The 131,314-nt window shown below is 44.2% G+C and overlaps 3 protein-coding genes across 6 annotated transcripts in view; 2 read left to right on the top strand and 1 right to left on the bottom strand.

The window, feature by feature from the left end:
* Positions 1 to 11,316: 11,316 nt before the first annotated feature.
* cdhr5a (cadherin-related family member 5a) lies at positions 11,317 to 60,271 on the top strand. Of its 4 annotated transcripts, none has more exons than XM_031812809.1 (14): positions 11,317 to 11,442; positions 31,461 to 31,633; positions 32,049 to 32,114; positions 34,248 to 34,337; positions 35,955 to 36,041; positions 36,238 to 36,342; positions 37,717 to 37,902; positions 41,936 to 42,026; positions 43,213 to 43,310; positions 49,927 to 50,133; positions 50,436 to 50,549; positions 54,429 to 54,495; positions 55,353 to 55,513; positions 57,918 to 60,271. In XM_031812809.1, the coding sequence occupies exons 1-14, from the start codon at positions 11,343 to 11,345 to the stop codon at positions 58,506 to 58,508; spliced, it is 2,136 nt and encodes a 711-aa protein (XP_031668669.1). In that variant the 5' UTR covers positions 11,317 to 11,342; the 3' UTR covers positions 58,509 to 60,271. The 4 variants fall into 4 exon arrangements, with proteins under 4 accessions (XP_031668669.1, XP_031668672.1, XP_031668670.1 ...); XM_031812812.1 differs by having other exon boundaries at positions 55,353 to 55,527; positions 57,918 to 58,055; XM_031812810.1 differs by lacking the exon at positions 34,248 to 34,337.
* A 974-nt stretch (positions 60,272 to 61,245) lies between these two features.
* On the bottom strand, positions 61,246 to 80,302 carry LOC109885963 (cathepsin D). Its single transcript, XM_031812813.1, has 9 exons — positions 80,119 to 80,302; positions 78,370 to 78,532; positions 71,268 to 71,391; positions 70,261 to 70,379; positions 67,774 to 67,973; positions 67,346 to 67,468; positions 66,783 to 66,927; positions 62,978 to 63,076; positions 61,246 to 61,998 (listed from the first exon to the last, which is right to left on the bottom strand). The coding sequence occupies exons 1-9, from the start codon at positions 80,178 to 80,180 to the stop codon at positions 61,837 to 61,839; spliced, it is 1,197 nt and encodes a 398-aa protein (XP_031668673.1). The 5' UTR covers positions 80,181 to 80,302; the 3' UTR covers positions 61,246 to 61,836.
* A 50,103-nt stretch (positions 80,303 to 130,405) lies between these two features.
* LOC109877162 (troponin I, fast skeletal muscle-like) overlaps positions 130,406 to 131,314 on the top strand; it is a 12,559-nt gene continuing 11,650 nt past the window's right edge. Inside the window, exon 1 of the mRNA XM_031812808.1 lies at positions 130,406 to 130,608. The gene's annotated coding sequence lies outside the window, so the exon portion shown is untranslated. The remainder of the gene's footprint in view (positions 130,609 to 131,314) is intronic.

Raw genomic sequence — 131,314 nt, 5'->3', positions numbered from 1 at the left:
TGCACTAAGAGACACAGCTGACTGTCTCGGGAGAGGAGAGAGAGAGGGAGACAGCAGACACGAGCCATGCACTAAGAGACACAGCTGACTGTCTCGGGAGAGGAGGGAGACAGCAGACAAATCCAATTCTACAACAGGTGTAGACCTTAAAGTGAAATGCTTACTTACAAGCCCTTAACTAACAATGCTTTAAGAAGTTCATAAAAAAAATAACATTAAGTAAAAAATAGATAAGTTAAAAATTTAAAATAAGATGAACAAATAATTAAGGAGCAGCAGTAAATAACAATAGTGGGGCTGTATATAGGGGGTACCAGTACAGAGTCAATGTGCGGGGGCACCTGGGTCGAGGTAAATGAGGTAATTATGTACATGTAGGTAGAGTTATTAAAGTGACTATGCATAGATAATAAACAGAGAGTAGCAGCGTTCTGGGGGGGGACAATGTAAATAGTCTGGGTAGCCATTTGATTGGCTGTTCAGGAGTCTTATGGCTCAGTGGTAGAAGCTATTTAGGAGCCTATTGGACCTAGACTTGGTGCTCCGGTACCGCTTGCTGTGCGGTAGCAGAGAGAACGGTCTGGGATGGGAGGTTGGAAATAGACACATAACATCGGATGGACTGCTTTAGATTTGGAAACAAACCAAAGAAATGGCAATTTCACAGGCTTAGATTAACATTGACTCAGGGATTGCAAAACAGAATACAACCTTACAGTGAAATGCTTACTTACAAGCCCTTAACCAACAATGCAGTTTTCAGAAAATAAGATGAACAAATAATTAAGGAGCAGCAGTAAATAACAATAGTGGGGCTGTATATAGGGGGTACCAGTACAGAGTCAATGTGCGGGGGCACCTGGGTCGAGGTAATTGAGGTAATTATGTACATGTAGGTAGAGTTATTAAAGTGACTATGCATAGATAATAAACAGAGAGTAGCAGTAGCGTAAAAGAAGGGTCTGAGTAGCCATTTGATTAGCTGTTCAGGAGTCTTACGGCTCGGGGGTAGAGGTCACGGAATCATAAAACGGTGGACATCTCCTTCAGCATCATTATTCACAAGATACATACACTGAGAGACATAGCTGACTGTCTCAGGAGAGGAGAGAGAGAAAGAGAGAGAGAGGGAGAGGGAGAGAGAGAGACAGAGAGAGAGGGAGAGGGAGAGAGAGAGACAGAGAGAGAGAGAGAGAGAGGGAGAGAGAGAGAGAGAGAGAGAGAGAGAGAGAGAGAATGAAAGAGAGAGAGAGAGACAGAGAGAGAGAGTGCACTAATTTATACAGTGACTACGGTTCTATTTGGGATGCAACCCAGAGACCAGAGACAGTGTTGGTATCGCTGCTGTTCCCTCATCAACCCCTCATGGTCCTCCCCCACTGTCTCACCCACAGTCCTCCCCCACTGTCTCCCTCACGGTCCTCCCCTACTGTCTCCCTCACGGTCCTCATCTACTGTCTCACCCACAGTCCTCCCCCATTGTCTCACCTACAGTCCTCCCCCACTGTCTCCCTCACGGTCCTCCCCTACTGTCTCCCCCACGGTCCTCCCCTACTGTCTCAACCCACGGTCCTCCCCTACTGTCTCCCCCACGGTCCCCCCTACTGTCTCACCTACGGTCCTCCCCCACTGTCTCCCTCACGGTCCTCCCCTACTGTCTCACCCATGGTCCTCCCCTACTGTCTCACCCATGGTCCTCCCCTACTGTCTCAACCCACGGTCCTCCCCCACTGTCTCCCCCACAGTCCTCCCCTACTGTCTCCCCCACGGTTCTCCCCTACTGTCTCCCCCACGGTCCTCCCATACTGTCTCCCCCACTGTCTCCCCCATGGTTCTCCCCCACAGTCCTCCCCCACGGTCCTCCCCCACAGTCCTCCCCCACTGCCTCCCCCACGGTCCTCCCCTACTGTGTCCCCCACGGTCCTCCCCCACTGTCTCCCCCACTGTCTCACCTACGGTTCTCCACCACTGTCTCCCCCACTGTATCCCCCACAATCCTCCCCCACTGTCTCCCCCACGGTCCTCCCCGACTGTATATACTGTATGTACAGTAGGCTTATAGGATCTCCTTGTCCTCAGATGGACCCTGTCTCACCTCATAAGAGTTATCACTGAGGATATACTGTATGTACAGTAGACTTATAGGATCTCCTTGTCTCACCTCATAAGAGCTCATACATGGCTGACCTCGTCTAACTCTAACCCTAACCCGGCCCAAGCAGGACTCACACATGGCTGACCTCGTCTAACTCTAACCCTAACCCGGCCCAAGTAGGACTCATACATGGCTGACCTCGTCTAACTCTAACCCTAACCCGGGGTGAGTAGGACTCATACATGGCTGACCTCGTCTAACTCTAACCCTAACCCGGGGTGAGTAGGACTCATATATGGCTGACCTCGTCTAACCCTAACCCGGCCCAAACAGGACTCACACATGGCTGACCTCGTCTAACTATAACCCTAACCCGGCCCAAACAGGACTCATACATGGCTGACCTCGTCTAACTCTAACCCTAACCCGGGGTGAGTAGGACTCATACATGGCTGACCTCGTCTAACTCTAACCCTAACCCGGGGTGAGTAGGACTCACACATGGCTGACCTCGTCTAACTATAACCCTAACCCGGGGTGAGTAGGACTCATACATGGCTGACCTCGTCTAACTCTAACCCTAACCCGGGGTGAGTAGGACTCATACATGGCTGACCTCGTCTAACTCTAACCCTAACCCGGCCCAAACAGGACTCACACATGGCTGACCTCGTCTAACTCTAACCCTAACCCGGGGTGAGCCTCCAGCCACTGTAAGCAGCTACTGTAGATTAGTGCAAAGCATTCTGGGAGGGAGTCTTAAGACTGCTGAGGCTCATTTGCTGCTGTTGACACTGTGTTGCCCTGGGCTGTGTACCTCTATACTGGAGCTGCGTACTGTATAAGACTGACTGGGACCTGGGCCCGGGTTGTATTCCTACTGTACAAGACTGACTGGGTAGAGAACCTGGGCCCGGGTCATATTCCTACTGTATAAGACTGACAGGCACTTGGACCGGGTTGTTTTTCTACTGTATGAGACTGACTTGGTATAGAACCTGGGCCCGGGTCGTATTTCTACTGTATAAGACTGACTGGCACCTGGACCTGGGTTGTTTTTCTACTGTATAAGACTGACTGGGTATAGAACCTGGGCCTGGGTCGTATTCCTACTGTATGAGACTGACTGGGTATGAAACCTGGGCCCGGGTCGTATTCCTACTGTATAAGACTGACTGGCACTTGGACCTGGGTTGTTTTTCTACTGTATAAGACTGACTGGGTATAGAACCTGGGCCCGGGTCGTGTTCCTACTGTATGAGACTGACTGGGTATAGAACCTGGGCCCGGGTCGTGTTCCTACTGTATGAGACTGACTGGGTATGGAACCTGGGCCCGGGTCTTGGGTCTTGTCTTGGGCCTGTAAAGGCAGGGATAATCAAATCCTATCCTGGAAACGGCCTGTCTGACAGTCTCACTGTTTAGATGGTTTACCTTGTCTGATTAAAGTGATTAGGCCTGTCAGTGCATGTTGACTGGTCACATAGCAACAGCGGAATCAAATCTCACTCAGAACAGTTATACCCCTAGTGACAGACAAGTGTGGGATAATGGGATGATATTCCTACTGCAATCTATTGCTGTGATTGGTTTGAGTGGGCTAGATTGTTCAGCTAGTCTGTGAGACTGTTCATAGTTCATCACCCAGCCCATTTCTGCTTTATGTAACTTGAAACTTAAACTATGTTAAAAATGAAAGTGCTGTTTACTGTATCCACAGGCTGTTCTATTCTAACCTCTACTGTGCTGCTCTCTGCTGGTGGTAGTGGTTACTGCAGCCCTGTCTGTCTCACCATGCCACAGCCCTTGGATGGAAAAATGAAGCTTCACTACATATTCACAATGACATCACACCTCCCCAGTCTCCTGGTTACACAGCCCTCATGTGAGAGACAATGAACTATTCTCGATTTCACCTTTTAAAGTGTCAACAGTTTTTACATTTCATTTTAGGTCCAGTGCTTGACTTGGACTGAAATAGGTGGTGGTACTGATTATATATGTAGGTTCAGGACCTCCACAATACTTTTGACCTGATAAGAGGTTCAGGACCGCCACAATACTTTGACCTGATAAGAGTTTCATGACCGCCACAATACTTTGACCTGATAAGAGGTTCAGGACCGCCACAATACTTTTGACCTGATAAGAGGTTCAAGACCGCCACAATACTTTTGACCTGATAAGAGGTTCAGGACCTCCACAATACTTTTGACCTCATAAGAGATTCCAGAACTCCACAATACTTTTGACCTGATAAGAGGTTCCAGAACTACACAATACTTTTGATCTGATAAGAGGTTCAAGAACTCCACAATACTTTTGACCTGATAAGAGGTTCCAGAACTCCACAATACTTTTGACCTGATAAGAGGTTCCAGAACTCCACAATACTTTTGATCTGATAAGAGGTTCCAGAACTCCACAATACTTTTGATCTGATAAGAGGTTCCAGAACTCCACAATACTTTTGACCTGATAAGAGGTTCCAGAACTCCACAATACTTTTGACCTGATAAGAGGTTCCAGAACTCCACAATACTTTTGACCTGATAAGAGGTTCCAGAACTCCACAATACTTTTGACCTGATAAGAGGTTCCAGAACTCCACAATACTTTTGACCTGATAAGAGGTTCAAGACCGCCACAATACTTTTGACCTGATAAGAGGTTCCAGAACTCCACAATACTTTTGACCTCATAAGAGATTCCAGAACTCCACAATACTTTTGACCTGATAAGAGGTTCAGGACCGCCACAATACTTTGACCTGATAAGAGTTTCATGACCGCCACAATACTTTGACCTGATAAGAGGTTCAGGACCGCCACAATACTTTTGACCTGATAAGAGGTTCAAGACCGCCACAATACTTTTGACCTGATAAGAGGTTCATGACCGCCACAATACTTTTGACCTGATAAGAGGTTCAGGACCGCCACAATACTTTTGACCTGATAAGAGGTTCAAGACCGCCACAATACTTTTGACCTGATAAGAGGTTCAGGACCTCCACAATACTTTTGACCTCATAAGAGATTCCAGAACTCCACAATACTTTTGACCTGATAAGAGGTTCCAGAACTACACAATACTTTTGATCTGATAAGAGGTTCAAGAACTCCACAATACTTTTGACCTGATAAGAGGTTCCAGAACTCCACAATACTTTTGACCTGATAAGAGGTTCCAGAACTCCACAATACTTTTGATCTGATAAGAGGTTCCAGAACTCCACAATACTTTTGATCTGATAAGAGGTTCCAGAACTCCACAATACTTTTGACCTGATAAGAGGTTCCAGAACTCCACAATACTTTTGACCTGATAAGAGGTTCCAGAACTCCACAATACTTTTGACCTGATAAGAGGTTCCAGAACTCCACAATACTTTTGACCTGATAAGAGGTTCCAGAACTCCACAATACTTTTGACCTGATAAGAGGTTCAAGACCGCCACAATACTTTTGACCTGATAAGAGGTTCCAGAACTCCACAATACTTTTGACCTCATAAGAGATTCCAGAACTCCACAATACTTTTGACCTGATAAGAGGTTCCGGAACTCAGTAGAACATTTGATGTGCTGGCCCTGTACTCCGTTCCTGTGAGCTCCTGACCAAGTCAAGCACTGGGTAGTCAGGTAAATCAATTCAATTCAGCCAGGTAGGTCATTCAGTTCCATCTGCAATGACATGAAGAATGAGACCACACTGTTCCAAGCCAACAGCTGGGTGTTCCTAGGGGCTCCCTCCCTCCTTCTTATAGCCTGTCATTATACCATGGTGTCTGGTGTTTGGCAGCCTCCCACAACACAACGTGTTTGTTTCGTATGACACTATGACACTGTGTGTCTGTTATATGTGTGAAGTGTGTGTGTGAAGTGTGTGTGTGTGTGTGTGTGTGTGTGTGTGTGTGTGTGTGTGTGTGTGTGTGTGTGTGTGTGTGTGTGTGTGTGTGTGTGTGTGTGTGTGTGTGTGTGTGTGTGTGTGTGGAGGAGTGATATATGGTTCCTGTGTGAAATGGTACGTGTCTCCCATTATGTACCAGTGTGTATGTCATTAGATGTCCAACGGGACAGAGACAGGGGACAGGTTGGGGACCACAAAGACCCAGAGTGACAGAGAAACCCTTAGGTTGTGTCTGACTTGGCACGCTATACCTTATAGTACGCTTTGGTGAAAAGTAGGGCACTATATAGGGAATAGGGCGCCTATTTTCAAACCCCTTGAGAGAATGGGAGAAAGTGGATGGTGGTGGTCATATACATGTGAAATATGTCCTCACTGACGCTTTAAACAGGGCCAAGGCCTTTTTTATAAACACCTCAATATGATTTAGTAATTAAATTACATGTGTTTATGATGTGCTTTTGATTTCAGAGATTAGGGTTAATGTGATCCACATGTTGTTGTAGAGTCAGTACTTCTGAACATTACACTGGTTAGATCTGACTGGTTAGACCTTTCTGGTTAGATCTGACTGGTTAGACATGACTGGTTAGATCTGACTGGTTAGACCTGACTGGTTAGATCTGACTGGTTAGACCTGACTGGTTAGATCTGACTGGTTAGATCTGACTGGTTAGACCTGACTGGTTAGAACTGACTGGTTAGATCTGACTGGTTAGATCTGACTGGTTAGACCTGACTGGTTAGACCTGACTGGTAAGATCTGACTGGTTAGATCTGACTGGTTAGACCTGACTGGTTAGAACTGACATTTCAGTTTCACAAATACGAAATAAAAGGTATTCAGGCGGCAGGGTAGCCTAGTGGTTAGAGCATTGGACTAGTAACCGAAAGGTTGCAAGTTCAAATCCCCGAGCTGACAAGGTACAAATCTGTCATTCTGCCCCTGAACAAGCAGTTAACCCACTGTTCCTAGGCTGTCACTGAAAATAAGAATTTGTTCTTAACTGACTTGCCCAGTTAAATAAAGGTAAAAAATAATAATAAAAAATCCATCCACCCATCTATTCCCTATATAGTGGTACTACTATAGACCAGAGCCCTATTCCCTATATAGTGGTACTACTATAGACCAGAGCCCTATTCCCTATATAGTGGTACTACTATAGACCAGAGCCCTATTCCCTATATAGTGGTACTACTATAGACCAGAGCCCTATTCCCTATATATAGTGGTACTACTATAGACCAGAGCCCTATTCCCTATATATAGTGGTACTACTATAGACCAGAGCCCTATTCCCTATATATAGTGGTACTACTATAGACCAGAGCCCTATTCCCTATATATAGTGGTACTACTATAGACCAGAGCCCTATTCCCTATATATAGTGGTACTACTATAGACCAGAGCCCTATTCCCTATATAGTGGTACTACTATAGACCAGAGCCCTATTCCCTATATAGTGGTACTACTATAGACCAGAGCCCTATTCCCTATATATAGTGGTACTACTATAGACCAGAGCCCTATTCCCTATATATAGTGGTACTACTATAGACCAGAGCCCTATTCCCTATATAGTGGTACTACTATAGACCAGAGCCCTATTCCCTATATATAGTGGTACTACTATAGACCAGAGCCCTATTCCCTATATAGTGGTACTACTATAGACCAGAGCCCTATTCCCTATATATAGTGGTACTACTATAGACCAGAGCCCTATTCCCTATATAGTGGTACTACTATAGACCAGAGCCCTATTCCCTATATAGTGGTACTACTATAGACCAGAGCCCTATTCCCTATATATAGTGGTACTACTATAGACCAGAGCCCTATTCCCTATATATAGTGGTACTACTATAGACCAGAGCCCTATTCCCTATATAGTGGTACTACTATAGACCAGAGCCCTATTCCCTATATATAGTGGTACTACTATAGACCAGAGCCCTATTCCCTATATAGTGGTACTACTATAGACCAGAGCCCTATTCCCTATATATAGTGGTACTACTATAGACCAGAGCCCTATTCCCTATATAGTGGTACTACTATAGACCAGAGCCCTATTCCCTATATAGTGGTACTACTATAGACCAGAGCCCTATTCCCTATATAGTGGTACTACTATAGACCAGTGCCCTATTCCCTATATAGTGGTACTACTATAGACCAGAGCCCTATTCCCTATATATAGTGGTACTACTATAGACCAGAGCCCTATTCCCTATATAGTGGTACTACTATAGACCAGAGCCCTATTCCCTATATAGTGGTACTACTATAGACCAGAGCCCTATTCCCTATATAGTGGTACTACTATAGACCAGAGCCCTATTCCCTATATAGTGGTACTACTATAGACCAGAGCCCTATTCCCTATATAGTGGTACTACTATAGACCAGAGCCCTATTCCCTATATAGTGGTACTACTATAGACCAGAGCCCTATTCCCTATATAGTGGTACTACTATAGACCAGAGCCCTATTCCCTATATAGTGGTACTACTATAGACCAGAGCCCTATTCCCTATATAGTGGTACTACTATAGACCAGAGCCCTATTCCCTATATAGTGGTACTACTATAGACCAGAGCCCTATTCCCTATATAGTGGCACTACTATAGACCAGAGCCCTGTTCCCTATATAGTGGTACTACTATAGACCAGAGCCCTGTTCCCTATATAGTGGTACTGCTATAGACCAGAGCCCTATTCCCTATATAGTGGTACTACTATAGACCAGAGCCCTGTTCCCTATATAGTGGTACTGCTATAGACCAGAGCCCTATTCCCTATATAGTGGTACTACTATAGACCAGAGCCCTGTTCCCTATATAGTGGTACTGCTATAGACCAGAGCCCTATTCCCTATATAGTGGTACTACTATAGACCAGAGCCCTATTCCCTATATATAGTGGTACTACTATAGACCAGAGCCCTATTCCCTATATATAGTGGTACTACTATAGACCAGAGCCCTATTCCCTATATAGTGGTACTACTATAGACCAGAGCCCTATTCCCTATATATAGTGGTACTACTATAGACCAGAGCCCTATTCCCTATATAGTGGTACTACTATAGACCAGAGCCCTATTCCCTATATATAGTGGTACTACTATAGACCAGAGCCCTATTCCCTATATAGTGGTACTACTATAGACCAGAGCCCTATTCCCTATATAGTGGTACTACTATAGACCAGAGCCCTATTCCCTATATAGTGGTACTACTATAGACCAGTGCCCTATTCCCTATATAGTGGTACTACTATAGACCAGAGCCCTATTCCCTATATATAGTGGTACTACTATAGACCAGAGCCCTATTCCCTATATAGTGGTACTACTATAGACCAGAGCCCTATTCCCTATATAGTGGTACTACTATAGACCAGAGCCCTATTCCCTATATAGTGGTACTACTATAGACCAGAGCCCTATTCCCTATATAGTGGTACTACTATAGACCAGAGCCCTATTCCCTATATAGTGGTACTACTATAGACCAGAGCCCTATTCCCTATATAGTGGTACTACTATAGACCAGAGCCCTATTCCCTATATAGTGGTACTACTATAGACCAGAGCCCTATTCCCTATATAGTGGTACTACTATAGACCAGAGCCCTATTCCCTATATAGTGGTACTACTATAGACCAGAGCCCTATTCCCTATATAGTGGTACTACTATAGACCAGAGCCCTATTCCCTATATAGTGGCACTACTATAGACCAGAGCCCTGTTCCCTATATAGTGGTACTACTATAGACCAGAGCCCTGTTCCCTATATAGTGGTACTGCTATAGACCAGAGCCCTATTCCCTATATAGTGGTACTACTATAGACCAGAGCCCTGTTCCCTATATAGTGGTACTGCTATAGACCAGAGCCCTATTCCCTATATAGTGGTACTACTATAGACCAGAGCCCTGTTCCCTATATAGTGGTACTGCTATAGACCAGAGCCCTGTTCCCTATATAGTGGTACTACTATAGACCAGAGCCCTGTTCCCTATATAGTGGTACTGCTATAGACCAGAGCCCTATTCCCTATATAGTGGTATTACTATAGACCAGAGCCCTGTTCCCTATATAGTGGTACTACTATAGACCAGAGCCCTGTTCCCTATATAGTGGTACTACTATAGACCAGAGCCCTATTCCCTATATAGTGGTACTGCTTTGGACCAGAGCCCTATTCCCTATATAGTGGTACTACTATAGACCAGAGCCCTATTCCCTATATAGTGGTACTACTATAGACCAGAGCCCTATTCCCTATATAGTGGTACTACTATAGACCAGAGCCCTGTTCCCTATATAGTGGTACTACTATAGACCAGAGCCCTATTCCCTATATAGTGGTACTGCTTTGGACCAGAGCCCTATTCCCTATATAGTGGTACTACTATAGACCAGAGCCCTATTCCCTATATAGTGGTACTACTATAGACCAGAGCCCTATTCCCTATATAGTGGTACTGCTTTGGACCAGAGCCCTATTCCCTATATAGTGGTACTACTATAGACCAGAGCCCTGTTCCCTATATAGTGGTACTACTATAGACCAGAGCCCTGTTCCCTATATAGTGGTACTACTATAGACCAGAGCCCTATTCCCTATATAGTGGTACTACTATAGACCAGAGCCCTATTCCCTATATAGTGGTACTGCTTTGGACCAGAGCCCTATTCCCTATATAGTGGTACTACTATAGACCAGAGCCCTATTCCCTATATAGTGGTACTACTATAGACCAGGGCCCTATTCCCTATATAGTGGTACTACTATAGACCAGGGCCCTATTCCCTATATAGTGGTACTACTATAGACCAGAGCCCTATTCCCTATATAGTAGTACTACTATAGATCAGAGCCCTATTCCCTATATAGTGGTACTACTATAGACCAGAGCCCTATTCCCTATATAGTGGTACTACTATAGACCAGGGCCCTATTCCCTATATAGTGGTACTACTATAGACCAGAGTCCTATTCCCTATAATGTGCACTACTTTTAACCATAAGGAATAGGATGCCATTTCATACACTTCCAGTGTAACCCTCTTCAAGCCGCAAAACAGATGCAAGTATTTTAGTAGGAGGCTAGCAGGCCACTGTTGGCAGGCTCTTTAGGCAATAATATGACACTAAGATGAAGTCACAAACATTGCAACTGTAGTCGACTCCCACACGTCAGGCAGGGCAACACAGACAAAGCATTATGCCCAGTGAGTACCAACTGGTACCATCGTCTCCTCTCCTCGTCCTCTCTACGGACTTCATTTGTCGTGTCGTCTGAAAACCAGGACATGGAACTATATAATGTTAAAGGAAAACAGCAAACTGCAAATATCCTCCTGGGTTGTCTGGTGTTGTTTTTACTTTCTGTACTTTGTCCAGCTGAGAAACGTGAGTAGTGATGGTTCTATTGTGAGTAGTGATGATTCTATTGTGAGTAGTGATGATTCTATTGTGAGTAGTGATGATTCTATTGTGAGTAGTGATGATTCTATTGTGAGTAGTGATGATTCTATTGTGAGTAGTGATGATTCTATTGTGAGTAGTGATGGTTCTATTGTGAGTAGTGATGATTCTATTGTGAGTAGTGATGATTCTATTGTGAGTAGTGATGGTTCTATTGTGAGTAGTGATGATTCTATTGTGAGTAGTGATGATTCTATTGTGAGTAGTGATGGTTCTATTGTGAGTAGTGATGGTTCTATTGTGAGTAGTGATGATTCTATTGTGAGTAGTGATGATTCTATTGTGAGTAGTGATGGTTCTATTGTGAGTAACATCCAGGATTATAGGACATTGCTTGATAATTTCACAAGCAAAAAAATGCATAATTAAACATGAATCTGTCCTCAAGCACAGTGCAATCTGACCTCTTATCAAAAATGGGTTTTATATATTGGTAACTACCTCTGTCAATGTTTCACAGGCCTTGTGGCCTGCACGTCATACTGACCACGGGCCAGATTCTGACTTAGGAAGTAGTGCCTTTCCTCCACGCGCTAGCGGTGCGCAGGTCAACTTTTGGCTCACCCACCCGCCATTGCTGATAACGTATCCGCAACCGCCAGACTCTATGTGATAAAGTGAAAATCTGAGACCCGCACCCAACCCTAACCCACTACTATACCACATGTGCTGTAGGCTACAGTCAGAGACAGCAGAAGGATTTTTTTTTAACAGGAGGCGCAGGATATTTTTTGTTGTTGCCTGATTTAGATATGTTTCTGCTTATAATTTCCAGCATGTTGGTAGGCTATTTGTTAGTCAACTTGTCTGTAATTAGATGCAGCTTCTCTTCTGTCATTTATAAATGGACCTAGAAGAATAAATAAACCCTTTTGCTCACCAGACTAATGTGATCGATAGATCGATAGAATGCATGCTTCAATACAGTTGACATCGGTAAAGTTTTCTCCGTCATCTCTGATTCTTTCTCGGAGCAAAGACCTTTAGGGACCAGCGATAAAATGCAATAATTCTTTTAAAAAACGGGAAAGTTTATCAGTTTCACCGGTTGTAAGGAAATAGAAATATGTGAAAACGACCCAACATGTTTCTGATAAGATTTCAGTTTGGTTTAGATGCATATTTTATGTGTTTGAAATAGTATGAGGTTTAATGATGCTGATAAAGACAGCACCTTCACCTTTAGAGACGGTCCCTAACCTCGCTATCAGGTTTTATGATGCTGATAAAGACAGCACCTTCACCTTTAGAGACGGTCCCTAACCTCGCTATCAGGTTTTATGATGCTGATAAAGACAGCACCTTCACCTTTAGAGACGGTCCCTAACCTCGCTATCAGGTTTAATGATGCTGATAAAGACAGCACCTTCACCTTTAGAGACGGTCCCTAACCTCGCTATCAGATTTAATGATGCTGATAAAGACAGCACCTTCACCTTTAGAGACGGTCCCTAACCTCGCTATCAGGTTTTATGATGCTGATAAAGACAGCACCTTCACCTTTAGAGACGGTCCCTAACCTCGCTATCAGGTTTTATGATGCTGATAAAGACAGCACCTTCACCTTTAGAGACGGTCCCTAACCACGTTATCAGGTTTTATGATGCTGATAAAGACAGCACTTTCACCTTTAGAGACGGTCCCTAACCTCGCTATCAGGTTTTATGATGCTGATAAAGACAGCACCTTCACCTTTAGAGACGGTCCCTAACCACGTTATCAGGTTTTACGATACTGATAAAGACAGCACCTTTTCCTTTAGAGATGGTCCCTAACCTCGCTATCAGGTTTTATGATGCTGAAAAAGACAGCACCTTCACCTTTAGAGACGGTCCCTAACCATGCTATCAGGTTTTATGATGCTGATAAAGACAGCATCTCTACAGATGTTCCACTGTATGGACAAAGGTATGTGGACACCCCTTGAAATGACTGGATTTGGCTATTTCAGCCACACCCATTGCTGACAGTTGTATAAAATCGAACACACAGCCATGCAATCTCCATAGACAAACATTGGCAGTAGAATGGGCATTACTGAAGAGCTCAGTGACTTTCAACGTGGTACTGTCATACAAGTCAGTTCGTCAAATTTCTGCCATGCTAGAGCTGTTGTTGTTGTGAAGTGGAAATGTCTAGGAGCAACAACGGCTCAACCGTGAAGTGGTAGGCCACACGCGCTGACAGGACAGGACCGCCGAGTGCTGAAGCACCATAGCTCGTAAAAATCATCTGTCCTTGGTTGCAACACTCACCACCGACTGCCTCTGGAAGCAATGTCAGCACAATAACTGTTTGTCGAGAGCTTCATGAAAAGGGTTTCCATAGCTGAGCAGCCACACACAAGCCTAAGATCACCATGCGCAATGCCAAATGTTGGCTGGAGTGGTGTAAATCTTCACCATCATTGGACTCTGGAGCAGTGGAAACGCGCTCTGTGGAATGACGAATCTGGTAGTCCGATGGACGAATCAGGGTTTGGCGGATGCCAAGAGAACGCTACCTGCCCGAATGCATAGTGTCAACTGTAAAGTTTGGTGGACGAGGAATAATGGTTAGGGGCTGTTTTTCATGGTTCGAGCTAGCCCCCCCCCCCTCCCTCCCAGGATACAATGATATTATAGACGATTCTGTGCTTCCAACTTAGTGGCAACAGTTTGGGGAAGGCCGTGTCTTGTTTCAGCATGACAATACCCCCGTGCTTAAAGCGAGGGGAGTACAGACGTACAGAAATGGTTTGTTGAGTAGTGGCCATGTAGTTTATCTAACTATGTATTTGTATGCTGAGTTTTCACATACGGTCAAGATGCTGAAAGAAAGAAATCATATTTCTCCACTCCTCTTCCCAAGTCAAAATATAGCTTACATTTGGTGTAAGCCTCTCGTTTTACTGCAAGAAATGCTGCAGGAGTTAATATTCAGGCTATGCGAGAGTTTATAGACCTACAATCAGTGTCCAGATTTCAGTTTTTCATTTAACCCATCAGAACAGTAGACTACAGTTTCCTTGACACGCCATAGGCCTAATCGAAGTCCCCATCGTGTAACTGTCGAATTTGTATAGCGCCTCACAATCATCACACATAACACTGCCTCACAATCATCACACATAACACTGCCTCACAATCATCACACATAACACTGCCTCACAATCATCACACATAACACTGCCTCACAATCATCACACATAACACTGCCTCACAATCATCACACATAACACTGCTAGCTGGGAAAATAATGTACAATGTACGTAATAAACTCTTGGAATTGACTGATGTCTGGGGGACTTTCAGCAGCTTCTACAGCCGTCACCTCAGCTGCCTCAATATTATTTTCTTCATTAATATATTATTAGTAGTATTAGTATTATTATTATTATTATTATTAGTATTATTATTATTATTAGTATTATTATTAGTATTATTATTATTATTAGTAGTAGTATTAGTAATATTAGTAGTATTAGTATTATTATTATTATTATTAGTAGTATTATTATTATTATTATTATTATTATTATTATTATTATTATTATTAGTATTATTATTATTAGTATTATTAGTATTAGTACTATTATTAGTATTATTATTATTATTATTATTATTATTAGTAGTAGTATTAGTATTATTCGTATTATTATTAGTATTATTAGTATTATTAGTATTATTATTAGTATTATTATTAGTATTATTATTAGTATTATAATTAGTATTATTATTAGTATTATTATTAGTAGTATTATTATTAGTATTATTAGTATTATTATTAGTATTATTATTAGTATTATTATTAGTAGTATTTGTTGTTTTTGCGTTGAATAATTCATTTTCTAACCTTGAATGTGAAGTTCATTCTGTTTCTTTTTGTTGTTGTCATTGAAGCTAATACCGGTAGACGGGAGGGGGGGGGGTGTTCCTGTGTTGGGGAGGGGGGGGGGTGTTCCTGTGTTGGGGAGGGAGGGGGGTGTTCCTGTGTTGGGGAGGGAGGGGGGTGTTCCTGTGTTGGGGAGGGAGGGGGGTGTTCCTGTGTTGGGGAGGGAGGAGGGTGTTCCTGTGTTGGGGAGGGAGGGGGGTGTTCCTGTGTTGGGGAGGGAGGGGGGTGTTCCTGTGTTGGGGAGGGAGGGGGGTGTTCCTGTGTTGGGGAGGGAGGGGGGTGTTCCTGTGTTGGGGAGGGAGGGGGGTGTTCCTGTGTTGGGGAGGGAGGGGGGTGTTCCTGTGTTGGGAAGGGAGGGGGGTGTTCCTGTGTTGGGGAGGGAGGAGGGGTGTTCCTGTGTTGGGGAGGGAGGGGGGTGTTCCTGTGTTGGGGAGGGAGGGGGGTGTTCCTGTGTTGGGGAGGGAAGGGTTTTGTACGATGTGCTCCCATGTAGCATGCTGTTTTGTGTAGGTGGAAGGAATAACGGGGCATTATCTGTGTCATATTTTGCGGATTGTTAAATTGTAAAAAATGACAATAAATATATTGTAAAACTAAATTTAAAAAACATAGCTAGCTGTCACTGCTCTCATCCTCTTTTACCACCATATCATTCTCAAACATTAGCCTACTTCTCTGGTCCTCTCTTCTATAACATTAGACTACAGTTCTGGTCCTCTCTTCTATAACATCAGACTACTTCTCTGGTCTTCTCTTCTATAACATCAGACTACTGTTCTGGTCCTCTCTTCTATAACATCAGACTACTTCTCTGGTCCTCTCTTCTATAACATCAGACTACTGTTCTGGTCCTCTCTTCTATAACATTAGACTACTGTTCTGGTCCTCTCTTCTATAACATTAGACTACTGTTCTGGTCCTCTCTTCTATAACATTAGACTACTGTTCTGGTCCTTCTTCTATAACATTAGACTACTGTTCTGGTCCTCTCTTCTATAACATTAGACTACTGTTCTGGTCCTCTCTTCTATAACATCAGACTACTGTTCTGGTCCTCTCTTCTATAACATCAGACTACTGTTCTGATCCTCTCTTCTATAACATCAGACTACTGTTCTGGTCCTCTCTTCTATAACATCAGACTACTTCTCTGGTCCTCTCTTCTATAACATTAGACTACTGTTCTGGTCCTCTCTTCTATAACATTAGACTACTGTTCTGGTCCTCTCTTCTATAACATCAGACTACTTCTCTGGTCTTCTCTTCTATAACATCAGACTACTGTTCTGGTCCTCTCTTCTATAACATTAGACTACTGTTCTGGTCCTCTCTTCTATAGCATCAGACTACTGTTCTGGTCCTCTCTTCTATAGCATCAGACTACTGTTCTGGTCCTCTCTTCTATAACATTAGACTACTGTTCTGATCCTCTCTTCTATAACATTAAATCAAATCAAATCAAATGTATTTATATAGCCCTTCGTACATCAGCTGATATCTCAAAGTGCTGTACAGAAACCCAGCCTAAAACCCCAAACAGCAAGCAATGCAGATGTAGAAGCACGGTGGCTAGGAAAAACTCCCTAGAAAGGCCAAAACCTAGGAAGAAACCTAGAGAGGAACCAGGCTATGTGGGGTGGCCAGTCCTCTTCTGGCTGTGCCGGGTGGAGATTATAACAGAACATGGCCAAGATGTTCAAATGTTCATAAATGACCAGCATGGTCGTATAATAATAAGGCAGAACAGTTGAAACTGGAGCAGCAGCAAGGTCAGATGGACTGGGGACAGCAAGGAGTCATCATGTCAGGTAGTCCTGGGGCATGGTCCTAGGGCTCAGGTCCTCCGAGAGAGAGAAAAAAAAAGAGAATTAGAGAGAGCATATGTTGGGTGGCCAGTCCTCTTCTGACTGTGCCGGGTGGAGATTATAACAGAACATGGCCAAGATGTTCAAATGTTCATAAATGATCAGAATGTTCGAGTAATAAGAAGGCAGAACAGTTGAAACTGGAGCAGCAGCACGGCCAGGTGGACTGGGGACAGCAAGGAGTCATCATGTCAGGTAATCCTGGGGCATGGTCCTAGGTCTCAGGTCCTCCGAGAGAGAGAAGGAGAGAATTAGAGAACGCACACTTAGATTCACACAGGACACCGAATAGAACAGGAGAAGTACTCCAGATATAACTAACTGACCCCAGCCTCCCGACACAAACTACTGCAGCATAAATACTGGAGGCTGAGACAGGAGGGGTCAGGAGACTACTGATCTGGTCCTCTCTTCTATAACATTAGACTACTGTTCTGGTCCTCTCTTCTATAACATTAGACTACTGTTCTGGTCTTCTCTTCTATAACATCAGACTACTGTTCTGGTCCTCTCTTCTATAACATCAGACTACTGTTCTGGTCCTCTCTTCTATAACATCAGACTACTGTTCTGGTCCTCTCTTCTATAACATCAGACTACTTCTCTAGTCCTCTCTTCTATAACATTAGACTACTGTTCTGGTCCTCTCTTCTATAACATTAGACTACTGTTCTGGACCTCTCTTCTATAACATCAGACTACTGTTCTGGTCCTCTCTTCTATAACCTTGGACTACTGTTCTGGTCCTCTCTTCTATAACATTAGACTACTGTTCTGGTCCTCTCTTCTATAACATTAGACTACTGTTCTGGTCCTCTCTTCTATAACATTAGACTACTGTTCTGGTCCTCTCTTCTATAACATCAGACTACTGTTCTGGTCCTCTCTTCTATAACATCAGACTACTGTTCTGGTCCTCTCTTCTATAACATTAGACTTCTTCTCTGGGCCTCCCTACTCTTTATTTTTAACTCTCCGTTCCGCAGCTTTTTCACTTATTTAATTAAACTCTGACATTGTTCTTTTAACCTCTGTGGTTCTACATTAACCATTTATTCCAATCCCATAAGCATTTGGCAATAAGATATGTAGGCTATTTGGTGCGCTCTGAAGTTTAGGCTTAAAAAGGCTACTAATAATGCCTGTTAGCCTAAAATAAGCCTAAAATAAATAAACCTCAATGTAGCCTATAGATATAAATTGCACAATAATTCTAAATTTATGGATTTTTTAAAAGGTTTTGTTTTCTCTTTATTCAACCCGCTCGCCACCCACCCGGCCTTCATCCACACAATATTCCATAACCCTAAACACACCCGCGCCGCGGATAACGCGGAGACTGCGGGTTATGCGGTTATGAGTCAACCGCCGCATCACGCTTTTCCGTAGCTGATATTCAGACCTACCTTATGAAGGTGCGTAATTAACGGGGTTTTAGAGGTGTGGTTCCCTTGCGCTTGCTGAATAAATAAACGTAGACCTAAATTCAACAACTGAAAAGCCTCACAACTTGCTGGTCAACATATTTTCTCGTGGAGTTTTAATTCGATAAGGGTTTTCAGTACATTTATCTTAAGCCATCCCCTTAAAAAGTTATTTAACCCATGGTAATGTTGGACGCTTCGTGTATATACAATTAGAATAGGGAGAATAGTGAATAGTGTACAATAGTAGGCTATGCCGTCGTCTATTGCCTGCACTAACCATGTAACTGTGGGATTGCACAGCCAAGTATCGCCCAATGTGTGTCGGGCTCAAACTGTTACGTCTTGGTCTGCCCTCCGTTCCATAACGATTTAAATAGACTACATGCACTGGCATGACGCTGCTTCTCTCGTCCCCAGCAAGGTGTAGACTGCTGATCGCTGTCCATGGTGCTGAAATTGCGACATGTCTATGCGGCTGCGCAGCCTAATCGAATCGATTACAGGACTTGTTTGGTGCCAAGGCTTAGCTTCGTTTTAGCTAATGGGTAAATGTTTATTGGTAGACCTATTTGTTCGTCATTTTCTCTTAAAGCCTAACAGTTCACGAAGCTCTACAGGGTGTCCCAGTGCTGACATTGTTAGACTGTTGCCCGGTGACAGAGGTGGAACAAGTACTCAAATGGTCATACTTGAGTAAAGGTAAAGATACTTTAATATAAAATGACTCAAGTAAAAGTGAAAGTAACCTAGTAAAATACTACTTGACTAAAAGTCTAAAAGTATCAGATTTTAAATACTTGAGTAAAAGTATAAAGTAAAAGTCACTGCTATACATCAAATTCCTGATATTTAGCAAACCAGACGGCACAAATTCCTGATATTTAGCAAACCAGACGGCCCAATTTCCTGATATTTAGCAAACCAGACGGCACAATTTCCTGATATTTAGCAAACCAGACGGCACAATTTCCTGATATTTAGCAAACCAGACGGCACAATTTCCTGATATTTAGCAAACCAGACGGCCCAATTTCCTGATATTTAGCAAACCAGACGGCACAATTTCCTGATATTTAGCAAACCAGACGGCCCAATTTCCTGATATTTAGCAAACCAGACGGCACAATTTCCTGATATTTAGCAAACCAGACGGCACAATTTCCTGATATTTAGCAAACCAGACGGCACAATTTCCTGATATTTAGCAAACCAGACGGCCCAATTTCCTGATATTTAGCAAACCAGACGGCACAATTTCCTGATATTTAGCAAACCAGACGGCACAATTTCCTGATATTTAGCAAACCAGACGGCACAATTTCCTGATATTTAGCAAACCAGACGGCACAAATTCCTGATATTTAGCAAACCAGACGGCACAATTTCCTGATATTTAGCAAACCAGACGGCACAATTTCCTGATATTTAGCAAACCAGACGGCACAAATTCCTGATATTTAGCAAACCAGACGGCACAAATTCCTGATATTTAGCAAACCAGACGGCACAAATTCCTGATATTTAGCAAACCAGACGGCACAAATTCCTGATATTTAGCAAACCAGACGGCACAATTTCCTGATATTTAGCAAACCAGACGGCACAATTTCCTGATATTTAGCAAACCAGACGGCACAATTTCCTGATATTTAGCAAACCAGACGGCACAATTTCCTGATATTTAGCAAACCAGACGGCACAATTTCCTGATATTTAGCAAACCAGACGGCACAATTTCCTGATATTTAGCAAACCAGACGGCACAATTTCCTGATATTTAGCAAACCAGACGGCACAATTTCCTGATATTTAGCAAACCAGACGGCACAATTTCCTGATATTTAGCAAACCAGACGGCACAATTTCCTGATATTTAGCAAACCAGACGGCACAATTTCCTGATATTTAGCAAACCAGACGGCACAAATTCCTGATATTTAGCAAACCAGACGGCACAATTTCCTGATATTTAGCAAACCAGACGGCACAATTTCCTGATATTTAGCAAACCAGACGGCACAAATTCCTGATATTTAGCAAACCAGACGGCACAATTTCCTGATATTTAGCAAACCAGACGGCACAATTTCCTGATATTTAGCAAACCAGACGGCACAATTTCCTGATATTTAGCAAACCAGACGGCACAAATTCCTTTTTTTATATATTTTTGGCAGTCAGGGTCACACTTCAACACTCAGACATCATTTACAAAGGAAGCATTTATATTTAGTGAATTCACCAGATCAGAGGCAGTAGGGACGACCAGGGACGTTCTCTTGATGAGTGTGTGAATTTGACCGTTTTCCTGTCCTGCTAAGCACTCAAATTGTAACTCGTACTTTTGCGTGTCAGGGAAAATATATGGAGTAAAAAGTACATCATTTTCTTTAGGAATGTAATGAAGTAAACGCAAAAGTAGTCAAAAATATCAAAAATATTCAAGTAAAGTACAGATTCCCCAAAATACGACTTAAGTACTTTACACCACTACACAGTGGCAATAATGTAATTACTTGTTTAAATCAATAAAGTTCGGAATTGAAATATTGCAGATTATAAAATAAATGTTTGTTGCAGCAGCATACTGATCAGCTACCAATATATATATATATATATTTCATAGGATATACAACTGTCCTGTATAGGCTACCTGAACCTGCATGACATGAGCCGTCCTCGCGCTCTCTCCCATCTTGAATAGAACGTTGTTGTGCGTAAAACCAGTCAATTAATGGCAAAATAATACAGTCAGTCACCCTCAAAACACTAGTTTACTAGGGATTGTTTCATTATGCAGTGTACTATCTATAGCTATACAGTATTTATAAACTTCTTATCAAAATAACATCTCAAATAGCCTAACAATAAGGGGGGAAGTAGTCTGCTTGAGGATACTGTACTTTCAGACACTATTTGTGGTTGAACTCCACGGGTTTTGTCTGGCTAATAGCCTTAACAAATGGGCTAAATTCAATTGAATTAAATCACATTTAATCCACGACGGCCTGTAGGCCCAAGTTGCCGACCCAACTGTTTTCTATGCTGAGTATTGCAAACCCAGACATTCCTGAGACATTGGGCATTCTATGTCCATTGCGCTGCACATAATTAAAATGAATTGTTGGATGATGGATGCCAAGATATACCAGAGATAAGTGACCGTTGATATTATAACCACACAACTCAAACGCCGGTTCACCAGTAGCCTATGAACGAAATTGCAAACAACTTTGTTTTGTTCAAGCCCTCAAGAACACAACTTTTGTTGTTGTTGTTCAAAGCCTGTTGTCAAGAACTGTTGTCTGCTAAAGATGAGGGTCTGTTCGCATCTGCAAATGTATGGGCTTTCCAGTACCCAGACGACCTGTCCCAAGAGCTTCCTATAGAGTTAATCTCTTTCCGTAACGTGTTGAGAGCGGGAATTAAGGAGAATGCGAGGCTCAATTAAAGATGGTACAGAATAGAAGATTACTACTGTATTTGAAGAACAACTCCGTTCTGCCCATGTTCCCTGATGTTGCTATGGCAATCAAGCAGATTTTTGTTTACCTTCCCTCTATTTGTTGCTTCTGCGAAGAGATCGTTTTCTAACTTGAAACTCATTAAGAACTATCTATGAAGCATTAAGCTCTAGGTCTGATATGCGCTGTTGAACACCTGAGTAAACTCCGCTCATTACACTGGCGCCGTCGTAGTCTTGATCACGACCTATATTTTATTTTTCACCTTTTCAGTCACATTCCTGAAGCCCAATAAACAAACAATCACTTAGCGCTCTAGTACATATGGACAATAAAAACGTTAATGAATGACTTGTTGGAGGGTTACTCTCAAAATGATTTATTATACAAAATACAAAACATAGATATCGATGACAGGAGCGTGTGCACCCACACCTCGTGGGTCTCCCACCTTGCGGGTAACGCCTACGGGTCCTTCTTTTTGTGACGTCATCCTCCGTTACCAATGATCCTCGTTAACAACCACAAGGCCACGACGGCGTTCATAGAGGAGGCAAATGAAGGTAAACGAAACAATGGAATTAATAAATGGAATGATAATGTCGGCTATATACCAAATGAATGGAACTATCAGTTGAATTTTAGTGTGTTTATTACGCCTACAGACTGTCGATACTGATGATGGCTATAATTTAACGTGATAGAAATAGGAGATAGAGAAAGTCGGGGTAGTCTATAATTAAGACATTTCAGAGTGCCCATCCCCGCAAGTTAAAAGGTCATTTTAAAAGGTCATTTAAATTCTGCATAATGACACAGCCTTTCATAAACTTTATTGTGGGAAAGTTGATGGGTTGACATGCTTCAGTTTGTTGCCATATGACTGGTTTCACATTTGTCTCTTGCGATTATTAGGTCAAATAAATCTAAAGCTAAGTGTCATTTCTATTTACAATCCCCTTGTCCAAACGGATTACTCATTTACCTAGCTCTTATCAATAGCTCTTATCAATAGCTCTTATCAATAGCTCTTATCAATAGCTCTTATCAATAGCTCTGATCAATAGCTCTTATCAATAGCTCTGATCAATAGCTCTGATCAATAGCTCTTATCAATAGCTCTGATCAATAGCTCTGATCAATAGCTCTGATCAATAGCTCTGATCAATAGCTCTGATCAATAGCTCTGATCAGGTTGTAAATGACAGTGTGTGGAGAATGGTGCCATTTATATATAGAGAAAAAAAGTATATTATTTTTTCCACTTGGAACTGACAGGTTCGCTAGACCTTATTCACTATTAATACAGTATGTATAGACACAGGTTCGCTAGACCTTATTCACTATTAATACAGTATCTATAGACACAGGTTCGCTAGACCTTATTCACTATTAATACAGTATCTATAGACACAGGTTCGCTAGACCTTATTCACTATTAATACAGTATCTATAGACACAGGTTCGCTAGACCTTATTCACTATTAATACAGTATGTATAGACACAGGTTCGCTAGACCTTATTCACTATTAATACAGTATGTATAGACACAGGTTCGCTAGACCTTATTCACTATTAATACAGTATCTATAGACACAGGTTCGCTAGACCTTATTCACTATTAATACAGTATGTATAGACACAGGTTCGCTAGACCTTATTCACTATTAATACAGTATCTATAGACACAGGTTCGCTAGACCTTATTCACTATTAATACAGTATGTATAGACACAGGTTCGCTAGACCTTATTCACTATTAATACAGTATGTATAGACACAGGTTCGCTAGACCTTATTCACTATTAATACAGTATCTATAGACACAGGTTCGCTAGACCTTATTCACTATTAATACAGTATCTATAGACACAGGTTCGCTAGACCTTATTCACTATTAATACAGTATCTATAGACACAGGTTCGCTAGACCTTATTCACTATTAATACAGTATGTATAGACACAGGTTCGCTAGACCTTATTCACTATTAATACAGTATCTATAGACACAGGTTCGCTAGACCTTATTCACTATTAATACAGTATGTATAGACACAGGTTCGCTAGACCTTATTCACTATTAATACAGTATCTATAGACACAGGTTCGCTAGACCTTATTCACTATTAATACAGTATCTATAGACACAGGTTCGCTAGACCTTATTCACTATTAATACAGTATCTATAGACACAGGTTCGCTAGACCTTATTCACTATTAATACAGTATCTATAGACACAGGTTCGCTAGACCTTATTCACTATTAATACAGTATGTATAGACACAGGTTCGCTAGACCTTATTCACTATTAATACAGTATGTATAGACACAGGTTCGCTAGACCTTATTCACTATTAATACAGTATCTATAGACACAGGTTCGCTAGACCTTATTCACTATTAATACAGTATCTATAGACACAGGTTCGCTAGACCTTATTCACTATTAATACAGTATCTATAGACACAGGTTCGCTAGACCTTATTCACTATTAATACAGTATCTATAGACACAGGTTCGCTAGACCTTATTCACTATTAATACAGTATCTATAGACACAGGTTCGCTAGACCTTATTCACTATTAATACAGTATCTATAGACACAGGTTCGCTAGACCTTATTCACTATTAATACAGTATCTATAGACACAGGTTCGCTAGACCTTATTCACTATTAATACAGTATGTATAGACACAGGTTCGCTAGACCTTATTCACTATTAATACAGTATCTATAGACACAGGTTCGCTAGACCTTATTCACTATTAATACAGTATGTATAGACACAGGTTCGCTAGACCTTATTCACTATTAATACAGTATCTATAGACACAGGTTCGCTAGACCTTATTCACTATTAATACAGTATCTATAGACACAGGTTCGCTAGACCTTATTCACTATTAATACAGTATGTATAGACACAGGTTCGCTAGACCTTATTCACTATTAATACAGTATGTATAGACACAGGTTCGCTAGACCTTATTCACTATTAATACAGTATCTATAGACACAGGTTCGCTAGACCTTATTCACTATTAATACAGTATCTATAGACACAGGTTCGCTAGACCTTATTCACTATTAATACAGTATGTATAGACACAGGTTCGCTAGACCTTATTCACTATTAATACAGTATCTATAGACACAGGTTCGCTAGACCTTATTCACTATTAATACAGTATCTATAGACACAGGTTCGCTAGACCTTATTCACTATTAATACAGTATCTATAGACACAGGTTCGCTAGACCTTATTCACTATTAATACAGTATCTATAGACACAGGTTCGCTAGACCTTATTCACTATTAATACAGTATCTATAGACACAGGTTCGCTAGACCTTATTCACTATTAATACAGTATCTATAGACACAGGTTCGCTAGACCTTATTCACTATTAATACAGTATCTATAGACACAGGTTCGCTAGACCTTATTCACTATTAATACAGTATCTATAGACACAGGTTCGCTAGACCTTATTCACTATTAATACAGTATCTATAGACACAGGTTCGCTAGACCTTATTCACTATTAATACAGTATCTATAGACACAGGTTCGCTAGACCTTATTCACTATTAATACAGTATCTATAGACACAGGTTCGCTAGACCTTATTCACTATTAATACAGTATCTATAGACACAGGTTCGCTAGACCTTATTCACTATTAATACAGTATCTATAGACACAGGTTCGCTAGACCTTATTCACTATTAATACAGTATCTATAGACACAGGTTCGCTAGACCTTATTCACTATTAATACAGTATCTATAGACACAGGTTCGCTAGACCTTATTCACTATTAATACAGTATCTATAGACACAGGTTCGCTAGACCTTATTCACTATTAATACAGTATCTATAGACACAGGTTCGCTAGACCTTATTCACTATTAATACAGTATGTATAGACACAGGTTCGCTAGACCTTATTCACTATTAATACAGTATCTATAGACACAGGTTCGCTAGACCTTATTCACTATTAATACAGTATGTATAGACACAGGTTCGCTAGACCTTATTCACTATTAATACAGTATCTATAGACACAGGTTCGCTAGACCTTATTCACTATTAATACAGTATGTATAGACACAGGTTCGCTAGACCTTATTCACTATTAATACAGTATCTATAGACACAGGTTCGCTAGACCTTATTCACTATTAATACAGTATCTATAGACACAGGTTCGCTAGACCTTATTCACTATTAATACAGTATCTATAGACACAGGTTCGCTAGACCTTATTCACTATTAATACAGTATCTATAGACACAGGTTCGCTAGACCTTATTCACTATTAATACAGTATCTATAGACACAGGTTCGCTAGACCTTATTCACTATTAATACAGTATCTATAGACACAGGTTCGCTAGACCTTATTCACTATTAATACAGTATCTATAGACACAGGTTCGCTAGACCTTATTCACTATTAATACAGTATCTATAGACACAGGTTCGCTAGACCTTATTCACTATTAATACAGTATCTATAGACACAGGTTCGCTAGACCTTATTCACTATTAATACAGTATCTATAGACACAGGTTCGCTAGACCTTATTCACTATTAATACAGTATCTATAGACACAGGTTCGCTAGACCTTATTCACTATTAATACAGTATCTATAGACACAGGTTCGCTAGACCTTATTCACTATTAATACAGTATCTATAGACACAGGTTCGCTAGACCTTATTCACTATTAATACAGTATCTATAGACACAGGTTCGCTAGACCTTATTCACTATTAATACAGTATGTATAGACACAGGTTCGCTAGACCTTATTCACTATTAATACAGTATCTATAGACACAGGTTCGCTAGACCTTATTCACTATTAATACAGTATGTATAGACACAGGTTCGCTAGACCTTATTCACTATTAATACAGTATCTATAGACACAGGTTCGCTAGACCTTATTCACTATTAATACAGTATCTATAGACACAGGTTCGCTAGACCTTATTCACTATTAATACAGTATCTATAGACACAGGTTCGCTAGACCTTATTCACTATTAATACAGTATGTATAGACACAGGTTCGCTAGACCTTATTCACTATTAATACAGTATGTATAGACACAGGTTCGCTAGACCTTATTCACTATTAATACAGTATCTATAGACACAGGTTCGCTAGACCTTATTCACTATTAATACAGTATGTATAGACACAGGTTCGCTAGACCTTATTCACTATTAATACAGTATCTATAGACACAGGTTCGCTAGACCTTATTCACTATTAATACAGTATCTATAGACACAGGTTCGCTAGACCTTATTCACTATTAATACAGTATCTATAGACACAGGTTCGCTAGACCTTATTCACTATTAATACAGTATTATAGACACAGGTTCGCTAGACCTTATTCACTATTAATACAGTATCTATAGACACAGGTTCGCTAGACCTTATTCACTATTAATACAGTATGTATAGACACAGGTTCGCTAGACCTTATTCACTATTAATACAGTATGTATAGACACAGGTTCGCTAGACCTTATTCACTATTAATACAGTATCTATAGACACAGGTTCGCTAGACCTTATTCACTATTAATACAGTATCTATAGACACAGGTTCGCTAGACCTTATTCACTATTAATACAGTATCTATAGACACAGGTTCGCTAGACCTTATTCACTATTAATACAGTATCTATAGACACAGGTTCGCTAGACCTTATTCACTATTAATACAGTATGTATAGACACAGGTTCGCTAGACCTTATTCACTATTAATACAGTATCTATAGACACAGGTTCGCTAGACCTTATTCACTATTAATACAGTATCTATAGACACAGGTTCGCTAGACCTTATTCACTATTAATACAGTATGTATAGACACAGGTTCGCTAGACCTTATTCACTATTAATACAGTATCTATAGACACAGGTTCGCTAGACCTTATTCACTATTAATACAGTATGTATAGACACAGGTTCGCTAGACCTTATTCACTATTAATACAGTATCTATAGACACAGGTTCGCTAGACCTTATTCACTATTAATACAGTATCTATAGACACAGGTTCGCTAGACCTTATTCACTATTAATACAGTATCTATAGACACAGGTTCGCTAGACCTTATTCACTATTAATACAGTATCTATAGACACAGGTTCGCTAGACCTTATTCACTATTAATACAGTATCTATAGACACAGGTTCGCTAGACCTTATTCACTATTAATACAGTATCTATAGACACAGGTTCGCTAGACCTTATTCACTATTAATACAGTATCTATAGACACAGGTTCGCTAGACCTTATTCACTATTAATACAGTATCTATAGACACAGGTTCGCTAGACCTTATTCACTATTAATACAGTATGTATAGACACAGGTTCGCTAGACCTTATTCACTATTAATACAGTATGTATAGACACAGGTTCGCTAGACCTTATTCACTATTAATACAGTATGTATAGACACAGGTTCGCTAGACCTTATTCACTATTAATACAGTATCTATAGACACAGGTTCGCTAGACCTTATTCACTATTAATACAGTATCTATAGACACAGGTTCGCTAGACCTTATTCACTATTAATACAGTATCTATAGACACAGGTTCGCTAGACCTTATTCACTATTAATACAGTATCTATAGACACAGGTTCGCTAGACCTTATTCACTATTAATACAGTATGTATAGACACAGGTTCGCTAGAACTTATTCACTATTAATACAGTATGTATAGACACAGGTTCGCTAGACCTTATTCACTATTAATACAGTATCTATAGACACAGGTTCGCTAGACCTTATTCACTATTAATACAGTATCTATAGACACAGGTTCGCTAGACCTTATTCACTATTAATACAGTATCTATAGACACAGGTTCGCTAGACCTTATTCACTATTAATACAGTATCTATAGACACAGGTTCGCTAGACCTTATTCACTATTAATACAGTATCTATAGACACAGGTTCGCTAGACCTTATTCACTATTAATACAGTATCTATAGACACAGGTTCGCTAGACCTTATTCACTATTAATACAGTATCTATAGACACAGGTTCGCTAGAACTTATTCATGGTTTCCTGGCGCATAAAGGTGGTGGAATTCTGAGGGAATTAAGTCGAGGTCAGAATACAATGTAGATATACCTCCTCCACCACACCTCCATTAATGCAGTATCTATAGACACACCTCCTCCACCACACCTCCATTAATACAGTGTATCTGTAGACACACCTCCTCCACCACACCTCCATTAATACAGTGTATCTATAGACACACCTCCTCCACCACACCTCCATTAATACAGTGTATCTATAGACACACCTCCTCCACCACACCTCCATTAATACAGTGTATCTGTAGACACACCTCCTCCACCACACCTTCATTAACACAGTGTATCTGTAGACACATCTCCTCCACCACACCTCCATTAATACAGTGTATCTGTAGACACACCTCCTCCACAACACCTTCATTAACACAGTGTATCTGTAGACACGCCTCCTCCACCACACCTCCATTAATACAGTGTATCTGTAGACACGCCTCCTCCACTACACCTCCATTAATACAGTGTATCTTTAGACACACCTCCATTAATACTGTGTATCTGTAGACACACCTCCTCCACAACACCTTCATTAATACAGTGTATCTGTAGACACACCTCCTCCACAACACCTTCATTAATACAGTGTATCTGTAGACACACCTCCTCCACCACACCTCCATTAATACAGTGTATCTGTAGACACACCTCCATTAATACAGTGTATCTGTAGACACACCTCCTCCACCACACCTCCATTAATACAGTGTATCTGTAGACACACCTCCATTAATACAGTGTATCTGTAGACACACCTCCATTAATACAGTGTATCTGTAGACACACCTCCATTAATACAGTGTATCTATAGACACGCCTCCATTAATACAGTGTATCTATAGACACGCCTCCTCCACTACACCTCCATTAATACATTGTATCTGTAGACACGCCTCCTCCACTACACCTCCATTAATACAGTGTACCTGTAGACACACCTCCATTAATACAGTGTATCTGTAGACACGCCTCCTCCACTACACCTCCATTAATACAGTGTATCTTTAGACACACCTCCATTAATACCGTGTATCTGTAGACACACCTCCTCCACAACACCTTCATTAATACAGTGTATCTGTAGACACACCTCCTCCACCACACCTCCATTAATACAGTGTATCTGTAGACACACCTCCATTAATACAGTGTATCTGTAGACACACCTCCATTAATACAGTGTATCTGTAGACACACCTCCATTAATACAGTGTATCTATAGACACGCCTCCATTAATACAGTGTATCTATAGACACGCCTCCTCCACTACACCTCCATTAATACATTGTATCTGTAGACACGCCTCCTCCACTACACCTCCATTAATACAGTGTACCTGTAGACACACCTCCATTAATACAGTGTATCTGTAGACACACCTCCATTAATAGTGTATCTATAGACACACCTCCTCCACTACACCTCCATTAATAGTGTATCTATAGACACACCTCCTCCACTACACCTCCATTAATACAGTGTATCTATAGACACGCCTCCTCCACCACACCTCCATTAATACAGTGTATCTGTAGACACACCTCCATTAATACAGTGTATCTGTAGACAAGCCTCCTCCACCATAGTTTGTTGTTGTTTGTGTGCATGTCTGAGGTCAATCCATTTTCAAATTCAGCCAATTCCAATGTCTTGTACTTTCTGAATGAACTGAATGTAAATGGAACCCCAACCCTTAATCTGTATCTGTTTCACCTCCTTTCTCATCTCTCAGGAGAAACTGTTTCACATCTCTCTCAGTCTGCACAGTTTCTCCTGACCCCTGTATCTGTGTCTATTTCACATCTCTCTCAGTCTGTACAGTTTCTCCTGACCCCTGTATCTGTGTCTGTTTCACATCTCTCTCAGTCTGCACAGTTTCTCCTGACCCCTGTATCTGTGTCTGTTTCACATCTCTCTTAGTCTGTACAGTTTCTCCTGACCCCTGTATCTGTGTCTGTTTCACATCTCTCTCAGTCTGTACAGTTTCTCCTGACCCCTGTACCTGTGTCTGTTTCACATCTCTCTCAGTCTGTACAGTTTCTCCTGACCCCTGTATCTGTGTCTGTTTCACATCTCTCTCAGTCTGTACAGTTTCTCCTGACCCCTGTATCTGTGTCTGTTTCACATCTCTCTCAGTCTGTACAGTTTCTCCTGACCCTGTGTCTATAAAAGAGAACAGCACTGTGGACGTTCTAGTAGCCAGAATCACCTGTAGTGATGATGTTCAGCTGACCGTCACGGAGAACCCTGCGGAGGCTTTCTACCTGCGGGGGACGGACCTCATCGCCAAGAGAGGACTGGACTTTGAGGTGAGAGCTCAGGGGCAATGTATCAAGCTGATCTAGTTTTGCTTTGTAGAATACAAAGAATACAAGCTTGGGGGGGCTGATCCTGGATCAGAACTCGTACTCTGAGATACTTTATACGTACAGCGTCAGAACTTAACATTCATAGCAATTTTTAACATGTCACAAAGTGCATTTATTTTAAAACTGTGTTTTCTTCTTGGACAAGTTCAGGTAGTGGTGTGAGATATGGCTTTCATGGCGACTGCAAAGTAGTTGGCCTGGAACGTTGCCATGAACTGACTCAGTTACGGGGGTCATTTTTCCATTGACAAAAAAGAAAAGTTCAAAAGAAAGGTCAAAAGAAAGGTCGAGGGACAATGAGGCATTCTGTCTGTGGTGTGAAATAACAGCTGCTGCATTTGTGTTCGTTTCCTAGTCTCTGCCCCGTGTGGATGATGCTCTGTGGGTCCGGGTGCGCTGCAACAGAACTGGCTCCAGATCAGTGAGTAGTAGTGATGACATGTCTCATGGTCATGGGGCTGTGGGTCCGGGTGCGCTGCAACAGAACTGGCTCCAGATCAGTGAGTAGTAGTGATGACATGTCTCATGGTCATGGGGCTGTGGGTCCGGGTGCGCTGCAACAGAACTGGCTCCAGATCAGTGAGTAGTAGTGATGACATGTCTCATGGTCATGGGGCTGTGGGTCCGGGTGCGCTGCAACAGAACTGGCTCCAGATCAGTGAGTAGTAGTGATGACATGTCTCATGGTCATGGGGCTGTGGGTCCGGGTGCGCTGCAACAGAACTGGCTCCAGATCAGTGAGTAGTAGTGACGACATGTCTCATGGTCATGGGGCTGTGGGTCCGGGTGCGCTGCAACAGAACTGGCTCCAGATCAGTGAGTAGTAGTGATGACATGTCTCATGGTCATGGGGCTGTGGGTCCGGGTGCGCTGCAACAGAACTGGCTCCAGATCAGTGAGTAGTAGTGATGACATGTCTCATGGTCATGGGGCTGTGGGTCCGGGTGCGCTGCAACAGAACTGGCTCCAGATCAGTGAGTAGTAGTGACGACATGTCTCATGGTCATGGGGCTGTGGGTCCGGGTGCGCTGCAACAGAACTGGCTCCAGATCAGTGAGTAGTAGTGATGACATGTCTCATGGTCATGGGGCTGTGGGTCCGGGTGCGCTGCAACAGAACTGGCTCCAGATCAGTGAGTAGTAGTGATGACATGTCTCATGGTCATGGGGCTGTGGGTCCGGGTGCGCTGCAACAGAACTGGCTCCAGATCAGTGAGTAGTAGTGATGACATGTCTCATGGTCATGGGGCTGTGGGTCCGGGTGCGCTGCAACAGAACTGGCTCCAGATCAGTGAGTAGTAGTGACGACATGTCTCATGGTCATGGGGCTGTGGGTCAGGGTGCGCTGCAACAGAACTGGCTCCAGATCAGTGAGTAGTAGTGATGACATGTCTCATGGTCATGGGGCTGTGGGTCCGGGTGCGCTGCAACAGAACTGGCTCCAGATCAGTGAGTAGTAGTGATGACATGTCTCATGGTCATGGGGCTGTGGGTCCGGGTGCGCTGCAACAGAACTGGCTCCAGATCAGTGAGTAGTAGTGATGACATGTCTCATGGTCATGGGGCTGTGGGTCCGGGTGCGCTGCAACAGAACTGGCTCCAGATCAGTGAGTAGTAGTGATGACATGTCTCATGGTCATGGGGCTGTGGGTCCGGGTGCGCTGCAACAGAACTGGCTCCAGATCAGTGAGTAGTAGTGATGACATGTCTCATGGTCATGGGGCTGTGGGTCCGGGTGCGCTGCAACAGAACTGGCTCCAGATCAGTGAGTAGTAGTGATGACATGTCTCATGGTCATGGGGCTGTGGGTCCGGGTGCGCTGCAACAGAACTGGCTCCAGATCAGTGAGTAGTAGTGATGACATGTCTCATGGTCATGGGTTATGTCCCAAATTGTACCTTATAGGGCTCTGGTCTATAGTAGTACCACTATGTAGGGAATAGGACTCTGGTCTATAGTAGTACCACTATATAGGGAATAGGGCCCTGGTCTGTAGTAGTACCACTATATAGGGAATAGGGCCCTGGTCTGTAGTAGTACCACTATATAGAGAATAGGGCCCTGGTCTGTAGTAGTACCACTATATAGAGAATAGGGCCCTGGTCTGTAGTAGTACCACTATATAGGGAATAGGACTCTGGTCTGTAGTAGTACGACTATATAGGGAATAGGGCTCTGGTCTGTAGTAGTACGACTATATAGGGAATAGGGCTCTGGTCTGTAGTAGTACCACTATATAGAGAATAGGGCCCTGGTCTGTAGTAGTACCACTATATAGGGAATAGGGCTCTGGTCTATAGTAGTACCACTATTTCTGGGCTGTGCCTGTCAAAGGTCAAACCATATTTCTGCTCTCTATGGGTGAAGAACTTCAACGTGTAAAACATCAAGTTGTTTTCACATCAAGTTGTTTTCACATCAAGTTGTTTCCACATCAAGTTGTTTTCACATCATGTTGTTTTCACATCAAATCTTCAACTCTAAAAATAAGTAGGTTCTATAAAATGCTTTGCTGCTTTCAAATGCCAACTAATAACGATTCCCTCTTTTCTAAGGTGAACGTGTCTGTTGAAGTTTTCATTGAAAATGTGAATGATAATCCTCCAAACTTCGCTCAGAGTCATTACGTTCTCCAGGTGAACGAGGTGAGACCTTCTTCTATTTACTATGTACCTTACTTCGCTCAGAGTCATTACGTTCTCCAGGTGAACGAGGTGAGACCTTCTTCTATTTACTATGTACCTTACTTCGCTCAGAGTCATTACGTTCTCCAGGTGAACGAGGTGAGACCTTCTTCTATTTACTATGTACCTTACTTCGCTCAGAGTCATTACGTTCTCCAGGTGAACGAGGTGAGACCTTCTTCTATTTACTATGTACCTTACTTCGCTCAGAGTCATTACGTTCTCCAGGTGAACGAGGTGAGACCTTCTTCTATTTACTATGTACCTTACTTCGCTCAGAGTCATTACGTTCTCCAGGTGAACGAGGTGAGACCTTCTTCTATTTACTATGTACCTTACTTCGCTCAGAGTCATTACGTTCTCCAGGTGAACGAGGTGAGACCTTCTTCTATTTACTATGTACCTTACTTCGCTCAGAGTCATTACGTTCTCCAGGTGAACGAGGTGAGACCTTCTTCTATTTACTATGTACCTTACTTCGCTCAGAGTCATTACGTTCTCCAGGTGAACGAGGTGAGACCTTCTTCTATTTACTATGTACCTTACAGCCTTGGACACTTCTCCGTGGGCCCAACAATACCATGGTGATTATGTTATGATGACAATAGTAATGAACTACTTGCACCCTTCATACAAAACCACATCAGTTTTTATGAATAAACTTTCCATATCGGTACATTTCCATTTTTTCCATTTTTCCATTTCCAGTGTTGGTCGGATAGAGGCCACAGACATTGACTATGAGCCCTCTCTCTCCCACAGCTGACTCCTGTGAACACCAGTGTTGGTCGGATAGAGGCCACAGACATTGACTCTGATCCCTCTCTCTCCCACAGCTGACTCCTGTGAACACCAGTGTTGGTCGGATAGAGGCTACAGACATTGATTCTGAGCCCCCTCTCTCTCCCACAGCTGACTCCTGTGAACACCAGTGTTGGTCGGATAGAGGCCACAGACATTGACTCTGATCCCTCTCTCTCCCACAGCTGACTCCTGTGAACACCAGTGTTGGTCGGATAGAGGCCACAGACATTGACTCTGAGCCCTCTCTCTCCCACAGCTGACTCCTGTGAACACCAGTGTTGGTCGGATAGAGGCCACAGACATTGACTCTGAGCCCTCTCTCTCCCACAGCTGACTCCTGTGAACACCAGTGTTGGTCGGATAGGGGCCACAGACATTGACTCTGAGCCCTCTCTCTCCCACAGCTGACTCCTGTGAACACCAGTGTTGGTCGGATAGAGGCCACAGACATTGACTCTGAGCCCTCTCTCTCCCACAGCTGACTCCTGTGAACACCAGTGTTGGTCAGATAGAGGCCACAGACATTGACTCTGAGCCCTCTCTCTCCCACAGCTGACTCCTGTGAACACCAGTGTTGGTCAGATAGAGGCCACAGACATTGACTCTGAGCCCTCTCTCTCCCACAGCTGACTCCTGTGAACACCAGTGTTGGTCGGATAGAGGCCACAGACATTGACTCTGAGCCCTCTCTCTCCCACAGCTGACTCCTGTGAACACCAGTGTTGGTCGGATAGAGGCCACAGACATTGACTCTGAGCCCTCTCTCTCCCACAGCTGACTCCTGTGAACACCAGTGTTGGTCGGATAGAGGCCACAGACATTGACTCTGAGCCACTGTACTATCGTTTAGAGTCAGCCACGGTAAGACCTTCCCTCCATCACCGATGAACACTATCACTGATCTGTTGATGCTGCTGTCTTGGTCCAGGTCTCTCCTGAAAAATAGATCCATTTTTTTTTATCTCAACAAGACGAACCTGGTATAAATAAAGGTTCAGTCAAATCATTTCTCAGCAGTTAGATGATTAAACACGTTTGTCATTGTTGGTGTCACCAGAACAGGTATCTACGACTGGAGAATGCCAACACCCCCAACATACTGGTACAAAACATCATCGACTACGACTCCGTCCAAAAGATCTCCCTGGTCTTACATGTACAGGTATACTGTTGTTTACATTCTGCCCAACTGTTTATGTCAAATGGGATTACAAAGTATTCAATAAATATACTAGAATCTGTAAAGTATTCAATAAATATACTAGAATCTGTAAAGTGTTCTAGAAATATACTAGAATGTGTAAAGTATTCCAGAAATATACTAGAATCTGTAAAGTGTTCTAGAAATATACTAGAATCTGTAAAGTATTCCAGAAATATACTAGAATCTGTAAAGTGCTCTAGAAATATACTAGAATCTGTAAAGTCTTCAATTAGTATACTAGAATCTGTAAAGTATTCAAGAAATATACTATAATCTGTAAAATATTCAAGAAATATACTAGAATCTGTAAAATATTCAATTAATATACTACAATCTGTAAAGTATTAAAGAAATATACTATAATCTGTAAAGTATTCAATAAATATACTAGAATCTGTAAAGTATTCAATAAATATACTAAAATCTGTAAAGTATTAAAGAAATATACCAGAATCTGTAAAATGTTCAATAAATATACTATAATCTGTAAAGTATTAAAGAAATATATTATAATCTGTAAAGTATTCAATAAATATACTAGAATCTGTAAAGTATTCAATAAATATACTAAAATCTGTAAAGTATTAAAGAAATATACCAGAATCTGTAAAATGTTCAATAAATATACTAGAATCTGTAAAGTATTAAAGAAATATATTATAATCTGTAAAGTATTCAATAAATATACTAGAATCTGTAAAGTATTCAATAAATATACTAGAATCTGTAAAGTATTCAATAAATATACTAGAATCTGTAAAGTATTCAAGAAATATACTAGAATCTGTAAAGTATTCAATAAATATACTCGTCTGTAAAGTATTCAAGAAATATACTAGAATCCTTAAAGTATTCAATAAATATACTAGAATGTGTAAAAAGTATTCAAGAAATATACTAGTCTGTAAAGTATTCAATAAATATACTAGAATCTTTAACGTATTCAAGAAATATCCTAGAGTCTGTAAAGTATTCAAGAAATATACTAGAATCTGTAAAGTATTCAATTAATATACCAGAATCTGTAAAGTATTCAAGAAATATACTAGAATCTGTAATGTATTAAAGAAATATACTAGAATCTGTAAAGTAATCAAAAAATATACTAGAATCTGTAAAGTATTCAAGAAATATACTAGAATCTGTAAAGTATTCCAGAAATATACTAGAATCTGTAAAGTATTCCAGAAATATACTCTAATCTGTAAAGTATTCCAGAAATATACTAGAATCTGTAAAATAACATAATCCTATAGTAGAGAACCAGGATCTGCTGTCCTCAGCTCAATGCCCTTTGACCTTCCTTGACAATCTATTAATACCATTTCCCAGGACACGTATAACGTTTCTGAGTCCGGCGAGCCTTCGTTCACTGCCGTGGTGACCATCACGGTTAACGTGAAGGACATTGACAACCGTCCACCGTGGTTCCAGCCCTGTGTCAGAACCAACCTGGGGATAGCCAAACTGTGTGTCAGCTCCGGCTACAGGGCAAAGGTCAACCTCACAGAGAAAGAGGTGTGTGATACAGTATATCTGTGTACCTGAACAGAGAGAGGTGTGTGTTACAGTATATCTGTCTACCTGAACAGAGAGAGGTGTGTTACAGTATATCTGTGTACCTGAACAGAGAGAGGTGTGATACAGTATATCTGTGTACCTGAACAGAGAGAGGTGTGATACAGTATATCTGTGTACCTGAACAGAGAGAGGTGTGTTACAGTATATCTGGGTACCTGAACAGAGAGGTGTGTGATACAGTATATCTGTGTACCTGAACAGAGAGATGTGTGATACAGTATATCTGTGTACCTGAACAGAGAGAGGTGTGTGATACAGTATATCTGTGTACCTTAACAGAGAGAGGTGTGTGATACAGTATATCTGTGTACCTGAACAGAGAGAGGTGTGTGATACAGTATATCTGTGTACCTGAACAGAGAGAGGTGTGTGATACAGTATATCTGTGTACCTGAACAGAGAGAGGTGTGTGATACAGTATATCTGTGTACCTGAACAGAGAGAGGTGTGTGATACAGTATATCTGTGTACCTGAACAGAGAGAGGTGTGATACAGTATATCTGTGTACCTGAACAGAGAGAGGTGTGATACAGTATATCTGTGTACCTGAACAGAGAGAGGTGTGATACAGTATATCTGTGTACCTGAACAGAGAGAGGTGTGTGATACAGTATATCTGTGTACCTGAACAGAGAGAGGTGTGATACAGTATATCTGTGTACCTGAACAGAGAGAGGTGTGATACAGTATATCTGTGTACCTGAACAGAGAGAGGTGTGATACAGTATATCTGTGTACCTGAACAGAGAGAGGTGTGATACAGTATATCTGTGTACCTGAACAGAGAGAGGTGTGATACAGTATATCTGTGTACCTGAACAGAGAGAGGTGTGATACAGTATATCTGTGTACCTGAACAGAGAGAGGTGTGATACAGTATATCTGTGTACCTGAACAGAGAGAGGTGTGATACAGTATATCTGTGTACCTGAACAGAGAGAGGTGTGATACAGTATATCTGTGTACCTGAACAGAGAGAGGTGTGATACAGTATATCTGTGTACCTGAACAGAGAGAGGTGTGATACAGTATATCTGTGTACCTGAACAGAGAGAGGTGTGTGATACAGTATATCTGTGTACCTGAACAGAGAGAGGTGTGTGATACAGTATATCTGTGTACCTGAACAGAGAGAGGTGTGATACAGTATATCTGTGTACCTGAACAGAGAGAGGTGTGATACAGTATATCTGTGTACCTGAACAGAGAGAGGTGTGATACAGTATATCTGTGTACCTGAACAGAGAGAGGTGTGATACAGTATATCTGTGTACCTGAACAGAGAGAGGTGTGATACAGTATATCTGTGTACCTGAACAGAGAGAGGTGTGATACAGTATATCTGTGTACCTGAACAGAGAGAGGTGTGATACAGTATATCTGTGTACCTGAACAGAGAGAGGTGTGATACAGTATATCTGTGTACCTGAACAGAGAGAGGTGTGATACAGTATATCTGTGTACCTGAACAGAGAGAGGTGTGTGATACAGTATATCTGTGTACCTGAACAGAGAGAGGTGTGTGATACAGTATATCTGTGTACCTGAACAGAGAGAGGTGTGATACAGTATATCTGTGTACCTGAACAGAGAGAGGTGTGATACAGTATATCTGTGTACCTGAACAGAGAGAGGTGTGATACAGTATATCTGTGTACCTGAACAGAGAGAGGTGTGATACAGTATATCTGTGTACCTGAACAGAGAGAGGTGTGTGATACAGTATATCTGTGTACCTGAACAGAGAGAGGTGTGTGATACAGTATATCTGTGTACCTGAACAGAGAGAGGTGTGTGATACAGTATATCTGTGTACCTGAACAGAGAGAGGTGTGTGATACAGTATATCTGTGTACCTGAACAGAGAGAGGTGTGTGATACAGTATATCTGTGTACCTGAACAGAGAGAGGTGTGATACAGTATATCTGTGTACCTGAACAGAGAGAGGTGTGATACAGTATATCTGTGTACCTGAACAGAGAGAGGTGTGATACAGTATATCTGTGTACCTGAACAGAGAGAGGTGTGTTACAGTATATCTGTGTACCTGAACAGAGAGAGGTGTGATACAGTATATCTGTGTACCTGAACAGAGAGAGGTGTGATACAGTATATCTGTGTACCTGAACAGAGAGAGGTGTGATACAGTATATCTGTGTACCTGAACAGAGAGAGGTGTGATACAGTATATCTGTGTACCTGAACAGAGAGAGGTGTGATACAGTATATCTGTGTACCTGAACAGAGAGAGGTGTGATACAGTATATCTGTGTACCTGAACAGAGAGAGGTGTGATACAGTATATCTGTGTACCTGAACAGAGAGAGGTGTGATACAGTATATCTGTGTACCTGAACAGAGAGAGGTGTGATACAGTATATCTGTGTACCTGAACAGAGAGAGGTGTGATACAGTATATCTGTGTACCTGAACAGAGAGAGGTGTGATACAGTATATCTGTGTACCTGAACAGAGAGAGGTGTGATACAGTATATCTGCGTACCTGAACAGAGAGAGGTGTGATACAGTATATCTGTGTACCTGAACAGAGAGAGGTGTGATACAGTATATCTGTGTACCTGAACAGAGAGAGGTGTGATACAGTATATCTGTGTACCTGAACAGAGAGAGGTGTGTTACAGTATATCTGTGTACCTGAACAGAGAGAGGTGTGATACAGTATATCTGTGTACCTGAACAGAGAGAGGTGTGTTACAGTATATCTGTGTACCTGAACAGAGAGAGGTGTGATACAGTATATCTGTGTACCTGAACAGAGAGAGGTGTGTGATACAGTATATCTGTGTACCTGAACAGAGAGAGGTGTGATACAGTATATCTGTGTACCTGAACAGAGAGAGGTGTGATACAGTATATCTGTGTACCTGAACAGAGAGAGGTGTGATACAGTATATCTGTGTACCTGAACAGAGAGAGGTGTGATACAGTATATCTGCGTACCTGAACAGAGAGAGGTGTGATACAGTATATCTGTGTACCTGAACAGAGAGAGGTGTGATACAGTATATCTGTGTACCTGAACAGAGAGAGGTGTGATACAGTATATCTGTGTACCTGAACAGAGAGAGGTGTGTTACAGTATATCTGTGTACCTGAACAGAGAGAGGTGTGATACAGTATATCTGTGTACCTGAACAGAGAGAGGTGTGTTACAGTATATCTGTGTACCTGAACAGAGAGAGGTGTGATACAGTATATCTGTGTACCTGAACAGAGAGAGGTGTGATACAGTATATCTGTGTACCTGAACAGAGAGAGGTGTGATACAGTATATCTGTGTACCTGAACAGAGAGAGGTGTGATACAGTATATCTGTGTACCTGAACAGAGAGAGGTGTGATACAGTATATCTGTGTACCTGAACAGAGAGAGGTGTGATACAGTATATCTGTGTACCTGAACAGAGAGAGGTGTGATACAGTATATCTGTGTACCTGAACAGAGAGAGGTGTGATACAGTATATCTGTGTACCTGAACAGAGAGAGGTGTGTGATACAGTATATCTGTGTACCTGAACAGAGAGGTGTGTGATACAGTATATCTGTGTACCTGAACAGAGAGAGGTGTGATACAGTATATCTGTGTACCTGAACAGAGAGAGGTGTGATACAGTATATCTGTATGTAGTACTTATAGTGTATTATATTATATTATATTATAGTGTATTTTCGTAATCGTGGTGCGTTTGATTTAACTTAAGAGTTTTCACTTTTGGGACTATTCAATTGGTTCCATTAAACAGGGCAAACTCAACCAAGTGCAGCTCAGGTATTTCACATCCAGTATGTATTGGACCCTGGTCTGTTGTTGTCCACAGGACGGTGCTTTATCTCTGAACCCTGGTCTGTTGTTGTCCACAGGACGGTGTTTTATCTCTGAACCCTGGTCTGTTGTTGTCCACAGGACGGTGTTTTATCTCTGAACCCTGGTCTGTTGTTGTCCACAGGACGGTGCCTTATCTCTGGAGCCTGGTCCGTTATACGCCAAGGATGGAGACAGAAACAGGAGTGAGATGATCAACTACAGGATAATTAGAGGTACAACAGGTCTTTATGTTCTCCTCACAGTTATCTAGTGTTGATGTTCTCCTCACAGTAATCTAGTGTTGATGTTCTCCTCACAGTAATCTAGTTTTAATGTACTCTCCACAGTAATCTAGTGTTGATGTTCTCCTCACAGTAATCTAGTTTTAATGTTCTCCTCACAGTAATCTAGTTTTAATGTTCTCCCCACAGTAATCTAGTTTTAATGTTCTCCTCACAGTAATCTAGTTTTAATGTCCTCCCCACAGTAATCTAGTTTTAATGTTCTCCCCACAGTAATCTAGTTTTAATGTTCTCCTCACAGTAATCTAGTTTTAATGTTCTCCCCACAGTAATCTAGTTTTAATGTTCTCCTCACAGTAATCTAGTTTTAATGTTCTCCCCACAGTAATCTAGTTTTAATGTTCTCTCCACAGTAATCTAGTTTTAATGTTCTCCTCACAGTAATCTAGTTTTAATGTTCTCTCCACAGTAATCTAGTGTTGATGTTCTCCTCACAGTAAGATTTATTTTACCTTATGAAGATGGAGACGCTGCCAGTAAAGGTGGTAATTGGGAGCATATACAATATCAGGGACTTCCTGTTCTCTTCCTGTTCTCTTCCTGTTCTCTTGTTATCTCTTATCTCTCAATCTCTCATCAACGTTTTTCATAAGGATGTGCGTATGACCACAAAGTATTCTATATTTTAAAAATATATCATAATTGATCAGATATCATCATACTGGTTTCTCCTCTGTATCTCATAGCAGACTGATCTTGACTTCACGGTTTCTCCTCTGTATCTCATAGCAGACTGATCTTGACTTCACGGTTTCTCCTCTGTATCTCATAGCAGACTGATCTTGACTTCACGGTTTCTCCTCTGTATCTCATAGCAGACTGATCTTGACTTCACGGTTTCTCCTCTGTATCTCATAGCAGACTGATCTTGACTTCACGGTTTCTCCTCTGTATCTCATAGCAGACTGATCTTGACTTCACGGTTTCTCCTCTGTATCTCATAGCAGACTGATCTTGACTTCACGGTTTCTCCTCTGTATCTCATAGCAGACTGATCTTGACTTCACGGTTTCTCCTCTGTATCTCATAGCAGACTGATCTTGACTTCACGGTTCCTCCTCTGTATCTCATAGCAAACTGATCTTGACTTCACGGTTTGTTTATCTTTCCCTCCCAGGGAATGAAGGCAGCATCTTCCAGATCGATGAGGAGACGGGGAACATCTCCATGGCCAAAGCGGCAGACATAGCAGGCCCAATAACTCTCACTGTCCTGGTAAGAGATGTCTTTTCAATCTGCATTTCCATTTGTGCCTCAATTACTTATTTTGGCATATAATCGATTGAAAGCTATGATTGTGTTCAACATTGAAATTGATCTTCAGATCATGGATCTTTTCAAATGATGATGAATGAGATCAACTTACTAGAACATAATTTCGTGTTTCAGACTACATTCTTTATTAACATATAGTTCATAAAGTAGCTATAGACTTTCTAAAATATATTTCTAAAAGTCACTAATATAAAATACATTGTGGTGACTTGATCTGATCTTATTTGGGTTTGAGAAGAATTCTAGTTTATGACATAGTTTATCTAGTTTATGACATAGTTTATCTAGTTTATGACATAGTTTATCTAGTTTATGACATAGTTCATCTAGTCTATGACATAGTTCATCTAGTTTATGACATAGTTCATCTAGTTTATGACATAGTTTATCTAGTTTATGACATAGTTTATCTAGTTTATGACATAGTAATCTGGAAACCCAGAACTAAATCTGGTGTGTGCTGGTCATGCTATTTGATGTTTATCTGAACAGTCTGTCACAGGAGACTACAGACAGTCAGCAGCATAACACCCTGGATACCACTCTGGATACCACCCAGCATACCACCCAGCATACCACCCTGTATACCACCCAGCATACCACCCTGCATCCCACCCTGCATACCACCCTGCATACCACCCTGCATACCACCCTGCATACCACCCAGCATACCACCCAGCATACCACCCAGCATACCACCCAGCATACCACCATGCATCCCACCCTGCATCCCACCCTGCATACCACCCAGCATACCACCCAGCATACCACCCAGCATACCACCCTGCATACCACTCTGCATACCACCCTGCATACCACCTGGCATACCACCCTGCATACCACCCTGTATACCACCCTGCATACCACCCTGCATACCACCCTGTTTACCACCATGCATCCCACCCTGCATCCCACCCTGCATACCACCCAGCATACCACCCAGCATACCACCCTGTATACCACCCAGCATACCACCCAGCATACCACCCTGCATCCCACCCTGCATCCCACCCTGCATACCACCCTGCATACCACCCGGCATACCACCCAGCATACCACCCTGCATCCCACCCTGCATACCACCCTGCATACCACCCTGCATACCACCCAGCATACCACCCTGCATACCACCCAGCATACCACCCAGCATACCACCCTGCATACCACCCTGTATACCACCTGGCATACCACCATGCATCCCACCCTGCATCCCACCCTGCATACCACCCAGCATACCACCCAGCTAAGCAGGGTTGGTCGTGGTCGGTCCCTGGATGAGAGACCAGATGCTGCTGGCTTGCTTCTGAAGCTAAGCAGGGTTGGTCCCTGGATAGGATTCCAGATGCTGCTGGAAGTGGTGCTGGAGGGCCAGTAGGAGGCACTCTTTCCTCTGGTCTAAACAAATATATCCCTATACCCCAGGGCAGTGATTGGGGACACTGCCCTGTGTAGGGTGCTGTCTTTCAGATGGGATGTTAAACAGGTGTCCTGACGCTCTGTGGTCACTAAAGATCCCATGGCACTTATCATAAGAGTAGGCGTGTTAACCCCGGTGTCCTGACTAAATTCCCAATGGCCTTCATACCATCATGGTCACCTAATCATCCCCAGCTCACAATTGGTTCATTCATCTCCTCTTCTCTCCCCTGTAACTATTCCCCAGGTTGTTGTTGTAAATGAGAATGTGTTCTCAGTCAACTTACCTGGTAAAATAACAGAAAAATACAAGGACTAGACTACCTCCCTCTCTCTAGTAGATAGACCACCTCCCTCTCTCTACTAGATAGACTACCTCCCTCTCTCTACTAGATAGACCACCTCCCTCTACTAGATAGACTACCTCCCTCTCTCTAGTAGATAGACCACCTCCCTCTCTCTACTAGATAGACCACCTCCCTCTCTCTACTAGATAGACCACCTCCCTCTCTCTACTAGATAGACCACCTCCCTCTCTCTAGTAGATAGACCACCTCCCTCTCTCTACTAGATAGACTACCTCCCTCTCTCTACTAGATAGACTACCTCCCTCTCTCTACTAGATAGACTACCTCCCTCTCTCTACTAGATAGACCACCTCCCTCTCTCTAGTAGATAGACCACCTCCCTCTCTCTAGTAGATAGACCACCTCCCTCTCTCTAGTAGATAGACCACCTCCCTCTCTCTAGTAGATAGACCACCTCCCTCTCTCTACTAGATAGACCACCTCCCGCTCTCTACTAGATAGACTACCTCCCTCTCTCTAGTAGATAGACCACCTCCCTCTCTCTAGTAGATAGACTACCTCCCTCTCTCTACTAGATAGACTACCTCCCTCTCTCTAGTAGATAGACTACCTCCCTCTCTCTAGTAGATAGACCACCTCCCTCTCTCTAGTAGATAGACCACCTCCCTCTCTCTAGTAGATAGACCACCTCCCTCTCTCTAGTAGATAGACCACCTCCCTCTCTCTACTAGACAGACCACCTCCCTCTCTCTAGTAGATAGACCACCTCCCTCTCTCTAGTAGATAGACCACCTCCCTCTCTCTAGTAGATAGACCACCTCCCTCTCTCTAGTAGATAGACTACCTCCCTCTCTCTAGTAGATAGACCACCTCCCTCTCTCTACTAGACAGACCACCTCCCTCTCTCTAGTAGATAGACCACCTCCCTCTCTCTACTAGATAGACCACCTCCCTCTCTCTACTAGATAGACCACCTCCCTCTCTCTAGTAGATAGACCACCTCCCTCTCTCTACTAGACAGACCACCTCCCTCTCTCTAGTAGATAGACCACCTCCCTCTCTCTAGTAGATAGACCACCTCCCTCTCTCTACTAGATAGACCACCTCCCTCTCTCTACTAGATAGACTACCTCCCTCTCTCTACTAGATAGACTACCTCCCTCTCTCTACTAGATAGACTACCTCCCTCTCTCTACTAGATAGACTACCTCCCTCTGTCTACTAGACAGACCACCTCCCTCTACTAGATAGACTACCTCCCTCTCTCTACTAGATAGACCACCTCCCTCTACTAGATAGACTACCTCCCTCTCTCTACTAGATAGACCACCTCCCTCTACTAGGTAGACCACCTCCCTCTACTAGATAGACCACCTCCCTCTACTAGATAGACCACACCCCTCTACTAGATAGACCACACCCCTCTACTAGATAGACCACACCCCTCTACTAGATAGACCACACCCCTCTCTCTACTAGATAGACCACACCCCTCTACTAGATAGACCACACCCCTCTACTAGATAGACCACACCCCTCTACTAGACTTAATTACCTTAATCACAAGGTGGGAGTTAAAACAAATGTCCAATTACGACCTCGTCAACTGGGTCAATATACTATGGTGATGATCTACTCCTACCAACAGTAGGATCTGTACTCTCCATATTAAAGCCTGTATTAATATACTATGGTGATGATCTACTCCTACCAACAGTAGGATCTGTACTCTCCATATTAAAGCCTGTATTAATATACTATGGTGATGATCTACTCCTACCAACAGTAGGATCTGTACTCTCCATATTAAAGCCTGTATTAATATACTATGGTGATGATCTACTCCTACCAACAGTAGGATCTGTACTCTCCATATTAAAGCCTGTATTAATATACTATGGTGATGATCTACTCCTACCAACAGTAGGATCTGTACTCTCCATATTAAAGCCTGTATTAATATACTATGGTGATGATCTACTCCTACCAACAGTAGGATCTGTACTCTCCATATTAAAGCCTGTATTAATATACTATGGTGATGATCTACTCCTACCAACAGTAGGATCTGTACTCTCCATATTAACGCCTGTATTAATATACTATGGTGATGATCTACTCCTACCAACAGTAGGATCTGTACTCTCCATATTAAAGCCTGTATGATTATACTAGTCAACCCGGGTTAGGGGAGTTTGGTAGAAAATTACAAGATTATGTTTTAATACTGTTTATTCATGGAATAAGGTTTCTCAGTACTCTCTCTTCTGTGTCTGTGTGGACTGAGTTGGGCCTCTGGGGCTTGGCGCTGGCAGTTTGGACTGAGTTGGGCCTCTGGGGCTTGGCGCTGGCAGTTTGGACTGAGCTGGGCCTTTGGGGCTTGGCGCTGGCAGTTTGGACTGAGCTGGGCCTCTGGGGCTTGGCGCTGGCAGTTTGGACTGAGCTGGGCCTTTGGGGCTTGGCGTTGGCAGTTTGGACTGAGTTGGGCCTCTGGGGCTTGGCGCTGGCAGTTTGGACTGAGTTGGGCCTCTGGGGCTTGGCGCTGGCAGTTTGGACTGAGCTGGGCCTCTGGGGCTTGGCGCTGGCAGTTTGGACTGAGCTGGGCCTCTGGGGCTTGGCGCTGGCAGTTTGATTTATGATGGCTTGGCGCTGGCAGTTTGATTTATGATGGCTCGGCACTGGCAGTATGATTTATAATGGCTCGACGCTGGCAGTTTGATTTATGATGGCTCGGGGCTGGCAGTTTGATTTATAATGGCTCGACGCTGGCAGTATGATTTATGATGGCTCGGGGCTGGCAGTTTGATTTATGATGGCTCGACGCTGGCAGTTTGATTTATGATGGCTCGGGGCTGGCAGTATGATTTATAATGGCTTGACGCTGGCAGTTTGATTTATGATGGCTCGGGGCTGGCAGTTTGATGTATGATGGCTCGGGGCTGGCAATTTGATTTATGATGGCTCGGGGCTGGCAGTTTGATTTATGATGGCTCGGGGCTGGCAGTTTGATTTATGATGGCTCGGGGCTGGCAGTTTGATTCATGATGGCTCGGCGATAGAACCTATAGCCTGCGTTACATAGAAGGAGCTGGTGTTTCTGTACTGTGAGGTACCAGGAAGGAGATGTCTCTATGGCTGATGAGAAGAACTATAGGTTTGTTTTGTTTCCATTCAAAAATATCAACATTCCCTGTCTTTTTCTCCTCACTTTGAAAACATCTACAGTCCTATTGATCTGATTGGTTACTGATCTGATTGGTTAGTGTTAATATCATTTAAAATCCCTCAAATTGTGTCCCATATGTGTTTAGACACGGTGACCATTTACGGTCTTAGGGGCCAAACCCTGCTTTCTATATGATTGGAACAGTCCTCCCCCCAGCCAGATAGCGTTTGTTGTGAAGACTGTTCCAATTGTATAGAACGCAGGGTATGGCCCCTAAGACCAGGTTCTTCTCATCATGTCCCTGCTGAATGGAGAGGAGGAACCCTCTGATCCTGAGAGGGAATCTGATCCTCATCTATTTGGCCTACGTATATGCATAACCAAATGACATTTTGATGATAATGATGATACTCAGGAACTAGAGCAAGTTTTGTGGGCAGCAGGTAGACTAGTGGTTAGATCGTTGGACCAGTAACCAAAAGGTTGCTAGATTGAATCCCTGAGCTGACAAGGTAAAAATCTGTTGTTCTGCCCCTGAACAAGGCAGTTAACCCACTGTTCCTAGTATCTCCTTGTATCTCGGCAGCACACTTCAGAGTGTTGGGATCGACCAGCTACATTATTGCAATTGGGGCGGCAGGGTAGCCTAGTGGTTAGAGCGTTGGGCTAGTAACCGGAAGGTTGCAAGTTCAAACCCCCGAGCTGACTAGGTAACAAATCTGTCGTTCTGCCCCTGAACAGGCAGTTAACCCACTGTTCCTAGGCCGTCATTGAAAATAAGAATTTGTTCATAACTGACTTGCCTAGTTAAATAAAGGTTAAATAAAAAATTATTAGTAAATAAAAAAATAATTTTTAAATAAAGGTAAAATTAAAAATTTAAAAATCTTATTAAATAAAGGTAAAATTAAAAATTAAAAAATCTTATTCAATAAAGGTAAACTGTTTGAAGAATTAACAAAGTCTTTCTCACTTGGTTAGAATTTCCACAACAGGAGTTCCTAACCAATCAATGACCTTAATCACAAGGGGGCGGAGTGATAACCTGCAGACACTAGGCCCTCGGGGACTGGAGATGGACAATACTCTCTCCCATCTCTCCATCTCTCTCATCTCTCCAATCTCTTCCATCTTTCCCATCTCTCCCTCTCTCCCACCTCTCCATCTCTCCCATCTCTCCCATCTCTTCCATCTCTCCATCTGTCCAATCTCTCCCTCTCTCCAATCTCTTCCATCTCTTCCATCTCTCCCATCTCTTCCATCTCTCCAATCTCTCCCATCTCTCCATCTGTCCAATCTCTTCCATCTCTCCCATCTCACCATCTCTTCCATCTCTCCATCTCTCCATCTCTCCCTCGCTCCCATCTCTCCATCTCTCCATCTCTCCAATCTCTCCATCTCTCCATCTCATCATCTCTTCCATCTCTCCATCTCTCACTCTCTCCCATCTCTCCCTCTCTCCAATCTCTCCCATCTCTCCCATCTCTCCCTCTCTCCAATCTCTCCCATCTCTCCCATCTCTCCCATCTCTCCCTCTCTCCAATCTCTCCCATCTCTCCCATCTCTCCAATTTCTCCGTCTCTCCAATCTCTCCCATCTCTCCCATCTCTCCATCTCTCCATCTCTCCAATCTCTCCCATCTCTCCATCTCTCCAATCTCTCCCAGGCCTCCCAGGTTACCAACAGGGACCAGTTTGCGGTGACTCAGGTCACCATCGAGGTGCTGAGGAAGAGCAGGAACCCTCCGCGGTTTGAGAAGGAGCGCTATGAAGGTTACATCTACAGTAACTCAGTCCCAGAGACCATGATCCTACGAGACAGAACCTCCAACAGACCCTTCAGGGTCAGGGCCAGAGACGAGGACTTTGCCACCGTAAGAGTCAAAAGAGATCAACATTTAACATTTGAATCCTTTTAGCAGACACTTGTCTTACAATCTCAGTCTGTGTTTGTTCATGGGACATCTAAATGTAATGTCATGTCTCATATACAGTAGAGACACACTCGTCTGGCACTGTGAAAGTCCTAGAAATGACACAATTACCTGCAATTCTGGGTAGCTATGCTTCTGTTCTGTGTGGGATTTGAAACACTGGCACACAACTTTAATCAGCTTGTTTGTGTGTGGGTGTTTATGTGTGTGTGTGTGGGTGTTTATGTGTGTGTGTGTTTTAGGGTGTAAACCCAGACATGAGATATGAGGTGCAGTACAGCAGTTATGTCAACGTGACAAACGAAGGGTTTGTTCTTCTGAAGAGGATTGTGAAGACAGAGTCCTTCGCTCTGCAGGTGAGTGGTTACCTGCCTCATTGTTCTTCTGAAGAGGGTTGTGAAGGCAGAGTCCTTCGCTCTGCAGGTGAGTGGTTACCTGTCTCATTGTTCTTCTCAAGAGGATTGTGAAGACAGTCCTTCGCTCTCCAGGTGAGTGGTTACCTGCCTCATTGTTCTTCTGAAGAGGGTTGTGAAGACAGAGTCCTTCGCTCTGCAGGTGAGTGGTTACCTGCCTCATTGTTCTTCTGAAGAGGGTTGTGAAGATGGAGTCCTTCGCTCTGCAAGTGAGTGGTTACCTGTCTCATTGTTCTTCTGAAGAGGGTTGTGAAGATGGAGTCCTTCGCTCTGCAGGTGAGTGGTTACCTGCCTCATTGTTCTTCTGAAGAGGATTGTGAAGACAGAGTCCTTCGCTCTGCAGGTGAGTGGTTACCTGCCTCATTGTTCTTCTGAAGAGGGTTGTGAAGGCAGAGTCCTTCGCTCTGCAGGTGAGTGGTTACCTGTCTCATTGTTCTTCTGGAGAGGGTTGTGAAGACAGAGTCCTTCGCTCTGCAGGTGAGTGGTTACCTGCCTCATTGTTCTTCTGAAGAGGGTTGTGAAGGCAGAGTCCTTCGCTCTGCAGGTGAGTGGTTACCTGTCTCATTGTTCTTCTGGAGAGGGTTGTGAAGGCAGAGTCCTGCGCTCTGCAGGTGAGTGGTTACCTGTCTCATTGTTCTTCTGGAGAGGGTTGTGAAGGCAGAGTCCTGCGCTCTGCAGGTGAGTGGTTACCTGTCTCATTGTTCTTCTGGAGAGGGTTGTGAAGGCAGAGTCCTGCGCTCTGCAGGTGAGTGGTTACCTGTCTCATTGTTGTTCTGAAGAGGGTTGTGAAGGCAGAGTCCTTCGCTCTGCAGGTGAGTGGTTCCCTGCCTCATTGTTCTTCTGAAGAGGGTTGTGAAGGCAGAGTCCTTCGCTCTGCAGGTGAGTGGTTACCTGCCTCATTGTTCTTCTGAAGAGGGTTGTGAAGGCAGAGTCCTTCGCTCTGCAGCTGAGTGGTTACCTATCTCATTGTTCTTCTGAAGAGGGTTGTGAAGGCAGAGTCCTTCGCTCTGCAGCTGAGTGGTTACCTATCTCATTGTTCTTCTGAAGAGGGTTGTGAAGGCAGAGTCCTTCGCTCTGCAGCTGAGTGGTTACCTATCTCATTGTTCTTCTGAAGAGGGTTGTGAAGGCAGAGTCCTTCGCTCTGCAGCTGAGTGGTTACCTATCTCATTGTTCTTCTGAAGAGGGTTGTGAAGGCAGAGTCCTTCGCTCTGCAGCTGAGTGGTTACCTATCTCATTGTTCTTCTGAAGAGGGTTGTGAAGGCAGAGTCCTTCGCTCTGCAGCTGAGTGGTTACCTATCTCATTGTTCTTCTGAAGAGGGTTGTGAAGGCAGAGTCCTTCGCTCTCCAGGTGAGTGGTTACCTGCCTCATTGTTCTTCTGAAGAGGGTTGTGAAGGCAGAGTCCTTCGCTCTCCAGCTGAGTGGTTACCTGCCTCATTGTTCTTCTGAAGAGGGTTGTGAAGGCAGAGTCCTTCGCTCTGCAGGTGAGTGGTTCCCTGCCTCATTGTTCTTCTGAAGATGGTTGTGAAGGCAGAGTCCTTCGCTCTGCAGGTGAGTGGTTCCCTGCCTCATTGTTCTTCTGAAGAGGGTTGTGAAGGCAGAGTCCTTCGCTCTCCAGGTGAGTGGTTACCTGTCTCATTGTTCTTCTGGAGAGGGTTGTGAAGACAGAGTCCTTCGCTCTGCAGGTGAGTGGTTACCTGCCTCATTGTTCTTCTGAAGAGGGTTGTGAAGGCAGAGTCCTTCGCTCTGCAGGTGAGTGGTTACCTGTCTCATTGTTCTTCTGGAGAGGGTTGTGAAGGCAGAGTCCTGCGCTCTGCAGGTGAGTGGTTACCTGTCTCATTGTTCTTCTGGAGAGGGTTGTGAAGGCAGAGTCCTGCGCTCTGCAGGTGAGTGGTTACCTGTCTCATTGTTCTTCTGGAGAGGGTTGTGAAGGCAGAGTCCTGCGCTCTGCAGGTGAGTGGTTACCTGTCTCATTGTTGTTCTGAAGAGGGTTGTGAAGGCAGAGTCCTTCGCTCTGCAGGTGAGTGGTTCCCTGCCTCATTGTTCTTCTGAAGAGGGTTGTGAAGGCAGAGTCCTTCGCTCTGCAGGTGAGTGGTTACCTGCCTCATTGTTCTTCTGAAGAGGGTTGTGAAGGCAGAGTCCTTCGCTCTGCAGCTGAGTGGTTACCTATCTCATTGTTCTTCTGAAGAGGGTTGTGAAGGCAGAGTCCTTCGCTCTGCAGCTGAGTGGTTACCTATCTCATTGTTCTTCTGAAGAGGGTTGTGAAGGCAGAGTCCTTCGCTCTGCAGCTGAGTGGTTACCTATCTCATTGTTCTTCTGAAGAGGGTTGTGAAGGCAGAGTCCTTCGCTCTGCAGCTGAGTGGTTACCTATCTCATTGTTCTTCTGAAGAGGGTTGTGAAGGCAGAGTCCTTCGCTCTGCAGCTGAGTGGTTACCTATCTCATTGTTCTTCTGAAGAGGGTTGTGAAGGCAGAGTCCTTCGCTCTGCAGCTGAGTGGTTACCTATCTCATTGTTCTTCTGAAGAGGGTTGTGAAGGCAGAGTCCTTCGCTCTCCAGGTGAGTGGTTACCTGCCTCATTGTTCTTCTGAAGAGGGTTGTGAAGGCAGAGTCCTTCGCTCTCCAGCTGAGTGGTTACCTGCCTCATTGTTCTTCTGAAGAGGGTTGTGAAGGCAGAGTCCTTCGCTCTGCAGGTGAGTGGTTCCCTGCCTCATTGTTCTTCTGAAGATGGTTGTGAAGGCAGAGTCCTTCGCTCTGCAGGTGAGTGGTTCCCTGCCTCATTGTTCTTCTGAAGAGGGTTGTGAAGGCAGAGTCCTTCGCTCTCCAGGTGAGTGGTTACCTATCTCATTGTTCTTCTGAAGAGGGTTGTGAAGGCAGAGTCCTTCGCTCTGCAGCTGAGTGGTTACCTATCTCATTGTTCTTCTGAAGAGGGTTGTGAAGGCAGAGTCCTTCGCTCTGCAGTTGAGTGGTTACCTGCCTCATTGTTCTTCTGAAGAGGGTTGTGAAGGCAGAGTCCTTCGCTCTGCAGCTGAGTGGTTACCTGCCTCATTGTTCTTCTGAAGAGGGTTGTGAAGGCAGAGTCCTTCGCTCTGCAGCTGAGTGGTTACCTGCCTCATTGTTCTTCTGAAGAGGGTTGTGAAGGCAGAGTCCTTCGCTCTGCAGCTGAGTGGTTACCTGCCTCATTGTTCTTCTGAAGAGGGTTGTGAAGACAGAGTCCTTCGCTCTGCAGCTGAGTGGTTACCTGTCTCATTGTTCTTCTGAAGAGGGTTGTGAAGACAGAGTCCTTCGCTCTGCAGCTGAGTGGTTACCTGCCTCATTGTTCTTCTGAAGAGGGTTGTGAAGACAGAGTCCTTCGCTCTGCAGCTGAGTGGTTACCTGCCTCATTGTTCTTCTGAAGAGGGTTGTGAAGGCAGAGTCCTTCGCTCTGCAGCTGAGTGGTTACCTGCCTCATTGTTCTTCTGAAGAGGGTTGTGAAGGCAGAGTCCTTCGCTCTGCAGCTGAGTGGTTACCTATCTCATTGTTCTTCTGAAGAGGGTTGTGAAGGCAGAGTCCTTCGCTCTGCAGCTGAGTGGTTACCTATCTCATTGTTCTTCTGAAGAGGGTTGTGAAGGCAGAGTCCTTCGCTCTGCAGCTGAGTGGTTACCTATCTCATTGTTCTTCTGAAGAGGGTTGTGAAGGCAGAGTCCTTCGCTCTGCAGCTGAGTGGTTACCTGCCTTTTACTAGATTACTATAATTGATTTGACGAATGTTTTGGTTAATGCTGGGGGGTTACAGAGACATTCAGAGAAATTATAATATTGTATTTTTCCTTGTGATGTGTGTGTAGATTCGTGCTATGGACCTGTCTACAGGGGAGTTTGGTACAGCGGCCCTCTCTGTCCTGGTTATACCAGGTAAGACTTTCACACAGCACCACAAGGGAAGGTTAACTCACAGCAAAGGGAAATGAGCCCTTGATGACTGATTGTTCAGATGATCTACTCCTACCAACAGTAGGATCTGTACTCTCCATATTAAAGCCTGTATTAATATACTATGGTGATGATCTACTCCTACCAACAGTAGGATCTGTACTCTCCATATTAAAGCCTGTATTAATATACTATGGTGATGATCTACCCCTACCAACAGTAGGATCTGTACTCTCCATATTAAAGCCTGTATTAATATACTATGGTGATGATCTACTCCTACCAACAGTAGGATCTGTACTCTCCATATCAAAGCCTGTATTAATATACTATGGTGATGATCTACTCCTACCAACAGTAGGATCTGTACTCTCCATATCAAAGCCTGTATTATTGGTGGGGTTCAAGGTAGAAGTGAAGTGGAATAGAGTTTAGGTACATCTCAAAGGCCATTGTCTGCTGTAACGGCTGGATTGATTGATTAATAAATTGATTGGTTGGTTGATAACTTGATTGATTAATATATTGATTGGTTGGTTGGTTGATAACTTGATTCATTGATTAATATATTGATTGGTTGGTTGGTTGATAACTTGATTCATTGATTAATATATTGATTGGTTGGTTGATAACTTGATTGATTAATATATTGATTGGTTGGTTGATAACTCGATTGATTGGTTGGTTGGTTGATAACTTGATTCATTGATTAATATATTGATTGGTTGGTTGATAACTTGATTGATTAATATATTGATTGGTTGGTTGATAACTCGATTGATTGATATCTTGACTGGTTGCCTTGACTATTATTTTCCCTGACCTCTGACCCTCTACAGCTGTGGCGGTTCCTTTGCCCTCGGGGGCAGGGTACCGGGCGGGGGACATGGCTCTTCTGGGATTGATCATGGCAGCCATCTTGGTTCTCTGCTTCATCGTGATTGGTTTCCTGATCTCCCGCCTGAAGAAAGGAGGCGCCAACCTGGATAAGATAACTGAGGTCAGCACCATTCTGTGAGTTCAGCTCAGAACTGATGCTGCGTTCATGACAAGTGGGAAACTCCGATAATACTACTTGTAGCCTGGGATCAACGAGTTGTATGAGTTGATGTGCTGTAAACACGTTCAGCATGCTGATTGGCTAATGGCAAACAAGCAGCGTCAACCATACACTAACAGCACAGCTTTCAGACACAACTAATTACAGTGTTCAAAAAAACATATTAATAGATTATTTATTTTCATGAATAATGTTTTATTGTTGTATTTAACTGCCAAAATTGTTATGAGGTCATTTCCTTTTGTATGTGACATCAGAGGTCAGTATGTGGGAGGAGTCAGAGATGATAGATGAGTTTCCCCCACTAGTAATCACCAGTAGGAAGGTCCTTCATGTGGGTTTCTCCCAGTGGAATGTGACATCAGAGGTCAGTATGTGGGAGGAGTCAGAGACGATAGATGAGTTTCCCCCACTAGTAAACACCAGTAGGAAGGTCCTTCATGTGGGTTTCTCCCAGTGGAATGTGACATCAGAGGTCAGTATGTGGGAGGAGTCAGAGATGATAGATGAGTTTCCCCCACTAGTAATCACCAGTAGGAAGGCCCTTCATGTGGGTTTCTCCCAGTGGAATGCTGGTATTGAGGAGGTTCCGCAGCATGACACTTAGTGAAAGTCCTGTCCTGCGAGTGTTTTTGAGACAGCCTTAGCCCTAACAGGAAGGTTACCTAGTGTCAGAACTGTTTGTGTTGTCTTGTCAACACCTTGGCAGGACTTAACAAACAGATCTGGGATCAGGTTAGCAGGCTATCCAGGGCTGTTGGATGGAGTAGTGATGGCTGGTTGAATAACCCTGGATAGGATTAGATCTGGGATCAGGTTAGCAGGCTAGCCGGGGCTGTTGGATGGAGTAGTGATGGCTGGTTGAATAACCCTGGATAGGATTAGACGCTGATTAGAAGGCCTGTGAACAAGGCATTTATCCTGATTGAATTGAACAGCTTCACTGAATATTTATGAGTAGTGCTTCACAGAAGGGCTCTGTGTGTTAAGCAGAATAAATGAACCTAACGCTATGGGAAGGCAGAAGCATCTGTGACATTGAACTATGCCTAGAGATCAATGGTTCATTAACTTGTGTGTAAATGACAGCTTTCTCTCTCTCTCTACTCCTCTCTCTCTCTACTCCTCTCTCTACTCCTCTCTCTCTCTCTCTCTCTCTCTACTCCTCTCTCTCTCTCTCTACTCCTTCTCTCTCTCTCTCTACTCCTCTCTCTCTCTCTACTCCTCTCTCTCTGTCTCTACTCCTCTCTCTCTCTCTCTCTCTACTCCCTCTCTCTCTCTCTCTCTACTCTTTCTCTCTCTCTCTACTCCTCTCTCTCTCTCTCTCTCTACTCCTCTCTCTACTCCTCTCCCTACTCCTCTCTCTCTCTACTCCTCTCTCTCTCTACTCCTCTCTCTCTCTCTCTCTCTCTCTCTCTCTACTCCTCTCTCTCTCTACTCCCTCTCTCTCTACTCTATCTTCTCCTCTCTCTCTCTACTCCTCTCTCTCTCTCTACTCCTCTCTCTCTCTCTCTCTCTCTCTCTCTCTCTCTCTCTCTACTCTCTCTCTCTCCTCTCTCTCTCTACTCCTCTCTCTCTCTCTCTCTACTCCTCTCTCTCTCTCTCTCTACTCCTCTCTCTCTCTCTCTCTCTACTCCTCTCTCTCTAATCCTCTCTCTCTCTACTCCTCTCTCTCCTCTCTCTCTCTCTACTCCTCTCTCTCTCTCTACTCCTCTCTCTCTACTCCTCTCTCTCTCTACTCCTCTCTCTCTCTCTCTCTCTACTCCTCTCTCTCTACCTCTCTCTCTCTACTCCTCTCTCTCTCTCTCTCTCTCTACTCCTCTCTCTCTCTCTCTCTCTCTACTCCTCTCTCTCTACTCCTCTCTCTCTCTCTCTCTCTCTACTCCTCTCTCTACTCCTCTCTCTCTCTCTCTCTCTACTCCTCTCTCTCTCTCTCTACTCCTCTCTCTCTCTACTCCTCTCTCTCTCTCTCTCTCTACTCCTCTCTCTCTCTACTCCTCTCTCTCTCTACTCCTCTCTCTCTCTCTCTCACTCTCTCTACTCCTCTCTCTCTCTACTCCTCTCTCTACTCCTCTCTCTCTCTCTACTCCTCTCTCTCTCTCTCTCTCTCTCTCTACTCCTCTCTCTCTCTCTCTCTCTACTCCTCTCTCTAGTGCTTCAGTTTTTAACTCGTAGGACAACTTTATTGCTATTATTTATGACTATTTATCTACTTGTATTATTTATTTAGTTACTATTTATTCAACCAAATGATATACACACAACACATGCATCTCGTATCCTGTGATCCTTGTACTTGACACATTTAACATGGTTGCTGTCCTGTCTTCTATCCTGTCTGTAGTGTCTGGCTCCATGTCTGAAGATGACAAGGCCCCAAGGGAGACCCAAGGACACCCTGCAGTACACCAACGATGGCTACCAGGGTACCGAGGGTGATGCCCTGCGCTGCAGACCCAGACGCCCAGAGCCGGTAGACAAGAGGGGCCGAGGTGCTACTGTCCCTGGGGACAGAGGCAGAGCCATCCCCCTGGAGCGACGCCGGAGCGACCGCCACTGTGGCTTCTGCGGCCTGTACGCCAACCACAACGCCAAGCCCGGCCCGGCCTGCAGCCCTGCTATGGGGGGTGGGAGAGGAGAAGGAGGAGACAAGGACGGGGTGAGGTCCATCCTCGCCAAGGGGGGGAGGAAGGAAGGAGGGAAGTCAGTGTGGTTTAAGGAGAACGAGGATGCGTCTGGGATCGAGGTGGAGATCATCCCGGATACTCTGGGTCAGGAGGAGGAGACTGAGGAGGAGGTGTTGGACATGGAGGAGGTGGAGGAGGGAGACAGGAGCATGTCTAGTCAGACAGAGATCGATGGTGGGCATGGGGACCAGGAGAGCCGTGGAGAGTCTGATTCAGCTGCTAAAGAGGAAAAAGAGAAGGAGGGTTGAGAGGATATCTGGGTGAATTCAATAGGGAGATGATAGCTAGGTTATATTCTATAGGGAGAGTATATCTGGGTTATAGTCTATAGGGAGAGGATATCTGGGTTATATTCTATAGGGAGAGGATATCTGGGTTATAGTCTATAGGGATATGATATCTGGGTTATATTCTATAGGGAGATGATATCTGGGTTATATCCAATAGGGATATGATATCTGGGTTATATTCTATAGGGAGAGGATATCTGGGTTATATTCTATAGGGAGAGGATATCTGGGTTATATTCTATAGGGAGATGATATCTGGGTTATATCCAATAGGGATATGATATCTGGGTTATATTCTATAGGGAGAGGATATCTGGGTTATATTCTATAGGGAGAGGATATCTGGGTTATATTCTATAGGGAGAGGATATCTGGGTTATATTCAATAGGGAGAGGATATCTGGGTTATATTCAATAGGGAGAGGATATCTGGGTTATATTCAATAGGGAGAGGATATCTGGGTTATATTCAATAGGGAGAGGATATCTGGGTTATATTCAATAGGGAGAGGATATCTGGGTTATATTCTATAGGGAGAGGATATCTGGGTTATATTCTATAAGGAGATGATATCTGGGTTATATTCAATAGGGAAAGGATATCTAGGTTATATTCTATAAGGAGAGGATATCTGGGTTATATTCTACAGGGAGATGATATCTGGGTTATATTCTATAAGGAGAGGATATCTGGGTTATATTCTATAGGGAGAGGATATCTGGGTTATATTCTATAGGGAGAGGATATCTGGGTTATAGTCTATAGGGAGAGGATATCTGGGTTATATTCAATAGGGAGAGGATATCTGGGTTATATTCAATAGGGAGAGGATATCTGGGTTATATTCTATAGGGAGAGGATATCTGGGTTATATTCTATAGGGAGATGATATCTGGGTTATATTCAATAGGGAGAGGATATCTAGGTTATATTCTATAAGGAGAGGATATCTGGGTTATATTCTACAGGGAGATGATATCTGGGTTATATTCAATAGGGAGATGATATCTGGGTTATATTCTATAGGGAGAGGGTATCTAGGTTAAAGGCACAAAACAGAAGAAAACAGAGTAAAACAGGAAGGTGTCTGAAGATGTACAGTACGAACTGCCCACTCTGAAGAACATACCCCGGCCGTAAGAGAAATGGAGTTTCCATCATCATGGGAAAACCTGACTATTATACTATGGACATCCAGAGTGGGATTCTGGAACATGGACATTAGTTCACACAGATTGGAGGGAATTACCCTTTTTGGATAAGTGTGTGTCTACATCATGTGGCTTCCATCGCAATATGGTGAGAGATTCCTTTCAATATATGGGGAGCTATTCCTTTCAATATATGGGGAGCTATTCCTTTCAATATATGGGGAGATATTCCTTTCAATATGTGGGGAGCTATCCCTTTCAATATATGGTGAGACATTCCTTTCAATATATGGGGAGCTATTCCTTTCAATATATGGGGAGCTATTCCTTTCAATATATGGGGAGACATTCCTTTCAATATATGGTGAGACATTCCTTTCAATATATGGGGAGCTATTCCTTTCAATATATGGAGAGCTATTCCTTTAAATATATTGTGATTTATTCAATATATAAAAGACAATTTCCATGAAGTACCACAAGAAGGGGATCAAGTTGGATACAATTTCTTTTTAACTTGGTATCTTTTAATGATCGTTCTGAGAGCGAATCCATCAAGTCCTTGGGAAAGATTTTATGAGTATTACTAATGAGGGAAAAAAACAAATCCTATTTAAAATGTGGACTTTTTTTTTTTTTTTTTACCACAGAAAAAAAGTTTGGATGGAGAACATGAATACTAAATACTAAACAAATGGAGGACGTGTGTGTTTTTATTGATGTTGTTAGAAAATGAACAAATAAACAAGTATGAAATGTAATAACCTTATTACAACATGTAAAATATGTGGATACAAATTCTGACATTTTATACTATTTATGAGTTACTAAGCAGGCTTGTGGTCAATTCAGGAAGTACACAGACATTCCAATTCTCTTCAATGCATTTTAAAAAAGGGGAACATTCCTAATTTCGTTTACTCTATGAATTGACTGGACCCCAAACCCTGGTTATTAAGAGATATTTGATAAAATAATAAACGTTTGATTGAAGAGCCTCATGTGGGAAAATGTACAACGTTCAATTTAAAAATGTGGTTGTGCTTGAGCAGTTTCTTCCCTCTTGTTATGGCATTCAGACAGATCTTATGGAGCTGTTTATAACCGGTCTGAAATGTCCAGTTGATCAACTACTTGTCATGTTATCTAGATAGCTGGTTAGCCTAACTTACCCATCTAGATCACATGACCAGAGGCCTCAACCCCAGTGCCCCCCCCCCCCCGCCCATTAATTTTGTTGAGTCACTCAGGTATCATATGAACACAAGGCATGTCAAAATGTGTAGAATGGCAGGAAATTAGCTTTTAAAACAGAAGAAAAGTCTCCATTAACAAGACCAGTTTGGGGGGGGGGGGGGGGGGGGGGGGGGGGGTCACATGGGTCGCTCGGTGGGGTTTTTGTTACTACGCTGATAAATTACAATATCTATCCTGACCTTTGACATTAGTGTGAGCTGATCTTCTGAAACAGGAGTAGAGTACCCCTACTCTACAGCATCTATTAGAAGGGGGACTGACAGTGACATTCAAAGAAATGGGGCACTTCACTTTTTACAATTATTTTATTGAATCCAATCATTTGAAGATAAATCTTAAAAGTCATTGACAAGAGGTCCATTGCCTCAAAACACAAATTAAAAATGTTATATTGTTCGGTTGCTTTAAAAAACAAACAAGTCCCTGATTTAAAACGTACAGCAGATCACTCAGATGGTAAAACTCAAAAGGTTCCGTTCTGATCGTCATCTTTGACTCCCGATCCTGTTCCTCCAACACCACCACCATGTTTTCTGTTTCACTTTCACAGCAAATAACTCAAGACATTAAATGCTTGTTTAGATCAGTGCATTTTAACTCTACACAAATCTAATTGTTAGTTTAAAAGATTTCAGAAAAGCAAATGGAAACTTGTGCAACTTTTACAAGTAGTGTCTTTCCCCACACGTGGATTTTGCCTGTCTAAAATCATAACATCTCGATCCACTTTTAAATGTACCGCAAAACACCCTAAAACATTGACTGCTTCCCAATTCTCCAAATCCACGACAAGTAGTGTGCAGAACAAGTGTACACTTCAGGAAAAGGGTAGATGATGGATAGTGCAGAATGAGGGACGTAGCCAATGGTTGTAGTTCTACTTGGACTTAGCGAAGCCCACCCTGTTGTTGTCACGGTCGAACACAGTGTAGTATTGGCCAATGAATACATCTCCCAGGATCCACAGCGGCCCGGCGGGGGGCGGGATGTCCAGGCCCATGAAGCCACTCAGGCAGATGGTCTTACCAGCCTGGCTCTCCTGGAGTGGGGGAAGGAATACAGAGACGCACACAGTCAGACCCAGAGCAGAAGGGGGAAGGAATACAGAGACGCACACAGTCAGACGCAGAGCAGAAGGAATACAGAGACGCACACAGTCAGACGCAGAGCAGAAGGGGGAAGGAATACAGAGACGCACACAGTCAGACCCAGAGCAGAAGGGGGAAGGAATACAGAGACGCACACAGTCCCAGATCGTGTCCAGTAAGCACCAAACAGTTTGAAACAGAGGTACTAACTTGTTCATTGCTGAAATGCTCATTTTTATTTTCTGTTGCACAATGTTTTGCTACGGTGTGCACTAATGATATGTAAATGACCCAAACGACAGAAATACTAACGTCGCAGCCAACAGAGGGACAGTTTGTAAGGAAAGTTCAATAGGCCATTATTACGCAGTAATAATTGTTGAAATAACAACTACATTTCTGAGACCAACATTCAAATCTATGTACGTGGTCTCACAAGGTTCTGAGAATGGCTTAGTGACCTAAACAATGCCCTGTTTGTGTGGTATAATGACTGACTGAGTGGACACTGTTCCTATGATTGTTGAATTAGACTCTACCGCCCTCTGCTGGATATCTGCCTACCCCCCTCCCCGCCTGGATATCTGCCTACCCCCCTCCCCGCCTGGATATCTGCCTACCCCCCTCCCCGCCTGGATATCTGCCTACCCCCCTCCCCGCCTGGATATCTGCCTACCCCCCTCCCCGCCTGGATATCTGCCTACCCCCCTCCCCGCCTGGATATCTGCCTACCCCCCTCCCCGCCTGGATATCTGCCTACCCCCCTCCCCGCCTGGATATCTGCCTACCCCCCTCCCCGCCTGGATATCTGCCTACCCCCCCTCCCCGCCTGGATATCTGCCTCTACATTGTTTTGCTCAAAGTAAGATGTCCAGTAGATTCTCCAGAGAGAGACCGAGAAGAGAGAAAAAAATAAAGACAGAGACTCACCTTGAGGACGTACTGCTCTGCAGTCAGACTGTAGGACTGTCCTCCCAGGTTGAATGTGATGACAGGCATGGTGGGAATCTTATCACAGTTCACCATGTACTGAAACACAAGCGGAAACAGTCAGTGAAGGTGCTACTATATTCAGGAAATGAAGTGGAGTACAGTTCTCTAAGTAATAGGAGACGGGCCAGGTCGAGGAGGAGACGGGCCAGGTCTAGTCGGGGACCACAGTGTTGAACTAGGAGGAGGAACGTAGCTGTAGTCGGGGACCACAGTGTTGAACTAGGAGGAGGAACGTAGCTGTAGTCGGGGACCACAGTGTTGAACTAGGAGGAGGAACGTAGCTGTAGTCGGGGACCACATTGTTGAACTAGGAGGAGGAGGAGGAACGTAGCTGTAGTCGGGGACCACAGTGTTGAACTAGGAGGAGGAGGAGGAACGTAGCTGTAGTCGGGGACCACAGTGTTGAACTAGAGGAGGAGGAGGAACGTAGCTGTAGACGGGGACCACAGTGTTGAACTAGAGGAGGAGGAACGTAGCTGTAGTCGGGGACCACAGTGTTGAACTAGAGGAGGAGGAGAAACGTAGCTGTAGTCGGGGACCACAGTGTTGAACTAGGAGGAGGAACGTAGCTGTAGTCGGGGACCACAGTGTTGAACTAGGAGGAGGAACGTAGCTGTAGTCGGGGACCACATTGTTGAACTAGGAGGAGGAGGAGGAACGTAGCTGTAGTCGGGGACCACAGTGTTGAACTAGAGGAGGAGGAGGAACGTAGCTGTAGACGGGGACCACAGTGTTGAACTAGAGGAGGAGGAACGTAGCTGTAGTCGGGGACCACAGTGTTGAACTAGAGGAGGAGGAGAAACGTAGCTGTAGTCGGGGACCACAGTGTTGAACTAGAGGAGGAGGAGAAACGTAGCTGTAGTCGGGGACCACAGTGTTGAACTAGAGGAGGAGGAGAAACGTAGCTGTAGTCGGGGACCACAGTGTTGAACTAGGAGGAGGAACGTAGCTGTAGTCGGGGACCACATTGTTGAACTAGGAGGAGGAGGAGGAACGTAGCTGTAGTCGGGGACCACAGTGTTGAACTAGAGGAGGAGGAGGAACGTAGCTGTAGACGGGGACCACAGTGTTGAACTAGAGGAGGAGGAACGTAGCTGTAGTCGGGGACCACAGTGTTGAACTAGAGGAGGAGGAGAAACGTAGCTGTAGTCGGGGACCACAGTGTTGAACTAGAGGAGGAGGAGGAACGTAGCTGTAGTCGTGGACCACAGTGTTGAACTAGAGGAGGAGGAGAAACGTAGCTGTAGTCGGGGACCACAGTGTTGAACTAGGAGGAGGAACGTAGCTGTAGTCGGGGACCACAGTGTTGAACTAGGAGGAGGAACGTAGCTGTAGTCGGGGACCACATTGTTGAACTAGGAGGAGGAGGAGGAACGTAGCTGTAGTCGGGGACCACAGTGTTGAACTAGAGGAGGAGGAGGAACGTAGCTGTAGACGGGGACCACAGTGTTGAACTAGAGGAGGAGGAACGTAGCTGTAGTCGGGGACCACAGTGTTGAACTAGAGGAGGAGGAGAAACGTAGCTGTAGTCGGGGACCACAGTGTTGAACTAGAGGAGGAGGAGAAACGTAGCTGTAGTCGGGGACCACAGTGTTGAACTAGAGGAGGAGGAGAAACGTAGCTGTAGTCGGGGACCACAGTGTTGAACTAGGAGGAGGAACGTAGCTGTAGTCGGGGACCACATTGTTGAACTAGGAGGAGGAGGAGGAACGTAGCTGTAGTCGGGGACCACAGTGTTGAACTAGAGGAGGAGGAGGAACGTAGCTGTAGACGGGGACCACAGTGTTGAACTAGAGGAGGAGGAACGTAGCTGTAGTCGGGGACCACAGTGTTGAACTAGAGGAGGAGGAGAAACGTAGCTGTAGTCGGGGACCACAGTGTTGAACTAGAGGAGGAGGAGAAACGTAGCTGTAGTCGGGGACCACAGTGTTGAACTAGAGGAGGAGGAGAAACGTAGCTGTAGTCGGGGACCACAGTGTTGAACTAGGAGGAGGAACGTAGCTGTAGTCGGGGACCACAGTGTTGAACTAGGAGGAGGAGGAGGAACGTAGCTGTAGTCGGGGACCACAGTGTTGAACTAGAGGAGGAGGAGGAACGTAGCTGTAGACGGGGACCACAGTGTTGAACTAGAGGAGGAGGAGAAACGTAGCTGTAGTCGGGGACCACAGTGTTGAACTAGAGGAGGAGGAGAAACGTAGCTGTAGTCGTGGACCACAGTGTTGAACTAGAGGAGGAGGAGGAACGTAGCTGTAGTCGTGGACCACAGTGTTGAACTAGAGGAGGAGGAGGAGGAACGTAGCTGTAGTCGTGGACCACAGTGTTGAACTAGAGGAGGAGGAGGAACGTAGCTGTAGTCGTGGACCACAGTGTTGAACTAGAGGAGGAGGAGGAACGTAGCTGTAGTCGGGGACCACAGTGTTGAACTAGAGGAGGAGGAGGAACGTAGCTGTAGTCAGGGACCACAGTGTTGAACTAGAGGAGGAGGAGGAACGTAGCTGTAGTCGGGGACCACAGTGTTGAACTAGGAGGAGGAACGTAGCTGTAGTCGGGGACCACAGTGTTGAACTAGGAGGAGGAGAAACGTAGCTGTAGTCGGGGACCACAGTGTTGAACTAGGAGGAGGAGAAACGTAGCTGTAGTCGGGGACCACAGTGTTGAACTAGGAGGAGGAGAAACGTAGCTGTAGTCGGGGAGCAGTGTTGAACTAGAGGAGGAGGAGAAACGTAGCTGTAGTCGGGGACCAGTGTTGAAGTAGAGGAGGAGGAGAAACGTAGCTGTAGTCGGGGACCACAGTGTTGAACTAGGAGGAGGAGGAGGAACGTAGCTGTAGTCGGGGACCAGTGTTGAACTAGAGGAGGAGGAACGTAGCTGTAGTCGGGGACCACAGTGTTGAACTAGAGGAGGAACGTAGCTGTAGTCGTGGACCACAGTGTTGAACTAGAGGAGGAACGTAGCTGTAGTCGTGGACCACAGTGTTGAACTAGAGGAGGAGGAGGAACGTAGCTGTAGTCGTGGACCACAGTGTTGAACTAGAGGAGGAGGAGGAACGTAGCTGTAGTCGGGGACCACAGTGTTGAACTAGGAGGAGGAACGTAGCTGTAGTCGGGGACCACAGTGTTGAACTAGGAGGAGGAACGTAGCTGTAGTCGGGGACCACAGTGTTGAACTAGAGGAGGAGGAACGTAGCTGTAGTCGGGGACCACAGTGTTGAACTAGAGGAGGAGGAACGTAGCTGTAGTCGGGGACCACAGTGTTGAACTAGAGGAGGAACGTAGCTGTAGTCGGGGACCACAGTGTTGAACTAGGAGGAGGAACGTAGCTGTAGTCGGGGACCACAGTGTTGAACTAGAGGAGGAGGAACGTAGCTGTAGTCGGGGACCACAGTGTTGAACTAGAGGAGGAGGAACGTAGCTGTAGTCGGGGACCACAGTGTTGAACTAGAGGAGGAGGAACGTAGCTGTAGTCGGGGACCACAGTGTTGAACTAGAGGAGGAGGAACGTAGCTGTAGTCGGGGACCACAGTGTTGAACTAGGAGGAGGAACGTAGCTGTAGTCGGGGACCACAGTGTTGAACTAGAGGAGGAGGAACGTAGCTGTAGTCGGGGACCACAGTGTTGAACTAGAGGAGGAGGAACGTAGCTGTAGTCGGGGACCACAGTGTTGAACTAGAGGAGGAGGAACGTAGCTGTAGTCGGGGACCACAGTGTTGAACTAGAGGAGTGGGGTTGATCCTGTGTCTTACCTCTCCCTGGATGAGTGGTGTTGCTCCGATGGCCCTCTGCAGGGCCTTGACCTCGGCCGCAGGGCCGGTGATGAGGGACGTGCCGGTGTCCACGATGGCCTCACAGCCTCCCTTACACAGACTCAGCTGGCTCCCCACACCCATCCTGTACAAACACACACAGGTTTGAATCCAGCTCTCTTGGTGGGAGGGCTGCATAGTTACACAAGGTAACAATAGATCTGCCTTTTCACAAGTTTCTCTATTTAAAACACTAAACCAATAACTAATTTAGGTTTACAGTTCCCTCCCGACATAGTGAAAACAGCGTTGATTTCATTCATGCTCGCAGTCCACAAAACTGAATTTTGCGTCCATTTCACCTGCTCAAAAAGTCCTAAAAAAAAGAAGTTGTAAACTGAATAATTCTGACACAGAACTGACCACAGACATACTAATATAGTGTCCACCAACAACAGATGGTTAATGTAGGAAGGAGATAGTTATGGTGGAGTTAGAGTAACTAACACAAGCAGAGGCAGAAGTGGCAGCACATAAACAACAGGAGAAGGAAGAGCACTCACCCGTCCATGTGGATCTGCCAGTAGGCCTGGCGGCTGACATCGAGGTACTGGAAGTCTCCACTGTAGTACTTAGGGTCAGTTCCTCCCAGCAGGAGCTCCCCGCCGGGCTCAGAGTCTGGGTTCCTGACACACAAACAAGACCAAACAGTCCTTTTACTATTTTTATAATTTAACTCAGACTTGTTGAGCTAGTTTCCTGGATACAAATTAAACCTGGTACTTTGAGGCGTTTTGGTAGGCCGTCATTGTAAATAATATATTTTTCTTAACTGACTTACCTAGTTAAATAAAAATAACCAGTTATTTCAATAGACTTGGGACTTTTTAGTTACAGTATAGGCTTATCTTATACATGTCCAGGAAACCAGGCCTAAATCTCCAAAAAGGACTCCGGAGCCAAATCGGTGAGGCACTCCTCTCCGTCTCACCTGTTGAGGTAGAAGGAGAACACGTTCTGCTCTACTTTCTTCTGGCTCATGATGTTGTCGAACGGCGGAGCGACCCCGTCCACAGAGATACGGGGGTAGGCCATGCCCAGGATGCCGTCAAACTTCGCAGCGATGAAGGCTACGCCAGGCTGCTTGATGGCCTCACCGAACCCCTGGTCCTCTATGGACAGGCCTCCAATCTACCAGAGAGATGAGCAGCACAGCCATTATAAACACACCTATAGACCGTCAGGTCTCCAAACTGACACCTAAACACTCCTCTTATGGACAGGCCTCCAATCTACCAGAGAGATGAGCAGCACAGCCATTATAAACACTCCTCTATGGACAGGCCTCCAATCTACCAGAGAGATGAGCAGCACAGCCATTATAAACACTCCTCTATGGACAGGCCTCCAATCTACCAGAGAGATGAGCAGCACAGCCATTATAAACACTCCTCTATGGACAGGCCTCCAATCTACCAGAGAGATGAGCAGCACAGCCATTATAAACACACCTATAGACCATCAGGTCTCCAAACTGACACCTAAACACTCCTCTATGGACAGGCCTCCAATCTACCAGAGAGATGAGCAGCACAGCCATTATAAACACTCCTCTATGGACAGGCCTCCAATCTACCAGAGAGATGAGCAGCACAGCCATTATAAACACACCTATAGACCGTCAGGTCTCCACACTGACACCTAAACACTCCTCTATGGACAGGCCTCCAATCTACCAGAGAGATGAGCAGCACAGCCATTATAAACACTCCTCTATGGACAGGCCTCCAATCTACCAGAGAGATGAGCAGCACAGCCATTATAAACACTCCTCTATGGACAGGCCTCCAATCTACCAGAGAGATGAGCAGCACAGCCATTATAAACACTCCTCTATGGACAGGCCTCCAATCTACCAGAGAGATGAGCAGCACAGCCATTATAAACACTCCTCTATGGACAGGCCTCCAATCTACCAGAGAGATGAGCAGCACAGCCATTATAAACACTCCTCTATGGACAGGCCTCCAATCTACCAGAGAGATGAGCAGCACAGCCATTATAAACACTCCTCTATGGACAGGCCTCCAATCTACCAGAGAGATGAGCAGCACAGCCATTATAAACACTCCTCTATGGACAGGCGTCCAATCTACCAGAGAGATGAGCAGCACAGCCATTATAAACACTCCTCTATGGACAGGCCTCCAATCTACCAGAGAGATGAGCAGCACAGCCATTATAAACACACCTATAGACCGTCAGGTCTCCAAACTGACACCTAAACACTCCTCTTATGGACAGGCCTCCAATCTACCAGAGAGATGAGCAGCACAGCCATTATAAACACTCCTCTATGGACAGGCCTCCAATCTACCAGAGAGATGAGCAGCACAGCCATTATAAACACTCCTCTATGGACAGGCCTCCAATCTACCAGAGAGATGAGCAGCACAGCCATTATAAACACTCCTCTATGGACAGGCCTCCAATCTACCAGAGAGATGAGCAGCACAGCCATTATAAACACTCCTCTATGGACAGGCCTCCAATCTACCAGAGAGATGAGCAGCACAGCCATTATAAACACTCCTCTATGGACAGGCCTCCAATCTACCAGAGAGATGAGCAGCACAGCCATTATAAACACTCCTCTATGGACAGGCCTCCAATCTACCAGAGAGATGAGCAGCACAGCCATTATAAACACTCCTCTATGGACAGGCCTCCAATCTACCAGAGAGATGAGCAGCACAGCCATTATAAACACTCCTCTATGGACAGGCCTCCAATCTACCAGAGAGATGAGCAGCACAGCCATTATAAACACTCCTCTATGGACAGGCCTCCAATCTACCAGAGAGATGAGCAGCACAGCCATTATAAACACTCCTCTATGGACAGGCGTCCAATCTACCAGAGAGATGAGCAGCACAGCCATTATAAACACTCCTCTATGGACAGGCCTCCAATCTACCAGAGAGATGAGCAGCACAGCCATTATAAACACACCTATAGACCGTCAGGTCTCCAAACTGACACCTAAACACTCCTCTATGGACAGGCCTCCAATCTACCAGAGAGATGAGCAGCACAGCCATTATAAACACTCCTCTATGGACAGGCCTCCAATCTACCAGAGAGATGAGCAGCACAGCCATTATAAACACTCCTCTATGGACAGGCCTCCAATCTACCAGAGAGATGAGCAGCACAGCCATTATAAACACACCTATAGACCGTCAGGTCTCCAAACTGACACCTAAACACAGAGAGATTGTATTTTTTACATCGTCAAATAAAATCTAATTTCAGGCAGAAAAGTAGAAACGCTGTTTAAAATCATTAACACACAAAAATAAATAAACTGCCTTAAAAAAAAGGGAATTGCTTTGGAGAATAGTACAAGTGACAATGGATTTGATTTATACAGTACCGTTTCAGTCTATTTAAACAAGAGTGTAACCTTGGAACCTACCGTGCACGTGTCTTGGCTGAGGTACCCAGACAGACTGCCAGACCCATACTGGATGGCGAAGGCCGTTCCGTTCTTCACATACGTACTGGACTTGGCACCGTTATACTTGTGGTGAAGCACTGACAGACAGAGAGAAGGGAAGTGTCACTTTTAAAATCTGTCCAACATGGCCAATATCAGTAGTTATATAACCTAGAAGCAAGAACACATTGAAGCATTTTGGAGAGGACATTTTGCTCCTTTTCACCCCATTATTTTTATCTCTACTTTGCAAAACTACCATTCCAGTGTTTTACTTGCTATATTGTATTTACTTTGCCACCATGGCCTTTTTTGCCTTTACCTCCCTTATCTCACCTCATTTGCTCACATCGTATATAGACTTGTTTCTACTGTATTATTGACTATGTTTGTTTTACTCCATGTGTAACACTCCTGTGTGTGTGTGTGTATGTTTTGTTCATTCTTTGTGTAACTCTGTGTCGAACTGCTTTGCTTTATCTTGGCCAGGTCACAGTTGTAAATGAGAACTTGTTCTCAACTTCCTACCTGGTTAAATAAAGGTGTTCTCAACTTCCTACCTGGTTAAATAAAGGTGTTCTCAACTTCCCTACCTGGTTAAATAAAGGTGATCTGGCCTACCTGGTTAAATAAAGGTGATCTGGCCTACCTGGTTAAATAAAAGGTGAAATAAACAAATACAATTATTTAACTAAATGGAGGAACGGCATTCGGCAGAAAGAACAAACAAAGAATAAAACAGAGGATTCTTAGAAACAGATTAAACCTAGAATTGGACTAAGAGGCACATGCAGCTCATTAATATTCATGCTGCTTATAAAAACCAGTGATCTAGAAGTGAGTAGGTCCTTCTAGCTCCAGTCACGTGTGTACGAGTCAACGACCCATTCCCCCAAAATGCAACCCTAGACCCCTACGGACTTGTGGAGGATCTGAGAGGTCTGTATCGATACATGTGGGATTGAGTCAGTGTAGTGTCGACTTACAGCAGGCGATGTCTGTGAAGGAGCAGTGGATGGAAGGGACCCACAAGTTAGAGGAGCCTGTATCAAACACCACAGTGAATGTCTGGACGGGAGTCCCCAGGCCGATCTCACCGTAGTACTGAGCCTGGAAAACACACACACGGCTGTATGAAATAAAAACGCTGGTTTCAAGGAATCAAACGGCTCCCGGACTAGAAAGCAGGAAGAAGGATCTTCACATTAAAGTGGACTCCCAAACTGGTGGAGGACAGAGGCCCAGTTTCAGCTGGTTCTTCATATACACCTTTTCCCTCAGAAGAACCAGCTCCACTATGCTTTTGGTCACGTTGTAGGGATACAGTGAAGGCAATCCTTTCCAACAGGTTGAGCTGGCCTGAACACATCTGGCAAGATCTACCTAAACTTGTCTGTTCATGCACGTCATGTGATTAGTTCAGTCCATTCTACATCCAAGACTGATAGAGAAGTTGCCAAGTGTCAGAAACGGTTTGTCTGAAGTAAAACAGGTCAGAGTGATCTCTTCTCCTAGTCACGCTGTTGAACATACAAGTCAGCTAACCTTCTGTTCAAGAGCAAATAATAACTACACAGTTTAATATTTACACAGAGTCAACTTCCCTCTTTCTAGGACTCCAATCTACCACTTTATATCTTAAATAATAACTACACAGTTTAAACGATGAGTCAACTTCCCTCTTTCTAGGACTCCAATCTACCATTTTATATCTTAAATAATAACTACACAGTTTAAACGATGAGTCAACTTCCCTCTTTCTAGGACTCCAATCTACCATTTTATATCTTTGGTCAAATCAATAGGTCTCAGTGATTTATCTTCTCCTAGTCACGTTCTAACAGCCAGCGAACCTTCTGTTGCAAGCAGAGAATGAACGATTACTCAACATTGTTTTTCAATACGATGACTCAACTTCCTTTTTTTCCTAGGACTCATGGGAAATGAAACTCTTCAGTCAATTCAATCCTCTTGAGACTGCTTGATCACTTCATTGTGATTATATTAGCAGTCTTAGTGTGTGCGTACCAAAAAGGCTCTACTCCCTATATAGTGCACTACTTTTGACCAGAGCCTTGTTGGGGAATAGGGGGCCATTTGTGGACACAAACCTTTCTCTTATTAAGGAGCTGACTATTGAAGGGACAATGGGTTCATTCATTCACTGTGGTTGTATTGTGGTTGGTTGATATCGAAGTGGTTTGATGTGAAAGTTTCAATTACTCTGCAAGATGTTATGAAGTGTCTGAAACCATTCCATGTTGAAAACTGTATTCATTCACAGCTCCAACTTTTCAAGCTTCATAGGAAGATTTGCATTACATTTTATATGGTAGATGTGTGTGTGTAACCTTGTACCTACCGTTGGATTAATCTACATACCGCAACTCACTTTCTGTGAGAGTCTAGGAAACCGTGTAAACCACAACCTTTTCCTGTGTGTGCGCATCCCTCAGCTCAGTGGAAGGAACTATCAGAGTCCCGGACAAAACACTCAGAAACCCGAACGATTACTGTACCGTGTAGGAATCTTTATCCAATGCTGATATCATGAACACTCATTGGCCAGTTTATTGGTACACCCCTCCATTCACAGAAATGGTTCACTCCTACAGACAGTGAGTCAGGTGGCCGTGGCTTCCTATATAAAGCAGGCAGACAGGCATCGAGCCATTCAGTTACTGTTCCATGGAACGTTAGAAATGAGCAGAATGAGAGACCTAAGCGACTGAGCGTGGTATGAGTCAGTGCCAGCCACGCCGATTCCAGTATCTCAGAAACATCCGGCCTCCTGGGATTATTACGCACGACGGTGTCTAGGGCAGGGCTAGCCAACCCGGTTCTTGGAGTGCCACAGGTACTGCAACAAGGCACCACACCTGGTCTTCCAGGTCTGTTAAATCAAAAACAGGAAGTGCCCGCGGCATTCCAGGACCAGGGTTTGCCTCGCCTGGGTCTAAGGTTTCCAGAGAATGGTGCGACAAACAAACAAACATCCAGTCAGCAGCAGTCCTGTGGGGATGAAATCAGCTCGTTGATGAGAGGTCAAAGGAGAATGACAAATCGTGCCAGTTAACAGGCGTGCCACTGTAACGGATGTGAAATGGCTAGCTAGTTAGCGGTAGTGCGCGCTAATAGTATTTCAATCGGTGACGTCACTCGCTCTGAGAGCTTGAAGTAGTAGTTCCCCTTGCTCTGCAAGGGCCACGGCTTTTGTGGAGCGATGGGTAACGATGCTTCGTGGGTGTCAGTTGTTGATGTGTGCAGAGGGGTCCCTGGTTCGAGCCTGAGTAGGGGCGAGGGGACGAACTAAAGTCAAACTGTTACACCACAAACAGAAAAAGAACGGCGCAGCACAACAGTGGTGTGCAGAACGGCATCTCGGGACGCAGGACGACACAGGATTCCACTCCCATCAGCAGACGACCACACCGGATTGCACTCCCATCATCAGCAGACGACCACACCGGATTCCACTCCCATCAGCAGACGGCCACACCGGATTCCACTCCCATCAGCAGACGGCCACACCGGATTCCACTCCCATCAGCAGACGGCCACACCGGATTCCACTCCCATCAGCAGACGGCCACACCGGATTCCACTCCCATCAGCAGACGGCCACACCGGATTCCACTCCCATCAGCAGACGGCCACACCGGATTCCACTCCCATCAGCAGACGGCCACACCGGATTCCACTCCCATCAGCAGACGGCCACACCGGATTCCACTCCCATCAGCAGACGGCCACACCGGATTCCACTCCCATCAGCAGACGGCCACACCGGATTCCACTCCCATCAGCAGACGGCCACACCGGATTCCACGCCCATCAGCAGACGGCCACACCGGATTCCACTCCCATCAGCAGACGGCCACACCGGATTCCACTCCCATCAGCAGACGGCCACACCGGATTCCACTCCCATCAGCAGACGGCCACAACGGATTCCACTCCCATCAGCAGACGGCCACAACGGATTCCACTCCCATCAGCAGACGACCACACCGGATTCCACTCCCATCAGCAGACGGCCACACCGGATTCCACTCCCATCAGCAGACGGCCACACCGGATTCCACTCCCATCAGCAGACGGCCACACCGGATTCCACTCCCATCAGCAGACGGCCACACCGGATTCCACTCCCATCAGCAGACGGCCACACCGGATTCCACTCCCATCAGATAAAAGCAAGAAGCAGCTCCAGAGGGGAAGCGCATTAACCAACACTGGACAATTGAGAGGAAAAGCAGCACTTGATGGCAGAGTCAGGATTTGGCGTAAGCAGCAGTCCATGGCCCCGTCGCCTGGTATCAACAGTACAGGCTGGTGGCGTTGGTATAATGTCTGGCCCCGTCGCCTGGTATCAACAGTACAGGCTGGTGGCGTAAGCAGCAGTCCATGGCCCCGTCGCCTGGTGTCAACAGTACAGGCTAGTGGCGTTGGTATAATGTCTGGCCCCGTCGCCTGGTATCAACAGTACAGGCTGGTGGCGTAAGCAGCAGTCCATGGCCCCGTCGCCTGGTATCAACAGTACAGGCTGGTGGCGTAAGCAGCAGTCCATGGCCCCGTCGCCTGGTGTCAACAGTACAGGCTGGTGGCGTAAGCAGCAGTCCATGGCCCCGTCGCCTGGTATCAACAGTACAGGCTGGTGGCGTAAGCAGCAGTCCATGGCCCCGTCGCCTGGTATCAACAGTACAGGCTGGTGGCGTAAGCAGCAGTCCATGGCCCCGTCGCCTGGTGTCAACAGTACAGGCTGGTGGCGTAAGCAGCAGTCCATGGCCCCGTCGCCTGGTATCAACAGTACAGGCTGGTGGCGTAAGCAGCAGTCCATGGCCCCGTCGCCTGGTGTCAACAGTACAGGCTGGTGGCGTAAGCAGCAGTCCATGGCCCTGTCGCCTGGTATCAACAGTACAGGCTGGTGGCGTAAGCAGCAGTCCATGGCCCCGTCACCTGGTATCAACAGTACAGGCTGGTGGCGTTGGTATAATGGTCTGGCCCCGTCGCCTGGTGTCAACAGTACAGGCTGGTGGCGTAAGCATCAGTCCATGGCCCCGTCGCCTGGTATCAACAGTACAGGCTGGTGGCGTAAGCAGCAGTCCATGGCCCTGTCGCCTGGTATCAACAGTACAGGCTGGTGGGGTGGGTATAATGGTCTGGCCCCGTCGCCTGGTATCAACAGTACAGGCTGGTGGCGTAAGCATCAGTCCATGGCCCCGTCGCCTGGTGTCAACAGTACAGGCTGGTGGCGTTGGTATAATGGTCTGGCCCCGTCGCCTGGTGTCAACAGTACAGGCTGGTGGCGTAAGCAGCAGTCCATGGCCCCGTCGCCTGGTATCAACAGTACAGGCTGGTGGCGTTGGTATAATGGTCTGGCCCCGTCGCCTGGTATCAACAGTACAGGCTGGTGGCGTTGGTATAATGGCCCCGTCGCCTGGTGTCAACAGTACAGGCTGGTGGCATTGGTATAATGGTCTGGCCCCGTCGCCTGGTGTCAACAGTACAGGCTGGTGGCGTTGGTATAATGGTCTGGCCCCGTCTCGCCTGGTGTCAACAGTACAGGCTGGTGGCGTTGGTATAATGGTCTGGCCCCGTCGCCTGGTGTCAACAGTACAGGCTGGTGGCGTTGGTATAATGGTCTAGACCCGTCGCCTGGTGTCAACAGTACAGGCTGGTGGCGTTGGTATAATGGTCTGGCCCCGTCTCGCCTGGTGTCAACAGTACAGGCTGGTGGCGTTGGTATAATGGTCTGGCCCAGTCGCCTGGTGTCAACAGTACAGGCTGGTGGCGTTGGTATAATGGTCTGGCCCCGTCGCCTGGTGTCAACAGTACAGGCTGGTGGCGTTGGTATAATGGTCTAGACCCGTCGCCTGGTGTCAACAGTACAGGCTGGTGGCGTTGGTATAATGGTCTGGCCCCGTCGCCTGGTGTCAACAGTACAGGCTGGTGGCGTTGGTATAATGGTCTAGACCCGTCGCCTGGTGTCAACAGTACAGGCTGGTGGCGTTGGTATAATGGTCTGGCCCCGTCTCGCCTGGTGTCAACAGTACAGGCTGGTGGCGTTGGTATAATGGTCTGGCCCCGTCTCGCCTGGTGTCAACAGTACAGGCTGGTGGCGTTGGTATAATGGTCTGGCCCCGTCTCGCCTGGTGTCAACAGTACAGGCTGGTGGCGTTGGTATAATGGTCTGGCCCCGTCGCCTGGTGTCAACAGTACAGGCTGGTGGCGTTGGTATAATGGTCTGGCCCCGTCTCGCCTGGTGTCAACAGTACAGGCTGGTGGCGTTGGTATAATGGCCCCGTCGCCTGGTGTCAACAGTACAGGCTGGTGGCATTGGTATAATGGTCTGGCCCCGTCGCCTGGTGTCAACAGTACAGGCTGGTGGCGTTGGTATAATGGTCTGGCCCAGTCTCGCCTGGTGTCAACAGTACAGGCTGGTGGCGTTGGTATAATGGTCTGGCCCCGTCGCCTGGTGTCAACAGTACAGGCTGGTGGCGTTGGTATAATGGTCTGGCCCCGTCGCCTGGTGTCAACAGTACAGGCTGGTGGCGTTGGTATAATGGTCTAGACCCGTCGCCTGGTGTCAACAGTACAGGCTGGTGGCGTTGGTATAATGGTCTGGCCCCGTCTCGCCTGGTGTCAACAGTACAGGCTGGTGGCGTTGGTATAATGGTCTGGCCCCGTCGCCTGGTGTCAACAGTACAGGCTGGTGGCGTTGGTATAATGGTCTGGCCCCGTCTCGCCTGGTGTCAACAGTACAGGCTGGTGGCGTTGGTATAATGGTCTGGCCCCGTCTCGCCTGGTGTCAACAGTACAGGCTGGTGGCGTTGGTATAATGGTCTGGCCTGGTGTCAACAGTACAGGCTGGTGGCGTTGGTATAATGGTCTGGCCCCGTCGCCTGGTGTCAACAGTACAGGCTGGTGGCGTTGGTATAATGGTCTGGCCTGGTGTCAACAGTACAGGCTGGTGGCGTTGGTATAATGGTCTGGCCCCGTCTCGCCTGGTGTCAACAGTACAGGCTGGTGGCGTAATGTGGTGGGGAATGTTTTCATGGCACACGTTAGGTCCCTTGATACCAATTGAGCTACATGCTATGCCCCAAAGAATTTGAGTTGTTCTGGATGCAAGGTGTGTGTGTGGGGGGCGGGGGGGGGGGGGGGGGGTCTGACCCAGTACTAGATGGTGACCTAAAAAAAACTAGAGTACAAGGCCTTATTTTTTTCTGGTGTTCAGATTCATCTACATAAACACAAAGCCTAGTGGATTTGCCGAGGATAAACCGTACATTATGTCTACAAATTGTCAGCTGAACAGGCTCAGGGAGCTTAGAAGATCAGTCCTTCCTTGTTCTCAGTCAGTCATATGACCGACTATTCCTAGTTCCTGTTCGGTCACACAGAGAAAAGACCCAACACTGATGGGAAGCTGAGTTACTCATCATATGACCAACTATTCCTAGTTCCTGTTCGGTCACACAGAGAAAAGACCCAACACTGATGGGAAGCGGAGTTACTCGTCATATGACCAACTATTCCTAGTTCCTGTTCGGTCACACAGAGAAAAGACCCAACACTGATGGGAAGCGGAGTTACTCGTCATATGACAAACGTTCTTGTTCCGTCACACATAAACTAACAAATATGATTACCCAACTTTAAAATGGGACATGTGAAATCAGAAGGGATCGTCCATCTTCCCTTCAGGACAGAGAGGGGGATTGGGCTTTGCCTTGAAAACGCTACTAATCCAGCTAGCTAGGAGGACTAGAAGGAAAGGTCGGACTGGCGACAACAGATTCTTTGTTGGATTTTTTCCTGGCCTGCCTGCCTGCTTGGCTTTTAGCTTGTGCTACAGTGCATTAGGGAAGTCAAGGGTGACCACTCCATTGGCACAGGTCACCTACGTCCCAAATGGCACCCTACTTTCTATTAAAGTGCACTACTTTTGACCAGGGCCCATAGCACAGCTCTGATCAAATGTAGTGCACTACGTAGGGAATAGGGTACCATCTGGGACGCAGCCCAAGGGTAACTACTCCACTCCCAGGTCTCTGGTTAGTAGCGACTAGAGGATCTTCTTACATCCATAAAGTTCTTCAGGGTTTCTGGAGTGGGTCCATTACTGGAGGAGGGGAAGCCCAGGTTGTTGTACTTAGTGTGTTCCTGCCCGGCCAACAGCTCTTCTGCTGCCCTGCCCGAGTCAGTCAGTGTGCGCCTGATGGAACGGAACTTCCTCAACGGAATTCTGTGGGAGAGAGAGAAGAAGGAGAGGACGGGGAAGAGAGAGATACAGGGGGAGGGAAAGAGAGGGAGACATAGCAAGAGAGAATTTATTACAGAACTCCTTTGAAATGGTTAGCCAGCCCTGAACAGTTGGTAGGTCAAGCAGAATCTCAGCATGTCTAATGGTCAGCCCTTTCTAGTATCTACTCAACCTAGTTCCTGCTGGGAAAGAACTTCTGAATAGTTACAGGTCTCCTAATCTCAGACAGACACAGTGAAGAACACTGGTGCCAACATCCTTTGCAAGCTAGAACAAGTGCTGCATGTGGCAACCTAGCTATGTGTAATATCTATTTTACAAGGACACTGCCGAACGGGAAACATGAACAATGTAACAGTCAATGAGGCATACACTAATCATGACTATTGTTATCAGACAGGTTAAGGCCAGTTTATTACTTGGTCTAACGACATGTCTGTAGACATTATAATGCGACAAGTGTCACTGGTATGAACGACACTTAAAAGAAAGTTATCGGCAACTGTCGCAACGTCCGTTGTCGTGGTTACCGGACAGCCACAGCAACCAGACCAAATCTTACTGTGACAAATTGATGCAGGAGTTATAAAATCCTCCGATTTAATGACATACTTTTATCCCACCATTTTCTGTAAGTTCACCACTACCTTGTAAATAATGTTGTAGGTTTAGTTTCCTGTAGTAATGAATAAAAAGGTAGCTAAAGTTAAGACGTCGGCTGTACTAAAGGTCATTAACGTTATTTGAATTAGCTAGCTAACGGTAATTAACTAGCTAGCAACGAACCAAAACATTGTTTAGAAAATAGCTTTTAGTTGCCTGGCTTGCTAGGTTTCCATTAATTCACTTTTGAACGGATGGGTTTATTTGAGTTAAAATAGAGAAAGTCTACAATTTGGAGCACCGGGCTGCTGTGCTGATTTAATGCTACAAGTTTGATGTCGGACGACAATATCATGTTCATGATCTCGCTACGACAGTTGTGTTACTACATGACACAGGTCAGACGGTCTATAAACCAGCCATAATCTAATTTACTACTACTGCATGGACACAGGTCAGACGGTCTATAAACCAGCCTTAATCTAATTTACTACTACTGCATGGACACAGGTCAGACGGTCTATAAACCAGCCTTAATCTAATTTACTACTACTGCATGGACACAGGTCAGACGGTCTATAAACCAGCCTTAATCTAATTTACTACTACTGCATGGACACAGGTCAGACGGTCTATAAACCAGTCTTAAATCGCGTTTGGGATATTGACCTTAGCTATTCTATTTTGACATTGTCAGAACACGTTTGCCTGGGCGAGAAACTTAACACTTGCTAATGGAAACAACAAACACCTTGCTAAAGTGCGACTTGATAAAATGTAATTAACGTCACTTTGTAGCCCAAGGTCGTCTTCACTATTCATTCAGCAAAGTAAATATTCACAAACCTAGCTAAGCCTATCTATTTTGTAATACTAGCTAGCTATTTGACTGAGGACGTAACTGGTGGCTCAACTGTTTTCTAGCTGACAAGCTAGCTCGGCTAATATAACTTGACTTTACTTACCGGACGAGTGCATCAGATGCCAAAGCAAGTGCCGCGAAAAGACACAGGTATAAAACCTTCATTTTACAGCTGCAGAATAACTTCAGCTACAACCTGATCCGCCAGCACAATGACTGGACAATTTGACTTGAGATAACAACAACAGAATTTTATCACCTGACTGTGTCGACGTCGAGTCAAAATCATGTGATGATGGGTGCGTTCCAGGAGTTAAGTTAGCTGCGCATGCGCATTGCCAATTGGTGCGTTCCAGAAACACACATTTGGCGCAGACCTGCGCTGAATAGCATAGATTTACAACGTCTGCAAAAGCGTTTACGGTCTTCAAATGTGTATTTCTTGAACACACCCAATCCGTGCTGGCATGCTGTCAGAGATGTGTGTGTCTATCAAATTGTGGGTAACCTGTCCAGGGACTACAGTTGAAAATGGCTTAAACCAGCACTTTTACTGAAATGTTGATTAATGTGCACCAGTGGAGGCTGCTGAGGGGAGGACGACTCATAATAATGTCTGGAACTGAGTGAATGTAATTCCACTGATTCAGCTCCAGCCATTACCGCCAACCTCCTGTCATGTGCTCTGTCCCTGCAAAAATAAACTCAATAAAGTAAAGTGTAAAACCAAGACACAATGTATCATTAATGCAGACCAGAATTTGACATAAATATATTTGATATTTGACACTTTGTACTGCATAGGCTGCAAGTCATGTATATTGTGGGACAGGATAGGAAATATCAGGATAGGATATATCAGGGTAGGAAAGGATATATCAGGATAGGGTAGAATAGATATATCATGATAGGATATATAAGGATAGGAGAGGATATATCAGGGTAGAAAAGGATAGGATATATCAGGATAGGATAGAATAGATATATCAGGATAGGCTATATCAGGATAGAGTAGATATATCAGGATAGGATAGGATATATCAGGATAGGAACCACATTGTTGATCTGTGTTTTCCCTGGGCCTCTAATGTGAAATGGTATAAAAACTCACCCCTTACACCTGCTCAGATGAGAGCTTTTCTTTTAGTTCCTGATGTGCTGCATTGTGCTGTAGGGACCTAATTTATTTGTGAGAACAACTACTTTGTGTTTAGGATGTGGTTGAGAGTTTTCTGAGAATATATGTTTATTCATTCCATCCTCAGCCCTGCCTATGTGAAGGCACTGTTGTGTTGTAGGAAGTATAGGACCTCAGTCCTGCCTATGTGAAGGCACTGTTGTGTTGTAGGAAGTATAGGACCTCAGCCCTGCCTATGTGAAGGCACTGTTGTGTTGTAGGAAGTGATAGGACCTTAGCCCTGCCTATGTGAAGGCACTGTTGTGTTGTAGGAAGTGATAGGACCTCAGCCCTGCCTATGTGAAGGCACTGTTGTGTTGTAGGAAGTATAGGACCTTAGCCCTGCCTATGTGAAGGCACTGTTGTGTTGTAGGAAGTGATAGGACCTTAGCCCTGCCTATGTGAAGGCACTGTTGTGTTGTAGGAAGTGATAGGACCTCAGCCCTGCCTATGTGAAGGCACTGTTGTGTTGTAGGAAGTGATAGGACCTTAGCCCTGCCTATGTGAAGGCACTGTTGTGTTGTAGGAAGTGATAGGACCTCAGCCCTGCCTATGTGAAGGCACTGTTGTGCTGTAGGAAGTGATAGGACCTCAGCCCTGCCTATGTGAAGGCACTGTTGTGTTGTAGGAAGTGATAGGACCTTAGCCCTGCCTATGTGAAGGCACTGTTGTGTTGTAGGAAGTGATAGGACCTCAGCCCTGCCTATGTGAAGGCACTGTTGTGCTGTAGGAAGTGATAGGACCTCAGCCCTGCCTATGTGAAGGCACTGTTGTGTTGTAGGAAGTGATAGGACCTCAGCCCTGCCTATGTGAAGGCACTGTTGTGTTGTAGGAAGTGATAGGACCTCAGCCCTGCCTATGTGAAGGCACTGTTGTGTTGTAGGAAGTGATAGGACCTCAGCCCTGCCTATGTGAAGGCACTGTTGTGTTGTAGGAAGTATAGGACCTTAGCCCTGCCTATGTGAAGGCACTGTTGTGTTGTAGGAAGTGATAGGACCTCAGCCCTGCCTATGTGAAGGCACTGTTGTGTTGTAGGAAGTGATAGGACCTCAGCCCTGCCTATGTGAAGGCACTGTTGTGTTGTAGGAAGTGATAGGACCTCAGCCCTGCCTATGTGAAGGCACTGTTGTGTTGTAGGAAGTGATAGGACCTCCGCCCTGCCTATGTGAAGGCACTGTTGTGTTGTAGGAAGTGATAGGACCTCAGCCCTGCCTATGTGAAGGCACTGTTGTGTTGTAGGAAGTGATAGGACCTCAGCCCTGCCTATGTGAAGGCACTGTTGTGTTGTAGGAAGTGATAGGACCTCAGTAAAAGTAGAACAACATGTTGTGTACCGGACCCATTACAAACAATCCTAATCATTTAAAAAATGTTGCTTTTAAAACATATATACAGTCTGCATGCTGACTGTTTCTCTATACAGTGGTCTTGGCCATAGTGGAGTTTGGAGTGTGACTGTTTGAGGTTGTGGACAGGTGTCTTTTATACTGATAACAAGTTCAAACAGGTGCCATTAATACAGGTAACGAGTGGAGGACAGAGGAGCCTCTTAAAGAAGAAGTTACAGGTCTGTGAGAGCCAGAAATCTTGCTTGTCTGTAGGTGACCAAATACTTATTTCCCACCATAATTTGCAAATAAATTCATTAAAAATCCCACAATGTGATTTTCAGGATTTTTTCCCCCTCATTTTGTCTGTCAGAGTTGAAGTGTACCTATGATGAAAACTACAGGCCTCTCTCATCCTTTTAAGTGGGAGAACTTGCACAATTGGTGGCTGACTAAATACTTTTTTTGCCCCACTGTACATGAACCTAGAACCTGTGGTTTGAATAGATGTTACATAATCAATAGCTAAATCATGTGGGGACATTATGTCTTGTAACCTATTAGCCTCAATGACTCAACAAACGTGACTCACTTCTCTAAAAAAGCCTTTATTTCACTCTGACTTCGCAAATATTTAGAGAAGAAAGCAAGTATGCCTTTTGAGCAATGAAGTCAGTATACTGATGGTTACTCGTGACAGACAGCTGAGATTTGGTCATGGGTGACGAGATTATATGCTGACCAATGAAGTCCCTATATGCTGACCAATCAAGTCTATAGTGTTAGACCTGTGATACTGCTGATTCATTGATGTGAATGTGGAACATGGGTTAACTGTTGCTGTTCGTAGGTAGACATGTTCCACTCTCCTATCTATTATAGGATGTTGTTTATTATTCAGAGAGAAAATTAATAGACCCTTGACATTTGGATGGATGCTTGATTGAACTCCATTGCTCTTTCGCCCGGCTAAGACACTTCTAAAAAGAATGGGTAGGTTTTTAAAGAAATATGGTGGACATGCCACCAAGCTGACCAGAGGACAATGTGGAGCTACCACCGTATTGAGTAGGCTAGTTTTAACAAATGATTTCAGATCACATGAAGTGCTGAGAGATTGTTACTGGACAAGAGGATCAAACCATTGATCAAGGTGCTGTTCTCTCTTCTGCCAGCAGTCAGCACTATAGAGCACCTGTCTTCTGCCAGCAGTCAGCACTATAGAGTACCTGTCTTCTGCCAGCAGTCAGCACTATAGAGCACCTGTCTTCTGCCAGCAGTCAGCACTATAGAGCACCTGTCTTCTGCCAGCAGTCAGAACTATAGAGCACCTGTCTTCTGCCAGCAGTCAGCACTATAGAGCACCTGTCTTCTGCCAGCAGTCAGCACTATAGAGCACCTGTCTTCTGCCAGCAGTCAGAACTATAGAGCACCTGTCTTCTGCCAGCAGTCAGCATTATAGAGCACCTGTCTTCTGCCAGCAGTCAGAACTATAGAGCACCTGTCTTCTGCCAGCAGTCAGCACTATAGAGCACCTGTCTTCTGCCAGCAGTCAGCACTATAGAGCACCTGTCTCCTGCCAGCAGTCAGCACTATAGAGCACCTGTCTTCTGCCAGCAGTCAGCATTATAGAGCACCTGTCTTCTGCCAGCAGTCAGCATTATAGAGCACCTGTCTTCTGCCAGCAGTCAGCATTATAGAGCACCTGTCTTCTGCCAGCAGTCAGAACTATAGAGCACCTGTCTTCTGCCAGCAGTCAGAACTATAGAGCACCTGTCTTCTGCCAGCAGTCAGAACTATAGAGCACCTGTCTTCTGCCAGCAGTCAGCACTATAGAGCACCTGTCTTCTGGCAGCAGTCAGAACTATAGAGCACCTGTCTTCTGCCAGCAGTCAGCACTATAGAGCACCTGTCTTCTGCCAGCAGTCAGCACTATAGAGCACCTGTCTTCTGCCAGCAGTCAGCACTATAGAGCACCTGTCTTCTGCCAGCAGTCAGAACTATAGAGCACCGGTCTTCTGCCAGCAGTCAGCACTATAGAGCACCTGTCTTCTACCAGCAGTCAGAACTATAGAGCACCTGTCTCCTGCCAGTAGTCAGCATTATAGAGCACCTGTCTTCTGCCAGCAGTCAGAACTATAGAGCACCTGTCTTCTGCCAGCAGTCAGAACTATAGAGTACCTGTCTTCTGCCAGCAGTCAGCACTATAGAGCACCTGTCTTCTACCAGCAGTCAGAACTATAGAGCACCTGTCTCCTGCCAGCAGTCAGAACTATAGAGCACCTGTCTTCTACCAGCAGTCAGAACTATAGAGCACCTGTCTCCTGCCAGTAGTCAGCATTATAGAGCACCTGTCTTCTGCCAGCAGTCAGAACTATAGAGCACCTGTCTTCTGCCAGCAGTCAGAACTATAGAGTACCTGTCTTCTGCCAGCAGTCAGCACTATAGAGCACCTGTCTTCTGCCAGCAGTCAGCACTATAGAGCACCTGTCTTCTGGCAGCAGATCAGAGACCGCTGCACACAGAGCAGTGATGAGGAGCCCAGTGGAGCTGCTCTTCCTCTACATGATGTCCCAGTACTCAGTCAGTGTGGAGTGGAGCTACTCTTCCTCTGCATGATGTCCCAGTACTCAGTCAGTGTGGCGTGGAGCTACTCTTCCTCTGCATGATGTCCCAGTACTCAGTCAGTGTGGAGTGGAGCTGCTCTTCCTCTGCATGATGTACCAGTACTCAGTCAGTGTGGAGTGGAGTTGAGCCTGCTGCTGCTCTTATGACCACCATATATACTTTATACTGATCCCAGCACACCAATCAGAGTGGATTCCTTAACTCACCTGTTCACCAAACTCACGAATTAGAACTCTTCGTTAGCTCACCTACACACTGGCAACCAATTAGATAGCTTTTATGTTGTTGTACACAAATGAACAAACAAATAAATATTCCTTAAAAACACATAAAAAAAACACACACTGCTCTTTCTCAACCTGGAATAACAGCTGTAAAATAAGGCCTGTATCTATAAAGTAAAGTGTTGCCCGAGACACATGGACAATCTATCACAGTCCAATGGTCCAAAATAAACTTTATCCAAAATGTGGTCCAAAATAAATTGTATCCAAAATGTTGATGGAAATCTCTCCACAGGGGATCTGTGCAGGGCTCAGTGCTGCTGTTGAAGATACTGTCAGTAATTAAAGAAAGAAGTGCTTCTACACCTGCATTGCTTGCTGTTTGGGGTTTTAGGCTGGGTTTCTGTACAGCACTTTGAGATATCAGCTGATGTACGAAGGGCTATATAAATACATTTGATTTGAAGTCCAAGATTAAAAAACAAAAACATTTTAAGTGAGAAAAGGCATTGGTCTGAAGCCGAAAAATAAAGGAAATTCACATGAGGACAATGCCTGTTCCACCCATGCTCTACCAAGTCATGGAAAATGTATGGAGTAAAAAGTATATTATTTTCTTTAGGAATGTAGGGAAGTAAAAGTAAACGTTGTCAAAAATATAAATAATAATGTACAGATACCCCCCCCCAAAAAAAAAAAATGACTTAAGTAGCACTTTAAAGTAGTTTTAACGTAAGTACTTTACACCACTTCTGATTACCACACGTGCTTAATTACCTCACTTTTGTTTTGAGCCGACTTCGCCACCAGACCGAGAGGAAACCAGGCTCACTTCCGGTGGCAGCCCAGTTCCGAATCGAATGCGATACATTTTTAGCCAGGGCAAAACATGCCGACACGGTACCCGGGCCAGATGAATCTAACCCCCTTAATGATTCTGGTGTTGTTTTACCTGGGTGGTGCAGCATCTACCACCCCTGAACACTGAACAGTAACGTGACACTGTGTTATTCAGTCAGCACAAATGTGGATCATGATAATGACAAGGCAGGAGCTGGATTGTATTCTACATGTTTGAAACAGTGATGCTGTTAACTAGCTATGTTTTTTATTTGTAAGAAAGTATGATATATTGTGGTGCATGAACTGGCCATACACGTTAGTTAACGTTACCTAGCTAGTTAACGTTAACTGGCTATCATAGCAGCCAAGGATGTTCGCTATCTTATTTGTGCATGTTTGTTTGTGCTCCAATTACATGCATGTGTCTACATCAACAGTTTACACATGATGACTTCAGCCTAATATGAAATTGGCCAAATATAGCTAGCTTTCCTTGTTTGTTGGTTAGCTACCTAGCCAACGTTAGCTCTCATCTGACTGGTATAACATTAACTAGTTAGCGTGCTACCTAATTAATTAAAACAAAATGTACATGTATTGTCTAGCTATCTTTATTTGCCTGTTTGATAGCTAGCTAGCTAGCTTTCAGCTGACTGACTAGCTAGCTACTGAGGCTAACCACTGGACTTTGTACAAGCAAGCTAACATTAGCTAGTTAGCTAACAGGCTAATCAATACATCTGCTTGCATTTATGGATTAACCTCAGCTTGAATACCACCATAGAGCTAGTTAGGGGGGGTATTTGCGAATTTTAATCGAAATTGGTGTCATATTGGCTTAGGTATGATTGTAGGGAGATTTGAATTTAACACTGAGCTTCAACTAATACCTGTAATAGACGCAACGATAATGTCGGCCTAATATTTTAGCCATCATGTTGATTTCCTCGTGGTTTCAGAAGGACTCTGTGTTTAACTTCCTGACATGACTTAGTACCGGTTTCCTCCTTTATCATCCTCCTAAAATCATCTCTTACAGGAACATGCAGAAAAAAAGATACTTTAGACTTTCTAAAAAGTGATTTGTATTCCTTAGCTATGAATCAAATGATGAAGATATGACTCTTCCTAACAGTGTGTATTACTGTATTCCTTAGCTATGAATCAAATGATGAAGATATGACTCTTCCTAACAGTGTGTATTACTGTATTCCTTAGCTATGAATCAAATGATGAAGATATGACTCTTCCTAACAGTGTGTATTACTGTATTCCTTAGCTATGAATCAAATGATGAAGACAGACAGGTGACTCTTCCTAACAGTGTGTATTACTGTATTCCTTAGCTATGAATCAAATGATGAAGACAGAAAGATGACTCTTCCTAACTGTGTATTACTGTATTCCTTAGCTATGAATCAAATGATGAAGACAGAAAGATGACTCTTCCTAACAGTGTGTATTACTGTATTCCTTAGCTATGAATCAAATGATGAAGACAGAAAGATGACTCTTCCTAACAGTGTCTATTACTGTATTCCTTAGCTATGAATCAAATGATGAAGACAGAAAGATTACTCTTCCTAACAGTGTGTATTACTGTATTCCTTAGCTATGAATCAAATGATGAAGACAGAAAGATTACTCTTCCTAACAGTGTGTATTACTGTATTCCTTAGCTATGAATCAAATGATGAAGACAGACAGGTGACTCTTCCTAACAGTGTGTATTACTGTATTCCTTAGCTATGAATCAAATGATGAAGACAGACAGGTGACTCTTCCTAACAGTGTGTATTACTGTATTCCTTAGCTATGAATCAAATGATGAAGACAGAAAGATGACTCTTCCTAACAGTGTGTATTACTGTATTCCTTAGCTATGAATCAAATGATGAAGACAGAAAGATGACTCTTCCTAACAGTGTGTATTACTGTATTCCTTAGCTATGAATCAAATGATGAAGACAGAAAGATGACTCTTCCTAACAGTGTGTATTACTGTATTCCTTAGCTATGAATCAAATGATGAAGACAGAAAGATGACTCTTCCTAACAGTGTTGGTTGTACAGTACCTGCTAACTATTCTACATTTGCTACAACAGTATAGAGTAAAATGTTCAATATTTTAATCACTACAGGTTTAATGAACATTTAGTTTAAAATGCAGTGTGAATAGATATAGTCAAACAGAGAACACACCTTGGGAAATAGGTTTTTCTGGTTAAATAGTGTTTAAATGCAAATTATTGCTCTAGTAAATATTGATCTTTCATACGTTTTTACTTCAGTTATCACCACATGCATACATGCCTGTCTCCTCTAGGAGTCACTAATTTGGAGCAGAGGAAGTTCCTTCTCTCCTCACAGTCCCTGGTTCCCCAAAGCTCTCCCTCTCTGGCCAGGGTCCCACAGTGGAGGTGTTGGGCGGGGCAGTGGGGCAGCCTCCCCCCGGTCCAGGCCTGATACTCCAGGGGGTCCCCGTTCACCCACAGCCACTCGCTGGCCAGGAAGCGCAGTCCCGTCCACACATGGTCCGTCTGGGCCCCCTTTGAATTCATCATTCTCTGGACGAGGAGCTGCTCATTCTCCGACAGCAGGCTGGTGAGGTCAGTGTAGTGCTTCCTGCAGTGCTCCAGAGCCTCCTCCCACGTCTTGTTCTCCTTCACCAGGACCACGTTCAGATCAAAGCACAAGAATAAATATTTTTCAGTGCATTGCTTATCATTCATCTCATGGTTCTTCACATCGACACAGTTCTGGATGCCATTGAGATTGTTTGGCTGGCCTTTCTCCCAAAACCTAAATGATGAGTTCCACCCTCCAGACCACTTCCACTCCCTTGGGGGAGAGGGATCTCTGTACAGACCAATCCAAACATAATCCGTTGTTGATATGTTATTGAACTCATCTACTTCGTCTTGGTTGCTGATGAAGGCCAGGTCAATGTACTTCTCTCTGCAGTACTGCTGAGCCTTTTCCCAGGTCTTTCCTCCTTCATTCACAAAGTGGAACTGTTTGTTCAGACAACAGGAGACCACTGCACACAGAGCAGTGATGAGGAGCCCAGTGAAGCTGCTCTTCCTCTGCATGATGTCCCAGTACTCAGTCAGTGTGGAGTGGAGCTACTCTTCCTCTGCATTTATCCCTAATGTTGATGGAAATCTCTCCACAGTGGATCTGTGCAGGGCTCAGTGCTGCTGTGTTGATGTTGAAGATACTGTCGGTACATAAACGTAATCGTTTTAATTTCCCTAATGGTATTTGAAGCTATAAATGAAGTTTGGGCTTTCGTAGCCCTATAATATCTGGGTCAAGGTAATTTGCATAATGTGACATTGGGAAGAAAGAAAAACAACGCTTTCCATGTGTTTACAGGAAATATGTAAATGTAGGTTTTTGCCTGAAGTGTGATTTGCCTGCCATCTCTGAACAGAGGGCCACAGAGAGAAATGTCCACTGTAGTGACAGGATAACCCATCTGACAGGATAACACATCTGAAACCACTGTAGTGACAGGATAACACCTCTGAAACCACTGTAGTGACAGGATAACACATCTGACAGGATAACACCTCTGAAACCACTGTAGTGACAGGATAACACATCTGAAACCACTGTAGTAACAGGATAACACCTCTGAAACCACTGTAGTGACAGGATAACACCTCTGAAACCACTGTAGTGACAGGATAACACCTCTGAAACCACTGTAGTGACAGGATAACACCTCTGAAACCACTGTAGTGACAGGATAACACCTTTGAAACCACTGTAGTGACAGGATAACACATTTGAAACCACTGTAGTGACAGGATAACACCTCTGAAACCACTGTAGTGACAGGATAACACCTCTGAAACCACTGTAGTGACAGGATAACACATCTGACAGGATAACACCTCTGAAACCACTGTAGTGACAGGATAACACCTCTGAAACCACTGTAGTGACAGGATAACACCTCTGAAACCACTGTAGTGACAGGATAACACCTCTGAAACCACTGTAGTGACAGGATAACACATCTGAAACCACTGTAGTGACAGGATAACACCTCTGAAACCACTGTAGTGACAGGATAACGCCTCTGAAACCACTGTAGTGACAGGATAAAACCTCTGAAACCACTGTAGTGACAGGATAACACCTCTGAAACCACTGTAGTGACAGGATAACACCTCTGAAACCACTGTAGTGACAGGATAACACTTCTGAAACCACTGTAGTGACAGGATAACACATCTGACAGGATAACACCTCTGAAACCACTGTAGTGACAGGATAACACATCTGACAGGATAACACCTCTGAAACCACTGTAGTGACAGGATAACACATCTGACAGGATAACACCTCTGAAACCACTGTAGTGACAGGATAACACATCTGACAGGATAACACCTCTGAAACCACTGTAGTGACAGGATAACTCCTCTGAAACCACTGTAGTGACAGGATAACACATCTGAAACCAAAGTTAGGCCCTGGCCAGAGCTGTGTCATGACAAGTGCTGCTTTTACACAGAGATTGTTCTTTCATTATTTCAGGGTTTCTGGTCTTACTGCATTAACCTAAACTTTAGGGCTAAGCTGTACGCACCAAATCGCCAAATAATGATTTTGGAAACTGGTAGACAAAGTGACACTGTCAAAATGTAATTCAATAAAACACAAGCTGCAAAAGGAGAGTTGAAAATGAAGAGCAGGGAGGCCCGGAAAAGTAATGTTTCGGAAAAGGATTTGATGAACAGCGTCAAATCAAATTTTCTAATCAAATTTGACTCACATTTTATTGGTCACATACACATGGTTAGCAGATGTTAATGCTTGTGTTACGAAATGCTTATGCTTCTAGTTCCAGACCGTGCAGTAATATCTAAACAAATATTCTATCAAATTCACAACGACAACCTCACACTTTACACAAATGTAAAGGGATGAATTAGAATATGCGCATATAATTATATGGATGAGCGATGTCCGTGGCAAGAGAGAGACAGAAATCTGGCTTGTTTGTAGGTGACCAAATACTTATTTTCCACCATCATTTGCAAATAAATTCATTAAAAATCCTACAATGTGATTTTCTGGATTTTTTTTTCTCATTTTGTCTGTCATAGTTGAAGTGTACCTATGATGAAAATCACAGGCCTCTCTCATCTTTTTAAGTGGGAGAACTTGCACAATTGGTGGCTGACTAAATACTTTTTTTGCCCCACTGTATGTAGACATGCTTCAAAGACCATTAGGGAAAATAAAAGAGGATGGTAGCAGTGCCAGCTACTTTACCTGTGATCATTGTGAGGCACTATACAAATTAGAGTCACAAGATGACTTGGACATCAAATAGACCTATGGCATTTCAAGGGAACTGTAGCCTATACTGTTTAGATATGCTAAATGGAAACTGAAATCTGGACTGATTGTAGGTCTATAACCTCTCGCATAGCCTTTAAAATAACTCCTGCAGAATTAAGCAGTAAAACGATAGACAAAATTAGGACTTGGGAAAAGGAGTGGACAAATATGATTGGTTTGTTTCTGCATCTTGAGATAATGCAATGCTCAGTCAGATATAATCTGTAAATGTGCTGGATTCATCATAAAAGCGCCATAAAAGCTGATAGTGATTCGTCCACAAAAATGTGTATCGAAGCCGAACTGAAGTCTTATCAGAAACGCTTTATTTTTCCTAACAACAGGTAAAACTGATGTCATTTGGACATTTTTTTTTTGCAACAAAAAAAAACCGTTCCACTTTTTTATGTTATTGTGGTTTTTTAAAGATCGAATCGTACTACACCGGCTTGGATGCTCGTCAGATGTGGCACGGCTTGCAAACTATTACAGACTACAAAGAAAAGCACAGCCGAGAGCTGCCCAGTGACACAAGCCTACCAGAATAACAAAATTACTTCTATGCTAGCTTCAAGGCAAGTAACACTGAAACATACATGAGAGCATCAGCTGTTCTGGACATCTGTGTGATCATGCTCTCGGCGGCCGATGTAAGACTTTGAAACAGGTCAACATTCACAAGGCCGCAGGGCCTAGACGGATTACCAGGACGTGTACTCCAAGAATGTGCTAACCAACTGAAAGTGTCTTCACTGACATTTTCAACCTCTCCCTTACTGAGTCTGTAATACCAACATGTTTCAAGCAGACCACCTGTGCCCAAGAACACTAAGGTAACCTGCCTAAATGACTACAGACCCGTAGCACTCACATCTGTAGCCATGAAGTGCTTTGAAAGGCTGGTCATGGCTTACATCAACACCATTATCCCAGAAACCCTAGACCCACTCCGATTTGCATACCTCCCTAATAGATCCACAGATGATGCAATCTCTAACAACACATCCGCCATGCTGATCCTCAAGCCGGGGATCCCTCAGGGGTGCATGCTTTGTCCCCTCTAGTACTCCCTGTTCAGTCATGACTACACGGCCAGGCACGACTCCAACACCATCATTAAGTTTGCCGATGACACAACTGTGGTAGGCCTGATCACTGACAACAACGCGACAACCTATAGGGAGGTGGTCAGAGATCTGGCCATGTGTTGCCAGGACAACAACCTCTCCCTCAACGTGATCAAGACAAAGGAGCTGTGGTGGACTATAGGACTGTAGTGTGGACTATAGGAAAAGGAGGGCCAAACAGGCCCCTATTAACATCGAAGGGTCTGAAGTGGAGCTGATGGTCGAGAGTTTCAAGTTCCTTGTTGTCCACATCACCAACAAACTATCATGGTCCAAATACACCAAGACAGTTGTGAAGAAAGCACTACAACACCTTTACCCCCTCAGGAGACTGAAAAGATTTGGCATGGGTCCCCAGATCCTCAAAAAGTTGTACAGCTGCACCATCGAGAGCGTCCTTACCGGTTGCATTACCGCCTGGTATGGCAACTGCTCGGCCTCTGGCCGTAATGCGCTATGGGGAGTACGGCCCAGTATATCACTGGGACCACCTATATACTAGGTGGTGTCAGAGGAAGGCCCGAAAAATTGTCAAAGACTCCAGTCACCCAAGTCATAGACTGTTCTCTCTGCTACCGCACGGCAAGCGGTACCGGAGCGCCAAGTCTTGGAGCAAAAGGCTCCTTAACAGCTTATACCCCAAGACTGCTGAACAACTGAACTAATCAAATGGCCACCCGGACAATTTCCATTTACCCTCCTCCTTTTATTTACACTGCTGCTACTTTCTGGTTATTATCTATGCATAGTCACTTTACAAATTACCTCGACTAACCGGTATCCCCGCACATTGACTCTGTACCGGTACCCCCTGTATATAGCCTCCACATTGACTCTGCAACTTAACACCCTGTATATAGCCTCCACATTGACTCTGTACTGGTACCCCCTGTATATAGCCTCCACATTGACTCGGTACCGGTACCCCCTGTATATAGCCTCCACATTGACTCGGTACCGGTACCCCCTGTATATAGCCTCCACATTTACTCGGTACCAGTACACCCTGTATATAGCCTCCACATTGACTCTGTACTGGTACCCTGTATATAGCCTCCACATTGACTCTGTACCGGTACCCCCTCTATATAGCTTCCACATTGACTCTGTACCGGTACCCCCTGTATATAGCCTCCACATTGACTCTGTACTGGTACCACTTTGTATATAGCCTCCACATTGACTCTGTACCGGTACCACCTGTATATAGCCTCCACATTGACTCTGTACCGGTATCCCCTGTATATAGCCTCCACATTGACTCTGTACTGGTACCACCTGTATATAGCCTCCACATTGACTCTGTACCGGTACCACCTGTATATAGCCTCCACATTCAGTCTGTACCGGTACCACCTGTATATAGCCTCCACATTGACTCTGTGTCGGTACCACCTGTATATAGCCTCCACATTGACTCGGTATCGGTACACCCTGTATATAGCCTCCACATTGACTCGGTACCGTAACACCCTGTATATAGACTCCACATTGACTCGGTGCCGTAACACCCTGTATATAGCCTCCACATTGACTCGGTATCGGTACCTCCTGTAGACAGCCTCCACATTGACTCGGTACTGGTACCACCTGTATATAGCCTCCACATTGACTCTGTACAGGTACCCCCTGTATATAGCCTCCACATTGACTCTGTAACGGTACCCCCTGTATATAGCCTCCACACTGACTCGGTACTGGTACCACCTGTATATAGCCTCCACATTGACTCGGTACCGTAACACCCTATATATAGCCTCCACATTGACTCTTGGCTGGTACCACCTGTATATAGCCTCCACATTGACTCTGTACGAATACCCCCTGTATATAGCCTCCACATTGACTCGGTATCGGTACACCCTGTATATAGCCTCCACATTGACTCGGTACCGTAACACCCTGTATATAGCCTCCACATTGACTCGGTGCCGTAACACCCTGTATATAGCCTCCACATTGACTCGGTATCGGTACCACCTGTATATAGCCTCCACATTGACTCTGTACAGGTACCCCCTGTAGACAGCCTCCACATTGACTCGGTACTGGTACCACCTGTATATAGCCTCCACATTGACTCTGTACAGGTACCCCCTGTATATAGCCTCCACATTGACTCTGTACCGGTACCCCCTGTATATAGCCTCCGCACTGACTCGGTATCGGTACACCCTGTATATAGCCTCCACATTGACTCGGTACCGTAACACCCTGTATATAGCCTCCACATTGACTCGGTGCCGTAACACCCTGTATATAGCCTCCACATTGACTCGGTATCGGTACCACCTGTATATAGCCTCCACATTGACTCTGTACAGGTACCCCCTGTAGACAGCCTCCACATTGACTCGGTACTGGTACCACCTGTATATAGCCTCCACATTGACTCTGTACAGGTACCCCCTGTATATAGCCTCCACATTGACTCTGTACCGGTACCCCCTGTATATAGCCTCCGCACTGACTCGGTACTGGTACCACCTGTATATAGCCTCCACATTGACTCGGTACCGTAACACCCTGTATATAGCCTCCACATTGACTCTTGGCTGGTACCACCTGTATGTAGCCTCCACATTGACTCTGTACCAATACCCCCTGTATATAGCCTCCACATTGACTCTGTACCGGTACCACCTGTATATAGCCTCCACATTGACTCTGTAACAGTACCCCCTGTATATAGCCTCCACATTGACTCTGTACTGGTACCACTTTGTACATAGCCTCCACATTGACTCTGTACCGGTACCACCTGTATATAGCCTCCACATTGACTCTGTACCGGTATCCCCTGTATATAGCCTCCACATTGACTCTGTACCGGTACCACCTGTATATAGCCTCCACATGGACTCTGTACCGGTATCCCCTGTATATAGCCTCCACATTGACTCTGTACTGGTACCACCTGTATATAGCCTCCACATTGACTCGGTACCGTAACACCCTGTATATAGCCTCCACATTGACTTGGTGCCGTAACACCCTGTATATAGCCTCCACATTGACTCGGTATTGGTACCTCCTGTAGACAGCCTCCACATTGACTCGGTACTGGTACCACCTGTATATAGCCTCCACATTGACTCTGTACAGGTACCCCCTGTATATAGCCTCCACATTGACTCTGTACCGGTACCCCCTGTATATAGCCTCCACATTGACTCGGTACCGTAACACCCTGTATATAGCCTCCACATTGACTCTTGGCTGGTACCACCTGTATATAGCCTCCACATTGACTCTGTACCAATACCCCCTGTATATAGCCTCCACATTGACTCGGTATCGGTACCACCTGTATATAGCCTCCACATTGACTCAGTACCGGTACCCCCTGTATATAGCCTCCACATTGACTCTGTACCAGTACCCCCTGTATATAGCCTCCACATTGACTCTGTACCAGTACCCCCTGTATATAGCCTCCACATTGACTCTGTACCGGTACCACCTGTATATAGCCTCCACATTGACTCTGTACCAGTACCCCCTGTATATAGCCTCCACATTGACTCTGTTCTGGTACCCCCTGTATACAGCCTCCACATTTACTCGGTATCGGTACCCCCTGTATATAGCCTCCACATTGACTCGGTACCGTAACACCCTGTATATAGCCTCCACATTGACTCGGTGCCGTAACACCCTGTATATAGCCTCCACATTGACTCGGTATCGGTACCTCCTGTAGACAGCCTCCACATTGACTCTGTACCAGTACCCCCTGTATATAGCCTCCACATTGACTCTGTACCGGTACCACCTGTATATAGCCTCCACATTGACTCTGTACCAGTACCCCCTGTATATAGCCTCCATATTGACTCGGTATCGGTACCCCCTGTATATAGCCTCCACATTGACTCGGTACCGTAACACCCTGTATATAGCCTCCACATTGACTCGGTGCCGTAACACCCTGTATATAGCCTCCACATTGACTCGGTACTGGTACCACCTGTATATAGCCTCCACATTGACTCTGTACCAGTACCCCCTGTATATAGCCTCCACATTGACTCTGTAACAGTTGGATGTACCAGCTAGCTATTCCCAGTATAACAGTTGGATGTACCAGCTAGCTATTCCCAGTATAACAGTTGGATGTACCAGCTAGCTATTCCCAAAATAACAGCTGGATGTACCAGCTAGCTATTCCCAGTATAACAGTTGGATGTACCAGCTAGCTATTCCCAATATAACAATTGGATGTACCAGCTAGCTATTACCAGTATAACAGTTGGATGTACCAGCTAGCTATTACCAGTATAACAGTTGGATGTACCAGCTAGCTATTACCAGTATAACAGTTGGATGTACCAGCTAGCTATTACCAGTATAACAGTTGGATGTACCAGCTAGCTATTCCCAGTATAACAGTTGGATGTACCAGCTAGCTATTCCCAGTATAACAGTTGGATGTACCAGCTAGCTATTCCCAGTATAACAGTTGGATGTACCAGCTAGCTATTCCCAGTATAACAGTTGGATGTACCAGCTAGCTATTCCCAGTATAACAGTTGGATGTACCAGCTAGCTATTCCCAGTATAACAGTTGGATGTACCAGATAGCTATTCCCAGTATAACAGTTGGATGTACCAGCTAGCTAATACCAGTATAACAGTTGGATGTACCAGCTAGCCAATACCAGTATAACAGTTGGATGTACCAGCTAGCTAATACCAGTATAACAGTTGGATGTACCGGCTAGCTAATACCAGTATAACAGTTGGATGTACCAGCTAGCTATTACCAGTATAACAGTTGGATGCACCAGCTAGCTAATACCAGTATAACAGTTGGATGTACCAGCTAGCTAATACCAGTATAACAGTTAGATGTACCAGCTAGCTAATACCAGTATAACAGTTGGATGTACCAGCTAGCTATTACCAGTATAACAGTTGGATGCACCAGCTAGCTAATACCAGTATAACAGTTGGATGCACCAGCTAGCTAATACCAGTATAACAGTTGGATGTACCAGCTAGCTATTCCCAGTATAACAGTTGGATGTACCAGCTAGCTATTACCAGTATAACAATTGGATGGACCAGCTAGCTATTACCAGTATAACAGTTGGATGTACCAGCTAGCTATTACCAGTATAACAGTTGGATGTACCGGCTAGCTAATACCAGTATAACAGTTGGATGTACCAGCTAGCTATTACCAGTATAACAGTTGGATGTACCAGCTAGCTATTCCCAATATAACAGTTGGATGTACCAGCTAGCTAATACCAGTATAACAGTTGGATGTACCAGCTAGCTATTCCCAGTATAACAGTTGGATGTACCAGCTAGCTATTCCCAATATAACAGTTGGATGTACCAGCTAGCTATTACCAGTATAACAGTTGGATGTACCAGCTAGCTATTCCCAATATAACAGTTGGATGTACCAGCTAGCTAATACCAGTATAACAGTTGGATGTACCGGCTAGCTATTACCAGTATAACAGTTGGATGTACCAGCTAGCTGTTCCACATTAACAAAAAAATAGATAGTCCACAATGGAAAACAAACAGAGAACAAACCCTGAGAAAGATGTCTTTGACCTCAATGGGACTTCCTGGTTAAATATATTTTAAATACTAACTGTTGCTAGTTGTAAATATTGAGCTTACGCAGGTTTTCACTTTAGGTAAAGAGTACCACAGTATGAGTTGTAAAACCTAGCGGTCAAACCTAGCGGTCAAACCTAGCGGTCAAACCTAGCGGTCAAACCTAGCGGTCAAACCTAGCGGTTCTAATCGTTTTTCCACCATTCATTTTTCCCATATAGGGGATTTTAGAAACACTTTAAATAAGGGCTGTGTTTCATGTCGGCTTTACCCCGATATGATGTTTTGATAACTGTGTAAATCTCTCCAGGACAACGATGACCTTTTTCAATTTATTCACTTGTGGAAAAAACAATTTGAACCATTTCCCTGTTTGACCTCTAGGTTTTATGGGTATTATGACACGTCCACTGTGGGGCTCTATGACATAGGTATTATATAGACCTGTCTGTTTCCTCTAATGCCTCTATCGTACCTTTAAAAAATATATATATATTTCACCTTTATTTAACCAGGTAGGCAAGTTGAGAACAAGTTCTCATTTACAATTGCGACCTGGCCAAAATAAAGCAAAGCAGTTCGACACATACAACGACACAGAGTTACACATGGAGTAAAACAAACATACAGTCAATAATACAGTATAAACAAGTCTATATACAATGTGAGCAAATGAGGTGAGATAAGGGTGGTAAAGGCAAAAAAAGGCCATGGTGGCAAAGTAAATACAATATAGCAAGTAAAACACTGGAATGGTAGATTTGCAGTGGAAGAATGTGCAAAGTAGACAGAAATAATGGGGTGCAAAGGAGCAAAATAAATAAATACAGTAGGGAAAGAGGTAGTTGTTTGGGCTAAATTATAGGTGGGCTATGTACAGGTGCAGTAATCTGTGAGCTGCTCTGACAGTTGGTGCTTAAAGCTAGTGAGGGAGATAAGTGGTTCCAGTTTCAGAGATTTTTGTAGTTCGTTCCAGTCATTGGCAGCAGAGAACTAGAAGGAGAGGCGGCCAAAGAAAGAATTGGTTTTGGGGGTGACTAGAGAGATATACCAGCTGTAGCGTGTGCTACAGGTGGGAGATGCTATGGTGACCAGCGAGCTGAGATAAGGGGGGACTTTACCTAGCAGGGTCTTGTAGATGACATGGAGGCAGTGGGTTTGGCGACGAGTATGAAGCGAGGGCCAGCCAACGAGAGCGTACAGGTCGCAATGGTGGGTAGTATATGGAGCTTTGGTGACAAAACGGATTGCACTGTGATAGACTGCATCCAATTGGTTGAGTAGGGTATTGGAGGCTATTTTGTAAATGACATCGCCAAAGTCGAGGATTGGTAGGATGGTCAGTTTTACAAGGGTATGTTTGGCAGCATGAGTGAAGGATGCTTTGTTGCGAAATAGGAAGCCAATTCTAGATTTAACTTTGGATTGGAGATGTTTGATATGGGTCTGGAAGGAGAGTTTACAGTCTAACCTTTGAAGAGGGGGATGACCGCAGCTGCTTTCCAATCTTTGGGAATCTCAGACGACACGAATGAGAGGTTGAACAGGCTAGTAATAGGGGTGGCAACAATTTCGGCCGATAATTTTAGAAAGAAAGGGTCCAGATTGTCTAGCCCGGCTGATTTGTAGGGGTCCAGATTTTGCAGCTCTTTCAGAACATCAGCTGAATGGATTTGGGAGAAGGAGAAATGGGGAATGCTTGGGCGAGTTGCTGTTGGGGGTGCAGTGCTGTTGACCGGGGTAAGGAGTAGCCAGGTGGAAAGCATGGCCAGCCGTAGAAAAATGCTTATTGAAATTCTCAATTATGGTGATTTATCAGTGTTTCCTATCTTCAGTGCAGTGGGCAGCTGGGAGGTGTTCTTATTCTCCATGAACTTTACAGTGTCCCAGAACTTTTTTGAGTTAGTGTTGCAGGAAGCAAATTTCTGCTTGAAAAAGCTAGCCTTGGCTTTTCTAACTGCCTGTGTATAATGGTTTCTAGCTTCCCTGAACAGCTGCATATCACGGGGGCTGTTCGATGCTAATGCAGAACGCCATAGGATGTTTTTGTGTTGGTTAAGGGCAGTCAGGTCTGGGGAGAACCAAGGGCTTTACCTACGGCTATACCTACAGTGTCATTGTCTAAAATGGTACGCATCATCATCTGGATATGTGAGTGGAACACATACCATTGGATACATACGTTCCATAAATCCAATGTGTGTACCACACGCACTGCGACTGCCTCCGCCTCTGTAACGCAACGCTGCAAGGCAAACAAAGGCTTTCCATTGGAAATGAATGTACTTCTGGTGTAAGAAAACACAATGACACTGTCGGTGTTATCGAGGCGTAGGAGTAACCTCATGTTCTGCAGAGGATGTTCCTCTTCGGCTTCCTCTTAGTTGCTGATGAAGAGGTCACAGGTCTCAATGTTCTATTCTCTGTCATTTTGAGCTGAGCCTTTCCCCAGGTCTTTACTCCTACCTACACATAGTGGAAGTGTTTGGTTAGATCAGAGACCACTGGCCACAGAGCAGTGATGAGGAGCCCAGTGAAGCTGAGCCTTTCCCCAGGTCATTACTCCTTCCTACACAGAGCAGCGATGAGGAGCCCAGTGGAGCTGAGCCTTTCCCCAGGTCATTACTCCTTCCTACACATAGTGGAAGTGTTTGGTCAGATCAGAGACCCCTGGACACAGAGCAGTGATGAGTCAGTGTCAGTGTGGAGTGAAGCTGCTCTTCCTCTGCATGATGTCCCAGTACTCAGTCAGTGTGGAGTGGAGCTACTCTTCCTCTACATGATGTCCCAGTACTCAGTCAGTGTGGAGTGGAGCTACTCTTCCTCTACATGATGTCCCAGTACTTAGTCAGTGTGGAGTGGAGCTACTCTTCCTCTACATGATGTCCCAGTACTCAGTCAGTGTGGAGTGGAGCTACTCTTCCTCTACATGATGTCCCAGTACTCAGTCAGTGTGGAGTGGAGCTACTCTTCCTCTACATGATGTCCCAGTACTCAGTCAGTGTGGAGTGAAGCTGAGCCTGCTGCTGCTCTTATGACCACCATATATACTTTATACTGATCCCAGCCCACCAATCAGAGTGGATTCCTTAACTCACCTGTTCACCAAACTCACCAATTAGAACTCCTCACCTACACACTGGCAACCAATTAGATAGCTTTTATGTTGTTGTACACAAATGAACAAACAAATAAATATTCCTTAAAAACACATTAAAAAAACACACACTGCTCTTTCTCAACCTGGAATAACAGCTGTAAAATAAGGCCTGTATCTATAAAGTAAAGTGTTGCCCGAAACACATGGACAATCTATCACAGTCCAATGGTCCAAAATAAACTTGATCCCTAATGTTGATGGAAATCTCTCCAAAAGGGGATCTGTGCTGCTGTGTTGATGTTGAACATACTGTCAGTAATTAAAGGAACTATGACTAGATGTCGGCCTAATATTTTAGTCATCATGTTGATTTCCTTGTGGTTTTAGAAGGACTCTGTGTTTAACTGCCTGACATGACTTAGTACCGGTTTCCTCCTTTATCATCCTCCTAAAATCATCTCTTACAGGAACATGCAGAAAAAAAGATACTTTAGACTTTCTAAAAAGTGATTTGTATTCCTTAGCTATGAATCAAATGATGAAGATATGACTCTTCCTAACAGTGTGTATTACTGTATTCCTTAGCTATGAATCAAATGATGAAGATATGACTCTTCCTAACAGTGTGTATTACTGTATTCCTTAGCTATGAATCAAATGATGAAGATATGACTCTTCCTAACAGTGTGTATTACTGTATTCCTTAGCTATGAATCAAATGATGAAGATATGACTCTTCCTAACAGTGTGTATTACTGTATTCCTTAGCTATGAATCAAATGATGAAGATATGACTCTTCCTAACAGTGTGTATTACTGTATTCCTTAGCTATGAATCAAATGATGAAAATATGACTCTTCCTAACAGTGTGTATTACTGTATTCCTTAGCTATGAATCAAATGATGAAGATATGACTCTTCCTAACAGTGTTTATTACTGTATTCCTTAGCTATGAATCAAATGATGAAGACAGAAAGATGACTCTTCCTAACAGTGTGTATTACTGTATTCCTTAGCTATGAATCAAATGATGAAGACAGAAAGATGACTCTTCCTAACAGTGTGTATTACTGTATTCCTTAGCTATGAATCAAATGATGAAGATATGACTCTTCCTAACAGTGTGTATTACTGTATTCCTTAGCTATGAATCAAATGATGAAGATATGACTCTTCCTAACAGTGTGTATTACTGTATTCCTTAGCTATGAATCAAATGATGAAGATATGACTCTTCCTAACAGTGTGTATTACTGTATTCCTTAGCTATGAATCGAATGATGAAGATATGACTCTTCCTAACAGTGTGTATTACTGTATTCCTTAGCTATGAATCGAATGATGAAGATATGACTCTTCCTAACAGTGTGTATTACTGTATTCCTTAGCTATGAATCAAATGATGAAGATATGACTCTTCCTAACAGTGTGTATTACTGTATTCCTTAGCTATGAATCAAATGATGAAGATATGACTCTTCCTAACAGTGTGTATTACTGTATTCCTTAGCTATGAATCAAATGATGAAGATATGACTCTTCCTAACAGTGTGTATTACTGTATTCCTTAGCTATGAATCAAATGATGAAGATATGACTCTTCCTAACAGTGTGTATTACTGTATTCCTTAGCTATGAATCAAATGATGAAGATATGACTCTTCCTAACAGTGTTTATTACTGTATTCCTTAGCTATGAATCAAATGATGAAGACAGAAAGATGACTCTTCCTAACAGTGTGTATTACTGTATTCCTTAGCTATGAATCAAATGATGAAGACAGAAAGATGACTCTTCCTAACAGTGTGTATTACTGTATTCCTTAGCTATGAATCAAATGATGAAGATATGACTCTTCCTAACAGTGTGTATTACTGTATTCCTTAGCTATGAATCAAATGATGAAGATATGACTCTTCCTAACAGTGTGTATTACTGTATTCCTTAGCTATGAATCAAATGATGAAGATATGACTCTTCCTAACAGTGTGTATTACTGTATTCCTTAGCTATGAATCAAATGATGAAGATATGACTCTTCCTAACAGTGTGTATTACTGTATTCCTTAGCTATGAATCAAATGATGAAGATATGACTCTTCCTAACAGTTTTATTACTGTATTCCTTAGCTATGAATCAAATGATGAAGACAGAAAGATGACTCTTCCTAACAGTGTGTATTACTGTATTCCTTAGCTATGAATCAAATGATGAAGACAGAAAGATGACTCTTCCTAACAGTGTGTATTACTGTATTCCTTAGCTATGAATCAAATGATGAAGATATGACTCTTCCTAACAGTGTGTATTACTGTATTCCTTAGCTATGAATCAAATGATGAAGATATGACTCTTCCTAACAGTGTGTATTACTGTATTCCTTAGCTATGAATCAAATGATGAAGATATGACTCTTCCTAACAGTGTGTATTACTGTATTCCTTAGCTATGAATCAAATGATGAAGACAGAAAGATGACTCTTCCTAACAGTGTGTATTACTGTATTCCTTAGCTATGAATCAAATGATGAAGATATGACTCTTCCTAACAGTGTGTATTACTGTATTCCTTAGCTATGAATCAAATGATGAAGATATGACTCTTCCTAACAGTGTGTATTACTGTATTCCTTAGCTATGAATCAAATGATGAAGATATGACTCTTCCTAACAGTGTGTATTACTGTATTCCTTAGCTATGAATCAAATGATGAAGATATGACTCTTCCTAACAGTGTGTATTACTGTATTCCTTAGCTATGAATCAAATGATGAAGATATGACTCTTCCTAACAGTGTTTATTACTGTATTCCTTAGCTATGAATCAAATGATGAAGACAGAAAGATGACTCTTCCTAACAGTGTGTATTACTGTATTCCTTAGCTATGAATCAAATGATGAAGACAGAAAGATGACTCTTCCTAACAGTGTGTATTACTGTATTCCTTAGCTATGAATCAAATGATGAAGATATGACTCTTTCTAACAGTGTGTATTACTGTATTCCTTAGCTATGAATCAAATGATGAAGATATGACTCTTCCTAACAGTGTTTATTACTGTATTCCTTAGCTATGAATCAAATGATGAAGACAGACAGGTGACTCTTCCTAACAGTGTGTATTACTGTATTCCTTAGCTATGAATCAAATGATGAAGACAGAAAGATGACTCTTCCTAACAGTGTGTATTACTGTATTCCTTAGCTATGAATCAAATGATTAAGATATGACTCTTCCTAACAGTGTGTATTACTGTATTCCTTAGCTATGAATCAAATGATGAAGATATGACTCTTCCTAACAGTGTTTATTACTGTATTCCTTAGCTATGAATCAAATGATGAAGACAGAAAGATGACTCTTCCTAACAGTGTGTATTACTGTATTCCTTAGCTATGAATCAAATGATGAAGATATGACTCTTCCTAACAGTGTGTATTACTGTATTCCTTAGCTATGAATCAAATGATGAAGATATGACTCTTCCTAACAGTGTGTATTACTGTATTCCTTAGCTATGAATCAAATGATGAAGATATGACTCTTCCTAACAGTGTTTATTACTGTATTCCTTAGCTATGAATCAAATGATGAAGACAGAAAGATGACTCTTCCTAACAGTGTGTATTACTGTATTCCTTATCTATGAATCAAATGATGAAGATATGACTCTTCCTAACAGTGTGTATTACTGTATTCCTTAGCTATGAATCAAATGATGAAGATATGACTCTTCCTAACAGTGTTTATTACTGTATTCCTTAGCTATGAATCAAATGATGAAGACAGAAAGATGACTCTTCCTAACAGTGTGTATTACTGTATTCCTTAGCTATGAATCAAATGATGAAGACAGAAAGATGACTCTTCCTAACAGTGTGTATTACTGTATTCCATAGCTATGAATCAAATGATGAAGATATGACTCTTCCTAACAGTGTGTATTACTGTATTCCTTAGCTATGAATCAAATGATGAAGATATGACTCTTCCTAACAGTGTGTATTACTGTATTCCTTAGCTATGAATCAAATGATGAAGATATGTCTCTTCCTAACAGTGTGTATTACTGTATTCCTTAGCTATGAATCAAATGATGAAGATATGACTCTTCCTAACAGTGTGTATTACTGTATTCCTTAGCTATGAATCAAATGATGAAGACAGAAAGATGACTCTTCCTAACAGTGTGTATTACTGTATTCCTTAGCTATGAATCAAATGATGAAGATATGACTCTTCCTAACAGTGTGTATTACTGTATTCCTTAGCTATGAATCAAATGATGAAGATATGACTCTTCCTAACAGTGTGTATTACTGTATTCCTTAGCTATGAATCAAATGATGAAGATATGACTCTTCCTAACAGTGTGTATTACTGTATTCCTTAGCTATGAATCAAATGATGAAGATATGACTCTTCCTAACAGTGTGTATTACTGTATTCCTTAGCTATGAATCAAATGATGAAGATATGACTCTTCCTAACAGTGTTTATTACTGTATTCCTTAGCTATGAATCAAATGATGAAGACAGAAAGATGACTCTTCCTAACAGTGTGTATTACTGTATTCCTTAGCTATGAATCAAATGATGAAGACAGAAAGATGACTCTTCCTAACAGTGTGTATTACTGTATTCCTTAGCTATGAATCAAATGATGAAGATATGACTCTTCCTAACAGTGTGTATTACTGTATTCCTTAGCTATGAATCAAATGATGAAGATATGACTCTTCCTAACAGTGTGTGTTACTGTATTCCTTAGCTATGAATCAAATGATGAAGATATGACTCTTCCTAACAGTGTGTATTACTGTATTCCTTAGCTATGAATCAAATGATGAAGATATGACTCTTCCTAACAGTGTGTATTACTGTATTCCTTAGCTATGAATCAAATGATGAAGATATGACTCTTCCTAACAGTGTTTATTACTGTATTCCTTAGCTATGAATCAAATGATGAAGACAGAAAGATGACTCTTCCTAACAGTGTGTATTACTGTATTCCTTAGCTATGAATCAAATGATGAAGACAGAAAGATGACTCTTCCTAACAGTGTGTATTACTGTATTCCTTAGCTATGAATCAAATGATGAAGACAGAAAGATTACTCTTCCTAACAGTGTGTATTACTGTATTCCTTAGCTATGAATCAAATGATGAAGACAGAAAGATTACTCTTCCTAACAGTGTGTATTACTGTATTCCTTAGCTATGAATCAAATGATGAAGACAGAAAGATGACTCTTCCTAACAGTGTTTATTACAGTAGAACAGAGTTGGTTGTACAGTACCTGCTAAGTATTCTACATTTGCTACAACAGTATAGAGTAAAATGTTCATTATTTAAATTACTCTCAGGTTTCATGACAAATTTATTTTTAAATGTGGTATTCATACCTATAGTCAACAGAGAACACACTGTTGTAAAGAGGTCTTCCTGGTTAAATAATGTTTAAATACAAATTATTGCTCTAGCAAATATTGATCTTTCATACGTTTTTACGTCAGTTATCACCACACGCATACATGCCTGTCTCCTCTAGGAGTCACTAATTTGGAGCAGAGGAAGTTCCTTCTCTCCTCACAGTCCCTGGTTCCCCAAAGCTCTCCCTCTCTGGCCAGGGTCCCACAGCGGAGGTGTTGGGCGGGGCAGTGGGGAAGCCTCCCCCCGGTCCAGGCCTGGTACTCCAGGGGGTCCCCGTTCACCCACAGCCACTCGCTGGCCAGGAAGCGCAGTCCCGTCCACACATGGTCTGTCTGGGCCCCCTTTGAATTCATCATTCTCTGGACGAGGAGCTGCTCATTCTCCGACAGCAGGCTGGTGAGGTCAGTGTAGTGCTTCCTGCAGTGCTCCAGAGCCTCCTCCCACGTCTTGTTCTCCTTCACCAGGACCACGTTCAGATCAAAGCACACAAAGGGATATTTTTCAGTGCATTGATAATCATTCATCTTATTCTTCCACACACTGACACAGTCCTGGTTGCCAAATTTATTGTTTGGCTGGTCATTCCCCCAAAACCTAAATGATGAGTTCCACCCTCCAGACCACTTCCACTCCGTTGGGGGAGAGGGATCTCTGTACAGACCAATCCAAACATCATCCGTTGTTGATATGTCATTGACCTCATCTACTTCGTCTTGGTTGCTGATGAAGGCCAGGTCAATGTACTTCTCTCTGCAGTACTGCTGAGCCTTTTCCCAGGTCTTTCCTCCTTCATTCACAAAGTGGAACTGTTTGTTCAGACAACAGGAGACCACTGCACACAGAGCAGTGATGAGGAGCCCAGTGAAGCTGCTCTTCCTCTGCATGATGTCCCAGTACTCAGTCAGTGTGGAGTGAAGCTGAGCCTGTCGCTGCTCTTATTACTACAAACTACCTCATCCTGGCCCCTCAACTCTACATCCAACCCACCAATCAGAGATGCTTCCTTAGCTCCACTCTACACCCAGCCCACCAATCAGAGAGGCTTCTTTAGCTCACCTGTATACCCAGCCCACCAATCAGAGAGGCTTCCTTAGCTCACCTGTATATCCAGCCCACCAATCAGAGAGGCTTCCTTAGCTCACCTGTATACCCAGCCCACCAATCAGAGAGGCTTCCTTAGCTCACCTGTATACCCAGCCCACCAATCAGAGAGGCTTCCTTAGCTCACCTGTATACCCAGCCTACCAATCAGAGAGGCTTCCTTAGCTCACCTGTATACCCAGCCCACCAATCAGAGAGGCTTCCTTAGCTCACCTGTATACCCAGCCCACCAATCAGAGAGGCTTCCTTAGCTCACCTGTATACCCAGCCCACCAATCAGAGAGGCTTCCTTAGCTCACCTGTCTACCCAGACCACCAATCAGAGAGGCTTCCTTAGCTCACCTGTATACCCAGCCCACCAATCAGAGAGGCTATCTTAGCTCACCTGTATACCCAGCCCACCAATCAGAGAGGCTTCCTTAGCTCACCTGTATACCCAGCCCACCAATCAGAGAGGCTATCTTAGCTCACCTCTATACCCAGCCCACCAATCAGAGAGGCTATCTTAGCTCACCTGTATATCCAGCCCACCAATCAGAGAGGCTTCCTTAGCTCACCTGTATACCCAGCCCACCAATCAGAGAGGCTTCCTTAGCTCACCTGTATACCCAGCCCACCAATCAGAGAGGCTTCCTTAGCTCACCTGTATACCCAGCCCACCAATCAGAGAGGCTATCTTAGCTCACCTGTATACCCAGCCCACCAATCAGAGAGGCTATCTTAGCTCACCTGTATACCCAGCCCACCAATCAGAGAGGCTATCTTAGCTCACCTGTATACCCAGCCCACCAATCAGAGAGGCTATCTTAGCTCACCTGTATACCCAGCCCACCAATCAGAGAGGCTTCCTTAGCTCACCTGTATACCCAGCCCACCAATCAGAGAGGCTTCCTTAGCTCACCTGTATACCCAGCCCACCAATCAGAGAGGCTTCCTTAGCTCACCTGTATACCCAGCCCACCAATCAGAGAGGCTATCTTAGCTCACCTGTATACCCAGCCCACCAATCAGAGAGGCTATCTTAGCTCACCTGTATACCCAGCCCACCAATCAGAGAGGCTATCTTAGCTCACCTGTATACCCAGCCCACCAATCAGAGAGGCTATCTTAGCTCACCTGTATATACTGCCCACCAATCAGAGAGGCTATCTTAGCTCACCTGTATACCCAGCCCACCAATCAGAGAGGCTATCTTAGCTCACCTGCACACAAATGAACTAAATAGAGAATCCTTACAGACATTGAAGCAGTGCAACCTGGAACACTGAATTTTAGGAAAGTAAACTGATTTTTGCAATGTTATACTAAAGACACAAATGAAGATCTCATGGCCTGACAAGTCTAAAATGAACTTCATCCAAAATGTTGATGGACATCTCTCCACAGTGGTTCTGTGCAGGGCTCAGTGCTGTTTGGGAACAGGCTAATGTTTGGGAACAGAACTTCATCCCTAATGTTGATGGACATCTCTCCACAGTGGTTCTGTGCAGGGCTCAGTGCTGTTTGGGAACAGGCTAATGTTTGGGAACAGAACTTCATCCCTAACGTTGATGGACATCTCTCCACAGTGGTTCTGTGCAGGGCTCAGTGCTGTTTGGGAACAGGCTAATGTTTGGGAACAGAACTTCATCCCTAACGTTGATGGACATCTCTCCACAGTGGTTCTGTGCAGGGCTCAGTGCTGTTTGGGAACAGGCTAATGTTTGGGAACAGAACTTCATCCCTAACGTTGATGGACATCTCTCCACAGTGGTTCTGTGCAGGGCTCAGTGCTGTTTGGGAACAGGCTAATGTTTGGGAACAGAACTTCATCCCTAACGTTGATGGACATCTCTCCACAGTGGATCTGTGCAGGGCTCAGTGCTGTTTGGGAACAGGCTAATGTTTGGGAACAGAACTTCATCCCTAACGTTGATGGACATCTCTCCACAGTGGTTCTGTGCAGGGCTCAGGGCTGTTTGGGAACAGAACTTCATCCCTAATGTTGATGGACATCTCTCCACAGTGGTTCTGTGCAGGGCTCAGGGCTGTTTGGGAACAGAACTTCATCCCTAATGTTGATGGACATCTCTCCACAGTGGTTCTGTGCAGGGCTCAGTGCTGTTTGGGAACAGGCTAATGTTTGGGAACAGAACTTCATCCCTAACGTTGATGGACATCTCTCCACAGTGGTTCTGTGCAGGGCTCAGGGCTGTTTGGGAACAGAACTTCATCCCTAATGTTGATGGACATCTCTCCACAGTGGTTCTGTGCAGGGCTCAGTGCTGTTTGGGAACAGGCTAATGTTTGGGAACAGAACTTCATCCCTAACGTTGATGGACATCTCTACACAGTGGTTCTTTGCAGGGCTCAGTGCTGTTTGGGAACAGGCTAATGTTTGGGAACAGAACTTCATCCCTAACGTTGATGGACATCGCTCCACAGTGGTTCTGTGCAGGGCTCAGTGCTGTTTGGGAACAGGCTAATGTTTGGGAACAGAACTTCATCCCTAACGTTGATGGACATCTCTCCACAGTGGTTCTGTGCAGGGCTCAGTGCTGTTTGGGAACAGGCTAATGTTTGGGAACAGAACTTCATCCCTAACGTTGATGGACATCTCTCCACAGTGGTTCTGTGCAGGGCTCAGTGCTGTTTGGGAACAGGCTAATGTTTGGGAACAGAACTTCATCCCTAACGTTGATGGACATCTCTCCACAGTGGTTCTGTGCAGGGCTCAGTGCTGTTTGGGAACAGGCTAATGTTTGGGAACAGAACTTCATCCCTAACGTTGATGGACATCTCTCCACAGTGGTTCTGTGCAGGGCTCAGGGCTGTTTGGGAACAGGCTAATGTTTGGGAACAGAACTTCATCCCTAACGTTGATGGACATCTCTCCACAGTGGTTCTGTGCAGGGCTCAGGGCTGTTTGGGAACAGGCTAATGTTTGGGAACAGAACTTCATCCCTAACGTTGATGGACATCTCTCCACAGTGGTTCTGTGCAGGGCTCAGTGCTGTTTGGGAACAGGCTAATGTTTGGGAACAGAACTTCATCCCTAACGTTGATGGACATCTCTCCACAGTGGTTCTGTGCAGGGCTCAGGGCTGTTTGGGAACAGGCTAATGTTTGGGAACAGAACTTCATCCCTAACGTTGATGGACATCTCTCCACAGTGGTTCTGTGCAGGGCTCAGTGCTGTTTGGGAACAGGCTAATGTTTGGGAACAGAACTTCATCCCTAACGTTGATGGACATCTCTCCACAGTGGTTCTGTGCAGGGCTCAGTGCTGCTGTTGAAGTTACTGTCAGTAACTAAAGGAACAACATACATGTAATGGTCTTTGAAGCTTTGAATGAAGTTCGGGCTTTCGTAGCCCTATAACATTTGGGTCAATGTAATATGCATAATATGACCTTGGGAAGAAAGAAAAACAATGTTTTCCTTGTGTTTACAGGAAATATGTAAATGTAGGATTTTGCCTAAAGCGTGATTTGCCTGCCATCTCTGAACAAACAGAGGTCCACAGAGAGAAATGTCCACTGTAGTGACATGGTAACACCTCTGAAACCACTGTAGTGACAGGATAACACCTCTGAAACCACTGTAATGACAGGATAACACCTCTGACAGGATAACACCTCTGAAACCACTGTAGTGACAGGATAACACATCTGACAGGATAACACCTCTGAAACCACTGTAGTGACAGGATAACTCCTCTGAAACCACTGTAGTGACAGGATAACACCTCTGAATCCACTGTAGTGACAGGATAACACCTCTGAAACCACTGTAGTGACAGGAGAACACCTCTGAAACCACTGTAGTGACAGGATAACACCTCTGAAACCACTGTAGTGACAGGATAACACCTCTGAAACCACTGTAGTGACAGGATAACACCTCTGAAACCACTGTAGTGACAGGATAACACCTCTGAAACCACTGTAGAGACAGGATAACACCTCTGACAGGATAACACCTCTGAAACCACTGTAGTGACAGGATAACACCTCTGAAACCAAAGTTAGGTCCCTGGCCAGAGATGTGTCTTACCATTGATGCTTTTACTGTTGCCTTATAGGCCTAAAGCTACAATAACACTGTGCAGAACTATCAACAGGGCCTCCATGTACATAATATGTGGACTAAGACTTCACAAACTTCTATGTTTGGCCTGATATGGTTCTCAATCAGAGGCAGGTGTTAGTCATTGTCTCTGATTGGGAACCATATTTCGGTAGCCTGTTTTGTGTTGGGTTTTGTAGGTGGTTGTCTTATGTCTTTGTTTCTATGCACTAGATAGGACTGTTTTGGTTTTTTCCACAGTTGTTGTTTTGGTATTTTGTAGTGTTTATAGTCTTTATTAGACATGTTGAACACTAACCACGCTGTGTTTTGGTCCGATCCTTCGTCCATAGAAGAAAGACGTTACATGAACAACCAGAAATATCCCAGATGGTACCTTTTTTAGAGTGTACCTTTTAAATTGAATAGATTAATGGTCATGATTTTTTTATTTCTTACCTTTTTAAGAACTATACAAGGACATTGTTTGATATTTTACCACAGCCAATATCTTTTATAGCCTTCTTGGACTAATTAGAATTATTTTGCAGCAGTTGGGAACTTTTATTTGGCGTGTTGTCTCCATAGCGATCTGGGCAGGTTTGTGTGATCTACAGTGTGTTGAGGCGTGGTGAAAGACTATCCCTGTAGGCAATAAGTCCTACCGGTGTTTACCCTTCTGTCAACAGCTACACTCTGTCTGCGCTATTCCCTAGCCACCACTAGGGGGTGCCACTTTGAAATGTGGGACCTACTGAGCAAGTGGAGAGGGTGGTGGTTTGTATTGTTAAGGCATAGTACTTGGTTACTGTACAATCAGGTGGAGGTTATTAGCGTTTCAGTAGCAGTTAAGGACCTTTCAGACATTCAGCTCTTCATCTATATTGTGTGTCTGTATGTGTTCCTGTTCATCCTACTGGTAGTGTACAGCTGAAGACAGTTGCTGACGTCTCTGACATTTGTTGCAGCATGCCAAAGACCACACTGCACCGGGCCGGGTTTGGGGTGTCAGGTTCTCCTTAAATATCCTGATGGCTAGAGAGGACAGATGGCTGTGTCATATCGTCATGATCCTGACCACATTTAGAAAACAGTCTGATGTTCTGTCATGTCAACATTAATTTTCTCAGCATTTCAGCACTCCAACTAGACTTTAGTACTTCCCAGCTAGAATAGTTTAATGTCGTCAAAACGTTTTGTGATATTTGAAAATATACTCACACAATTACTTTATTCACACAATTATGTTAATTGGTTTAATTATGGTTACTTTAATTAGATTATTTAGAGATTAAGGTTAATGTTTGGGAACAGGTTAAGGTTTGGGAACAGGCTCATTTTTGGGAACAGGCTAAGGTTTGGAAAGAGGCTAATGTTTGGGAACAGGTTAATGTTTGGGAACAGGTTAATGTTTGGGAACAGGTTAAGGTTTGGGAACAGGCTAAGGTTTGGGAACAAACATCATTATATCAGACTATCATATCAGGTAGACTGTATAGCCTCCAGCCCTCTCAGTCCTCAGACCCCCTCTGTTCCCATGCATCTTCTCTCATGTTTCCGGGGTTCATGCTGAAGGCTGTCCACAACTTCAATTAGCTCTGGTAATGCTACCGTTTGTTTCCCTACAGATCATCATGGCTGTTAGACTGGCATTGATGTGATTGACGTCTCTTAGCAACCAGCTCTTTATTTGTTATTGGTGGATATTCAGTTGTTTTCTTCATGTTTCTAGTGCTCTTATAATACTGATAAATAGTTATATTTGTTATAGCCCGAAGCCTGATGAACGCCAGGGTTTCTGCAAGAGAGACGTTTAGCCGAAGCCTGATGAACGCCAGGGTTTCTGCAAGAGAGACGTTTAGCCGAAGCCTGATGAACGCCAGGGTTTCTGCAAGCGAGACGTTTAGCCGAAGCCTGATGAACACCAGGGTTTCTGCAAGAGAGAAGTTTAGCCGAATCCTGATGAACGCCAGGGTTTCTGCAAGCGAGACGTTTAGCCGAAGCCTGATGAACACCAGGGTTTCTGCAAGAGAGACGTTTAGCCGAAGCCTGATGAACGCCAGGGTTTCTGCAAGAGACTTTTAGCCGAAGCCTGATGAACGCCAGGGTTTCTGCAAGAGAGACGTTTAGCCGAAGCCTGATGAACACCAGGGTTTCTGCAAGAGAGACGTTTAGCCGAAGCCTGATGAACACCAGGGTTTCTGCAAGAGAGACGTTTAGCCGAAGCCTGATGAACACCAGGGTTTCTGCAAGAGAGACGTTTAGCCCGAAGCCTGATGAACGCCAGGGTTTCTGCAAGAGAGATGTTTAGCCCGAAGCCTGATGAACGCCAGGGTAAATGTGTGGAAGGGGAAAGGTGTACCCTCACTTTCTCCACTGGCTGCCAATAAAGTCACAGGCCCAGTAAGTGTTACATAAGAAGTCTCCAGACCACGATCATCAGCTACCCTCGCTGACTAAACTCCACTTCACGTTGAAGGAAGATTCTGAGCGAAAACGCACGTACCAATTGAAATCTCCAATGACGTAGGCTTAGATTGTGTGATTTGATTGGACAATGAGTATTTGGAGACCTAGGACCTACGTCAACGGAGATTCAACTGGCACGTGCATTTTCGCTGAGTTGCCATCTTTGAGAAAACAGAAACAAGGTAACAATCGGTGGTTGTATTTTATTGACGTTTATTGATCAAGTATAGATCTACTAAACAATGATAAAGGAGGTAGATGGAGCAGACAGTCATTGGGGATGAGTTATTTATACAGCCTAGTTAGCAGGGACAGACTTCATGCCCTTGCTGACCCATTGGTCTGGAGGAGGGGTCCACTGATCCATAAAGAGATGTGATGGGATTTGCAGGAGCGTCAGAGAATGCATATATATATATATAGTGAAGTAACACTGCATGGCCTCACTACAGGACCTGTTCTTTTTTCACAGCAGCTGGCTGAGGTTGCCTCCCTCCCTCCCTCCCTCCCAACTGTTACACCTGGCTATCAGCAGAGCCTTATCTGGCAGCGAAACAATTCATTTCCTTGTGTTATTGGTTGCAAAATGTAAACATAACATGTTTTGAAGTTGTGTTTCTGGTAGATATGTGAGATGCTCTTTTATTGGTGCCTGAAGAAACATTTGTCTGACAATATCAGAGGAAATAGACTATTGTGGAAGAGCAGTGTACTAGAGTAAAGAGATGCTGGAACTGTGGGAAAGGGGGTTGATTCTCATGGTGAGGATCAGTGGAAATGACATTGAACTAAAATAATATGAACCGTTTTTGTTTAGGGTCATTAAATGAAATGCTTGATCTTCTCTCTTGGCACAAATGCTGTAATGCAACACTCCTGATCAGCAGCAATTCATATGAAAGGGATCATTGCGTGTTTTATATGATTCATATGAAAGGGATCATTGCGTGTTTTATATGATTCATATGAAAGGGATCATTACGTGTTTTATATGATTCATATGAAAGGGATCATTACGTGTTTTACATGATTCATATGAAAGGGATCATTGCGTGTTACATGATTCATATGAAAGGGATCATTGCGTGTTACATGATTCATATGAAAGGGATCATTACGTGTTACATGATTCATATGAAAGGGATCATTGCGTGTTACATGATTCATATGAAAGGGATCATTGCGTGTTTTATATGATTCATATGAAAGGGATCATTACGTGTTTTATATGATTCATATGAAAGGGATCATTGCGTGTTACATGATTCATATGAAAGGGATCATTGCGTGTTACATGATTCATATGAAAGGGATCATTGCGTGTTACATGATTCATATGAAAGGGATCATTACGTGTTACATGATTCATATGAAAGGGATCATTGCGTGTTACATGATTCATATGAAAGGGATCATTACGTGTTACATGATTCATATGAAAGGGATCATTACGTGTTATATATATATATGATTCATATGAAAGGGATCATTGCGTGTTTTCTTTCCTGTCAACAACTTATTTCAGGTGGACATTTTATTATCTTCATTGAAAACCTTCAGGGTGTCTTAATCTGTCATATTCTCTGGATATTAATATAGCAAATACACTTCAGATGTGATATTTCATTTTTTTGCAATTTCTGCAACAATTCTTGGTATTTTGGATTTCATGAATTTGAAATACCCTTTTTTTTGTTGGTTTATGGTGATGTGGAATTATCCCTTTGTGTGATGTGAACAGAGAACTGTTTGTCAGAGATATTCTGTTAATGATGTGAACAGACAACTGTTTGTCAGAGATATTCTGTTAATGATGTGAACAGACAACTGTTTGTCAGAGATATTCTGTTAATAATGTGAACAGACAACTGTTTGTCAGAGATATTCTGTTAATGATGTGAACAGACAACTGTTTGTCAGAGATATTCTGTTAATGATGTGAACAGACAACTGTTTGTCAGAGATTCTGTTAATAATGTGAAAAGACAACTGTTTGTCAGAGATATTCTGTTAATGATGTGAACAGACAACTGTTTGTCAGAGATATTCTGTTAATAATGTGAACAGACAACTGTTTGTCAGAGATATTCTGTTAATAATGTGAACAGACAACTATCTCTAAGTGAAAGAGACTGTATACCTTTTTGTTTAACTTAGAACTTCCATTAACATCTACAGTTACTGCTAACGATGGCAGTATATTCTTCAACTTTCCAAAATGCTACCCAGCATACTTCAACTACGCACAGCTGTACCTGTGTCATCTTGGTCAAATAATTCTAATATTTCAATAAAATGGTTGAACTACTTAAATCATTGAAGACTATACTCGAGCATAAATAATACTTTAAAAAATTATTCTTAGAAAAGCTGAGAAACCTTCCAAGCAAGAAGTCCAAGAACAAAAGCTCTCAGTAGGACTGTTCCAGAGTTCTATACAGTCTGGACTGTTCCAGAGTTCTATACAGTAGGACTGTTCCAGAGTTCTATACAGTCTGGACTGTCCAGAGTTCTATACAGTCTGGACTGTTCCAGAGTTCTATACAGTCTGGACTGTTCCAGAGTTCTATACAGTCTGGACTGTTCCAGAGTTCTATACAGTCTGGACTGTTCCAGAGTTCTATACAGTCTGGACTGTTCCAGAGTTCTATACAGTCTGGACTGTTCCAGAGTTCTATACAGTCTGGACTGTTCCAGAGTTCTATACAGTCTGGACTGTTCCAGAGTTCTATACAGTCTGGACTGTTCCAGAGTTCTATACAGTCTGGACTGTTCCAGAGTTCTATACAGTCTGGACTGTTCCAGAGTTCTATACAGTAGGACTGTTCCAGAGTTCTATACAGTCTGGACTGTTCCAGAGTTCTATACAGTCTGGACTGTTCCAGAGTTCTATACAGTCTGGACTGTTCCAGAGTTCTATACAGTCTGGACTGTTCCAGAGTTCTATACAGTCTGGACTGTTCCAGAGTTCTATACAGTCTGGACTGTTCCAGAGTTCTATACAGTCTGGACTGTTCCAGAGTTCTATACAGTCTGGACTGTTCCAGAGTTCTATACAGTCTGGACTGTTCCAGAGTTCTATACAGTCTGGACTGTTCCAGAGTTCTATACAGTCTGGACTGTTCCAGAGTTCTATACAGTAGGACTGTTCCAGAGTTCTATACAGTCTGGACTGTTCCAGAGTTCTATACAGTCTGGACTGTTCCAGAGTTCTATACAGTCTGGACTGTTCCAGAGTTCTATACAGTCTGGACTGTGCCAGAGTTCTATACAGTCTGGACTGTTCCAGAGTTCTATACAGTAGGACTGTTCCAGAGTTCTGTACAGTCTGGACTGTTCCAGAGTTCTATACAGTCTGGACTGTTCCAGAGTTCTATACAGTAGGACTGTTCCAGAGTTCTATACAGTCTGGACTGTTCCAGAGTTCTATACAGTCTGGACTGTTCCAGAGTTCTATACAGTCTGGACTGTTCCAGAGTTCTATACAGTCTGGACTGTTCCAGAGTTCTATACAGTCTGGACTGTTCCAGAGTTCTATACAGTAGGACTGTTCCAGAGTTCTATACAGTCTGGACTGTTCCAGAGTTCTATACAGTCTGGACTGTTCCAGAGTTCTATACAGTCTGGACTGTTCCAGAGTTCTATACAGTCTGGACTGTTCCAGAGTTCTATACAGTCTGGACTGTTCCAGAGTTCTATACAGTCTGGACTGTTCCAGAGTTCTATACAGTCTGGACTGTTCCAGAGTTCTATACAGTCTGGACTGTTCCAGAGTTCTATACAGTCTGGACTGTTCCAGAGTTCTATACAGTAGACTCTGACGTGAGGTCTGGACTGTTCCAGAGTTCTATACAGTAGACTCTGACGTGAGGTCTGGACTGTTCCAGAGTTCTATACAGTAGACTCTGACGTGAGGTCTGGACTGTTCCAGAGTTCTATACAGTAGACTCTGACGTGAGGTCTGGACTGTTCCAGAGTTCTATACAGTAGACTCTGACGTGAGGTCTGGACTGTTCCAGAGTTCTATACAGTAGACTCTGACGTGAGGTCTGGACTGTTCCAGAGTTCTATACAGTAGACTCTGACGTGAGGTCTGGACTGTTCCAGAGTTCTATACAGTAGACTCTGACGTGAGGTCTGGACTGTTCCAGAGTTCTATACAGTAGACACTGACGTGAGGTCTGGACTGTTCCAGAGTTCTATACAGTAGACTCTGACGTGAGGTCTGGACTGTTCCAGAGTTCTATACAGTAGACTCTGACGTGAGGTCTGGACTGTTCCAGAGTTCTATACAGTAGACTCTGACGTGAGGTCTGGACTGTTCCAGAGTTCTATACAGTAGACTCTGACGTGAGGTCTGGACTGTTCCAGAGTTCTATACAGTAGACTCTGACGTGAGGTCTGGACTGTTCCAGAGTTCTATACAGTAGACTCTGACGTGAGGTCTGGACTGTTCCAGAGTTCTATACAGTAGACTCTGACGTGAGGTCTGGACTGTTCCAGAGTTCTATACAGTAGACTCTGACGTGAGGTCTGGACTGTTCCAGAGTTCTATACAGTAGACTCTGACGTGAGGTCTGGACTGTTCCAGAGTTCTATACAGTAGACTCTGACGTGAGGTCTGGACTGTTCCAGAGTTCTATACAGTAGACTCTGACGTGAGGTCTGGACTGTTCCAGAGTTCTATACAGTAGACTCTGACGTGAGGTCTGGACTGTTCCAGAGTTTTATACAGTTGACTCTGATGTGAGGTCTGGACTGTTCCAGAGTTCTATACAGTAGACTCTGACGTGAGGTCTGGACTGTTCCAGCAATGTTCTAGAAGGATGTCTGGAGGCTAGTTGGACTGGCAGCACCAGTTGTGGTGTTGGGTTTTGATCCGTGAAGACTGGGCTTCTAATTACAGCTCTACTTACAGTAACCTTTCACTGCAGTGGGCTAAATCAGGGTCACACAGAGTCATTCTTGGTTGTCTTAAACAAATCTACTTTGAAACAAAAGTTTACACCTCACACACATGGTTATGGACTTTTTTTTAAAGACACCTGTATGTCAGATATAGAGTTTAAATGTATTACATGTTGAGTTTGCATCCCAATATTACACTTTATAACAAAACTGTTCGACATAGAAACACCGGATTTGTCAGTAAAAAAAGTTAAAAAAAGAATACATTATTTCACCCATGAGACCAATTAGAGTGCTTTGGCCATCGACTGCAGGAAAGAGATACGAAAATGATGACAAATACACCCATCATTCCTCCTCGGCACACCCTTCCTCACCCCTTACCTTCTCCCTTCCTCCCCCTTCCTCTCTCCTTACTGCCCCTCCCTTCCTCCCTCCTTACCTCCGCCCTTCCTCCCCCCTTCCTCGCCACTTACCCCCTCCCTCCCTTCCTCCCCCTTCCTCACCCGTTACCCCCTCCCTCCCTTCCTCCTCCTTCCTCACCCCATACTTCCTCCCTTCCTCCTCCCTCACTCCCCCTTCCTCCCCCCTTCCTTCCTCCCCCTTCCTCACCATTTAACCCGTCCCTTCCTCCCCCTTCCTCACCCGTTACCCCCTCACTTCCTTCCTCCCCCTTCCTCACCATTTAACCCCTCCCTTCCTCCCCCTTCCTCACCCGTTACCCCCTCCCTCCCTTCCTCCTCCTTCCTCACCCCTTACTTCCTCCCTTCCTCCTCCCTCACTCCCCCTTCCTCCCCCCTTCCTTCCTCCCCCTTCCTCACCATTTAACCCCTCCCTTCCTCCCCCTTCCTCACCCATTACCCCCTCCCTCCCTTCCTCCTCCTTCCTCACCCCTTACTTCCTCCCTTCCTCCTCCCTCACTCCCCCTTCCTCCCCCCTTCCTTCCTCCCCCTTCCTCACCATTTAACCCCTCCCTTCCTCCCCCTTCCTCACCGCTTACTTCCTCCCTTCCTCCTCCTTCCTCCCCCCTTACAGCCTCCCTTCCTCCCCCTTCCTCACCCCTTACCCCCTCCCTTCCTCCCCCTTACAACCTCCCTTCCTCCCCCTTCCTCACCCCTTACCCCCTCCCTTCCTCCCCCCTTACCTCCTCCCTTCCTCACCATTTACAGCCTCCCTTCCTCCCCCTTCCTCACCCCTTACCCCCTCCCTTCCTCCCCCTTACCCCCTCCCTTCCTCCCCCGTTCCCCCTCCCTTCCTTCCTTCCTCTCCCTTCCTCACCCCTTACCTCCTCCCTTCCTCCCCCTTCCTCCCCCATTACCCCTCCCTTCCTTCCTCCCCCTTCCTCACCCCTTACCCCCTCCCTTCCTTCCTTCCTCTCCCTTCCTCCCCCCTTACCTCCTGCCTTCCTCTCCCTTCCTCACCCCTTACCCCCTCCCTTCCTCCCCCTTACCTCCTCCCTTCCTCACCATTTACCACCTCCCTTCCTCCCCCTTCCTCACCATTTAACCCCTTCCTCCCCCTTACCCGCTCCCTTCCTCCTCCTTCCTCCCCCCTTACAGCCTCCCTTCCTCCCCCTTCCTCACCATTTACCGCCTCCCTTCCTCCCCCTTCCTCACCATTTAACCCCTCCCTTCCTCCCCCTTCCCTGCTCCCTTCCTCCCCCTTCCTCACCGCTTACTTCCTCCCTTCCTCCTCCTTCCTCCCCCCTTACAGCCTCCCTTCCTCCCCCTTCCTCACCATTTAACCCCTCCCTTCCTCCCCCTTCCTCACCCCTTACCCCCTCCCTTCCTCCCCCCTTACCTCCTCCTTTCCTCACCATTTAACCCCTCCCTTCCTCCCCCATTACCTCCTCCCTTACCTCCTCCCTTCCTCCCCCATTTCGCCTCCCTTACCTCCTCCCTTCCTACCCCATTACCTCCTCCCTTCCTCCCCCATTACCTCCTCCCTTCCTCCCCCATTACCCCATCCATGGGATCTTTGAAATAGATACACTCAGCTAGTTCAACATTCTCCATGGGATGGAAAACAGCAGCCAAGTACAAGGTGACTTGGTTTATTAGAGTGTGTATGACGTTCCTCTGGAAGATGACTTTAAATGTTACTGTGGTCTCTAAGGGTGTAGATAAGAGATGTGGTAGTAGATTCCTGTACTGTAAAGTTAGCTTTAAAAGGATCTATGTATCTACAGTATGTCAGACTGACGGTTCGGATGTGCGCTTGGAGAAAGGTCATGGCAACAATGTGGTTGAAATGTATTTTAGGACCTAAAAGGTCAGATACGGTGTGTTCTTAAAGGGGTAGTTCACCCCAATTTCAAAACCCCAATTTCAAAATTCCCTACCATGGAATTTCATGCTATCTCAAATTCTAGCTACAGTGCCTTGCGAAAGTATTCGGCCCCCTTGAACTTTGCGACCTTTTGCCACATTTCAGGCTTCAAACATAAAGATATAAAACTGTATTTTTTTGTGAAGAATCAACAACAAGTGGGACACAATCATGAAGTGGAACGACATTTATTGGATATTTCAAACTTTTTTAACAAATCAAAAACTGAAAAATTGGGCGTGCAAAATTATTCAGCCCCCTTAAGTTAATACTTTGTAGTGCCACCTTTTGCTGCGATTACAGCTGTAAGTCGCTTGGGGTATGTCTCTATCAGTTTTGTACATCGAGAGACAGAAATTTTTTCCCATTCCTCCTTGCAAAACAACTCGAGCTCAGTGAGGTTGGATGGAGAGCATTTGTGAACAGCAGTTTTCAGTTCTTTCCACAGATTCTCGATTGGATTCCGGTCTGGACTTTGACTTGGCCATTCTAACACCTGGATATGTTTATTTTTGAACCATTCCATTGTAGATTTTGCTTTATGTTTTGGATCATTGTCATGTTGGAAGACAAATCTCCGCCCCAGTCTCTGGTCCTGTATTTGGCTCCATCCATCTTCCCATCAATTTTAACCATCTTCCCTGTCCCTGCTGAAGAAAAGCAGGCCCAAACCATGATGCTGCCACCACCATGTTTGACAGTGGGGATGGTGTGTTCAGGGTGATGAGCTGTGTTGCTTTTACGCCAAACATAACGTTTTGCATTGTTGCCAAAAAGTTCAATTTTGGTTTCATCTGACTAGAGCACCTTCTTCCACATGTTTGGTGTCTCCCAGGTGGCTTGTGGCAAACTTTAAACAACACTTTTTATGGATATCTTTAAGAAATGGCTTTCTTCTTGCCACTCTTCCATAAAGGCCAGATTTGTGCAATATACGACTGATTGTTGTCTTATGGACAGAGTCTCCCACCTCAGCTGTAGATCTCTGCAGTTCATCCAGAGTGATCATGGGCCTCTTGGCTGCATCTCTGATCAGTCTTCTCCTTGTATGAGCTGAAAGTTTAGAGGGACGGCCAGGTCTTGGTAGATTTGCAGTGGTCTGATACTCCTTCCATTTCAATATTATCGCTTGCACAGTGCTCCTTGGGATGTTTAAAGCTTGGGAAATCTTTTTGTATCCAAATCCGGCTTTAAACTTCTTCACAACAGTATCTCGGACCTGCCTGGTGTGTTCCTTGTTCTTCATGATGCTCTCTGCGCTTTTAACGGACCTCTGAGACTATCACAGTGCAGGTGCATTTATACGGAGACTTGATTACACACAGGTGGATTGTATTTATCATCATTAGTCATTTAGGTCAACATTGGATCATTCAGAGATCCTCACTGAACTTCTGGAGAGAGTTTGCTGCACTGAAAGTAAAGGGGCTGAATAATTTTGCACGCCCAATTTTTCAGTTTTTGATTTGTTAAAAAAGTTTGAAATATCCAATAAATGTCATTCCACTTCATGATTGTGTCCCACTTGTTGTTGATTCTTCACAAAAAAATACAGTTTTATATCTTTATGTTTGAAGCCTGAAATGTGGCAAAAGGTCGCAAAGTTCAAGGGGGCCGAATAGTTTCGCAAGGCACTGTATTTTCCCTGTAATGACTGTAATTATTCATACAGAAATAGTTGTTTCTTCTTCTTGTTGTGAATTAATTGCAGGCCTCTCATTCGCCTGCAGGGTGGATACCAACCAAACGGAACGTCTGAGTGGGTCTCTCTTCATCTCATGTCACCCATTTCATCATTACAGTAAGACGACACCTGATGACACATATTTTGAAAATACTAGAATTGAATCACAGGTTGACTACCAACCCTTCACAAGAGTGTTAGGTAGACTGTCACAGCGGTGGTTACTGAACTCAATCACAGGTTGACTACCAACCCTTCACAAGAGTGTGAAGTAGAATCAAGTGTGTTAGAGCAGGGCTGGAGGTGAGGCCTGCAGGAGGGTATCTCTCCAGGAGGAGGTCTGGTTAGAGCAGGGCTGGAGGTGAGGCCTGCAGGAGGGTATCTCTCCAGGAGGAGGGCTGGTTAGAGCAGGGCTGGAGGTGAGGCCTGCAGGAGGGTATCTCTCCAGGAGGAGGCTGGTTGGAGCAGGGCTGGAGGTAAGGCCTGCAGGAGGGTATCTCTCCAGGAGGAGGGCATCTCTCCAGGAGGAGACTGGTTAGAGCAGGGCTGGAGGTAAGGCCTGCAGGAGGGAATCTTTCCAGGAGGAGGGCTAATCTTCAGGAGCAGGGCTGGTTAGAGCAGGACTGGAGGTATGGCCTACAGGAGGGCAGCTCTCCAGGAGGAGGCTAGTTAGATCAGGGCTGGAGGTAAGGCCTGCAGGGCTGGTCACCCTGTCTATGGCTCCATCAGTTGACACATTGACTGACAGGGAGACATTCAGGCTGTACCATCTGTTCTACAGAAGCATCTCTAACAGTTTACTATCTGCAGAAACACTGTGCTCAGTTAGAAGGGGTTACCTATTGAAACACTGTGTTCAGTTAGAAGGGGTTTCCTATTGAAAACACTGTGCTCAGTTAGAAGGGGTTTCCTATTGAAAACACTGTGCTCAGTTAGAAGGGGTTTCCTATTGAAAACACTGTTAGAAGGGGTTTCCTATTGAAAACACTGTGCTCAGTTAGAAGGGGTTTCCTATTGAAAACACTGTGTTCAGTTAGAAGGGGTTTCCTATTGAAAACACTGTTAGAATGGGTTTCCTGTTGAAAACACGGTTAGAAGGGGTTTCCTATTGAAAACACTGTTAGAAGGGGTTTCCTATTGAAAACACTGTGCTCAGTTAGAAGGGGTTTCCTATTGAAAACACTGTGCTCAGTTAGAAGGGTTTTCCTATTGAAAACACTGTTAGAAGGGGTTTCCTATTGAAAACACTGTTAGAAGGGGTTTCCTATTGAAAACACTGTTAGAAGGGGTTTCCTATTGAAAACACTGTTAGAAGGGGTTTCCTATTGAAAACACTGTGCTCAGTTAGAAGGGGTTTCCTATTGAAAACACTGTGTTCAGTTAGAAGGGGTTTCCTATTGAAAACACTGTTAGAAGGGGTTTCCTATTGAAAACACTGTTAGAAGGGGTTTCCTATTGAAAACACTGTGCTCAGTTAGAAGGGGTTTCCTATTGAAAACACTGTGTTCAGTTAGAAGGGGTTTCCTATTGAAAACACTGTTAGAAGGGGTTTCCTATTGAAAACACTGTTAGAAGGGGTTTCCTATTGAAAACACTGTGCTCAGTTAGAAGGGGTTTCCTATTGCAAACACTGTTAGAAGGGGTTTCCTATTGAAAACACTGTGCTCAGTTAGAAGGGGTTTCCTATTGAAAACACTGTGTTCAGTTAGAAGGGGTTTCCTATTGAAAACACTGTTAGAAGGGGTTTCCTATTGAAAACACTGTTAGAAGGGGTTTCCTATTGAAAACACTGTTAGAAGGGGTTTCCTATTGAAAACACTGTTAGAAGGGGTTTCCTATTGAAAACACTGTGCTCAGTTAGAAGGGGTTTCCTATTGAAAACACTGTTAGAAGGGGTTTCCTATTGAAAACACTGTTAGAAGGGGTTTCCTATTGAAAACACTGTTAGAAGGGGTTTCCTATTGAAAACACTGCTAGAAGGGGTTTCCTATTGAAAATACTGTTAGAAGGCGTTTCCTATTGAAAACACTGTTAGAAGGGGTTTCCTATTGAAAACACTGTGCTCAGTTAGAAGGGGTTACCTATTGAAACACTGTGTTCAGTTAGAAGGGGTTTCCTATTGAAAACACTGTGCTCAGTTAGAAGGGGTTTCCTATTGAAAACACTGTGCTCAGTTAGAAGGGGTTTCCTATTGAAAACACTGTTAGAAGGGGTTTCCTATTGAAAACACTGTGCTCAGTTAGAAGGGGTTTCCTATTGAAAACACTGTGTTCAGTTAGAAGGGGTTTCCTATTGAAAACACTGTTAGAATGGGTTTCCTGTTGAAAACACGGTTAGAAGGGGTTTCCTATTGAAAACACTGTTAGAAGGGGTTTCCTATTGAAAACACTGTTAGAAGGGGTTTCCTATTGAAAACACTGTTAGAAGGGGTTTCCTATTGAAAACGCTGTTAGAAGGGGTTTCCTATTGAAAACGCTGTTAGAAGGGGTTTCCTATTGAAAACACTGTTAGAAGGGGTTTCCTATTGAAAACACTGTTAGAAGGGGTTTCCTATTGAAAACACTGTGTTCAGTTAGAAGGGGTTTCCTATTGAAATCACTGTGTTCAGTTAGAAGGGGTTTCCTATTGAAAACACTGTTAGAAGGGGTCTCCTATTGAAAACACTGTTAGAAGGGGTTTCCTATTGAAAACACTGTTAGAAGGGGTTTCCTATTGAAAACACTGTGCTCAGTTAGAAGGGGTTTCCTATTGAAAACACTGTTAGAAGGGGTTTCCTATTGAAAACACTGTTAGAAGGGGTTTCCTATTGAAAACACTGTTAGAAGGGGTTTCCTATTGAAAACACTGTTAGAAGGGGTTTCCTATTGAAAACACTGTGCTCAGTTAGAAGGGGTTTCCTATTGAAAACACTGTTAGAAGGGGTTTCCTATTGAAAACACTGTTAGAAGGGGTTTCCTATTGAAAACACTGTTAGAAGGGGTTTCCTATTGAAAACACTGTTAGAAGGGGTTTCCTATTGAAAACGCTGTTAGAAGGGGTTTCCTATTGAAAACGCTGTTAGAAGGGGTTTCCTATTGAAAACACTGTTAGAAGGGGTTTCCTATTGAAAACACTGTTAGAAGGGGTTTCCTATTGAAAACACTGTTAGAAGGGGTTTCCTATTGAAAACACTGTGTTCAGTTAGAAGGGGTTTCCTATTGAAATCACTGTGTTCAGTTAGAAGGGGTTTCCTATTGAAAACACTGTTAGAAGGGGTCTCCTATTTGAAACACTGTTAGAAGGGGTTTCCTATTGAAAACACTGTTAGAAGGGGTTTCCTATTGAAAACACTGTGCTCAGTTAGAAGGGGTTTCCTATTGAAAACACTGTTAGAAGGGGTTTCCTATTGAAAACACTGTTAGAAGGGGTTTCCTATTGAAAACACTGTTAGAAGGGGTTTCCTATTGAAAACACTGTTAGAAGGGGTTTCCTATTGAAAACACTGTTAGAAGGGGTTTCCTATTGAAAACACTGTTAGAAGGGGTTTCCTATTGAAAACACTGTTAGAAGGGGTTTCCTATTGAAAACACTGTTAGAAGGGGTTTCCTATTGAAAACGCTGTTAGAAGGGGTTTCCTATTGAAAACGCTGTTAGAAGGGGTTTCCTATTGAAAACACTGTTAGAAGGGGTTTCCTATTGAAAACACTGTTAGAAGGGGTTTCCTATTGAAAACACTGTGTTCAGTTAGAAGGGGTTTCCTATTGAAATCACTGTGTTCAGTTAGAAGGGGTTTCCTATTGAAAACACTGTTAGAAGGGGTCTCCTATTGAAAACACTGTTAGAAGGGGTTTCCTATTGAAAACACTGTTAGAAGGGGTTTCCTATTGAAAACACTGTGCTCAGTTAGAAGGGGTTTCCTATTGAAAACACTGTTAGAAGGGGTTTCCTATTGAAAACACTGTTAGAAGGGGTTTCCTATTGAAAACACTGTTAGAAGGGGTTTCCTATTGAAAACACTGTTAGAAGGGGTTTCCTATTGAAAACACTGTTAGAAGGGGTTTCCTATTGAAAACACTGTGCTCAGTTAGAAGGGGTTTCCTATTGAAAACACTGTTAGAAGGGGTTTCCTATTGAAAACACTGTTAGAAGGGGTTTCCTATTGAAAACACTGTTAGAAGGGGTTTCCTATTGAAAACACTGTTAGAAGGGGTTTCCTATTGAAAACGCTGTTAGAAGGGGTTTCCTATTGAAAACGCTGTTAGAAGGGGTTTCCTATTGAAAACACTGTTAGAAGGGGTTTCCTATTGAAAACACTGTTAGAAGGGGTTTCCTATTGAAAACACTGTTAGAAGGGGTTTCCTATTGAAAACACTGTGTTCAGTTAGAAGGGGTTTCCTATTGAAATCACTGTGTTCAGTTAGAAGGGGTTTCCTATTGAAAACACTGTTAGAAGGGGTCTCCTATTTGAAACACTGTTAGAAGGGGTTTCCTATTGAAAACACTGTTAGAAGGGGTTTCCTATTGAAAACACTGTGCTCAGTTAGAAGGGGTTTCCTATTGAAAACACTGTTAGAAGGGGTTTCCTATTGAAAACACTGTTAGAAGGGGTTTCCTATTGAAAACACTGTTAGAAGGGGTTTCCTATTGAAAACACTGTTAGAAGGGGTTTCCTATTGAAAACACTGTTAGAAGGGGTTTCCTATTGAAAACACTGTTAGAAGGGGTTTCCTATTGAAAACACGGTTAGAAGGGGTTTCCTATTGAAAACACTGTTAGAAGGGGTTTCCTATTGAAAACACTGTTAGAAGGGGTTTCCTATTGAAAACACTGTTAGAAGGGGTTTCCTATTGAAAACACTGTGCTCAGTTAGAAGGGTTTTCCTATTGATAACACTGTTAGAAGGGGTTTCCTATTGAAAACACTGTTAGAAGGGGTCTCCTATTGAAACACTGTGCTCAGTTAGAAGGGGTTTCCTATTGAAAACACTGTTAGAAGGGGTCTCCTATTGAAACACTGTGCTCAGTTAGAAGGGGTTTCTTATTGAAAACACTGTTAGAAGGGGTTTCCTATTGTAAACACAGTTAGAAGGGGTTTCCTATTGAAAACACTGTGCTCAGTTAGAAGGGGTTTCCTTTTGAAAAGCTAAATCAGATGACCTGAAACAGCTCAGCAGTGAAAGGCTGATTTGTGCCTTTACCTGATTAATTTTCTGGTCACGACATGGAGTCTTCTTGGTTCTACAGTTTACTACTTTACCAGCAAACAGGGACAATGGCTCGTCTTCAGAGGTAAGTATCAGGTTTGAAGGTAAGACACAGATGCAGACTGTGTCGAAGTAACAATGTTTATTTCAGCAACAGGCCAATGACAGGTCAAGGCAGGCAGGGGTCAATAACCAGAGTAGTAGGGGAAGGTACAGGACGGCAGGCAGGCTCAGGGTCAGGGACAGGCAGTGTGGTCAGGCAGGCGGGCTCAGAGTCAGGAACATGCAGAGTGTTCAGGCAGGCGGGCTCAGTGTCAGGACAGGTAAGGGTCAAAACCAGGAAGGAGAGAAAAAGAGAGACTGGGGAAAAGCAGGAGCTGAGACAAGAAACGCTGGTTGACTTGACAAACAAGACGAACTGGCAACAGACAAACAGAGAACACAGGTATAAATACCCAGGGGATAATGGGGAAGATGAGCGACACCTGGAGGGGGGTGGAGACAATCACAAAGACAGGGTGAAACAGATCAGGGCGTGACAGTAAGTGTTGTATAAATCTTTTAAACAGGGAACATTCGTTCTGACATTTCAAGATTTCATTTTTAATTTATTTACATTTGAGATAGTTAGTGTACTTGTTGACATGTTACTGCGTTGTTAGGAGCCAGTAACATAATTGTCTAGCTACAGCCACTAGAACGTCTGCTATAACACCAATACACTTTCATTTTGGCTTTCCAAACAAACACGGAGCAACGGCTCGTCTTCAGAGGCAACTGTTGTTTAAACTGTTTCTCTAGTAGTATCTACACGCCTATGACTTCCACGTATCCTTAACCACTGTACAGAAACAGTACATCTATTATAGTCCAACTCTAATCATAATATTTGTCCTATTTCACACATGTACACGTGTGTATTAATATACATGTGTGAAATGGAAATGTGTTTTTTTTTGTATATCCCAACTCCCCTTTAAGACACCCTTGGAGAGCCAGGTGACATTTGAGGTAAAAATCCAAGAAAAAGTGATTTTTTTTTTACACAAAAAAAGAAGGTTGAACTTGTTCTCTATTAGTTCCATGAACATAACCAACTAAATCCCATGTCTCCAAATCAACCCTGGCCCCTTAGACGGTAACAATATATCCTCTTCATAAGTCTCCTTCTGAGTAGAGTAAACCTGGAAGTAAAGCCCATGGTGTGACGAGGTTGGGACTAGGTGGCATTACTCTCTGTCAGACAGATAGGGGGCAGCACTATGTCAGTAAGTCATAAAAGAAGAATAACAGTCTTGAAGGCTGGCGTTATTTATATGAAGGGATCCTGAGGGCAGTGGCTGCAGCCTGCCAAGTCAAGGGATGGGTAGGAGTCTGTGCCTGAGGGAGAGGGTGGCACGGTGGGGGAACTGGGGGGTGGGTGGCAGGGTGGGTAGGGGGGGGCACTAGGGAGTGGAGGGGCAGGGTGGGGGAACTGGGGAGTGGAGGGGCAGGGTGGGGGCACTGGGGAGGGAAGGGGCAGGGTGGGGGCACTGGGGAGGGAAGGGGCAGGGTGGGGGCAGGGTGGGGGCACTGGGGAGGGAAGGGGCAGGGTGGGGGCACTGGGGAGTGGTGGGGCAGGGTGGGGGCACTGGGGAGGGAAGGGGCAGGTTGGGGGCACTGGGGAGTGGTGGGGCAGGGTGGGGGCACTGGGGAGGGGTGGGGCAGGGTGGGGGCACTGGGGAGTGGAGGGGCAGGGTGGGGGCACTGGGGAGTGGAGGGGCAGGGTGGGGGCACTGGGGAGGGAAGGGGCAGGGTGGGGGCACTGGGGAGTGGAGGGGCAGGGTGGGGGCACTGGGGGGGTGAGAGAGACTTTCAGAAGAGTGTCGGCCCATTGGTCTGGGTTGGTCTCCAAGTCCATAAAGAGTTAGGCAGGATAGTGCTGAGCCATCACTGGACAGCATTAAAACAACCATCTGTCCAGGGCTGCCGTTACAGCCACCCACCGCAGCCCTCCTCTCTGCCACTGCAGTCCCACGTTCTGTACCACTACTGCCCTGTTGGCCGGATTAACTCATAGGTGAGCCTCTCTGTTCTGTCTGATCCTCTCTGGTCTGCCTGATCCTCTCTGGTCTGTCTGATCCTCTCTGGTCTGTCTGATCCTCTCTGTTCTCTCTGATCCTGTCTGTTCTGTCTGATCCTCTCTGGTCTGCCTGATCCTCTCTGGTCTGCCTGATCCTCTCTGGTCTGCCTGACCCTCTCTGGGCTGCCTGATCCTCTCTGTTTTGTCTGATCATCTCTGTTCTGTCTGATCCTGTCTGGTCTGTCTGATCCTCTCTGTTCTGTCTGATCCTCTCTGGTCTGCCTGATCCTGTCTGATCCTCTCTGGTCTGTCTGATCCTGTCTCATCCTCTCTGGTCTGTCTGATCCTGTCTGGTCTGTCTGATCCTCTCTGGTCTGTCTGATCCTCTCTGGTCTGTCTGATCCTGTCTGGTCTGTCTGATCCTCTCTGGTCTGTCTGATCCTCTCTGTTCTGTCTGATCCTCTCTGGTCTGTCTGATCCTGTCGGATCATCTCTCTTCTGTCTGATCATCTCTGTTCTGTCTGATCCTGTCTGGTCTGCCTGATCCTTTCTGTTCTGTCTGATCTTCTCCGGTCTGTCTGATCATCTCTGTTCTGTTCTCTCTGTGTGTGTGTGTGTGTTGGTTGTCTTTCCCCTGTCCTAGTTCAACTATGGTACACTGAACGTGTGAATCATAAATGTCAATCATTAATTAACTCATAGC

The sequence above is a fragment of the Oncorhynchus kisutch genome, unplaced genomic scaffold, assembly GCF_002021735.2.
Source record: "Oncorhynchus kisutch isolate 150728-3 unplaced genomic scaffold, Okis_V2 Okis03b-Okis08b_hom, whole genome shotgun sequence".
Lineage (NCBI taxonomy): Eukaryota > Metazoa > Chordata > Actinopteri > Salmoniformes > Salmonidae > Oncorhynchus > Oncorhynchus kisutch.
This window is presented reverse-complemented; position numbering and strand designations above follow the sequence as displayed.

Bases quoted from the DNA above. Each gene is read 5' to 3' on its own strand.
- LOC109885963 (XM_031812813.1), bottom strand. From the start codon at position 80,180: ATGAAGGTTTTATACCTGTGTCTTTTCGCGGCACTTGCTTTGGCATCT. The intron at 78,533-80,118 runs GTAAGTAAAGTC...TCTCTCCCACAG, and splicing joins GCATCTGATGCACTCGTCCG to AATTCCGTTGAGGAAGTTCC. The intron at 71,392-78,369 runs GTAAGAAGATCC...TGTGTTTTCCAG, and splicing joins CCCTGAAGAACTTTATGGAT to GCTCAGTACTACGGTGAGAT.
- cdhr5a (XM_031812809.1), top strand. From the start codon at position 11,343: ATGGAACTATATAATGTTAAAGGAAAACAGCAAACTGCAAATATCCTC. The intron at 34,338-35,954 runs GTGAGACCTTCT...TCTCTCCCACAG, and splicing joins ACGTTCTCCAGGTGAACGAG to CTGACTCCTGTGAACACCAG. The intron at 43,311-49,926 runs GTAAGAGATGTC...AATCTCTCCCAG, and splicing joins CAATAACTCTCACTGTCCTG to GCCTCCCAGGTTACCAACAG.